Genomic DNA, 144179 nt, shown 5'->3' on the forward strand with positions numbered 1-144179 from the left:
TGAAAGGCAAGAACGATGTCATCCATATTTAAACTATTTTAACTCTATTTTTAATGTGCCCGATATGCATCAGTTTCCTTTCTAGAGCCTATCTCCTCATTGAACAATTTTTTAAATCCAATTTTATTTATCATTTATTTTGTGCCAGACACTGAGCCAGACACCACATTCACATGACATGTTGATTACAAGAGTCCATATATACAAAATTCTAAAAAATATGCTAGGCACAGAATAAGCACTCAATAAATGTCAGCTATTAGTTTCTCATTTAAGCTGCACGTATCTAACAATATCTAACAAGGTAGGTATTATTTTCCCACACCACAGTGAAGACAGTGTTCAGTGAGGGAAGCGTGAAGCAACTTGCCCGAAGTAACCCAGCCGGTTTGTGTCTGAATTCAGATGTGTCTCCTCTCCTGCAGCCACTCCTCACTGCATGTGATTTCATAATATTCTTGGTACAGATTTTGTGGCTTGACAAAAAACATGTGCCCTGATAATACAGAAACCTAAGCCCAGCTCAGACGAATGGCATAATGTAAAGTCCACGCAGACAGAAGAATACTGACTTTTCTCTTTGAGGAACTGAAGTCAGCAGCATAAAGAACACAGGCTGCAGAGACTGCGGTAAGAGCAAAGGAGAACTCAGCCTGTCGTGTGTGTGGCCTTTCCCACAGCACAGACCACCCTAGAGGACTCACTCCTCCAGCATGTTTACTAAGTACCAGCTTTGTACAAGGTACTGTGTTGACACTGGGCAATGAGACAAAGATGGGTAAGTTAGAAGTGCTAACAGCCCTCGGGGAGATAACAGACTAAGAGCAAAACAGACCCAAGGCAAAAAAACAAAATAACTGCAAACTGGGATATATTCTATGATGAAAGCAAAGGGGATACTGAGATAGAGACTTGGTTACAACTTTAGCATTCAGGAAGCAGTCCTTGTAGTTTTTGGATTTCATATTCACTTTTAAAATATAATAAATATTATTCACAACCACAAAAAATACATCATAAGTACAGACTGTCCCATAAGTAAAATGATATTTTTAAAGTATTTTAAAAACCCATTCACAGAATGCATCATATAGATGGGTTAAAAACAAAACACTATACGGTCTTAATAGATTCAGGAAAAAATGTCATAAAGTATCATCAGTACATGACAAAAACTCATAGCCATTTTCCAATAAAAGACATATCTTCTCTTAATGAAAGGTATGCACAGAACTACAGAGAGCACTGGTTCTCAAACTTTAGTTTGCCTGAGAAACACCTAGGGGGTCCCATTAGAACACTGATTTCTGAGACTAACCCCTGTCCCTCAGAGTTTCTGATTCAGTAGGGCTACGGTGGGGCTTAAGAATTTGAATTTCTACCGAGTTCCCAGGTGATGTTAATCCTGCTGGTCAAGGATACTGGCCCTACTTTGAGCTCCACTGATTCACAGGCTTAATTGTAAAGTGGCAGAAGCATTCACTGCTGAAGTCAGGATCAAAATAAGAATTCTCCCTTCTACTTTATCATTTATAGACCCTATATAGAAAAGTTAAAAAGTAAAAGAAAGAAAAGGTTTAAAAATTAAGCAGAAAAAAATTTTGTCTTTATTTGTGGGCAATGTGAGAGACAATATGTATGATCCATTCACTTACTGAATAAAAACATTCAGCACAGAGGTTCTTACTATATGCCAGCAAGAACCAATCAAACAGGTAATTATATATCTTTCAGAAAATTATCTCAAAAACAATGCTCTACCTAGAGATAGAGCTAAAAAAGGTGTAAGAGCTATATGTAGAAAATATTTTAAATTTACTGAAGCATGCAAATGAGGGCCTCTGAAAGGGATGGAGATATATACAATATTAATAATGCTATTAATCTCTGAATTTAATTAATTGATAAATATAAAGCAACACCAATCAACACCTCAACAGGGCTTTTCATAGAATGTAACAACCATAAATTCATGGAAAAATACAGAAACAATGAATCTAAGAAAAGTTGGAGGAGTAGGCGGACATATATAAATTAGAACTATAGGTGCAGTCAGACGGAATGAAGATCAGAACAGAAAGCCCAGAAATAAACAAATCCACAAATGGAAACATAACATATGAAAGAATGGCATTAGAAAGTACTGACTTTTTAAATAAATGATGGAAAAAAGAGACTTCCTATAAGGAGCAGAACTTTAAAACTTAAGTAAGTAATTTCTCCCTAACCAAGATTACAAAAATACTTCATTAGTTTTTTCTTCCATAAAAATAAAAAACAGGGATCATAAATTTAAAGACTAGTATATTCAAAAACATCACATTTCAAACTTCAAAGCAAGGGACTTCCCTGGTGGCCCAACAGTTAAGAATCCGCCTCCCAGAAAGGACAGCCTCTTCAATAAGTGGTGCTGGGAAAACTGGACAGATACATGTAAAAGAATGAGATTAGAACACTCCCTAACACCATACACAAAAATAAGCTCAAAATGGATTAAAGACCTAAACATAAGGCCAGAAACTATCAAACTCTTAGAGGAAAACATAGGCAGAACACTCTATGACATAAATCACAGCAAGATCCTTTTTGACCCACCTCCCAGAGAAATGGAAATAAAAACAAAAATAAACAAATGGGACCTAATGAAACTTCAAAGCTTTTGCACAGCAAAGGAAACCATAAACAAGACCAAAAGACAACCCTCAGAATGGGAGAAAATATTTGTAAAGAAGCAACTGACAAAGGATTCATCTCCAAAATTTATAAGCAGCTCATGCAGCTCAATAACAAAAAAACAACCAACCCAATCCAAAAATGGGCAGAAGACCTAAATAGACATTTCTCCAAAGAAGATATACAGACTGCCAACAAACACATGAAAGAATGCTCAACATCATTAAACATTAGAGAAATGCAAATCAAAACTACAATGAGATATCATCTCACACCAGTCAGAATGGCCATCATCAAAAAAATCTAGAAACAATAAATGCTGGAGAGGGTGTGGAGAAAAGGGAACACTCTTGCACTGCTGGTGGGAATGTGAATTGGTTCAGCCACTATGGAGAACAGTATGGAGGTTCTTTAAAAAACTACAAATAGAACGACCATATGACCCAGCAATCCCACTACTGGGCATATACCCTGAGAAAACCATAATTCAAAGAGTCATGTACCAAAATGTTCATTGCAGCTCTATTTACAATAGCCCGGAGATGGAAACAAACTAAGTGTCCATCATCGGATGAATGGATAAAGAAGATGTGTCACATATATACAATGGAATATTACTCAGCCATAAAAAAAACTAAATTGAGCTATTTGTAATGAGGTGGATAGACCTAGAGTCTGTCATACAGAGTGAAGTAAGTCAGAAAGAGAAAGACAAATACCATATGCTAACACATATATATGGAATTTAAGAAAAAAAAAAAAAGTCATCAAGAGCCTAGGGGTAAGACAGGAATAAAGACACAGACCTACTAGAGAATGGACTTGAGGATATGGGGAGGGGGAAGGGTAAGCTGTGACAAAGCGAGAGAGAGGCATGAACATATATACACTACCAAACGTAAGGTAGATAGCTAGTGGGAAGCAGCCGCATAGCAGAGGGAGATCAGCTCGGTGCTTTGTGACCGCCTGGAAGGGTGGGATAGGGAGGGTGGGAGGGAGGGAGACGCAAGAGGAAAGAGATATGGGAACATATGTATATGTATAACTGATTCACTTTGTTATAAAGCAGAAACTAACACACCATTGTAAAGCAATTATACTCCAATAAGGATGTAAAAAAAAAAAAAAAAAAAAAAAAACAGAATCCGCCTCCCAAATGCAGGGGACATGGGTTTGAGCCCTGGTCTGGGAAGATCCCACATGCCGCAGAGCAACGAAGCCTGTGCGCCACAACTATTGAGCCTGCACCTCTAGAGCCGTTGTGCTGCATCTATTGGGCTCGTGTGTCACAACTACTGAAGCCCGCGAGCCTAGAGCCTGTGCTCTGCAACAAAGAGAAGCCACTGCAGTGAGAAGCCCACGCATAGCAATGAAGAGTAGCCCCTGCTCGCTGCATCTAGAGAAAAGCCCGCGTGCAGCAACGAAGACCCAACACAGACAAAAATTTTTTTTAAAAAAAGTTTTAAAACTTCAAAGCAAAAGACCCATAAGCAAAATTAAAGGTCAAACAACAGGCTGGATCAAGATTATTTAAATACATATAATAGACAAAGAATCTCAACCAGAATTCTGACTAATCAACATAAAGCAGACAAGCAAGGGCTAAGAAAAATGGTCACAGGATGTGAACAGCCACTTGACAGAAGAGGAAAGCAAGATGGGCAATAAACTCGTGAAGTGATGTTCAACTTCACTGGTAGTGAAGGGGACACAAATAAAATAATAATGAAAGACAATTTCCTACCCCCTCTGATTTAAGAAACTTTATGAAAAGCCTAGAAACCCCAGGTGTTGGAGAGGATGTGAAGAAATGGTATCTCCTATCATGGTGGAAGTAAAAATTGGTACAGACACTTTGAAGAGCCATTTGGCTGTATCTACTGTGTGTATCCAAGAGGAATACATTAATGCTGACACATGTAAATGATGTTAAATGTAAGAATGTTCAATGTAGTACTGACAGCAATAGTAAATATCATGAAATAATTTGTTTTCAACAATAGGAGTATGGACAAGTTGTGGGAAAATAATATAAGGAACAACATACAACTATCCGTTAAATATCCCTATTAGCATAGATATCTGGTTTTGAGTGGGGCAGAAAAAGTCAAATTCCAAAATGAGAACGTTTGTGGGTATTTTGAAAACCTACAGATCAACCCACTGTATTTCATGTAATAGCAATATCACAATCAGACCCAGGGGGCTATCCATCAACTTCGGAATAGTGGTGCATTTTTGGAGATGGGAGGGAAAGCTCAGGGTCTCCACCTGTATTCCCAATACAGTGCCTTATAAAGCTTGCATTCATCAACCAGCTCACCAAAATTCATGTTAGTAAAGACTCTAGTGATTCAGATAAATAAATTCCTTTCTTCTTTATTGATGGTGGTGACTTGATACACTTTTAAAAAGACCTTGGCTCATTTCTGTTAAAAGTTTCTTTGGGAAAATTCAATGACGCAGAATCCTTCCATAACCCCTCAAGTTGACGGCTGCCATTATTAAAATTGTTACCATATTGTGATGAACTTCTGGGAATTGTGTTAATCAAATTGCAAGAAAATGTCATTTCCTTAAAGAAAATATTTGGTTTCACCAGCCTGTAAATCTGTATTAACAATTGTAAGTCACCGGTTCAAACTGAAGGCCAGTACCTTGTTCATAGTAATCAACTGCAGATAAATCAGTTTGAGGCATTTGGCTATCGTCTCTAAGAGACACTGTTAATATTAAAATACTCAATGCCACCTGCTTAGGATGCTTGCCGTCATACACTATTTCCAGTTTCTTTGTAAGTTTGCCAAGTGTTTTCAAATATATCCCTTGGGAAAATGACCTATCAGTAATTTTTTCCTGCATTTTCTCAGGCTGATAGGAGAGAAGGTCTTTGATCACCTTGACTGAGGGCTTTCTTTTCAACTAAGAAAACTTCTTAGTTTTCTAAGTACAGAGAAACCTTATGCTTGTGCAGCTAGGCAGAGCTTTGTGCCAGCACTGGATATTTGTATGTCATACATAAAGCTTAAAAGCCAAAATCATTACCTACAGGTTGGAGGAATAGAGAATGTCTCAATATTTTAACTGAAATTATGTTAAGGCTCTTTTAAATTTCATCCTTTGGAATGCCAGTTATTTGCTCTTTTCCATTAGTTTTCTCCACTAAATCCTCTTCCCTTCCCACTCAATCCCTCCTCCCACACCCTACCCCTACACAGAAAATAACTGAGGTTCTTTCACAGAGGAATATTTTGTTTCCATTATTTGAGATAAAAAGCTAACAGTAATAAAGTCATCATTTTCAATGAAATTGACAAAAGTCGTCATTCTTTTTTGTTTCCAAGTGGTGGGAGAACAAATGTTATTTAGAAATATCACACCATAAGACACTGGAAAGCATTAGGGGAATGGGTTTCACATCAGGAAATCTAGGGAGGAAACAATCCCTTCTTGTGGGATGGTGTTAAGTTTCTTTTTCCAGGGAGGGCAAAAGATCCACTAAGATGAAAGCAAAGCAAGGATGCCTGTGATAGCAGTGAAATTCATTTATTTATTTTCTCCCAGGCAGAGAAAGAAATCTGACAAATTAATTCTAATTTGGGGCAGGGGAGAGATCAGATTTCATTTTCTTTCTTTCTTTCTTTCTTTTTTTTATTGGAGTATAATTGCTTTACAATGTTGTGTTGTTTCTGCTGTACAAGGAAGTGAATCAGCTATATGTATACATACATCCTCTCCCTCTTGGACCTCCCTCCCACTCCCCCCCCCCCCCCCCGCATCCCACCCATCTAGGTCATCAAGAGCACCGAGCTGATCTCCCTGTGCTATACAGCAGGTTCCCACTGGCTATCTATTTTACACATCGTAGTGTATTTATATCAAACCTAATCTCCTAATTCATCCCACCCTCCCCTTCCCCCTCTGTGTCCACACATCCATTCTCTACATCTGCATTTCTATTCCTGCCCTGCAAATAGGTTCACCTGTACAATTTTTCTAGATTCCACATATATGCGTTACTATACAATATTTGTTTTTCTCTTTCTTACTTCACTCTGTATGACAGACTCTAGGTCCATCCACATCTCTACAGATGACCCAATTTCATTCCTTTTTCTGATTGAATTTCCCTATATTTTGAGTATCGTTACATTTAGAAATAAAACAATTTCAAAAAATTATATATTTGTTGAATTGTTTGACTCTGGTCCATCATAACATCATTGAGAATTGGTTTCCCACCTGTGAAATATGGCTGTCTTTACCCACCTCACAGGGTAATTATGAAGCTGAGCTGTTGGGAGAAAAAAAACTGGTCTAAGAGAGGAAATCCAAACATTTGCAGAAGTTTAGGGGGTCACTGAAATATGATCACCAAGGTGAGAGGCGAGCGGGCTCTGTAGAGTTTGAGACGAGCAAGTACACTCACAAAAGTATTTCATTTCTTAACAAACTGTTAACCCTGCGCTAGACTAAAACCAAAAACAAAACAAAAACAAAACCACAAGTCTTTGACCACTCCCAAATGTTAGTTTGCAGCCCCTTTAGTAATAAAAGAATGGGCTCTGGTTTGAGACAGCCGAACAGTTTGAAATCACCTCAAAGTAACTTAGGTCCTTAAGTAACTTAGGAAAGTTCTTAATTTCTCCCCCTCCCTCATTTTATTGAGATATAATATACACATAACATTGTGTAAGTTTAGGATGTACAAATGTGCTGACTTGATACACTTATAAAGTACAAAATAATTATCATCAAAGTGTTAGCTACCACTTCCATCCCATCACATATTTACCATTTCCTTTTTGTAGTGAGAACATTTAAGGTCTACTCTTAGCAACTTTCAAGTATATGATACGGCTTTTTTTTTTTTTTTTTTTTTTTTTTTTTTTTTGCGGTATGCAGGCCTCTCCCTGTTGTGGCTTCTCCCGTTGCAGAGCACAGGCTCCGGACGCACAGGCTCAGCGGCCATGGCTCACGGGCCTAGCCGCTTCGCGGCATGTGGGATCTTCCCGGACCAGGGCACGAACCCATGTCCCCTGCATCGGCAGGTGGACTCTCAACCACTGCGCCACCAGGGAAGCCCCAAAGGTTTGGGGTTCTTTTGTTTTTTGTTTTATTTTTTTTTAGTATTATTAGCTATCATCGCTGTACATTAATTAGATCCTCAAACTTGTTAATCTTATAAGTGGATTGCACCCTTTGACCAACATCTCTAATTCTCACCACCTCTCCTCAATCACCACTCTGCTCTCTGCTTCTCTGAGTTTGTCTTTTTTAGATTCCTCATGTAAGTGATATTATACAGTATTTGTCTTTGTCTGACCTGGGAAGTTACTTAATTTCTTTAAGTCTTGATTTCCCCCAAATGATAACATTATAACATTATGTTTCCACATTGAGACATACAGATAATAATAGTATATTCCTCTTACAGTGCTATAGGACTCAAACAATATCATGTGTGTACATCCTACCTCCTCAATAAATGGCTGTTGTTACCACCTCATTAGAGTACTTTGTACACAATAATGTTCTATACAGATGTAAGAGGTTTGGGGTTTATTTACTATCATTTGCTATGTGATATTTAAATAATAAATTACAAATATCAAATCAAATATATAGAGTTCAGATAAATTAATCACTTCCAGGGTGGCGGTGAGGAGACATTATTTTAAATGTTATAATTCTTTCGCATGCAGATAAATGTTTATTTAATTATTAGATCCTTGTGGGATACATTCTTATGAATACTATGAACAGAAAACTATTCTTAAATTTTCATTGAGAATAAAACTAAATCTAAGTAAGTTAATCGTTTTTGGGGGGGAATTTCAGACAGTAAAGAAAAAAACATTGGGCATGATCCATCAAAAAAAATATACAGATCTACAAAGCTTCCTTTTTTTTCTTGTGCAATATATCATACACACCAAAGTATATATAAGGATACATAATTTGAAGAATAAAAATAAAGCCATCACCCCTAGAGACATCATCCAAGTTAATAGAACACCGCTAGTAATGTCTTAGCAGCCTCCTGTGCTCCCCTCCCAAATGAATTTCCTCTCCTTCCCACATATATGACAACTAATTTCTTTCCTTCCTTCTATGCATGCAAATTTAAACAATGCCTTGTTTAGCTTGGCCTGTTAGAACTTCGTTAAAATAGAATCACATTGTACAAATTCCACAGCCACTTCTTTCACTCAACATTGTGTTGACAGAATTTTTCTACATTGGTGTGTGTAGCTGTAATATGTTCATTTTCCTTGTAGTCCAATATTATAATGTACGTATATACCATGATTTATTTACCCAATCTACATTAGATTAACATTTCTATTGTTTCCATTGAGAGTTGCTATGAAAATTTTTGTGTAAGTTTTCAGGTAAACACGAATAAGAATTTCTCTAAAGTATGGATCAAGAGTGGAATTCCAGGGGCTTCCCTGGTGGCGCAGTGGTTGAGAGTCCGCCTGCTGATGCAGGGGACACGGGTTCATGCCCCGGTCCGGGAAGATCCCACATGCCGCGGAGCGGCTGGGCCCGCGAGCCATGGCCGCTGAGCCTGTGCTCTGCAACGGAAGAGGCCACAACACTGAGAGGCCCGCGTACTGCAAAAAACAAAACAGAACAAACAAAGCAAACAACAACAACAAAAAAATTCTTCATACTAACTTCTAAAAATCATTATAATTTTGCTTTTCACATTTATAACTGAGAGTCACCTGGACTGATTTTTTGTGACGTAAGAACCCAATTTCATTTTTTCCTATAGGTATAAACAAATGTCCCACTTACTGAAAAGTCCAGGTTTTCTCAATGAATCTTCAATACCTCCTCAGTAAAATGTCTTTTTTGCATGTAATCTTTACTAGATTCAGTGTTCTATTTGTTTGACAATTTTTATATCCCTGTACCCATAGACACTAATCAGTAGAGATTTTTAAGTTTTCATGTCCAGTAGGGCCAGTATACCCAACTTGCTCTTCAAGAGTATCTTGATGGCTTGGGAACTTTGTACTTTCATGTAAATTTTTCATTCATTTTGCCAAATTCCATTTAAAAGATAAAAAGTTTTAAAGCATTAGCTCTACAGATCAATTAGGAGAAAGTGACACATTCACAATACTGAGTCCTCTATGCCATGAACATATTCTATTCGTTTTCAAAAAATGTTATTTCAAGAGTTCTGCAAGTCATTCTATACAGATTTTGGACAAATGTTGTTGGATTCATTTCTAGTTACTTTATGCTTTTAAGTTAATATAAATGATACACTTTTTAAAAAGATTCATTTTAACTCTTTTAGCTACTATATTAGAAATCCACCAGATTATTGTATTATTATTCTACCTACACTCTTACTAAACTCTTATTTCTAACAATTTACTCCTTGGGGATTTTAATTCTTTTGGCTTATTCTATGTGTTACCTGCAATTAATAACAGCTTTGTTTCTTCTTTTAGGATTTTTACACCTTTTATTTACCTTGCCTTACAGAACTGGCTCAGATCTCCAGTATAATATTGAATAGAAATAGTGATAAAAGGCATCTTTGTCTTTTGCAGATTCTAAAAAGAAGCGTTTTGGTTACTTACTATTGAATACCATGTCTGTGTATGAAAGGATGTTGAATTATAGTAAATGAAAGGCTTTGAGGAGCTTATATTAAGATGATATTATATATAGTTTTTACATTCAATCTATTCATATTTATTTCCTAGTTTTAAACAAACTTTATTCTTAGCAAAAATACAACTTGGTCATGATGTTTTATTACATTTGTTCTACATTGCTGGATTCAGTTTCTCAATATTTCAGTTAGGCATTTTGCATTTGTGTTCGTTAGTGAATCTGACTTGAAGTTTTTCTTATGTATACTCTCATTAGTTATTTTGGTATTAGTGTTTGCTAGACTAAGTTTAAAAAATGAATGGGTAGAGGAGAATATATCTGTCTTTTTCTATGACCTCAAATATTGAAATTATTTATGTCTTTAGCACGGAGCACAACACTGTGGCAGTCACAAAGACATGTGATCCACAAATCTTCTTCCTTTTTCTGCAAGGCACACAGCTAGACTGTAATTTTCTGCCTCCCCACAGTTATATGGAGCTATTGACTACGTTCTGGCCAATGGAATGTGGTCTGCATTATGAGAGTAAATGGGATACGGTATGTAAAAGTCTTTTGTTATAATGAATATTCACATCTGACACATTACTTTAAAAACTTTCCTCATTTTTTAGAGGTGGACAGTAACATAAACCAGAAATGGTAGTGTGTGGATTAAAATCTATATGTAAAGGGCCTAGAAGCTAAATGTGTATTTAATAAATGTAAATTGTTACTATCACTTGAGGCAATAATGGTATGTTGATAACACAATACTATTACATATTCCAAAGAGATTTAACTCTGAATCTATATTCCTTGTAAAGAAAAAAAAAAAACAAAAACCCAAGTTTATAACTGTAGTTTCCAAAGGAAATAAAATAGAAATAAAAGAAATGTAATTAAGGAAAATAAAGTCTTGGAATTAAAAGTTACTCCAGACAACTATCATACAAATACTCTAAATATTTTATTTTGAATTAGGTGAAATGGACAAAAATGTGGTTATGGAAGCATTCTTAGAACTTCAGAGCATTTTGTTCTGTTCTTCATCCAGCATCAAAATGGCCGAGAGGAATAGCAGGAAAAGCTAGGTGGTCAGCCTTTGTACCCTTCTATGCAAGGCTCCTTTCTGTCATGATAGAGACCAGAGATCTGAGAAACTGCTAGATCTCTCACAGACTGGAAGGTCTCTCAGTTCTGGGAGAGTCACCCCCTCTGTTCCATTCAGAGCAACAATAGGTTGAGTTTAGGCAGGAACAATGATGTTTCTCTATAATGCCTGCTCTCCTGACAGGTGAGATCAGTCTAATCTGAACCTCAAAGACAGCCTCTGAGGAAAAATGGGGTACAAATCAGTTAAGTATAGTGACTGTTTTTACATGAATCTTGGATATTGTTAGAATGAGCTTTCTTTATTTCTTTCCATAAGCCACTGTCCAGCTCACAGTACCTTTGGGTAAGGTAAAACAGAACCTGTACTAGAATACACAATATAAGGACTAGGTATACTAATGGGTAGGATATGAACCTGGCCTCCATGATGTGGTCAACCAGAACGGTTTGGTGAGGGTGATAATTACTGACATGGTAGTTATGACCTGGTAAATGGTCAGGGAGGCAGTAAGGACACTAGTAAAGAATGCTAAGTTTGGCATGTGTGGAAATAAAAAAACTAGATTCCATTCCAACTTCTTTTCATTGTGAATTATTGTGAAACCATAATATTTCTTCACTTCTAAAATGGGGCCGTTAGTAGGCCTGAGTACCTTACTTGTTCACACCAAGGAGCAAGGAGGTAGAGGAAAGCAAAGAAGGGTCATATGATAGCTAAAACCACCTGGACAAAGACGACATAGCAGAAAATTAGCTTTAGAGAACAAGGAGCTTATGAATTTTATAAATATAAAAATATGTATACATATAGTAGATAGTGTCAGGGAGAGAAAAGTAAATAGTATTGGTTATTTTGTGGCAGTCAGTTGTACAGTTCCAATATATTCTAAGTTCTGGGGCTAAAGTCAATGTTCTTTTCAATGTGACCTTTTCCAAACAGTCTCTGACACTGATCAGTGAAATGTTGATATTGATGTGCCTTGGTAATTTACTTACTGCTAAAAATAAAAATGTCTGTTGTCCTAATCGATGATGAAAATGAGTCTTTTTATACGAAACAAAGAGCCACAAGCCCTTTATGGTTAAGGTGAGTTTATCTCTTGATTATAAAAAACAAAACAAATAAAAAAACATAAAAACCTCTTTAAGTGGTATTAGAATGGTATTGAACAAGTTTCATTTATTTTAGAAATATGTGTAAAATAATTGTGGGGAATCAGTACATGGGTTGGATAAAGCCAGAAAAGATTTTCAAATCAAAAAGGAACCAAAATACCATAGAAGAACTTAAAAATTTCTAATAATAGGTATGATATATAGTCATTGTAGGAAAATTAGAATATATAGAAATATAAAACCGTATATAATAATCAGACTTTACCCTCAGAGTTACCTATTTATTAATGTTTTGACCTATATCCTTCTAGACATTTATTTGGGGAGGGAGATTAAAAAAAAAGGACAACTTCTCTGCCAGGGACTATCCTTACAACAGTTCTAGGAGTGACTTGACATTATCTCCATTTTATAAAGCAGGACACCAACATTCAGAAAAGTCAAGTTACTTGCTTAGAGGTTGATAAGTGGCAAAGTATGATTCAAATTCAGACAAAATGATTGCAAAGTTTAAGGTTTTCCCTGAACCCAAAGACACTGAAAAGAATAATGGTGCTCAAAGTGACATGAGCAAGATGGAGAAGAGGAAGCACCAGACCCTCTTTCCTCACATGTAGATACCAATTCAACAGCAATGCATGAACCAATTCTCCTGAAAATAAAAAAATAAAAGAAACCAGCAAATTTCTCTAATTAGGAATACACACACACAATACAGAGCAGACACATCCACAGAAAAGGTTAGAGAGGTCTCAAGGATCAACAGCTGGCCTGACTGGTGAAGTTCTTTCTGTGTATGAAGCTAGTCCATAAAGACAGGGCGAGGTGGCTGTTGTTTTAAATCATGGATACCAATGCAAACTTACTAGGAACACAAAGAAACAGGGGGGAAGAGCTCAATCAAAGGAGCAAATAAATATCCAAAAACCAACCTGAAAGAAATGGAGGTGAATTAATTATCTGAATAAAAATTCAAAATAACTGCTGTAAAGATGTTCAATAAGCTCTGGAAAACAGGACTGAACAAAATGAGAATTTCAACAGAGAGAAAAGAGATTTTGTAATTAAAGAATGCAATAACTGAAAAGTTTACTAGAAAATTTTAACAGCAGACTTGATCAAGCAGAAAAACAAATCAGTGAACCTGAAGATAAGTCATTTGAAATTATCCAGTAAAAGGAGAAAAAAAAAAAGAGTGAAGAAAGGCTAAAGGACTAATGGGATACCATCATGTGGACCATTATATACATTAAGAGAGCCCCAGAAGGAGAAAAGAGAGAGAGAGAGAAAAGGGCAGAAATATTATTTAAAGAAATAATGGCCCCAAACTCCCCAGATACAGAGAATGATAGGGACATAGAGATTTGAGAAATCCAACAAGTCTCAAATAGGCTAATCTCAAAGGAGTCTACACCAAGCACATTACAATCAAATTGTCAGAAGTCATGACAAAGAGAGAATTTTAAAAGCAGCAAGAGACATTTTTCCAAAGAGGAAACGCAGATGGCCAACAGGCACGTGAAAAGATGCTCAACAATGCTAATCATCAGGAAAATGCACATCAAAACTATAATGAGATATCACCTCACACTTCTCAGAAAGGCTATCATCAAAAGAGCACAAATAACAAATGTCGGCAAGGATGTGGAGGAAAGGGAACCCTCATACACTGTTGGTGAAAATGTAAATTGGTGCTGCCACTGTGGAAAACAGTATGGAGGTTTCTGAAAAAACTAGAAATAGAACTACCATATGATCCAGGAATTCCACTCCTGGGTTTATGTCCAAAATAAACAAAAACACCAATTCAAAAAGATACATGCACCCCAATGTTCATAGCCACATTATTTACAATTGCCAAGATATGGAACCAACCTAAGTGTCCATCAACAGATGAATGGATAAAGAAGATGCAGTATATATATACAATGGAATATTACTCAGCCATAAAGAGAATGAAATAATGCCATTTGCAGCAACATGGATGGATTTGGAGGGCATTAGGCTAAGTGAAATAAGTCAGACAGAAAAATACAAATACTGTATGATATCACTTATATGTGGAATCTGAAAAATACAACAAACTAACGAATACAACAAAAAGAATCAGATTCACAGATACAGAGAACAAACTAGTGGTTACAAATGGGGAGAGGGAAGTGGGGGGAGGAGCAGTAATCAGAAACATTCTAACTAAGAAAAGCCCAAGGGCAGATGGAGCCACTGGCGAATTCTACCAAACATTTAAAGAATTAATGCCAATCTTCTCAAACTTTTTCCAAAATATGAAGAGGAGGAAACACTTTCAAACTCATTTATGAGGCCAGCATTACCTTGATACCAAAGCCAGAAACACACACACACACACACACACACACACACAGACACACACACATTAGGGGTATAAGGATGGTTCAACATATGAAAATCAATCAATGGGACACAAACCACATTAACTCAACAAAGGATAAAACTCACATGATCATCTCAAAGTTGCAGAAAAAGTATTTGATAAAATTCAACACCCTTTCATTATAAAAACTCTCAGAAGCTAGGAATAGAAGGAAATTACTTCAACATAATAAAGAACATGAATATAAAGCCCAAAGCTATTATCATACTCAAAACCTGAAAGCTTTTCCTCTAAGATAGAGAACAAAGTGAGGATAACTGTTTTTGTCACTTCTATTCAACATAGTATTGGAAATCCTAGTCAGATTAATTAGGCAAAAAAAGAAAAGGCATGCAAATTGCAAAGGAAGAAGTAAAATTATCTCTGGTTGCAGATGGCACAACCTTAAGTAGAAAACCCTAAAGATTCTACACACACACACACACAGTTAGAACTAATAAATGAATTAAGTAAGGTTGCATCATACAAAATCAACATAAAAAAACAACAAACTGAAAAGCAAATTGAAAAATTAATGCCATTTACAAAGGCATCAAAAAGAATAAGTTTCTTCCTATATAAACTTAACCAAAGAGATGAAAGACTTGTACACTGAAAACTATAAAACATTGATAAAAGAAATTAAAGAGGACACAATTAAAGGAAAATATATCCCATGTTCATGGATTGTAAGACCTAAGATTAAGATGTTCATACTACGCAAAGCAATCTACAGACTCAATGCAATTCCTACCAAAAACCCAATGACATTTTTTATAGAAACAGAAAAAAGTCTTAAAATTCGTATGAAACCACAAGGATCCCGAATACATAAAACAATCTTGAGAGGAAGAAGAACATAGTTGGAGGTCTCACATTTCCTGACTTCAAAACATATTATTACAAAGGTGCATAGTCAAAAAGTGTGGCACTGGCTTAAAAACAGACATACTAGTCCCAGGGAACAGAACAGAGAGCCATGAAACAAACCCACATATATATCTACTGGTCTTCAAAAGAGCGTCAAGAATACACAATAAGGAAAGAATAGTGTCTTCAGCAAATGGTGCTGGGAAAACTGGATATTGAAATGCAGAAGAGTTAAATTAGACCCCTATCATAGACTATACACAAATATAAACTCAAAATGGATTAAAGACTTAAATATAAAACCTGAAACTGTAAAACTCCTAGAAGAAAACAGGAGAAAGTCTTCATGGCATTGATCTTGGCAGAGGTTTCTTGAATATGGTACCAAAAGCATAGGTAACAAAAGCAAAAATAGATAAACAGGACTAAATCAAACTAAAACATTTCTTCATAGCAGGTAAACATTCAACAGAATAAAAAAGTAGACTTAAAAACTATATATCTTATAAGGGGTTAATCTTCAAAATATAGAAGTAACTCCTACACTAAATAGCAAAAAAATCATATAACCCAATTAGAAAATGGGCAAAGGACTTGAATAGACCTTTCTCCAAAGACAACATACAAAAGATAAATAAGCATATGAAAAGACACTCAGCATCACTAATCCTCAGAGAAATGCAAATTAACACAACAATGAAATACTACTTCATACGCATTAGTATGGCATATATATATACATTTATATAAACAACATCACGTAACATGTTTTGGCACTCTTGTGCACTGTTGGGGAGGATGTGCAATGGTACAGTCCTGTGGGAAAACAGGTTCCTTAGAAATTAAAAATAAAACTACATATGATTCAACAATACTACCTGTGGGTAATTATCCGAAAGACTTGAACCAGGACCTCAAAGAGGTATTTGCCCCCCGCATGTTCACTGCAGCATTAATCATAATAGTCAAGAGTGGACAACCTAAATGTCCATGGACAGGTGAATGGGTAAAGAAAATGTGATATATATATATATATATACACACACACACACACATACACACACACACAATGGAATATTATTCAGTCATACAAAAGAAATAAATCTTTTCATGTGCCACAGCATGGATGAACCTTGAGGACATTACACTAAGTGAACTAAGCCATTCACAAAAGGACAAATACTGAATGATTCCACTTATATGAGGTACATAAAGTAGTCAAACTCATCTAAGTGGAAGGTAGATGAGTCATGCAAGATGAAAACATTCTAGCGATCTCTTGTACAACACTCTGCCTATAGTAAATAATACTGTACTGTACTCTTGAACATCTTAAGAGAGTAGATTGCATGTTATATGTTTTTTACCATAAAAATAATTTAAAACCTTTAAAAAAAAAAGGTGATGGTGCTCTTCTCTCCACTCTGAATTCCAGAGACAATGTCTATTCCATTATTCCTGATGTCTTATTACTGTTTTACTATACCATCATTCTATAAATATTGATCAAGCTGAGTATATTTTTTCTGTATCTCTCATGTTACCTAGTACAGGGTTTTGAACACAGAAGACAGTTAACAAACACTTGTTGAATAAAAACATTTATGCATTTGTAAAGGACAACTCTATTAAAATTTTCCAAATGTTGCAGGCTAGTTAATTTTTAGAATTCACTTCAATGGCTGATTTTCAGAAATCTATAAAGCTACAAATCCACCAGGAATTCAAAGAAGGTAGCATTATTAACTGAGAGAAACAGCTGGGAAAGACTTAATGGAAGATGCTGGTCTTCATTCATTCATGTATCAGATATCAGCGGTCCCCAACTTTTTTAGCACCAGGGACTGGTTTCGTGGAAGACAATTTTTCCACGGATGGGGTAGGGGGCGTTCAGGCGGTAATGTGAGCGCTGGGGAGCAGCTGATGAAGCTTCGCTCACTTGCCAACCGCTCACCTCCTGCTGTGCGGCCTGGTTCCTAACAGACTGAGGCCTGGTACTGGTCTGCAGCCCGGGGATTGGGGACACCTGTCAGGTATAGTTAGCAACTACTGGATGCTGTGAGGATGAATTTAGGCTCACAGTCTAATGAGTAGCCAGATGATATGTAATAAATGCAAAAAAAGTCAATAGATATAGTTAAAGGTACGGCAAGATTAAAGCAACTGGCAACTATCAATGTCTTAAGGGGTCGCTGAAGGCTTTACATCTATGCATATTGAGTTTTAAAGAAACAATGTATACTCAAAAACGACATGGTAGGGGCTTCCCTGGTGGCGCAGTGGTTGAGAGTCCGCCTGCCGATGCAGGGGACATGCATTCGTGCCCCGGTCCAGGAAGATCCCACATGCCGTGGAGTGCCTGGGCCCGTGAGCCATGGCCGCTGAGCCTGCGCGTCCGGAGCCTGTGCTCCGCAACGGGAGAGGCCCGCGTACCGTAAAAAAAAAAAAAAAAAAAAAACCTATATGGTATATAGTATTCCTAGGCAGAGGAAGCAGCAGGTACAAAGGTGAGAAAACATGAAAGAAAAAAAAAAACTAATTAGGACATTTGGTAAAAGTTCAGAAAGTATGGAGTATAAGACATAAGTAGGGGAGTAACAGGGAACATATGGTAATCAGATTGTGAAGGACTTTAAGGTCAAACTGAAGGTATTTGTTAGAAATACAGAGAAAGACCCATGTCAGAATTTATGCCATCTTCTCTCCAATTTCAACGAAATGCAAGGACTAACAACAATGACAAAAGATGCTGTTAATAGTATAACCATGATCTAGATAAATGCATGTGAAAATCGTACCCATTTGCTGGTTCCAGTCAATGTATTTGATCTCCTCAAGCAGAATTAATCTCTGTCTCCTTTTGGATATTTCAGAACACTTTTTACTGTCTAATGATATTGGTCACCTTTGACTTTATACTCTACACCTATTTAAGTAAATTGTACTATTTCCCCAACTACATTTTTAGCCCCTTGCTTATCTCTGTATCTACCACAGGGTTTGGGTTAATTGAACGGCACCAAATAGAACTGAGCTACAGCATTACTTCTTTCTCATAAATTTTATAATCTTTGATCTTTTTTGAATAAAGGCAGGCAAAGAAAAAGTATCTTTCACAATATGGTTAACTTACATTAAAAAAAAAAAAAAACAACTAAGAAAGAACACAGTGTTTAGTTACTGACACCTAACCCTTTGTTTTTCTTAGACTTGAGTCAGCAGAAATATGAACCCTGGTAAGACTGCCTGTATTTCCAGCTTTTGTGACCCTTGTTTATTCATCAAACTATTATGAACTTTGGCCCAGTTATGCTCTTTTGCAGTCTATTTGTAACATTCACCTGGATGGAAGAGGTATTCCTTATTTTAAGAATCTGTTTACAGACATTTTGGAGTCATGGAAAGAAGCTAGTCAACAATATACATTTTGTGTTTCTATATAGAATGACCAATTGATTTTTTTCAGGGTAATCTCAGCTCTGAGTACTAATCTGGATAGGAAGTGCCTAATCTTTACAGAACTACTGGAGTAAAAGGGTATGTTTTTCTTTGCTTATCACAGGCCCAGTTATAGGATAAACCTCAAAGAAGTGTGTGCCAAGCCACCCAACGGGCTCAGTGTAGAAGAAAAGAAATTTCTAAGATTTGAAATGCTAGAGGAATAAAATAGTTACGGGAACTAAATCACAAGTCAGGCTTTAGAGGGAATATGGAAGTCAAGAGTGGAGAAGGACAAAGATTTTCACCTTTGTTTTCTAAAATTTTGATTTCCCTTTTTGTAACTTGTGCATCACACATTTCCTATTAGAGATATTTATGTGAATTTACCCTACTGTAGTCAAAAGTCATTTTAGGATTTTAAGTGCTAAATTCAAAAAGATATAAATTCTGTAATTGAATATCTACATAGCTCAAAATAATTTTATAGATATTTATGCTAAGCTCTTGATAATCATATCTATCACTTTTATGCCATTATCTTACTATTTGGTATACAAATATGTTAATTTGGTTAATGACACTTTAGTTTCCTAAGGGAAATAATACAATTTCTAAAGGTATTCAAAGCTTGAAATTCTTCTTAAGCTCTGGAAAAATTTGATAAACAAATAAAGCCAGTGTCATCATCCTTGATGAATTTTAGAAAAAAATCAATAGTTTAGTTTGAGGGTCACTCAACTATGTAATTCAGGGAAGGGACAGTACAACAGGAGAGACTGTCTCAGATAAATGAAGGGTTTCAGATTCCCCAATTGGAAAGAATTTAAAAGGAGAGTCTCTCTTAAATCTCTGAGGCTTGTCTGTTTACTTACGATAAGTTACATGAATATATCTAGGTAGATATTTTTTCAAAAATATGCTTCTGTCATCCTTTTGCTACCAGGAAACCCAATATAATTTATTTTTAATTGTATCTACTCTTTTTTAGGATTAAAGGTAAAATTAAGTCCCTTCTCTGGTTTTTGTGTTTTCTAAAAAAAAATTTGTTACTCCTGATCTCTCTCTTGAAATTTCCTATAAAATATGCACCTCATGACAATATACACTGATTATTTTTAGGAAGGAGAAAAGTGTGCATTATACATCAAAAGAATTTTAAAAATGTACTGAGTTATAATTCATTGTTTTAAAATATATCTGGTAACTTTGAAAAAGATGTACCTTTTGTAATGTTATACTTTATTAGACAAATGTTTGGGAGGATCTGAGGTTCCTTTCCCTTTTGGTTTACTTTTCTGTTTACATGAGAACTAGCATAATTACAGAAACTTTCCTTTCTTTCAAAGAGGACTTAATTCTCTTCTAATGAATTTTGTATTGAACAAACCAATGGAAACAAATGATGGGAACAGAGAGAAGGAAAATGAAACTAGGAGTTGAAACTCTTAGTGAGTGGGAAGAATCAATGACTCCTAGTTTGATAGTTTGAAAAGCTAATGGAAATTGGTGCCCCAAGTAAAATACAGGGTACAAAAGGAATAACAAGTTTGAAGAGAAAGATAACAAGCTCAAAAGTGGTGATACCACGCATTAAAGCAATTGGAAAAAAAGAAAAAAGAAGGAAACTATGAGTGTCTATGGTAACTCACTGAATCCCACCACAAACACACCTCCTCCAAACACTGGATGGAAGACCCATTTCAAAGGGGAGGTTGCCAGTACTTATCTGCAAGATGGACCTCAGTTCAGGGAAAGCACACAGCACCTTATAACTTAGATCATCCCCCCGGGTTGAAAGGTAAAGTATAATGTAACATACCCCATAGCCGGAGGATAAACAGGCTTGGGTTACCACTGCATTATTTGGCTGCCCTCATCAGAAACATAACCTGTCTCCACAAGTTTAAGATAAAACAGGAGAGCCCTGATCATTTGACTCAAACAAAACCATCTTAAGTGCAACTGCTATCTTCCCTCCTGATACAGCACATGACTCCTTGTCAAGCCCAGCTGGAGACTGTGTCTAGAAGGATTATAGTTGAGGTTTCTAAAGCTGCCCTTTTCTCTTACACACATTCACTATGATCATCTCGTTTTTATCAAAACAACGTGATAAAAGTTGCACAGAATCTGCAAATGGTAACTAGACATGGAGAATCTCTGCCAGGAGTAGTATTGTCCTGAGACACATCCTGAAAGGTAATAATAGCTTTGTGGGATTTGGCTGCCTGTTGATAATATTTCATGTAATTTTCCACAGCCAAGAAGAAACAGATCAATCCAAGGGATTTTTGCTAACTTTTTTTTCCCTCCCTGTATGTGAAAATACAAGGGAAAAAAAAAAAAAAACATAATACAGTCCTCTAATAAAACTTTGCGGATCATTTTCATGCAGATGGCCACACATCTGTGAATATTAAAAATGAACTTTGGCACTTTTCCTCCTTATCGCAATATTACTATCACTTATTTCCTTCCCTATGAATATTTTATACCCCACCCATTCTATGACCCAACCCCAAATCAATCTACTCCGGGGAAGCCATGTATGCTTGTCTAAACACTGCAAGCAAGTATAAAAGATTAAGACAAAGCTCCTACTAAACAATGAGAATGTTAAAAAAATAATAAGACTAAAGTCTCTCTTTTAGCAATATGTGTTTGCTTTAAGTATTATTCTCCTGGATTCACTATAAGCATTCGAGATTTCAAGAAAAGAAGCATTCCCTTTTGTAAAGTTTTATAAGCACAGAAACATATTTAGTATTTCAGAAACAGTTACAGATCACATACACACTAAGAAGGTTAAGCATATGATTTGTAAGATTCAAAGAAAGTAGAAGATTTAGTTTTTGTTAGGGTGATAATTGCTTCAAATGTTTGTCTCATTAAGCAATTAATTGTTGATCACCTATTATATTTCCTGTGTTGGCAGGAATTACATACACACACAATGTATATAAACAAATATAACTGAAAAAGGAAATTATTTTAAATATGAAAATGCAAAAAATGGGACCAAAGGGTTAAAAACAAACATTCTAAAAGCGATGACCTAATTCACCTACAACGTTTGATGTTTAAGATTCACGGGCGAAATACAGACTTCAGAGGAAGGTATTCCTTTGTGTAGTGAAGCTGAGAAGGGAAGATGGAGAATTCTGCTAAAGGTGCAGATAATTAGATTGTGCATCCTCTGTGGTCTTTCCAAACTTTTGGTTAAAAAAAAAAAGCCTCCTCAAAACAATAACTAGGCAAATACTATTGATTTGGCCTCTTTCTCTCAGTGTACACTGAGTCTGGTGCTACTCTGACCTAAAAATAATAAATCAACTTTAATTAGTTCTGTGAACTGGAGTGTAGCATTGCCTATGATGAGTTGAAAGGCTCCATTTCTCCAAATCCCCACTCTGGTCCTTGAAACTGGAGTTTTGCAAAGCCTCATGTGCTACCACCAGCTGTAGTCAGGAAGGGGCTATTTGGAGTTCATTGTGGAAATGAGACCAGAGCTGCAGTGGGAGCTTGTGGAGTTTTACACAATGTCAGCCCACCCTTTCCCTGTGGAATAGGAATTGTTGGCCAAGTAGACTTCCTCTCATAGTCAGAATAATCTCAGCTTTCTCCTTGGAAAACATACAAAAAGAAAAAGAACATTCTAACATGCAATCATGAGGAATGTGCACTAGCATCCTCTTCAGAGGGATCAAAATCTGCATCTTGTATCAGCATTCTTGACTGCCCTCCATATGTCTGTCGTACTAGGAATTAGATGATCCTTTTTATCTAGTGATATTTGAAAGACTGTGGCGTTCGCTGCACTATATTAAGTAGCCAGTGAAATGCAAAGTTGAATGGAATGTTCCAGAGTTATCCAGTAAATTCATCCTAAGAAAATAAACAACCTGAATAATTCAAGTAGAAAAATTCCATTACCACTCTTTTTTCTCATTAACAAGTTTATTTTGGCTGCATTATCATAACATCTATAGGATCAGAATTTATCAAAATATAACTGTACTGAGTTATATTTTTGTGATGAGGAATAAAATTTAATAGTCTGTTTTCCTTTGTTGACAAGCTCATTTTGGAGTTATTTTAATGAATGACCTACACTTTTATATCCTCCTAATTTGCAAACCAAACAAGTTCAATCACCTCAAATTTGTACCAAATAAGGTGAGAAATGGTGCTGAGAAAAATCTGAGGTTTCGAAAACTTTCAAAGACTTGCTAATGGCTCTTGCAGCAGGATTTACCAATTATAGCTACTTTCATCCCTCTAATAAAAGCTACCACTCAATTGAGCAAGTCTAAATGGGAGGTTGATAAAATTTTCCTACGATAATCATTTGATATTTGTATATCTTCAATTGTAGAATATGACAAGATTGTGGCATTGAGATGTATATATTATTGTTGAGTTTCGTATTCTGTGATGATCAATTCTACTGCACACAAATGAAACCAAATTGTGCATTTTGCACTAGTCCCATGGGAAGCTCATTCTTTACATAATGTAGGGGTGATGACTGTAGCTTTCTTTAGGAATGGGAATATTGTGATGAAAAAAGGATCTGATTCCCTAAGCCCATGACTGAAAACTATCTGGTTCAGACTGTAGTACATCACCCAGGGGTCAGGAGAGAAGAGATTTTTCTCTGCCTCATATCTGTAAATATCTTGCTGTCTTCTCTAACAATATTTTTTTCACCATCTTGCCTAACGCTGTATAGCACTGGAAGATGATTCCAGGACATAGGCTATATAAGGGAAAACAGTTTGCACGCTAGAGAATGAAGGAATATTACATCGTATGCTTACATCACTCAGTTGTTCATCTTTTCCTTTCTCATATTCTTCTTTCACTCAGCCGAAAGTATTACCTTTCGAAAAGCAATTCTATGGTCTGTTGCTTAAAACCTTCCAAAGGCAACACATTGCTTGTGAGACAAGTACAAAGCCACTGCAGGGCACACAAGCCCAACTATCATCCGATTGTTACTCATCTTCTCCACCTTTCACTATATTACCTAGAAATACCATATTACTGTAATTCTTCAATGCACATCATGATGAATCATGCATGCTGTTGCCCCTTGTGTTTCCACTGCCTGCAGTCTTACAAACCTTGACCTTGCTGACCCATGCTGACCCATACTTAAGACTCAGCTCATAGCACCCATGAACCCTCCCTGAACTCCTCAGACTCAATAATGGGCCCTTCTTGTTGATCCCATAGCACCCTCTGCTGTCTTCCATTATAGAATGGATCATAGTGGGTTCTCTTCGTCTTTCCTTCTTAGGAGACTGTAAATTTCTCAAGTTCAAAGGCAAATGAGTTCTCCATTTTATTCCTCTCTTTGCTGCCCCCCATCTCCACCTTCCAAGATGGGAATGGGTGGACAGAAATAGAGAAAAGCAAACACAAAGATAACAGAAATGTCTAGAGAGAGAACAGTAACACCAGGTGAATTCTAGCACAGAACAACTTGCTTATAATAAAACAAAGCCCGTAACAGGAGATTGGGTATGTCTCTGTTGCTTGAAATCTAGAAGAATAAAATGGACACAACACTCCGTAAATGTTCATGGTGTAGCTTCCTGGTGAATGATAAATGTTCACTCTGCTTCCACATCATTCTCTGTTTTCTCCTCCAATTATTTTCTCACCTGGAATGCTTGTACCAACCCTCTAGGCCCATTCAGACCTAACTTTCTAAGCCTGGGCAAAATCCAATTGTCTCTATGAAGCCTTCTCTAATTACTCCAGGAAACATTATTTTTATTATTTCTGAAACTCTAGAATACTTATTCTTATTCCCACCATTCATAAATATTTTAGGGCCTTCTTTTCTTCATCTTTAGTCTCAAAAGATGTCTGATTAAACCTATCGATAATTATATTGTGGCTGAAACCACTGATACTCATATTTATTATTGACAGTAAATGGAAAGAATGCTTAATTAAATGTTTTTCTCTTTTCTCTGATTTCCCTTTCAGTTAGAATATTCATAAATCTATTGAGAACAAATTTGAGTGTATTTTAGACTTCTTTTACCCATCCATGTGCTCTTATAAAAAACTGAAATTTCAAGTGTCTGAGGGTTGATAAAGGAGCTGTTTATACACAGGGGAAAGTTCAGCTCCCCTAAAATAAATGAAAAATACTGTATGCTCAAATTTTCCACAAATCCTCTAGGTAACCTCGGGAAAGTATATTTCCTCTTTGGATTTTAAATTTCTTCCTATTAAATGAAGCATGAGATGATTGGACATTTATATTTAGAAAGATGCATCAATGTGTATAAACCTATAATTTCTTGATTCAGTTGGTGCTAAAGGGTGGTATTAGATTGTTAAATTATTACATAAAGATTGTTGAACACGTATTGCAGACGAGTCCTAGTACACAACTCAAATTTACAAGAAGTATGTTTCTTTTTAAAAATTTCACTCCGTTTTTACATCGTAAGGACATCGACACTGAATTTTATAACTTACTTTTTATTTAATTTTTTTTTTTTTTTTTCTTGCGGTGCGTGGGCCTCTCACTGTTGTGGCCTCTCCCGTTGCGGAGCACAGGCTCCGGACGCGCAGGCTCAGCGGCCATGGCTCACGGGCCCAGCCGCTCCGCGGCATGTGGGATCTTCACGGACCGGGGCACGAACCCATGTCCCCTGCATGGGCAGGCAGACTCTCAACCACTGCACCACCAGGGAAGCCCCTTTATTTAAATTTTTAAGATGTTCCTTATGTTTCATAGTACAGGTCTTCTCACCTCATTACTAATATTTTCTACAATTGTCTATAATTGAATAGCTTCTATTTTGTGCTTCATTCTATCTGTATGGCAGAAACTTAGTGAGTTTTGGGTTTCTCCCCTCTTTTTCCTCAGATGTACTCAAGTTTTGGGGTTTACATAGTGTCAATGCAATGGGAATACGGTAGGGATCAAGTGCTCAATAACAGCTGTCCATAGTGGTATTCACTGAGGCACCCTATATTGCTGCATCATTCTCCATAGGTTATGCTAAGTCATCCATCCCTGAATCTTGTCCATAAGCCCCTTGAAGCCCAAGACCTCTCTCCACATGTCAGAATGGAATATATATATATATATATATATCTTACAATAATTAAATATAAAACAATATATGTAAAGTACCTAATTCTGTGTATGATGCAATATTAGAAACTCAATAAATGCTAAGCACTACTACTATTATTATTTTTTACTTCTTTGAGTAGGTAATTCAGTAACATTGTTCAAAAATCAAATATATATGTGTACACACACATATAAAAATCAAAGTGAGAAGTATTCCCCTCATCCAGGTACGACTTTATCTAGTTTCCCTATTCACCTCCTAAAATAAACTTGATAGAGCTTTTTTAGGCAAAGATAGTGAAATAAAGTTTATGATATCCATAAAATGGGGAGTTGAGGATATTCATTTTCATTTATACATTAAATATACAAATAAGTATACAAATGTATACTTATATACATTTATAAGACTGTTATCAAAATCTTGCAAAATAGGTTGTCAAATATTTATGGAGCACTTTCACAGACACTCTTCTAAGTGCTTTCGAAGTATTAACTAAGTTATTCCTCATACAACACTATGAGGGAGGTGCTATTGGTAGCCTCCTTTGACAGATAAGGAAACTGAGGCTCAGTGAGTAACACTTGGAAAGCAGAGGTGAGATTTTAATTTTTAGCACTTCTACCCTAACACAACTATTATAATTTATATCTGTACCCATTAGCCTTTGTATATACATATATTTTAACATTCTCTTTAATTTTTTATCTCTTCATCAATTGTCAAAAGTTGCCATTATTCTCAGAAACACTTTGGATAGCCTAAGAAATAATGTATGAAGAATAGGTTTGAATAGGGGAGCATCTACAGAGTAAACATCAAATGTATGTTTCCACTTAATCTTTGAAAACATTACTTATTTTTAAAAGCACTGACAGTTGCATAAAATCAAGAATCCTAACCTCTAATAATGATGACTTATGTTGAAACAAAACACATCCAGTAACCCTCTGTATCCTCACAGCAATTCTATTAGGATAACTTTCTTATTACTACCTCTGTGACTTATTTTTCTCCTTTAATGTATCTTTTGCAATGTCAATATATCTTCTAAAAATGCAAAATTTATAATGGAATCCATGTTTTTAGAAAGTTTGAATATTTCCCAAATAATCTGAGTTTAATTTTTTAAAATATTTAAAATTTACTGACTCATAGATTCATATATTATATAAATATGTATATATAAGCAATATATATATACTTCTTATACTATATATAACATAACCATCACAATGTCAAGTAAAGCATTCAATTTTCAACATACGCTTGTAGCCTTATCTTTGACTCCTTGATTTTGCCCCCATCACCCAGATATTCAATTATACTGAATTATTTGCGGTCACCTCAATATGATATTTGCTTTCCATGCCTTTGCTTATATTGATCCCTTCTTCGCTGATGGAATACTATTCCTCCTTTAAGGCTCAACTCAAATATCACCTACTCAAGTTTCAAGACTTAAAAATGTCAACTTGGAAGTCTTCCAATCATAGCAATGTGCTTCCATAGCACTGTGCACGTGCAGCCTAGGCCACATTTTATTATCGTATTTCTTTGCATGCCTATTAAGAGTCATCACTGTGTCCTAACAGAGTACCCAGAATACAATAAGTGCATAATAAAGGATTATAAACTCCATGAATGCCGGTGAGATGACACAACAGGAACTCTTACTTGTATTTACAAGATGAAGCATATTCCAAAAGTAAAAGTGGTTTTCTACAAACTCCTTCAGGATATATTACACGGCTATATGAGCACGTGAGAAAGCTAGCTTCCTAATGTTCCTACCTTTCTCGTGATGCATGATAGGAACTGAAGAATGACAAAGCTGGAGAAAAAAAATCTAGGTATTTGCAAAGAGTACTAGGGCCAGTTTACAGGGACTGAGTTATCGATATAAGTACTCTAAATTTATTACTACACATGTCAGTGGGCTCTGAGAATTACCTGTTATAGCTATTCTACATCTCTATTTTTTAAAGGGCCTTATATGTTTTACTTTTTTAATTGAAGTATAGTTGATTTACACTGTCACGTTAGTTTCAGGTGTACAGCAAAGTGAGATATATAGATAGATAGATAGAGATATAGATATAGATCTGTTCTTCTTCAGCTTCTTTTCTCTTATACATTATTACAAAATACTGAGTACAGTTCTAGGTCCTTATTGTTTTTTTTTTTTTTTTTGCGGTACGCGGGCCTCACTGTTGTGGCCTCTCCCGTTGCAGAGCAGAGACTCCAGACACGCAGGCTCAGTGGCCATGGCTCACGGGCCCAGCCTTTCTGTGGCATGTGGGATCTTCCCGGACCGGGGCACAAACCCACGTCCCCTGCATCGGCAGGCGGACTCTCAACCACTGTGCCACCAGGGAAGCCCCTGGTTATCTATTTTATATATAGCAGTCACACCTCTCTTTAATCCTCCAACACCTCACGACTCTCCTCACTCTCAAAAGCTGACCCTTCTTACTTCAATAAAAAATAAGAAGTAGCTACAACAGAGCCTTATTGCAAGGGAGGGTAGAAGGATGGATGGACAAACAGATATATGATAAGAGACCAAGGGTGATCTTATTTTGACATCTGGGTCTCCTTTGATTGCAAGGGCTTAACATCTTGACTTGGCTAACTGACCTCTTGTTCCTTACTCTGTACCCCTCCCAGTTAACGCTCCCAAGAGAGAGGAGATCTGAGACACACTGCTGCCTTGGATCACCTCAACTAGTTCTCTGGATCAATGTTTATAAAAATAGAAAGAATAAATAATGATGGGAAAGAGACATAAAAATGAATTAAACTAGTCAGTAAAAGAAGATGGAGCATACCAATTTTTCTGTGATGGTGAGACAGGCTTCCTGAGACAACTTTCATGTATCAGTTGGATATTCTGTTGCCACATAATGAAAAGAAGAAACTTTTTGGGTTTTAGATTTCTTCAGGATAGTGCAAACTCTTCCTCAGATTTTCTTTCTGTGGCTATAACAAGTGATAAGGGCTACTGAAGCTTAGGTGACACTCTTTCCAAAAGTTAAGCTCACTTAGATATATAGCTTATACAGTACAGAACATACCTCATCAACTCTTTTTGCTTATACCACTCTCTGTTCCCTCCTACTGTGAGTTTATGTGTATTCCCAACACCTAGTATATCACTAAACACATAGTAGATACTCAATAAATGCTTATTGAGTGAACATATACCTTGCTTGTGCTAAAAGTTTGGATGGAACTACAATTCAAAATGAAATAGAATGCACCATATTTTAAGGAAAGGTAGCAGTTTGAAATAATTATGTTATGGATATGATTTGCATACCACCTCATAGGACAAATACAACTTGGGGCAGTGCTGGAAATCTGGTACTAAGGAAAGACCAGCAATTTTAAATTCATTTTTTAAAGTGAGAGAGTACGGAATATACAATTTCAGAAAAGACTCCTATGTTCTTGGTCTGATTCTATCACACTAAAAAAAAAACAACTCAGGAAAAACACACATTTTAATAAGTCGCTTTCACTCTAGTCCCACCGCTAATAACTAGATTTAATTCTTAGCTGTACGATTTGCTGTGGTGTTCATCAGAAATTTCTTCAGAAGAATGGATTACTTCTTAAGTGTGCTTCAACTTTAATAGGTTCAGAGTCATGCTCTGGATTACTTATAAAGTAAGAAGAATAGACAAACTGAGAGTTTCGTATATAGTTTTTTCCTCTTTGATTCTGGCTCATTTATAATTCTGGTGTAGTCTCAGGGTGACATTGCCAGATCTAAGCGCCTTCACATAAAATGAAAATAGACTTCAATCAAGCTTAAAGCAGAAGGAAATGACGTTCCTGTAAGACTTTGCTTTTTGTTTTTGTGGATGCATGTTTTCCACTTCCCATGGGATTGGCAACACAGTGCATGATGTTTACCCTTAGCTTCTTATATCTCTGAGAACCTTATAAGGCTCTGCATAGAATTATATTTGTTGGTTTACTATGAAAAGAACATACTCTAAAAAAAGGTTTAGGGCTTCCCTGGTGGTGCAGTGGTTGACAGTCCGCCTGCTGATGCGGGGGACACGGGTTCGTGCCCCGGTCCGGGAAGATCCCACATGCCACGGAGCGGCTGGGCCCGTGAGCCATGGCCGCTAAGCCTGTGCATCCAGAGCCTGTTCTCCGCAACGGGAGAGGCCACAGCAGTGAGAGGCCCGCGTATTGGGGGGGAAAAAAAAAAAAGTTAAAAAAATAAAAGTTTAAAAAAAAAAGGTTTATTTACCATCTACATCTGATCTTGAGTTGGTCAAACTAGGCCCTGCTATTTAGAGCAAGTTAAAATATTTAGCCTTGCTACACACAGGGCTTATAATATTTTAACTGAAAGTTGAATGTTGCCTGACTTTGTTTAGATATCACTCAAGGACTCAGTCAAGGCAAATACATAATTCTTTAGGTTTATATTATAAGACTTAGAGAAAAAGGCATTTGCAATTATTTCTATGTTACAGGATATTTAAATTTAAATTTTGCTTCAACCTCCAATATGTAGGTCAATTCACCTTTTTGCAAGGCATCATTCTCTCACCCAACAGGACTTTGCTCACCTAAGTACCTTCAGAAAAGATCAGGCTCGTTCAGGGTGGTATGGCCGTAGCCTCACTTAGGTACCTTCAGAGAGCACAACAAAAGCAGGGTTAAGTGAGGAGTTCAGTGACTACTGGCTGTGAGGACATTCCTGGGTCTCTGCCCTCACTGACCTGTTGATTCAGCTGGAGCAGGAAAAAATGTGGTGGCTGGCATAGGGACCATTGTTTCTGCTCTTATCATTACAGTGAGACATTTTTGTGGTTTACAAGAAATGTCAAACCCCTGATACGGCAGAGACTTGCCATTCTAGACTGATTTTGCGTCAGTAGTTTATTTGGCACAGAAAGAGTCATTTATAGGGATTCTACTTTTCCTACTCTTGAACATTCTTCTTTAATTACTTATAGGAATCTGTCATAGTTGGTCCATAATTTTGTGTAGGCTACATTGCTTTGTTTCTCTTTTCTGTCCTCTATTCTTCCCAACTCTTTCTTCTCTGTGTGCATCTAAGGTTCCTCTCAGCACCCTCAGACACTTCATTCCTTTGTCCGTAGAAGAAAAGCAGGTTATGCCAGGGCGTGGATGGATGAGGGTAGGAGGAAGCCAGGAGAGTTTTCATGCTAAATTGATAGAATCCAAACTGTAAGTCGGGGAGAATCTTACCACAGTTATGACTCACTTTCTACATGTGCAAATATTTAAGGTACAGGTGGTATTTTCAGAATTCACAACCAAATGCAGATCTCCCAAGTTTCCCACAGGCTGACTTCACTATGCTTAATGGATTAAGAATGCATGCTTGTCTAGTTAGTTAATTAGTTATACGCCAAACTAATACCTTTCTCACCAAAATTTAGGCAGTAAACATGTCTCAGAGGAAATAAGCATAAACTAATATTAGGCAGACCTGGGCAAAAATCCCAGCTCTGTCTCTAAATAGATTTTTTTTAATATGAACAAGTTTAGTTTAGCACTTTTAACATTCTGGGCCTTATTTTTCTCTTCTATAAAATGGAAAATAATTCTGACCTCTTAGATGTGAGAGAAATCTAGAAGTGAACTCTATCAAAACATTGACAGAGTTGATTTTGCTGGTCAGGTTAAAAAGGCAGGCATCTCTTTTGCCACCTATGGTTCCATGTAAATCCTGAAACTTGATTGATGAAAACAACTTTCCAATTTAGAAGATCGTTCTTTGAAGATCACAACACCACTTAACAAGGTTGCTAAGAAGTACAAATAAGAACATAGACCAAGGATATTACAGTATACCTACACACAGTGGGCTTTTAGTTAATGCTAACCTTCCATCCTGATCATGTTAATTACTATCAATACAATAACGATAATAAGCTGTGATGCAAAATCCTCAGTCATAATCTAAAGGTGATGAGGCTAGAGGTCGGACTGGAAACCTGGGAGTAGGACATTGGTCAAATCACCTTAGTCTGGAGTTTGGCCCTAGCACGTTGACTCAGTAGACAGGGTGCTGGTCACTACTAGAGGATGATTCTCAACCACCAAACTCATTAACAAGAGATGTAACCATTTACAATGAGAAGTATACTTATCACATGCAAAGATCCTAGCATTCACAATTTAATTCTGCAGGAGAAATCAGGGTAAATTAAGGTTCATAAGCAAGTGAAATCAGAACCAAGGTAGGAAGTCTCTGGCTGACCTTAAAAATGGGGGTTACCACACTTTGTTAAGCTGATGTATTGCTACTGTTGGAATTAACTTACTGTATGGATCATAAGGAGAAGATATTTACATAGGAGACCTAGAACTTTCTAGCACCTAGTCACTGCTGATGACACACTGACAATGGATCTTACTTTTTTTTCTTTTTTTTTTCTTCGATATGCGTGCCTCTCACTGTTGTGGCCTCTCCCGCTGCGGAGCACAGGCTCCGGACGCGCAGGCTCAGCGGCCATGGCTCACGGGCCCAACCACTCCGCGGCATGCGGGATCTTCCCGGACTGGGCCACGAACCTGTGTCCCCTGCATCGGCAGGTATATAGACCCCCTCACCTAGACAGGTATATAGACTGCTAAAATTCATCAGAATAAATACTGTGTGTATAAACTGGCCTTGATAAAAATTAAACAAAAATGTACATATGTTATATTTAATCCTCAAACTCGTCCTATGGGAAAACCACAGGTCATCGTGTTTAAGAAATTTGCCACATTATGCTATGTATGGGACTTAACAGTAATTTACATTTTTTAAATGGCAATTTAATATTATATCTACTCTCCTTCCTATGGGACATGAGCACAGATACCTCCAGGTAAGCGCTGTGGTGGAAAAATAAGCAAACTATAGATCACGTATGCAGAGTAGTGGTATCTAGACTCTGACCCAGGAAAGAAGATACTGTATCAGCACAACTGTGGTTTATCTGTAAGAACAATGACCTAGCAGGCATTTGGAATCCAGGTCTTTTGAAGTCTCAAAGCACCAACCATCTTAGTTTGTAAGACATCAGTATGATCAATATTTCTATTATTCAGCCTTCAACTGGATCCTCAGTTACATCCATCTGAGACAAGGCAAGTACTAAAGCCAAAGCTAAATTACAGGCACCACTATGGAGAGTCACAGCCCCTTATGTGAGGATGAAACAAAATATCAGAGAGCCATCTGAGGATAATTCAGACTTCCAAAATTATCAGGCGATAAACTGAAAAGTGTAGATACTGTTCTCTATCATCTGTCAACAAGAACCACTTTCCTTTCTGTTTTTTCACGTCTCCAATTTTCAAGGATTAGTTTAAGATTACAGCAGGCAGTGAGTTTTAATTAAAAATAGACTGAATAGATTAGTGGACTGGAAAATGGAGCAGAGTACTGATGTTTAATAAACTCAATTATTCCTGATATTTTCTTATAATTCTAGCCTTTATACCGCTCTATGGCTAAGCCCTATTTTTATTACCTTGTACTCTTAATATAATATAGTATAATTATAAATATATTTCATGAACCCCTCCTATAATTAAATCCACTTAAAAGATTTTTTAGAAGTCTTTATTAAATAAAAATGTTATTATATATATTTAAAACTTGATCACACACTGATATTAACAAAAGTCAATAATATTACAGAAGCTTTACTATCTACTTAAGGAAAGACAGTGCTTCAGGGAGGAATTAGTCACAAAGGTAGATTATTTCAGAGTGGCAGTAGGAGAGGAGACTGCTTATAAAAGAAGGGTTGATGCTTAGGAAAGAAAGTGGGTTTTCCCAAAAGGGAGCCATTTTGTGAAGATGAGAAAAAAGAGTCTAGCTGCCTTAAGAGACAAGGTTCAGGAGTTTACTCTATGATTAAACATGTAATCATAACCATGTTATGAACATGGTATTTAAATGTGGGAGTTCTATTAGCTAAAAAAAAAAAAAAAATGGATATTTGAAAAGCAGATAAAGTTGAAACTGTTATCAAAAATCAAGTTAGACAGGGCTTCCCTGGTGGCTCAGTGGTTGAGAGTCCGCCTGCCGATGCAGGGGACACGGGTTCGTGCCCCGGTCCGGGAGGATCCCACATGCCGCGGAGCGGCTGGGCCCGTGAGCCATGGCCACTGAGCCTGCGCGTCTGGAGCCTGTGCTCTGCAACGGGAGAGGCCACAACAGTGAGAGGCCCGCATACAGCCCAAAAAAAAAAAAAAAGTTAGACATATGCAATTTCTTATTTGTCATTCTTTTCTTTCCCTTTTCTATCACGTATTCTTCCCTTTATTTTCCCTGTATAAATTAAACAAATCACCAATTATTTATCGAACGCTTTTCCTGGAAGAAGTATTTTGCTAGGAACTGTGATATCCTTGCCATCAAAGAGCTCATAACATTTTTGGGGTTGAGAGGCGAGATAAAATAAACATGTTAAAAAGTGAGTGGCTAGACAAGATTTAAGAAGTTCAAAACAGTAAGTGAAATGTCACGAGGCAGCTCCAGTTTCACTGCCTGAGGAATTTTTTTACATGTTGATACCTAGCAATGCAGAGTAGTTCAGAGGTGCCAGTGATCACTTCAACCTTGGATGATTACAGAGGAATTTACTTAATTTTAATTTATTTGTATTCAAGTATAATATAGATACAGAAAGGTGCACAGATCTTAAGTACGCAGTTCTCTGAGTTGTGACAGTTGCACGTACCCATGAAACCATAAGCAAACTAGACATCAAATATTTCCATCACCCCAGAAAGATCTCTCCCGGCCCTTTCTAGCCAATCCTGACTCTCCCATCCTGCCTTCAGAGGCAGCTATTTTCTGATTTCTGGCTGGTGGTCAGCTGGGAGCCCCTTTTGGCCTAAACAACACCCACTTTTCTTATCACTTGACATCCCCACCCCCATCTTCAAGCCAACAAAGGTGCATCAAATCCGTCCTGTGCTTAGAATCTGATTTTCCCTGGCCTTCCCCTTCTGACACCAACTGGAGAGAATTCTCTGCTTTTAAAGTCTCACATGACAATCTCCCCTGCTTAAGGTCAACTCTGCCCTTTAAGGTAACATAATCATGAGTTAGTATCACAATCACAGGTTCTGAGAATGACGGGATGTGAAATTTGGGGGGACCTTCCTAGAAATACTGCCTACTACATTCACTGAAATTGTCTTGTCAACGTATGTATTTAATTGACCGGAAAGTGGCCAGAGGAGTGAGCACGAGGCAGCAAAGGTGGACAGTGTGGGCCAGAAAGTGGCCACCCTGGTCTGGATAGGACTGAACTCCAGACCAAAGAGGAACCCAGGAAATGCGGAATGTGTCTGTCCATGTCTAAAGTAATAGTCAGAAGGATTTACAATTCTATTGCTGACTTCTGGAATATTGAATTATAAAATGAGAAGAGCAGAGAAAACCAGCCAGAGGAGGAAGGAAAATACCTGCAGTTAGAACAAACAAGTTTTACAGGAAATGACGTGTGATCTCTGTGAATGAAGTACAATGTCTGACTACGCAATAAACCACACTTACATAACCGTATTAGGGAGATACTCAGTACTGATTTAACCAAAGTATGGTCTATTTTTACTGAAAAAAATGGAGGAAGGGAAAAGGCATGGGTGATATAAGACTGCTAAACTCTAACCTTCCATAACACAAATGGAAATATGTAAAAAAATATGTGTAACTTAGAAATATGAACATAAATTACAGAATAAATGAAAAGAATTTGAGCAGGTAGGAAAGGTAGGAAAGAGGGCTTTTCCTTTTCATTATAAAAGTTGCAGTATTTGAATCTTGAAGCTACACAGATTTAAAAATACAAATAACTTAAAAAGATAATATATATGCAAATATTTTGTTTTAATAGCCAAATATATATGTTAAAACCTAAACAGTTTTTGTACTCTAAGATTTTGAAGAACTGCATTAGTTTTGGCAATTCTCATATTTTGTGTTGTTTTTAACGATTAAAATACTTTAAAATCACCTCAATAGATTCACCTCTCTTGTCTCTGCAATCATGTCAGCTTGCAGGGGGCTGGGTAAAGGAGATGAACCTAAATCTGCACTGAAATTGTGGAAAAAGCAGGCTATAAAGGTGCCCAGTCATGTGGGATTATTGCCAAACCTTCAGAACAAAGGAAGAAGCCTTTTTAGGCTAAAGTGGGCTGCTTCAGGAGTTATACTCATTTTGGGCACTATATTCTAGACTTTAACCATCCTCTGGGTCAGGTTCTACAGACAACAATAAGTACAGGGGTTTTTAACTTGGGATTTCATGAAGGCAACACAAGAATTTGTCTAGAGTGAGTAAATCCCCTCTCTGAAGAGAACTACACGTGTGGTCACTTACGTCTGTATACATGCAATGAGCGAGAATCCATTCAGTGTGGGATGTATCAGACTCCAGTTTCACCTCATCTAGTAACTGATGGCAGCCCTCAACACTTTTCTGATGAGAAGGTAATTCTTGTCTTGTCTGGATCCTCTTTGTTGTGTCCTATGGCCTTCTCATACGTGTTTTGGGTCTGGGTTGGTATGACTGCAACTTGCTCCACAGTCCCTATACTGATCAAAGTCGGTCTCTAACCAGAGTTCACCACCCCTGGTGATGAATGTCTCCTTCAATGGATCCCCACCTCTCTAATCTTAGCACCCTATGCAGCTTTTTCAAAATTCTGTTTATTCTTTGGAATCGTTTTGTTGCAGGAGTGTGCATTTCTTACGTATCACCATTAAGCATGTAATACACACATCCCATGCTTAGGAAACTTCATGTTACCAGTAATGCAATTCTATGCTTCATGCTAGAAGAGATTACATGGTAATGGCCTAAGTCACTTTCCTTATAATTAGGTATAACTAATTTCAATAATCTATATATATATATTTAGTTAATTTAACAAATATATTCTGAGAAGCTATTTTAGATTAGGCTCTGCAATGATGATAAAGATGTAATGTCTGACCTCAAGAAGCACAGAGGTGACAGGAGAAAGACAATCAAAGTGGTTTCAATCCAGCTTCTCATGCCAAATGAGCTCAGGAGGCACCTAAGAGAGATGTTGAACGCAGATGTAAGAGGGCATGGGAGACGGCTTTCTGAAGAGGTCAAAGAATGATTATCATTTCAAACAGTAAGAGTTCCTTGATTCAGGGGGAAAAAAATCCAATTTATTTCTCTCCCGCTTCTCACCCTCTCACCTAAGTCCCACTGAACTCTCCACTCACACACTTCAGCATCTTCCTTCTTGGCCTGACATCTTATTTGCACCTAGATTCTCAGTGGGGTTGTGAAGACATTGTTCACTACAGGGAACACCCACGTTCTCAGTCCTGAGCCAACTGTTAAGGGGAGTGAACTGTGTGTAACGATTCCTATTACTGAATCCACTGGCCATTCAAAAGCATCATTAAAAACAAAACAAAAATTTGCTCCAATGTCTTATACCTTAGTGTGCAGCACTACAGACTTTCTTATGTTTGTTCTGCTGCTCTCAGAAGTGACACAACTGTCACAGAAAAAAAAAATCTCGTTTTCATCTACTACCTTTCTTTAGCCCCTGTAAGTAAAGAATGGCATCTTTAAGATTTTCATCACAAAACCTCTTTGTCCGCAAGAGAAAATCAAACTTTAGATATGATTTCATAGCTTAGAGGGACCCAGAAACAGCAAACATTTACTCCACAAACTTGAAAATACCAGAAGTGCCACTGGAGCAGTACATGTGTGTGAATGCTTATTTTCCCAAGGCTGAATATTCTGCCAACCGGTGCCTGTCCAAAGAAATTGGAGCAGCTCATGCAAGATGAAAAACAGACCTTACCTACCCTGCTCCAACCCAGCACAGGAAGTAGCAGGGAAACTTGTATAAAATGAGTCAAAAATTCAGGGAGAGGAAAAAGGAGAAAGCTAATCACCTTACCTAAACTCTGCTGTTAAGTGTAATGTTGCTAGAAAAGTGCTAAATATAGTCCTACCTAAAGAAATGAGTTCTCATTTATAAGATGTAATTTAAAAAATCATCTCCACACACCTGCCATGTCACTTCATACACAAAGGAATACAGATGACTTAAACCAGAAGAAGCAAAATCTCGAAGGTTTTCGCTTCGTATGCATCAAAGTTCTTACGTTTATTCTTAGTCTTCTGGAAGCTGAGAGGAGCCCCTTTTGAAATGCATATGTACCTACCAAGGTGACTTGGGTGCAACTGGATCACAGCTCAGTGGTAACGTCAGAAGCCAAGGAAGGGCAATGAGTGCAGTGGTCCAGGGCAGATGAAAAGGGCAATGGCAAATCTTGGGAGATGAGAGAAAAAGCAAAGAGCAGAAGCATGGGCACAGCTTCTTTTTGAAGATTCTGAGGCTGACTTTGGCAGAGGATAAAACTAAACCAGGATGCTTATGCAGTAGAAAGGGAATAGGTCCACGGCCAGGGAAAGAATCCGTGATAAGAGATGCCAGATGACAAAAGACATACGTATATAAGTAATGAATGATTTCATTTATAGAAAGTTCTAGAACAGGTGAAGCTAATATAAAGTGGGATTAGAAAACTCTAGAGCTATTCTAATATGGAATATAAATGGAGACGCTAAGAACCTACAAGTAGGCTAACCGTAATATTTTCTAACACAAAAGAAGTACTGAAGCCATAACGGAAAGAACATTTCTTTTGCAACTTTATCTAAGATGAATTGGTCATGCACAATTATTAGAATATTTTGCTAAGTATAGGTACCCTCTAATGATGAGATATAGGTAACGTCTATAGGTGTCTCAGTCCAAATCCCATAAGAGATCTAAGTTCTGTTATTCCGCTTTAAAGTCATTTATGAACAATAGTCACAGTCACAAAATGGTTCTACCACCTGTTCTGTCAGCTCGATGACCTCTCAGCTTTCTCTTATTTAAAGGGCCTCTGAACACATTTTATAAGAAGCTCTATTTGCGGTGACTGTGACAATATTTGAGCACCAGTATTCTGCTGTTCTTATACATGGATTCAAATAAGAACATTCTGATTCAGTGGCACCAGATTCCAGGGGTGCTAGTGAGAATTATTTCCTGGTAGTTCTAAGGAGTAGATGAGATTGGAGGTCCCTACCACTGTATCTTGACAGGACTCTGAATTCTTGGGTAGGTCCTTTTCCTGTGTTCTCTAAAATGCCCCTCTCACTGCTTCCCCCCATTAGCCACTTTTAAAGGAATGCTTCCTCTGAACCTATCACAACTATATCGTATAGCCCTTTCAATGATCTACTAGCATGTGTCTTTCCGTAGTTGTGCTTATTATTGCTAAAATTTTGCCCTTATTGTATGACTTTTTTATTAATATCTCCCATCCCCAATAAATTCTAATCTTCTGGGAGCAGGGAAGTGCCTATTTTTGCTAATTAGTATATTTCAGAGTGCTCAGCACATTTATTTTTGTTTGTTATGTTTATTATTATTATTTCATTATATTTAATTTGTTTCATTTAATTTGTTCAAGAAATATAAATAAATATATGAAATACATGAATAAATAAAAAATAACAAATGAACAAATGAGTGAGTGAGTGAATGAATGACTGATCTCAAGTCACATGGTCCCAAGGAGATTAAAAGTCTCTATCTTCTGCCTGAGGGAAGGGATGAGGCAGCCCTTGGGTTCCCGGCAAACAAGTCACAACAGAGAAACCAGGCCACCAGAGAGCAGGTTTATGAAGGAGTAGCACTGATGATGGCATCCAAGCTGATGAGGGCAACTGGCAGGAATGCCAATGCACAGCACCACCACCAGAGGGCTGTCTGTATCTGGGAGAGAAAATGCCTGACATCTGACATGTTGGTCAAGTGGAAGAGGTGCTTCCCTCAGTTGGTGAGTTCCCAAGGTGCTAAAATTCCAAGAATTGCTTAGTAGAGACTCAGCCAAAGACACATACTTTGTCTCATCACTATATTGTGCTATATGCAGTTACTTACTATATCCATTTCATTTACTGAGTTGCACTTCAAAGCAGGAATTTCCAAATCACAGTCAACAAGGAGAGTGAAACTGAATAGTACAGATAAGAGAAGTGAAGTGGATAAAACTCTAGGCCCTCTGCTTCAAACAGAATAGTTGCATTCTCATCAGTCTTACATTTTGAGCATTTATATTTTGGTGTGTATTACTTCCAACAGAATGTAAGCTCCATGTAACAAAAACTTTTGTCTATTTTGTTTAATGCTGGTTCTCCAACACACAAAGTAGTGTCTGGTGCATTGAGAACATTCAATCAGTTTTTGTTGAACACAAAGACAAGGTTTTATTTAAGAAAGAATTTCACTATTTCTTTCTTTTTTTTTTTTTTTGCGTTACGCGGCCTCTCACTATTGTGGCCTCTCCCGTTGCGGAGCACAGGCTCCGGACGCGCAGGCTCAGCGGCCATGGCTCACGGTCCCAGCCACTCCGCGGCATGTGGGATCTTCCCAGACCGGGGCACGAACCCGTGTCCCCTGCATCGGCAGGCGGACTCTCAACCACTGCGCCACCAGGGAAGCCCCACTATTTCTTAATATAAAGGTTTGTTAAAAAAAAATATTTTCCAAAGAAAATAGCTCATCATTTCTTAAAGCACTGGTCTTCAAGTGGATTTATGTTTATCATATCCGCCAATTTTTAAAGACCCAAATATAGTCACTGTTAATCAGTACAGCAGAATGCATTAACAAAATCCATCTTCACAGTGTTTAGAATACCAATGTCCTTTGCCTTTGGTTTCATCTTTCTGATTATTAAAGATTATCTTCTCCTGCATGGTCTAAATTACTGTGTCCATGCTAGCATCAATTTTTAAATGTGAACTTTCACATTTCCTACTAATCTGTAGAGTTAAGTAACCTTGATGGTTCATTTTCTGGTATTTATTTGAATATCTGTATGAAATAATTCCATCTGAATATAACAATATGTTGTATGAGCTAACAATAGTACGGAAGAGACAAAGAAGGCATCTACTGAATAAAATATATATGGAAGACCTGCTTAATTAAATCTCTAATGCAATTTTATCACCTACACAGAATGCTACTAGATTTACCAGATATTAATATCTAAGCCAAATAAAATTTCCAAGTTTGGCTCAATGGATACTTCTGTGTCAGAGGAAGGAAGGGCGTCTGAAAGACTGCTCAATTTTTTTTACACTGCTAGAGGCAATGACGATATTTAAAGGAGGTAAAGTATATTCACTTTCCACTTAATAATAGCTAGAATTGAAGTGGTTAGTGATTTTCTAATTACTCATGTTCCAGTTTCATTTTTCTCTTAAAAAAGTTTCTAAACATATGAAAGTAATAAATAGCATTACATATTCCTTGCTGATGCTTAATTTGATGAGAAATCCCCATTGCACACTTCACACATTTTCACACTTCTGAAAACCAAGATGTGTAACAGGCTCAGTGTGATACTTAATAAATGCAATCAAGTCAATAAATGTATACACCAAATTCACAGTTCACAACCACCCAGAAACTTAATGAACTATCCCTGTATAAGTAAGTAAAAATAAAAAAGAAAGGATTGTAGGGAGATGGTGGCATAAGTGTCAGCGTTTATTGTTGTTGTTTATTTCTTTAGTCTTTCCTGCATTAAAACAGAGTGAATATGATAGAAAAAGATTCCATGGTCAACATGTACAACAAACTTAGGTGACAAGGAATCACCACAGACACCAAAATACAAACAGAAGGGGACAAACCACCAAAAGACATAAGACAGATTATCAGTGACTATGCAAAAAGAAGCAAACAGAAGGCAAGGAACTTTTAACAGGCCTGAGGAGTCAGAGAAATGTCAAAACACCATCCAGTACTAATGGAATCTCATGGGCCATTCTGAGAAGATGAGAGAGAGAGGATACTAAGGCTCTAATTTGAAGGTTAGAGGGAGGGGTCTTTGAGAAGTTCTCACAGGTAGTCTGAGTCTGGACCTGATAGAGTCCTAAAACCAATAAACTGTCATACTCCACCAGGATAACGCCCCTTACTCTGAAAAACTGCCAGGAACAAAATTCAAAATAAGTGTTACAGGGATGATAATGGCAAAAAGGGAAAATAAAATCCAAATAGCATAGTAGAAAAGGAAGATTTCACAAAATAGAAGGCTGTATTTTATCACTCTGTGGATAGGAACTCTAGACCTGCTATGTTGATGATGTAATTTGAAAACAAAAGTTTGCTTTAATGACTTCATATGGAAAAAATATTTAATTAATTTTATATTTGATTTATATTGAATTGTCATATTAACAAGTTTTATATTGACAATATGTTGCTTTTAATAATTTTATTTTGATGTTATCTCACATAATAAATTCTTTTAATATTTAATTAATTTTATATAATTTTCACATGCTAGTATTATAGATATACTGGGTAAGATTAAAATTATCAAAATTAGTTTCACCTATTTCTTTTCACTTTTTTTAATATGGGTACTTGAACATATCTAATTATGTATGTGCTTCATTCTAACAGAAGCACAAGAAAACAAACAAAGGAGAGAGAGATGGATTGAAAGCCCATAGAATTCAAGTAGTATGAGAGACATTGATCAATAACAATGTATGGACCATGTTTGGGTCACAATACAAATAAAGATCATTTAAAAGCAACGGGGAAATGTAAACTCTGATTAAATTTCTGACATTAAGGGAGATTGATCACTATTGTGGTGATGACTGTAGAAAGAATTCTTATCTTCCAGACATATATATGGAAATACTTGTAGATGAAATGATTTATCAAGAGAAGCTTGAGAGAAGGAGATGGAAGTTTAGAAGAAACCAGACTGGCCATGAGGTGATCATGCTGAAGGAGTGGTAAGTACAGGGGTTTCACTCTACTCTTCTAATCTGAATGATGTTTGAAATTTTTCATAATAACCAGGTAAAAACCAAAGGACAAGAAACAAATCTATTTCTATTATGGATTAAAAAACACTTATCAGAAATAAAGGTGGCTCTAGACGGTGCAAAATAAAGCAAAAGTCTCCTTCTCTGTAACATTAGCACTAAGATGAGAATTGCAGGAGGCTTCACTGTAGCTGGTCAGTTTTTCCACTTATGAATATTCCAAATCTTTATAAACCATCTGGAGAGCAAGGGTTTGGCTAAATTTCCATTCCATTATAATAATGAGACATTTATTGAGAAAGAACGTCAGAAAAAACAACTTTCAACATGGCTATAGCATATACCAAAAACTGAAACACTTAAAGCCATCTTCATCCCAACTTACAAAAAACAAACTCATAAAATAATGTATCAACAATGTCCAATTATTCTCATCACACAGCACAGTGTAAAACCAAAATTATTGCTCTGACTACATCCTGTTTATAAGGTTACACTATAATATTGCCAACTATGTACTTTCTAGTAATTAGATAAATTAAGAAGGATTAGCAATAAAAATCATTTTTAATATTCAGCAATAAATATAGACGGAAACAGAAACAAAACAATCTAGGAAACAGTATTCTGAAAATAGAGGCATTTCATGAAAGACTCTAATAAACAGTGAATTTCAAAGTTTTTGCCCTTTCTAGTTTGCTCTCAGTCTTTCTGGATTTCATTTTTGTCTACAAGTCTATATAAATTTCACATAATTTCTAATATAGGTGCTCTTGGTGTTATCAACTTTGGGTCAAGTAGCCTAATCTGCTCTGGTCTCTCTCTGTATTACAACTACCTCCGTTCTAAAAACAGACTCGGGCCACCAAATAATCAGGAACAGTAAAGAAGAATAGGAGAGACATGGATGTAAAAGTAATATTTTAGGGCCCATTTGGTCAGACGATATGCTTCCATGTTCCTCATGTAATGTTATATACATCAGTCTCATTTTAACAACCCTGTAAAGCATATAAATATTTGTGTTTTACTGGCAAGGAAACTGTAGAATAATGTTCTCTTGGTATTTCAATTAAACTTAACAAAGCTTTCTTGAGTGCTTACTATTTGTGGGCACTGCTGACATGCTAAAGATTCAAAGAGTATGATATTATACCTGCCCTCAATTTGCTCATGGTTTACTAGGGAAGACAAACCAAAGAGGAAGGATTAGAAAATATCACACAGTAGGTCTTAGGGAAGCACAGATGCTTTCTAGCCCTTTCTGGGACCAGGAAGTCTTCTGAGATAAGGTGAGATGTCCAGCTGTACTACAGAGAAGCAGGCATGGGGTCTCCTGACAGAGAAGGGGCAATGACCCGACTAAGCAAAAAGAACAGTGTCTCTTTCCCTGTAAGGAAAAAAATGGATGGAAATAAACTACAACAGTCAGGGCAACGACCCAAGGAGAAGAGTGGAAAAGAGAGAGAGAATATAAAACAAGAAAATATAGATGAAGAAATAAAGATAGAGAACGCTCAGAAAAGAGGATCCCTTAGGCTCTTCTCCTGTGTATTTAATACAGCCTGATTTTTGAATCAAAGGGAAAACTTTAAAAAAACTTGTATGCACCAACCCCTGGCTTCCTGAAGTGTGCTTGATCACTGAATAATAAGCTGTTTTTATAATAAGCAATATTTCTCCATCCTTCCAAACATTATGGCCATAGCCAGGGTGTTATGTCATCAGGAAAGAGAGAGATGAAAGAACTGCTTCCTCGGTGCTGAATTCCCCCATGGTGTACAATGTTCTCCTGTGCATTCTCTACATGCATGGAGGACAGACGCCTTCCTTGTTCTCACTGCAAGTGTTTCACAGCATCTATATGCATTTCCATATTATAAGCTCCACATCAAGTGAATAAAACAGTCCCCTATTGGCTGACAGTTGTTTCTACCAATCTACTGGTCTTAAGTACCTTCTGCAAAATGCTAGAGGAATGATGCAGTAGTGAAAAGAATGATTTCAATATTAGAGCAAGTGCAGTTGTCACTGCCGACTTGACTCGATTTAATAAAAATGGAAAGAAAAGCTGTTGGCTGGGAGGCCAGATAAGAACATTTCAGAGAAGGCTGAGCCACGCCGGAGCTTCCTGTGAGTAAGATGGGCACAGAGAACAGTTCTGCTGGGACCCACATGTGCAGCTCTGGCTCTCGGAAAGCCACGCATGCTTTTGGTAAGAACCAATGGAAAAAGAGCAAAGCAAGTTTGACAGCATGCATGTTCCTATTCTCTCTTAAAAAACACACTGGGTTTCACAGACTTAGCTCCATCGTCTGGGGTTAGAGTCTGGGACGCTGTAATTTTTAAGCCAAGGCACAGAGGATCATCAAGTGAAATATGCATTTCCACGTAATGAGATATTAATGAAGGGGAATCAGCACAGTTAATATCCCTGAGTTCTAAGACACAATGTTGTTCTGTGAGTCTGTTTTCAGTCGGGTTACCAAGTGTTAATCAACAACATGTTAGCATCCTGTAAGGAGCAGAGATTCAATGAAAGTGATATCGAAGCTGTTTGATTTCTTTCCTCTTCTCAGACAAGAAGGTAGTGGACAAACGGGAGCCCTGACCGAGCACAGGGTCCCTGAGACCGACGGAAATGGGACTGTTGCCTGCCAGTGTCAGGGTGTGGTGTCAAGGCGTGAGTTCCCAGACTTGTCATTCTCTCAGGGTGTGTTGGTCAGAGTCAGGAAAACAGTCTGCATTCCAGTTAAGGGCGGATGGTGGTAGTGGTTGAGGGGTATGGGGATAAGAAGCCAAACATAACAGAAAACCAAGACAGCTAACAAAGATGAAAGTTGGAAGCCAACAGCGGTTAACAGGCCTTGGAGACATTTCTGAGATGAAGAACAAATGTCTAATTGCGTGCAGTTTTGATGGATGCACTGAGAGCTTACGCCTACGAAGAGCAAAACAAATTCAGCTGACCATGATTTAAACTAGCATTCTCACATGACAAGAATTCTGGAAGCCAGCAGAATTCTGGTTTTGGTTGAGCTGCTCAGACATGGAGGACGGCCAGGTCCCTGTCCTGTATTCTTGTCTTGACATTCTTCTCATGGTTGCAGATGACTGCAGCAGTAATGGTCACGAAGCCGGACAAGGAGATGATAGTCCACAGCAGAGCATTTACCCACACACCACTCCCTCAAGTTAAGAAAGAATACAACCTTTCTCAGAAATGTACAACTCATCTACAAACCCAGGGTCTAGGGTGAACAACTCAATCTTGTTTGCCTGGGATTTTCTTAGTTTTGGCAGTGAAAGTACCACGTCTGGGGAACCTTCTCAGTCCTGGGCAATCAAGGATGGCTGGTCACTGTATTAGAGTCACACGGCCATCTTTGATTAGTTTTCTTGAGATGAAGCATGCTCTACCCTATACCTGAACTAGTGTCTCTTAACTACAAAGAGGAAAGGACGGGCTTTTGTTATGACAGATTCTTTCTACCTTGGTTGTGCTTTAGAGTAATTTGGGGAACTTTTGAAAAGTGCCCATGTCTGAGCCCTACTCATTGTGATTTTAACAATCGGGGTATTTCTCGAGCATTAATACATCTAAAAAACTACCCAGGTGATTCTAACGTGCAGCCATGGCTGAGGAGTATACTACTGGAGAAGTCAAATAACGGAATCAACCAGTGAACACCTAATAAAACAACCATGGAACACAGAATGTACTTTAACATGATTGGCAACATAATGAATCTTCAAATCAATGTGGTGCTTCAGTTTTCTAAAAATTTTTTTTTTTTTTTGGTACGCGGGCTTCTCACTGTCGTGGCCTCTCCCGTTGCGGAGCACAGGCTCCGGACGCGCAGGCTCAGCGGCCACGGCTCACGGGACCAGCCGCTCCGCGGCATGTGGGATCTTCCCAGACTGGGGCACGAACCCGTGTCCCCTGCATCGGCAGGCGGACTCCCAACCACTGTGCCACCAGGGAAGCCCTAAAAATTTTTATAATCTGCTTTTCACTGACACTCAAAAGTAGGCAAGGTAGATGTTTCTTCCATTTACATATTAGAAAGCGGAAGTTCCAAAATGTTGTTACTCACCCTTGAGAGAACTCCCTCTGCTATATCACATTTAATGTGATTGCCAGATTTCCATTTTTCAGGGCAAGTACACTAAACACTGAGGTACATGCTTGAAAACACTCTGATGTATATAGTAATCATTCACAACCTTTTATGTGACTATCATGTCTATATTGATGGTAGAACAGATTTAACTCAGTGTGTCCTAACCAAAATTATTTTTGCACAAGCAAACCCTAAAATATTCTATCATGAGTTGTGGGAATGAGGTAAAAGAGAAAAGGGTAGAAAAAAATGAGACTCGAACTGAAGTGTTGTTATTCTGCATTGGTGAGGGAAGCGATGAACGGAGAGGAAGGAAGCTGTTATGCGCATTATAAGTCTGCCACGTCATCTCTGAGTTGATTGCTGAGTTGTCACTTAGACTGGTAGACCAACTACAGTCCTTTCCATTTATAACAAGTAGGTAATTTCTTTGCTTACTTTGCCTTTCCCTCCTTACCTACCCCTCTCCCAAGTGCTCCTTGGATTTCTCTGTTAGCATTACTACTGCTCCTGGCTGGGGCCGAGTGAAAAGGTGCCCTTGAACACGAGAGTGTGGGGTGCTGGAAGTGAGAAATGTAATCTGTGATGCTAAGAACAAACGTGCGTTCCCTGGTAGGATCCTGGTCTGCAGTCTCTCTCTCTCATCTTCAATCTTCCGGGCAGAAGGGATATGTTAATCCTTAGAGAAAGCGCGAAAGGCAATTACATGAGTCCGGGTTTCACATGGAGAATTGGACTAGATGTGGTGCAAGTGCGGCCACCATAGTCTGTGAAGTAAGAGTAAGTGACAGACGTTTATTCAGAACTCAAAGAGAGCAACACAGCCAGGGAGAGAATCCATACAGTGGTCTGGCAAAAGGCTACAGCTGTAAAGTGTTCCAAGCACCAGATCTGGGAAGTGAGACTAGACCACAAATGGAAATATCAGCTACAATTTGGGACGTAAAGTGTGTGATGGGTCAGTGGTTAACAATAATGATACAACAAATTTTTACCAAGGACGATGTGCCAGGCGCTAAGCTAAAAACCTCAAATAAATTATTTCACTTAATTCTTACAATAGCCTCATGAAATTGATTTATGTTCCATATAACAGATGGCAAACTGAGACTGGCGAAGTAGAGTGAGCTGCCCGGTATCACATGACCAGTAAGTGGTAAATCAAGGATACACATTCAGGCCTTTGATTTTGTAACATTACAGAGGTCAAAGGGCATTTCAGGAACTTGTGGCGGTTCCTTCTCCACTTTCTCCTCACCAGACCTTCCCCCCAAACTCAGGTCTGTTCCTTCATTCTTTTGAGTTCCCAGGAAGGAGCCAGGCACCATGCAAGTTTAGGTGGTTGGCCACGCTTCAGTATGGGAGTTTGTAATGACCAGACAGGAGAGCTGATGTCTCTCTGAAGATATTCCTGCCCCACCTTCTCACTCTCTGCTAGGTAACAGACATCTGTGGCAGGGTAAGATTTACCAAGCAATTAGAAGAGACTAGCATAAAGGTGAAAGGGTAACTTGGCCCCCACCAACGTCTCCAAGAAGGTCTGAGTTTCTGATTTCTCTCAGGGGTTAGTAATGGCTTTTGCGCTGCCTGGGCTAGATAGCTGCTGTCCAACCTCATCAAGGCTCTTTGGTGAGAAGAGAACTTAGCTGTGTAGTCCTCGGATGAAAGAGAAGGGGACTGGGTTGAAAGAGGGAGTGGCCCAGATGTAGCAGTGCCTCCTGGGACTGGAAGAAAGGCATGTAGTGATGGGTTCTATGAAGGGCTGTGGCCTGTGTGGAGGTCCCCAAGGAGACGGCAGGACTTCTGACGGGGAGAGCTGATGTGTTTCCAGAGGTGAGGGCTGCTAAACATCCAGCACCACAGCCTTGAGAGTTTCAGCCAGTGACGCTGGGACCACACTGGCGGAGAGGCTGTGGCATTACCTGCCTGTGAATGGACGATATCTTGTACAATGAGCCTCTTAGTGGTAACCTTGAAGGACCAAAGACCAGAGGCTGTTTCCTAAGCTGTCTTTTTTTTCCTCTGAGAATGTATAGTACACTTAAGAGGGAAAAGAGGCTCCAGCGATAAATTAGGTGTCATCCCGTCCTCATAAAAGGGGGCTTAGAGTCAGATATAATTTAATTTATAAAAATTAAACATAATTTTACTTGCACCTGACATTTTTGAAACAAATTCTGGCTTTAACATTGATTATTTTATTTTATATTTGCAAACGTTTTAAGTATTTATTGTAGTTAAATCCTCTTGTACAGAAAGGGAAACTGAGACTGGTGAGGCTAACATCTATGTTTAGTGCACTAGCATGGAGGAAAGAACCATAAACAGGATCCACAGGTACTGTGACGCATCATTTGCTTGTAGTAACAAAAAATACAACTCAACACTGACCTGGGGATGTGCACCGGAACCGACCTTGGACCTGGGCCGATGTTGGATGGGGTGCCCGGGTCACTCACCAGAAGCCTGAGTCACTGCCTGAGGTATTTGGCCTCCTGGAAGGCTCTAGATTTTCGGCTCTAGCATGTGCAGCTGACTCCCCCATTCCGGCCTTGGGTGGTACCACCCAAGCACAGCCTTTGGACCAGAGCCCATCCCTGCATCTGTCTGGGAGTCATGGAAACACTGTGACCCTCAGGTAGCGGTGAGGGTTAGAGGGGAATTGGGGTTTGCTGGATAGATGGCATGAACCAGACTCCTTATGGACAGGCGACCTCTGGCACCTGGGACAACCAAGTTTTCTCATCTCAGGACTCCCCTGCTGCTTGGCAGAACTTGCGAGATCCCGCAAGATGAGGCTCGGCTGACCCCACCCGGCCCATCCTCTCCTGCCTGTCTACCTGGAACCACACTTACTGCCCCCCACACACTTGAAGGTACATAGTGCAGCCTGCGGCCTCCAGCTGTGCCCTTTGCCTGCCAGGTGTTAAAATTAAATACAAAAGAGACCAGACTCAAAAATTCCCTGAGCAGACAAAAACATTTAAACCAGGTGAGTGAAACTTAATTTAGCTTTTCTTGCAAAACAAGTGAAATGTAACCTGGCCTGCTTTTTAGGCTTCTTCTTGTAAATGCCTTCTATACTCATAAAAGAAACTTAAGCCATCTTCCTAAGAACAATATAAGGTAATAAATTTTAACCAATCCCTGGCCATCTGGAAACCCCCCTTTATAATAACCAATCATTATAAAGTGAAGCAACTTCCTCATTTTCACTTTATAAGCCATCCTGTAATGTCATGCCTCTGAGCTTCATAGCAGTCTTTGAATTTAAAAGCTCCCAGTTGGACAGGTGTTCTTATATGCATAATAAACTCTCACCAAGTACTAAAAACAAACAAACAAACAAAGCTTAAACCAAAACGGAAATTCATTGATTAATGTAACAAAGTCTGGGGGCAAAGTTGCCTTTAGCAGAGGGACTCAACTGATGTCATCAGAAATGAGTTCCTCTCTACTGGTGCGTTCTCTGTCTCCTGTTCCAACTTTATTCTCAGATTTTATGTGGTAGCAGGATGGCTGCCGACAAGGTCAGGGCTGTATTCTTCCAGGTTCGAGTGCAGTTGAAAATGTGGCACCTCTCTCACAATACCTCTTGCAAAAGCCTCATTGGCTTTTGGTTGGGTCACTGAACCAATCACTCTGACTAGGTTAATGGAATTCTCCTTTTGGCTAGAACTGAGCCCCAGGACACCCTGACTGTAGGGATGTTTGGAGACTACAACTCCACGTGCACATGGGCTGAGGCTGAAGGGGAAAGTAGAGGGACTCTTCCACAAGGGTGAATAAATGCAAAGATGTCCACCTCAGCCTCTCTCACTGTCCACTTCTTACCTCCTGGCCTAGAGCCACAAGATTGGCCCTTGAGGATCTGAAATTTAAATTGACAATTATGTGTATAATAGGCTGCATAATGACTCCCCCAAATATAACCAGGTCCAGATTCCTGGAAGCTATGAATGCTTTCTTATAAGGCAAAAAAGTGCTTTGCTGGTATGACTGAGTTAAGGATCTTGAGATGAAGAGATTATCCTGGATTATCTGGGTGAACCCTAAATTCAATCCCAAGTGTCCCTATAAACAGGATTTGAATCTGTAAATTGTTTTGGTGAGGGCAGCCCAATCCTAGTTCCTTCCCTAGTCTGCCATTCTCTCCTCAGTCACCATCTGTCAAGGGCTGACTCCACAGTGAGTCACCAAGCTCTCTGGAAGAAACCCTCAAGTAGATCAGGAAGACAGGTGATCGCAAAAAATTGCAGTCCTTGCCCTGGATAGCCCTCCATCTGCCCCGTCACCTGGGGGAAAGAAGCAGCAGAGAGCCCTGAAATGGTCCTTCTGTGATACTGGCCCTGGATTCACAGACCTTTCTCAGGGGAGGAAAGCAGATTTTTCACACCCTCACACCCATCACTGTTGCCAAAACACGACACAGTGGGACTATTTTGGGGGACAACAGAAGCAGTTCAGAGCTGCTTACTAGTCAAGCAGTAACAGGAAATGAGCCAAAGGATGAGAGTCAGTTATATCCCAGGAGAATCTGACAACAGAATAGCAATGTTCCCAGAGCATAAGGATGTGAGAGATGAAACGAAGAATTCCTCCAAGGGTCAAGGGAGATAGTCAAGGCTGAGGAGTTCCCAGCTCCTGAAACACAACTGAGACATCCTGAGAGCCAGTGAACCAGGAAACTCCTAAAAATCTAAATGGAAATCTGAATACTCTAGTGACTCAGGAGTTCAAAAAATGGTCCCTTCCACCTCGAAGATCCAGCAAAGCCATTTCTTACAGAACATCTTTCTGAGACGTTTAAGCTGTCACTGGAGGTCCAGCTGTACAGACAGCCACCAGCCATACCTTTGAAGCGACCCCCTGCTTTAGTCCCCCTGGGACTTGGCAATTTCCCAGATTGTTGTATGCCCTCGTGGAGGACAGCAGGGGGCATTGATGAACGCCAGGAGCCCTGAATTCCTAAAGTTTCAGGCTTCATGGAAGAGCCAGGAAAATTTAGAGCCAACTGATAAAAGGGAGGCCCCAGAAGAACCAAGTCAGGAGAACATCAGGGAGCTGATGCAGGGCTGAGATCTTCCTGCACCAGAGTGAAGAGCCGCCCTGCCCAGTGCATGGGGTCAACATGCACTCATGTCCAGTTGTGTCCCAGGATCCGACAGGGAAGAACAGGGTCCTCCAAAATGTAACTTCAAAAGAAAGGGTCACATGTTTCAGTAACTTCGTTGCATGAATAATGTCAAAGGGCAGGAAGGTTCACTGCACAAAGCAGGCCCAGTTGAAAGCAGAGCTATCCTGATAGATAGAGGGTAATCTGAACTGCAGGAACACCGGGCAGCCAATGGTCTTACCCCAGAAGAGAAACTGGGATTAGATGTTGACTTTGTGCATGGGTGGAAAGTTAGTTCAAGAGGGAACTCCAGGCACAAGCAGAGCTGTAACTGGACATTTCTGTAATGTGAGGACTCCTTTCCACCTAAGCAAAGCTGCAATTATGCCTTCCCTTTTGCTCTGGAGAGAGACATCATCTCTACCTCCCAAGGCTATTCGCCACTCAAATATCCTTGAAAAGATGGTCTGGAATAATTTAAGTCAGGGTCTCAGTATAAGAGATGCAGAAACATGAGAAACATGTGGAAAGTTGTCTTCCAACAACAGTGGGGAATGAACCTTTATTTCTCCTTCAACTTGATACTTCACTTTATTCATCCATGCAGTGGAATCAGAAGGATTCAGTTATATAGATTGATTAAATAGTCCTCAAATATTCTCTTTAAATGAATGTTCTTTTGATTATTATTGAATATAATGCTTTAAATGGACTCATTTAAGAATTATAATTATTGGGTGAAGTCTGTCCATGTCCTTTGTTACCTATCGGTTCCACTCTTAGGCTAGAATGTGCTGCTTGGTCTTAAAACTACAATCCTAAACCCCCAAAATGAGGTCTGGTGCTGGGTGAAGTTGACCAGGCTGGGTCTGAGCCACTGCTGTTGACAGGTTCTGGGATAAGGGCCCTGCTCCCGCTTACTCACTCTCAACTCCTTCCTTATCGGGAATCCAAGGACTCACCTTCTCTCTTTGCCTAATTTTAGACAAGGACGGACTGATTATAAAAATACACATAAATCCAAATGCCAATAAAGATGAAATACTTCCATAGTTTTTACAAAAATAGCCAAAGGCCAAAGGAAGTGAAAAGTTTCTGTGGTTTAGAAAAGTTTATATAACTAACCAAGAATATACAATGAAATTTCTAAAAAGAATAGGTAAGCATATAGAACAGAATTTTCCTTCACAAATAATAGAGCTAAGATATATTTTTCAACTAAATTTTTTAAATAGAAAGTCCCCATGAAGCCAGTGATTTATACATTATATTGTTTTGGTTTTGGAGTATGAGTTAGATAAGGAAATTTTCCTTTCTTTTATTTACTTGGTTCAAAAATCCAAACAACACAAAAAAGGTATGTAGTAAAGAAGCTCCCTCTCAATCCTGTCCCTATCTACTCCGTAAACATTTTTATGAGTTTCTTGTGCATCTTTCCCAAACAAATCAAACATATTTTCTGATTTATCTCCTTCCTTATATAAAAGATATATACATTGTTCTGTCCCTTGCTTTTTACACTTCAGAGTATACTTTGAGATTGTTCCATATCAGAACATAGAGTATCTTCTCATTATTTTTGCACTATTTGTAAATTATGTAGCCTACACTCTTTTGATGGAGATTTGTGTCATTTATAAGTTTATGCTATCTCAAATAGTACTGTTAATATATATATAGTATATATACAATACTATATACAATATACAATACTATATATACAATACTATATACAATATACAATATACAATACTATATACAATATACAATACTATATATATGTATAGTTTATATAGTATATATATACTATATATATACTATATATATACTATGTATATAATATATACAGTATACTATATAATGTATATTATACATTGTATACATATAATATATACAATATATTATTGTATATGATACTACAATATACAATAATACAATTTGTATTTGTTCTGTCATATATGTGCAATATAAACTCCCAGAAATGGGATGGTTGGATCAAATGGTTTGCAACTTGCATAGATATTGCTGAAACGCTACATATAGGACTTGTAACACTTTGCATAACCCCCAGCAGTATCTGAGAACGTTCCATGGTATAAATGTCCAAGTATATTTACCAAAGCTAGCGGAAATGTTCTCTGATATCATTTCTCACCATTGTTGACCAAATGCTTTAAAGTGATAACCATCTAGAACTATGACATTGATTTGAAGTATTAGACTGTATTACTGAGCAATGTATATCTTTGAAAACATGACTGCGGAATTCTGGAAAGTTGCAGAAAATACAGAAAGTTTATACACTACGGGAAATTATTAGGTAACTGCCATATGATTAAGAAGAATTTTATTACCATAACTACACATGATAATCTTCTGTATGTCAATAACAAATTATAAGTTTTCTTAAATTTTATCAATTATTGAGAAAAAAAATCAGCAAATTTACTCCTGACTGGAAACTTCATTCAGAAAAGACTAGCCATAAACCCAAAGGAAGATAAAATAGGTTCCTATTTATTTAGAATAGGAAAGTAGTTAAAACAACAGGATTTAAACTCAGGCAGTCCTGGGTTTGAATCCCAGTGCTATTGCCTAATGTGGTCAATTCTTCCTTCCTTCTCTGTCCTTGCCATGCCCCCAGGTGGGCAGAGAATACTTCCCTGATGACTGACTTCGGGCTTGACCTGTGACTTGCTATGACCCTGGAATGTAAGTTCAAGTGACAGTCTGCCAGTTCCCATCATGTCATTCTCTCCCCTTGAGCTTCTTCCTTTCTCCACGAGAACCTGCCTCAGACAGTGGATCTTTATTCCAGAATGAAAAGGTACTCAGAGAAGCCTTGAATCCCACCAGCAGTGTAGAGCCAAGCCCAGCTGAACCCAGACAAGCCCAGTCAAAGCAGCTCATTCAAGTTTTTCTACAGATGTGTGAGATTTTCAGGGGTTTTTTGGTTTGTTTTTTGGCTTTTTTGCTGCTGCCAAAGCTAACCAATACATCTACTAACTGTGTAACTTTAGAAAGATCCTCAAACTCTCTACACCACCATTTTCTTATCTGTGAGGTGAAAATAACAATAGTAACACACAATTTACAGAGTTTTCAGGATTAAAAGCAATTATGTAGGTAAAGTGTTTAACATGGGAATTTGCATGTAATAAATGATGTATAAATGGTCAAAACATGATCAATATTAACGATCCCATACAGCATGGTGACTACATTTGATAGTACCATACTGCATATTTGAAAGTTGCTAAGAGTAAATCTTAAAATTTTTCATCACAAGAAAAAAATTATATAACTGTGTTTGGTGACAGATGTTAACTAGACTTATTGTGGTGATCATTCTGCAATATATACAAATATCAAAAATTATGTTGTATACCTGAAACTAATATAATGTCCTATGCCAGTTGCACTTCAATAAAAAAAAAAATAAAAAAGAAAGAAAGAGTAATAATCCCTACTGAGACCATAAGCTCCCTGAGGGCTTTCTCCAGTTTGCTCTGGAACAAACAAGAACCATTTCTGGAACAGGGCAGTGCTTAATAAATTCTTTTAAAGGAGTAAATGAATATATCAGTGAAGTAAACTTGCCCTGTTCTGAAGAAACACCTTGTTCTTCTCAAACATAGGGGTGTACGTTCAGTCATGGATTACTTTAGAACAAACCTTGTAAACACCAGGGTGCAGGTGACTAGCAAGTGATAGGGTTTCTCTGAGAATAGCTTTGGTAAACTACTCATGAGCTGCTTGGCGTATTGGAAAGAGCACAGATTTCCTAATCTTAGACCTTGGGATGAACCAGAACTTGCCCCTTAGCACTCAGGTCACTTAAATGAATTACTAGGCCTTGTGGTTACCATCTAATAGGGTCATTAAAAAAACTGAAAAGAAATAGTATCTACGAGTTTCCAACTATGTAATAAGGGCATAACAAATCTTAGATGTCCCCTTCTCTTGAAATATGCTTGTTGTAACAGAGAAAATAATGGCAATATTTTAGAAGACAGTGATATAGATAAATTTTATATTATTTTACTTTAAATCTGAAATATCAATAACTTATGCTAGATACACTATTTTAGAATCTTCCTAACCTATCCATTTAAAATGAAGTTCTTCTTCAAAATTCACTTTAATGTTGCCTCTTCAACTTGATTTAGTACTTCTGCACATAATGTGTTTAAATTTAAAAATGTGCTTTTAATTACAGAGAGGTTTCAAGGAAAATAGTAATTGCGAGGAAAGATTTAATTTAGGCCCTGCCTCTTTAAAACTCTCCACAGAATAAAATATGGCTGAATATATTTACGCTATATTTTCTTACCAATTCATATGAGCGCTCTTGTGAAATAAAGGTACTTGCTCTTTCTGAATTTACTTCATCAGGAGGCCACTGGCCTCCATTATGCAGCCTTATAAGAAACAGACCTGTGAGACTCACAGCTGTGCTAGTTGAAGGGAAATTAATAAAGACATTATTCAAGGACATTACAGAGTGTCATTAGCGTGAACACTCAGAGGCAAGTCCTCTGGTCTTGGCAGGAACATCTGTACTTCACTTGAGTACTCAATATGCTTTTAAGTTACAAACACTAGAAGAAATTGGGTAACTGTCTGGGTTTTCCTTATCAAACTGACTGCTAGACACCTATAGCCCAATTCCTGGCCTACCCACAGAAAGCAGTTATACCAACAATACTCAATAGAAAATTTAAGGGACCCTGCTATGTTCTGAATGTTTGTGTCCCCACAAAATTCCTATGTTGAATTTCTAACCCCCAAGGTGATGGTATTAGAAGGTGGGGACCTTGGGAGGTGATTATTAATCCTCATGAATGCGATTAGTGCCCTTATAAATATAGCCAAGAAAGCTCCCTGGTCCTTCCACCTTTTGAGATTACAGTGAGCAGATAACCATCAATGAGGAAGCAGGGCCCTCCTTTCACCAGACCATCAGTTGGATGGCACTGTGATCTTGGACATCCTAGCCCCCAGAACTGTGAGAAATAAATGTTTGTCATTTATAACTACCTAGTTTATGATATTTTTGTTACCGTAGCCCAAATGGACTAAAAGAGACACTATTTTTTTTAAGTAATAGCCTTGGACCTTGGTTAAGTACAAACCCTGTTCTTCTTTTATATATTTCACCTATTTTAAAACATAAAGAGAGGACTTTTTTCTAGGTTTTTTTTTTTAGAAGTTAGATTATACTATCTAAACTCATTAGTCGGAAATTTTTTTTCACTCAAATATATTTCAGATATGTATTTCCAAGTTAATAACTGAAGACCTAACATATTATTTTTAGAAATTTCTAAACATATCTTCAATGGTTACTTCATATATTCTCAAGAATAAAATAAAGCAAAAGTTAACTGATTAATTGAAGTATGTCATTTATGTCTTAAAATCTTTCCATCTTCTCCTTTCTGATTTCTTCTAAGTTTACTGAGTTACTAAGCCTCCAGAGACTTGATATGCAAATCTTTTTCTCATTTTAAAATGACTGACTTTTAAATATTTATCTTTTTGATTTCCTATGTTACTTATTTTGGCATAGAAACGATAAATAGAAAATGAGATAAGTGGAAAATGCCCTGTGAAGTTATGAAGCTACTGACAAGGTAGTCATTGTAGATTTAACAAAAAAAACACTTAAGCTGCGGGATGCAGCTCAACTGAAGGCAGGGGAGAGGCCCCATAATGGTTCCTTTTAGATCTTAGTGTTTGGTATTAAGAGTCTCTAAGGAGAGAGTACTACTAAATGGATCACATTGCCAACTAATAGCCATAATATGAAATTGATTATGAAAATAAACCTGACATATTTGACCCTCACTATTAATGAGTTTATTTTACTAATAAAAATAATTAATGAAGTGCAAATATAATAAAGGATCGATAAGTTGAAAGAAATAGTAATGTCATTAAAGTAATAAAAATGTATGTGATACCACAATAATTAGATTTGAGTGATAAATGCTGGTATGAGCTAAATATTCTATCAAAATGAGAATTTATTTTACATTAGTCGTAATATAAAAGGCAGAGATCTACTGGCTTTTATATGGCTATTATATAAATAGAATAGTTATAATAATCAACTAAATAACCTATGATCTTTTAAGGCAAGATTTATCTGAGAAATAGTGGTAATACTCTTCCCAGGGTTCCTGTGAAATACTGAGTGTCAGGATAAATTATTGCTTGTCAAACTGAATACGGTTACGTATCAAATACAATGCACCGTCACAGTACATCTATTTTTCTGGCTTTTTCAAGGGTGTTTGAATCCCAAGAATGACCAATAAGATTATACAATCCTGAATTCATTTTATTGTCACAGAATGGACTATGTAATATTGAATTAATAAAAGAATGAAATTTCCTAATCATCTGTTTTCCCTCTTCCACATTGAGCTTAAGTGATTAATGCTAATAAACTCTGACTCTAAGCATAGGTCGTAATAGACCAAAAATCTGAGTTATTTTTCCCCAAGATAAACATTACTTAAACTGTAATTTCCCAGAGGAATTTTCAAAGTAATTCATCTGAGTCCCATACTCAACCAAAAATGAGGTTGTAAACTCAAGTTTGAATGAGATTTATGAGTAGCTAAATTATGCTTGTAAATAAGCCTAGATCACTAATTTTCTAGCAGTTCCAAGTTGACAGTATTATAGCAGTTTCTTCATATTGTCTAACTTTGATGTTCTTCCTTATTTTCTTGTTGCTTGACACGATTATTGATTGCCCAGGTGTTTTGAAGTTATTACTAGATTTAGATTTACAGTTACGGCAGATGGTTGAAAAGAAAAAGATAACTTCAGTACTTCTATAAATTTGATGTCTTACACTGCTTTTTTAAACTATCAAACTGAAGCTACCCTATCAGTGCCCACCTCTAGTCACATGTATAAGAGTAGCTATACCCATAATGAATCCATCATTAACAACTTCGGCTGGCATTGAAGACCATACAGAAGGTCAAGCTAACCTGTTTTTCAAGCCTGAGCTTTCACTACTCCTGTTGTGTGTACATTTCCCTCCACTTCACTGAGTAACTCATTCTCTGACCTTGCTTCATGGTTTCCTCCTTACATGGCCCTTTGTTCATTCAGCAATTATTCATTTTTTAAGTACCACGTATTGAAGCAGCAGTAAGAAGCAAGGTATTCAAAATTCTTGTTCTAATATTTTAGTGGACTTTCCAACAAGGAAGCAGCTATACAACATAATGTGATATGTTTCCTTACTCTTCTAAGTTGCCCTCCCTTGCTCCATTTCAGCAACAAAGATATGAAACATTTCTCAAAATCAACCTCACATGGAAACTATACATAAAGCCTTGCAACATAATACCTTCTATAATTATTAATTTATGGAATCACCAAATTATTGTCATAGGGCATTCAGTACTAGATGTTGCATCCTAAGCAATGTCCCAGCATACTGTCTCGCACTTGGAAATGTTCAAGTATTTGTGTGGCCTTTTTAAAAATGTTATAATAGCAAGGCACAGATTTCAGTAATCCTCCCCTTAGAAATGTTGGTACACTTGCATTTTAATGCAATTGCTCTTCAATTTTAGGAAGAAGCACAATAGCTTACAAAATTTAAGTCAGAGTTTAAAGTGTCTTTGCAGGTAAATTCAAAAATTCATCTGTCTCATAAAATCTGTACTAGTCTAAACTATTTGTGTTAGTTTTACTTTTACTTTTCTCCCAAACTCATTTATTGTATTCTTTGATTTAGCCCACCCTTTCTCTCCACATATAGTATTTGTGTTGCTGCAGGCTTCACAGGCAATCCTTCTGAGCATAGGCAACAATGAACTTTGTTTTTTAACATCTTTATTGGAGTATAATTGCTTTACAATAGTGTATTAGTGAATCAGCTATATGTATACATATATCCCCATATCCCCTTCCTCTTGGGTCTCCCTCCCACCCTCCCTATCCCACCCCTCTAGGTGGACACAAAGCACCGAGCTGATCTCCCTGTGCTATGCTGATGCTTCCCACTAGCTATTTTACATTTAGTAGTGTATATATATCCCTACCACTCTCTCACTTCTTCCCAGCTTACCCTTCCCCCTTTCCATGTCCTCAAGTCCATTCTCTACTTCTGCATCTTTATTCCTGTCCTGCTCCTAGGCTCTTCAGAACCATTTTTTGTTTTGTTTTGTTTTGTTTTTTGAGATTCCATATATATGTGTTAGCATACGGTATTTGTCTTTCTCTTTCTGACTTGCTTCACTCTGTATAACAGTCTCTAGGTCCATCCACCTCACTACAAGTAATTCAATTTCATTTCCTTTTATGGCTGAGTAGTATTCCATTGTATATATGTGCCACATCTTTATCCATTCACCTGTCGATGGACACTTAGGTTGCTTCCATGTCCTGGCTATTGTAAATACAGATGCAATGAACATTGTGGTCCATGACTCTTTTTGAATTATGGTTTTCTCAGGGTATATGCCCAGTACTGGGATTGCTGGGTCATATGGTAGTTCTATTTTTAGTTTTTTAAGGAACCTCCATACTGTTTTCCATAGTGGCTGTATCAATTTACATTCCCACCAACAGTGTAAGAGGGTTCCCTTTATAATCTGTATATCTTCTTTGGAGAAATGTCTATTTAGGTCTTCTGCCCATTTTTGGATTGGGTTGTTTGTTTTTTTGATATTGAGCTGCATGCGCTGCTTATAAATTTTGGAGATTAATCCTTTGTCAGTTGCTTCATTTGCAAACATTTTCTCCCATTCTGAGTATTGTCTTTTTAGTCTTGTTTATGGTTTCCTTTGCTGTGGAAAAGCTTTTAAGTTTCATTAGGTCCCATTTGTTTATTTTAACGATGAACTTATCATCTTGGAATTCTTTGTCTTATACAAGTGACTTGTACTCCCAGAGTGTAATACAAGTCACTGCTCAAGAAATACTCCGGTTTCAACCCTGCTTCAGTCCACAACCATGAGGAAGTTGAACCTTCTGCTTCTGATGAAGCACTTTAAGAAATATTTATACTTCACTGATTTTAAGCCCTGCCTCCACATGAATGAGTACTAACCTGGGCATCTGCTCTTAGCTGGTGCTAAGTTTCTTCACTTCAGTTACCTGACAAAATGAGTTTCTTTGAATTATCAATAATCCAAAAGTGAGAAGTGTTATTCCCGGAGGATTTTCTGAAGAATATTCAATCATCTAATCTTGACTTTTATCCTTGGGTGAGCCAAACAGAGAATTCTAGAATTTCCTTTATTTGAACTATGCTCCATTATTGACCTTACTTCATAAGAACATTAGGGAAATTGCCTTTTAACATGCTTTATGGATACCACTGAAGGCTGACGTTGTTCTACTGACTATCTTTTATGAGGACAGGCAGCAGTGGTATCCCATCTGTCAGTAAACCTGTGTTTCTTCTAAGCAGCAACTTTTCATTTATCACACAGAGGAATTAGGTCCTATGGTCAAGGGTGGATGTTTTGCAGTCGACAGCTTGGGTCCAAATCTTGTGGCCTCCACTTACATGCTGATGTCTTTGTTTCCTCCTTGTGGAAAAGTAGTGGAAAAGTTTTCCTCCTTGTGGAAAAGCAGTTCTACCTGGTAGAATTATTGAAAATATTAAATGACATTAAACATACAGGGCATCTACAAAAATCTCTGACACAGAGTGGGCACTCCCTGTTACCTATGATTCTTAGGAGAATAATATATTTTGAAATTGATTCTGTTTTCTCTTTTCTGGCTTCTAGGAACATCAAAGTCAAATGTATTGCCTTTCTGAAACTTTGTGATTGGATATATCTTTTCCTGATCTTTCTACTTTTATTCTCACTTAATCTACAATTGTTTGTTTCATTTGGTTCTCTAGTTGTGATATTGCATAAAATCGCATGTAGTTGTATGCCCCAAAATTTCTGGTACAATTACGGACTACAAAATGTGTGTATACATAATATATTTTCATTTGAATCTTTGGCTACTTCAAAAATAATCTTCAGAATAGAGATTGGAATAGGTAGTGATTGGATGGGGGGAATGAGTTTTCTGGAAATGTCCTCCTTGGCTCGCATGATCACTTTGTGATAATCCATTAAGCTGTAATTTGTTTATTTTTCTGTATTCTTCAGTCATACTGCACATTAAAAAGGTTTAAAAAGATGTACATATTACATATTCTGTACTCCTTTGCACTGAGTTTTCTTCAAACCTAACAAAAGACAGTACGTTTTCTCACTTCCTGTTCAGGTCAGCTGCCTCATTTTTCTTCGAGCCAGCTTAAAGGCCCGCTCTATCATTTAAAGTATTTTCAGTTGCAAGTAACAGAAGGGCAACTCAAACAGACAAGCAATACTTTTTCTGTTCGCAGAACTTCAAATCCAGAGGGGATCATGTTTCCAAAAAGGGGTTTTGATCAGCTCTTCTGCCGCTGTTCTTTGCAGCCACAGGCTGCTTCTTCTGTGGTTCAGGCTTATCTTCTGCCTGGTTTCCCTCATGACTCCAAAGTGGCTCTTGGCAGCTACCAAGGTCACATGCTGTCTCAAGTTCATTCCCAAGCTGTGTGAAAAAGCAGCGTTTCTGACTTTCTCTCTGATTGGAACTACTTAGATAATGTAACCCCTACAGTAACCCCAGGGTCAAGGGAGATAGCTTTACCTTGATTGCATCAACAGACCAATGCCATCTCAGAAGGTGAGCACAGTAGCAACCCCACTTAAAGGGCATGGGGGTTGGCTTATAATGGAGACTGATGAATGGCTTGGGGTAGCAAATCAATTTACACATCACTACTTTAATTTGAACTGGTGACATAAAACCATTTATAGTAACAGATAAAGCCATTATTAGCTGTTAGAACCAAGAGCAGATTACTTGAATATTTGACTGAGTCACTCATTCCTTTATACAACAGAATTTTGCCTGAAACGTCTATGTAGACAGCTATTAGTACTTAAGTTTTGGGACACAAAGAGCCCAATAACTGGCTATGGTAGAGTGGTGACAATGGTGAGCATGTGAAAAACAACAACAACTAGAGTGCACATCAACGTTTGCCCAGTGGTATCAAAACTTGTGGGACTCCCGCTATGCAAAGCATCAAAGCAATTTCACCCTCCTCTACAATTTGCCCTTGAATTTGCCCTGAATCACGTGGTCTCTGTTATTATTCAAGTATAGCTATAATAATTTTACTCAGAACAAATTCGTGACTTATTTTACGTACTTTCTGTGGATCCAAATAAATAGGTCCTAAAATATGTTACAAATCAACCACCCCCAATAGCATTTTCTAATTATAAAACAAATGACTATCTATTAAAAATCAGGCTTCTCTTAATAACAAGTTAATGAGTGATATTTCAGTAAGTGATTGTTTCTATTTTTATACATTACTTTTGGATAAAATAACATATAATATCAACTGAAACATGTATTTGCCTCAAAGGAAAATTGCAATTTATTTCCTCGCCTGCACACAATCTCCTACAGGTCTAAGCTTCATTATATGAAGATGATAAATTAATGTTTGATTAATCAGTACTGTTAAAAGGTCTGAATTTATTTTTCTAAACAAATCATTTTTATAAAATTTCAGGGTTAATGATCCATGGATCTTAATGAGTGACTTTCTTGATACTGTCAGAGATTTTTGTCAGTTAAAGTAAAACAGCATTATTATTCATTGATACTTAACAAGAGAGAAAAATTTTTTTTAGATATTCATATTGGGACTTCCCTGGTGGTCCAGTGGTTAAGAATCCATCTTGCAATGCAGGGGACACCGGTTCAATCCCTGGTCAGGGAACTAAGATCCCACAGGCCACGGGGTAACTAAGCTTCTCTAATTCTTCTCTAATTCTCTAAACCACCAATGAACACAATCAACTCTGGCAAATGCTATCATACTTTTCACTGATCGCTCAATTTAGTGTTCAGATCAAAGTCTCCTGCCCATTAAACACGCGGATATCATTATCTCTACCTACAAATTTATCTGTAATTTTTATTTTAAATTCCATTCCAGGAATAAAGATATTAACCATGGAATTCTTTCTTCTTCATGTCACTGATTAAGTGACATATGTGATGAAAGTTTACATTTTTTTCCTTTTTAAAACACCTAATTTATCATGCAACCGTGGTACACTGTAGAATGTTTTGATGAATGGCCTATTTTACAGAATTTCATAATACAGAAAGAGCTTTAGTGAATAATGATAATTTAGTTAATAGGCCTCATAAAGATAATAGAGTCAAAGGAAAACACTTGACTCCAAACTCCTGACCTCCAAAAAATAGGCCCTGCCCCTCTCAGTGTTCCACATCTCTGTAAACAGCACCACCACTCACCCAGTGGCTTAGGTCCACAGCTTTGGAATCATTCCTAGTGCATCTCTTTCTCAAAGTCCTTATTAAAATGTGGCTAATATTATTATGGCAAAAGGCCCATCTTTCTCCAGTACTGCTTCCTCTGATGCATTGTTTATTGACAACAAAGCAAACTTATGAAAAGAAGCAAATCTGATCATGTTAACACCACCTCCTTATTAATTAAATATTCTTAAATAGAGACCCAAAACCGAAAGAATAAAGTCCATTCTTCTTAGTGTAACATAAAGGGCCTTTCATAAAGCCTGCCTCTCCCATCTCATCTCTCATCATAATGCACTCAAGCTGTCTGCATCAGCCATCCAACTAGCCTAGGCTCTTTGTATTTCTCTGAACGGGCCAAGCTCTTCTGCTTCTAGGACTTTATATACGAATTTCTCTTTTCTTTGCTTGCCTTTCCCCACACTTCTCTACTTCATTCATGTTTATCTTTCAAAATCCATCCAAATACCACTTCTTCCCAGAATCCTTTGTTGACATCCTAAATCTGAGTGAGCTAGATGGCACAGCGCTCAGTGGTTCTTCTATTAGCATTTTTTACACTCTGATAACTGTCTGTTTACATGTCCATTTCCAATCTTAACTGCAAGTTTCTTATGAGCAAAACCTGCCTGTCTGAACTTCACATACAAATCACCAAGCGTAGAACCTGATACATATAAGGCATCCAACTATTCTGAAAGGGAGAAAAGAAGGGAGAGAGCAAAAAGCAAACCATGAGCTTTACACAGTCTCAGGTATCTGGAGTTATAATCCTATATTGCAACTGGGAAAGCCATGATTTCCTAGGGTGTTTAACAGAAAGGATCCACAGGAATTAGTTACGACATGAAGAGTGGAAGGAAGTACTCTTCCTCCAGGCTTTAAGATTCTCTGAGAAGAACCACATCAGACTAGCAAACCCAGTTCTCCTATCCAATGAAAAGGCCAGTACCATTCATGAGGGATGCTAATAATTTCCCTGTTCCAAAGAGACAAGCACTAACAGCATACCAAAATTCCAGGAAAAGAGCACTTAAATGACACAACCCTGGATAGCCATGGACTTGCGTTACGACCCAGCAGTTTCTCTACCAACGATCATTCGAGAAAGGGACATGATCTTATTAGGAAAACAACAGTCAGTATCCCCAAATTTCCCTCATTTTGTGTAACAGCAAGGAACTCAAGTAATGAAAATCATACACAATTTCCCAAAATGATTAAAGATAATTTTCCAAGAAAAAATGTTCCAGCTAATTATTACTCCTTAAAGGTGCCAGAAGTTCCATTTGTATTCTACTTCTTCAGTTATTTCTGATTAAATTTACTCTTTCTTAAGTATCAGCCCTGATGATAAAAATATGAGAAAATTATCACTAAATCCTTTACTATAGTGTGTCAGGTATCTATTGCTATAAAAAATTACCCCAAACTTACAACTTAAAATAACATTTTTACCTTACATTTTCTGTGCGTTAGAAAATTGGAGGTGGCTTACCTTAGTGCTTCTGGCTCAGTCTCTCTCATGAGGTTGCATGGCAACACATCACCTTGGGCTGAAGTTACCTGAGGGCTTGAGTAGGGTTGGAAGATCCACTACAAAGATGATTCATTCACATGTTTTTGGCAGAAGGCCTCAGTTTTTTGCCATATGGACCTCTTCACTGGGCTGTTTGAGGGTCCTTATCACACTCCTGAGAGTAAGGGATGCGAGAGAGAGAGAGCAAAGAGGAAACATAATACCTTTTACGACCTATTATAGAAAATGACATACAGTCATTTCTGATATATCCTATTCATTAGAAATAAGTCACTAAGTCCATTCTAGAGGCAAGGGGAGCCAAATTAAGCGCCACATTTTGAAAGAAGAAATATCAAAGAATTTGTACACATATTTTAAGACCAGCACATATGATTAATATTAAAGCAATATTGTTTTTTACTTGCACGGTATTTCAGCTTCATTAAGTCTACTTAATGAAGTAGCATGCATTCTATGGAAACTTAGTCTCCAAAATGACATTTGGAGATAAACTTCTTTTATTAGTGTGTATCTGCCTCTATTTGCAATGACTGATACAAGGGGGAGAAAAAGTACATAGCTATTGCCTCTCTCTCCTCAGCCTAAAAAGAGCATCAGATCCATTCAATCCTCTATGCCACCCTTTTACTTCCAAAGTGTAAAGTATCTGGATGAGAAGACTCATCATTTGATAGTGAATACACAACAAACAAAAAGTAATGTGAATGAGACCTTCCACTGGTATTTCTGGTTGGAGGGTGTGAGGGGTATGTTTGTGGTGAAGATGTTTAAACTCTCATTTCCTCCTCCCCTCCTGCTCATTTTCCCTTCTCCCTTCTTTTTCTTTTCCTCCCCACTCCCTAACCCCACCCGACTTCCTTTCATTGGGAAACAAGATTTCAGCTGACATACCCAGCAGAAGGGTAAGAGGGTAGCAATTCTGAGCCTGAGCTTTTAGCTGCCCTCTGCCTCAGTTTATACCAGTCATACAAATTAAGCGACTTGCTTGTTGGCCACCCGTCTATCTTGCCCTTGAGGACATTTTTTTTTTTTAAATAATTTTAAATTATTTATTTATTTATTTTTGGCTGTGTTGGGTCTTTGTTTCTGTTCGAGGGCTTTCTCCAGTTGCAGCGAGCAGGGGCCACTCTTCATCGCGGCCTCTCTTGTTCAGGAGCACAGGCTCCAGACGCGCAGGCTCAGTAGTTGTGGCTCACGGGCTGTGTTGCACCGCGGCATATGGGATCTTCCCAGACCGGGGCTCGAACCCGTGTCCTCTGCATTGGCAGGCGGATTCTCAACCACTGTGCCACCAGGGAAGCCCCAGGACATTTTTCTTTTAACCACTTCTAAGCTGTCTGCAGGTCAGGATCCTGGTTGAAACTCCAACCTTTGCCTCTTATGACAGCAAATGCACACATTTTGCTCTTCACCTCTACTCTGCTGTCTCAGGGTGTTTCATCCCCAGTAGCATCAAGGAGCTCAGTTCTTTAATGGCATCTTCTCCAGACCCTCTGCAGAACATAACTGGATGGTGGGTTTTCTAGCTTTGTATAATATATCTTCTCTAACAGGTCAAGTTCTCTAAGATGCTGTCTTTGGCCAAGACATCAAGTAGCCGAGCAAGTGAGAGCTGCGTGGAAGGAGGGGGAAGAAGTAGATCTGAGTAACAAAGCACTTCTACAGGTACTATGCTCCCTGAAATAGGCACAATTAAAGTATCATGGAAGCTAAGAAGGGAACAAGGGAGCTTTGTAAATAAAGGATGTTGTAGCATAGATGTAGAAAAGCATAATTTTTAAAATTGAAGTACAGTTGATTTACAATGTTGTGTCAGTTTCTGGTGTAGAGCAGTGATTCAGTTATACGTGTATGTATATTCTTGTTTATATTCTTTTCCATCACAGTTTATTACAAGATATTGAATATAGTTCCCTGTGTTATACAGTAGGACCTTGTTTATCTATTTCATATACAGTAGTGGGTATATGTTACTCCCAAACTCCTAATTTATCCTTCCCTTCCCCCTTTCCCCTTTGGCAACCATGAGTTTTTTTGGGGTTTTTTCCCCCTATGTCTGTGAGTCTCTTTCTGATTTGTAAATAGGTTCATTTGTACAGCAAAGTGATTCAGTTATATATATCCTTATATTCATTCTTTTTTAGATTTTTTTTCTCTTATATGTTATTCACAGAATATTGAGTAGAGTTCCTTGTGCTATACAGTGTGTCCTTGTTGGTTATGTATCGTATATATAGCAGTGTGTATATGTTCGTCCCAAGCTCCTGATTTATCCCTCCCTCCCATGTTTCCCCTTTGGTAACCGTAGGTTGTTTTTGATATCTGTAAGTGTTTGTTTTGTAAATAAGTTCATTTGTACCATTTTTAATTAGATTTCACATATACGTGATATTTGTCTTTCTCCGTCTGACTTACTTCACTTAGGATAATGATCTCCAGGTCCATCCATGCTGCTGCAAATGGCATTATTTCATTCTTTTTTATGGCTGAGTAATATTCCATTGTTGTGTGTGTGTGTGTGTGTGTGTGTGTGTGTATGTCACATCTTCTTTATCCATTCATCTGCTAATGGACATTTAGGTTGCTTCCATGTCTTGGCTACTGTAAATAGTGCCACTATGAACACTGGGGTGCATGTATCTTTTAGAATTAAAGTTTTCTCCAGATATATACCCAGGAGTGGGATTGCTGGATCATATGCTAATTCTATTTTAAGTTTTTTAAGGAACCTCCACACTGTTCTCCATAGTGGCTGCACCAATTTACATTCCCACCAACAGTGGAGGAGGGTTTCCTTTTCTCCACACCCTCTCCAGCATTTATTATTTGTAGACTTTTTAATGATGGCCATACTGAGTTTTTTGACGAGTAAGAATGAATAGTTCATTTGGGCTGGAATTTAAAAAATCAATGAAAGGGTATAAGTGACATATGCCAGCAGTATAGCATGTATAAGTGAGAAATAAGGCAATTGGATCAAGGTGTGAAGGGCTATGGTTAACAGAGGAAGGAGCTTGGGCTCTATTTAGTAGTCAATAGGAAACTTTTTTGAATTGAAGATGACACAAAACATTTTTCTGATATATTCAAATATAATCTAATGATGGCTCAATTTCAGTTTATAACACATCTTTATATGTTTTAAAAGATGTTTCCAGGGCTTCCCTGGTGGCGCAGTGGTTGAGAGTCTGCCTGCTGATGCAGGGGACACGAGTTCGTGCCCCGGTCCAGGAAGATCCCACATGCCGCGGAGCAGCTAGGCCCGTGAGCCATGGCCACTGAGCCTGCGCGTCCGGAGCCTGTGCTCTGCAACGGCAGAGGCCACAACAGTGAGAAGCCTGCGTACCGCAAAAAAAAAAAAAAAAAAAAAAAAAAGTTTCCAATACTTTTACCTCCTCTATTTCTTCTTTCCTTGTACATTATATACATTGCACACTTCTTTAATAGCAGCAAAAAAAAAGAATTGAGTGCCTGGTTGCCTCATGAAAAAGGGATTTGCATAGTAACAGCCTTCCAGGAACAATATATTTGGCAGTTTTGAATAAGCAATAACATGTGATCATTTTCATAATGTTCTCCAATTATCTTAGAAGTATAAAAACCATTACTTGAGTCATTGAAGTTAGAATGAACATTAGGGAATTCACTCTAGGCAGAAAATGTTTCCGTTGGCAAAATGCTGAAACGGTTGATCTCATAATTATGTAACTCCTCATTTCTATTTAGCTACACTTTATTTAAATTAATATGCCTTTTGCCTGTTCCCTTGGAATACCAACCTCTGAAGACATTTGGTAGCTACACGGTGTAATCTAACAGAGCACTGACTGAATTTCTATGTCTTCTGATTCTGCCTTTAGTTCAGGATGTGCTGACGTAACTTCCTATAACTCCATCTCTGCTTTACTTTGGAACACCATAATAATCAGCAATTTGTAAAAACTGCTTTCTAAATGGTAAGACATGGGGTATTTCAACATTAAGAGCAAGAAAACTAACAGTGCCAGCAAGTTTACTTTCTCATGCTCTGTTTCTCATAACTGGAACCAAAGCATGATTCAAGTTGGAATATCTTGACAAATTACCTGCCTATTTTACATTTATTAATAATAATGGCATACATGCCAGAACAAGGTTCTCAGGTTTGTCCCGTCCCACATTTACCCCTTGTGGGGAGACGATTTGTTAGCATACTGACATCAAAGCTGTACAATGAGAAGCTGTCTGTACTGATATATTAGCAAGAATATAACTTGTTTTATTAGCATTTCATCCTGAAGATACAACTTGCTGAGAAACAGAACTTGCATATATAACTTCAAGGAATGAAAGCTTATCAGAAGGGTAGTGGGAGTGGGGAGCCTATCAAGAACGGAAACAAGTCTTGGACTGTAAGGCAGCCAGAAATACACAGTAAGAAATGTCTGCATGATCCTCTGGACAGTAAGTGTACACCTGACGAACTTCCAGGAAATTGAGGTCCTTCCTGGAGATGTTTTTTACCATGTGGGTATACAGGCAGAGTCTCACTTACTTATATAGTGCTTTACAGTCCCTGAAGCACATTCACACATTTATCTCCTCTGCCCATTACGATAACCCCATAGCATAGGAAGAATAGGGATGATTCCACCATATACAGATGGGAAAAGTGAACCAAACAACTTATCCCAAATGAAGTAATTACTAAGTAGCAGCAGAATCAATAATAAGCTGAAGTCACCTCTTTCAAACTGTGCTAATTTCACTCTTCCATACTCTCTCTGATTTTGAGACTTTCGTTATTTGATTGACTTAAATTGTAAGTTAGTAGAAAAGGCAGATCTCAGATTCTCTTCTGCTTATCCTTTGAAAAATAACTGTTTAAGGGATGATTTAGTGCTTTTGATTATGTCACTCTTTTCAAGATCAGAAACAAAAAACCAAATCAAAATCCCCAACTTAAAATGAAAACCTCCACAGAGCATCACACTATTTACTGTTTTCCCCAAATTGTGACTCTGATCGTAATTTTTCAAAACAGCTGGTCTGGACTCATCAAAATTGCATCACTGAAGACGACAAAAGGAGTGACTACCTTGGATTAATGGAGACAAAGATATACGGCATCTTAAATGCCGTGTATGTCTGTACCCTGGATCAGGTAGGAAAAAAACATTGTTGGGACAACTGGAGAAATTTGAATAGGGACTTTACATTTGATATTATTGTAGTGAGGTAAAATTTCCTGAGTGATGATGGGAAGTAGGAGAGTGCCCTTAAAAGCTAGATGCTGAAGTGTATCGAGGTGAAGCTTCGTGATGTCTACAAAGTACTTACAAACGGTTCAGTGAAAATTATATAAATATGTCCATGTATACAGACACACACAAGTGTGTGTGTGTATGTGTGTATGTGCATGTGTGTGTGCATGGAGAGAGAGAAAGCAAATGTGGCAAAAAGGGAGCACATGAGTCCAGGCAAACGATGATATGTGGATATATTTTGTACTATTCTTTCAACTTTTCTGTTGGTCTGAAATCTCAACACAAGGAGTATGGCAAAAATAGAAACACAACCACAATAAGTTTTTTTTTAATAAACTGTTAAATTGATTTGCTTTATAGTAATTTTGTATAAATTATCAATAATGCTTGGAAATCTGATGAAGATGCTACATAGTGTTGGATTTCTGTACAAATGGGCAAAACGTACTTTATGCCTTAGGATAGTCTTACTTTATATTGTTATTTATAGCATGAGTATTAAGCTTTTACTTCAGTAGTAAAAAAAAATAAATAAAAATATGGGAAGAGGAATGAGAGAAAAAAGAAAAAGGAAAAAAGAAGGAAAGGTATATTTCTGTGTTTTCATTTATTAGTTCTATATCTAGCTAAATTTCAGCCATTTTTCAAGAATCATCTCCAATACCACTTACTACAAAAGGCCATAAATAAAGGCCCGTATCTTCCTGCCTTTCCCTCTTTCTTTCTACCCTTGGGATTCTCTGTCACCTTATGATATAGTCCCTATGACACTGGGCATAAAGTGAAGTGGTTAAAAATTCTATTTGCAGCTACTGTTGCTGAGGAAACTTTGAATGACATAACCAGATATTTCTGGCTAAATTCTGGCTGTATTAGATTACATGTCCTCTTCTAGGAATCCCACAGCATCTTTCACCTCCATTCACATGCCTGGAAGTTTTTGTTTTGTAACTGAGAAATGAAAAAAAAAAAAAAAGAAAGGTCCAGAAAAAAAGTAGGGAGAATGGGTAGGAGGCTCTGTTATTTATTCCCTCTTCAGCCCTCTGGTCAGAGCTTGAGAAGTATTAAGTCCCAAAATCCATAAGTTTTCAAAACTCTTCAATAAAAAAAAAAAATTTGAGTCTCTAGGAACAAGAAGGGATAAGCTGAGGAGGTGACTGGCACAGAAGGGGAAGAAGGACCTCCCTTGTACCTCTGAATGGAATCCAGAACCCTGCTGGCATCATGAAAAAGAAAGAGAGGGAACATCAAGAAACAGAACTGTGACCTGAACATTGGCACTGGCATAACTGATGAGGATTTTCTGAGTAACTTTACAGGTAAAGGACAGGGACTAATGGAAATCAGAGCAAAAAAGAAGGAAGAGGAAAGACATGACTACATGACTGCAGCTAACAGAGTGATCTGTGGGCACATATAAGGTGCTCCTTTGGGGCCTCCTCTGCAGAGGTCCTGCTTTCATTTGGGTGTAGGCTAGCTACAGAACAAACCTTTGTGTGACGGTGACGTCACGCCGCAAGAACCAGGATCCCATATAATGGCTGGGTTTTATTTTTAACTCAAGTTCCCAATGGGAATTTGCTTTTCCCACCGACGTAAGTCCTCCTATCTCCAGAGAATTAAGAGAACAACGAACCTGCTGGGAAAATGTCTCCATCTGAGTGCAGAAACACACAGAAAATTCTAAAAAGGTGGAGAGGTCAGAGAGTTGCAGCCTGCACGGAATTATTATTAACAAATTTAGCAAGAAGTCATTATTCAGCAGAATCTATTAAAAGGAAGAATATCCTCCAACATCACTGATAAAGCCTCCTTAAATAAAGACGGTACTTAGAGCAGTTGCAAAGTCAGAAAGAAACGACCTCCTGGGGTTACAAAGAAAGGTCTCAAAGCACGAGGCTGACATCCCAGAAACAACAGAAACATGGAACACACCAGAACAAAACCCAAAAGCGAGAAAAGGAACTCTTCCTTGAAAAGCGTTACAACATGTGACCTAGGGGTTAAGAAAAGAGCCTCGACAACCAGACTGCCTGGTTTTGAATTCTCGCTGTGCCATCGATCATCTGTGTGGCCTCAGAGAAAATATTTACGTTTTCAGTGCCTCAGTCTCCTCCTCTGAACAATGGATATAATAATAGACTCTGCCTCGTGGTTTGTTGTGAGAATTAATTTTTCTAAACAGTGCCTGTACGGAAATAAGTGATGGCTCTTATTAGATATTAAATATTGTTGGTGACAAGTAACTAGGCATTGAATATTTTCAAACATCACCTCTTTCTGGAAGAGCGGGGGAGCCTTAAATAATCTTGGCAGAACCTATTAAATGTCTACAGTGTGTGGCAGTACATGGAAACTACCATGGAGAAGGGGAATGCTATGACAGTTTCTGATGATCCCCTTCTCTAACAATGTCCAGACGTCCATTTACATCTCTGCAAGCTTGGGATGTACCTGAGGCAAGGGTCAGATGCATTTTGGTGCAAATGAGTTAGGCTCTGTCTCATTTGCCCTTCCTTATTTTCTACCGTATTTGACTTCGCTTTCAGTACATAAATTAAGTAGATCTAATATCCCAATCTTCAGGAAAGATAGAAAATTAGCAGAGTGAGATTTTGAATATTTGCTAAGTACAATTAGATACATGCTGATTGAGTTTAATAAAAGGTGAGATATCCTACTGTTCCAGTTATCTCTAGCTGCACAGCAAACCAAATAAATAAATAAAACCCTAGTGGTGTAGAATAACAACCACCATTTATTAGTATTATCTTCCACAGTTCTGAATATGGGCTCGGCAAAGTAGCTTTCCATCATGTGGTGGCTGTCATACAGTGGTGAGGCTGAATTCATCTAGATGACTTTCTCACTCACCTGTTTGGTGACTGACGCTGGCTGTGTGCTGTAACTTCAGCTGGAACCATCTACCTGAACACCTACACATGGCCCCTCCCACCATGGAGGCTGGATCCCAACAGCAAGCCTCAAGAGACTGAGAACCAGGTGGACACTATGTTCTTTTTTTTTGGTCTAGCCCCAGAAGTTAAGTTACTTTCCTCTCATTTTACAAAATCCAACCCCTTTTAGATTAAGGAAAACAGACTCCATAAGATCACTGCAAGAAACTTTTAAACGGATGGAATTTTAATGTAGCAACAATAACATGGGAAAATAAAGAACTCCCAAGACATCTAAGAAAACAGGAAATTTGGGATCCTTAGAAAAATAAAAGGGCTTACACAACGTGTGTGTATGTGTGCACTCGTGCACACAACTATCAGTGGAGCTATGCATAAACTCAGGCTGATTATTGTAATCACTCTACAGCCTCATGAAAGAACACATTTTAGACAGATTATCCTTCCTTTACTCTGTATTAAGTGAAAAAGGATGAATTAAGCCAAGGCAAATAAAGTTTTGAAGAATATATCATTTCTGTAAATGGAAAATATATATGCTTCTGGAACTTCTGGAAGACAGCGACAGGAGAAGCATCAAGAAACCCTTGTAAAGTTTTAATGAATTTGAATCATTTTTCCAAGCAATATCAAGGAAAAAAATAGGAAAATGTCAAATTTTGATAGGAATATATATATAATCCTGCTAATTGAAGGAAAACATTTATGAATCAGTTCTCTTCTGAAGCCTTCTCCATCATTATCATTTGGCCATCTCTCTTTGGGCATCTAGACCCTGGCATAGCATTGTATTTAGAATTTTAGTTCTGTGGACGGTGTTGAGGCCAATTCACATTTTACAGCCCAACTGCCAAAGAAAAATTCTCTCCCAGGTAGCCTTGTTTTTCAAAGTGTTGAGAACTTCAGATCCAGTGACCACTGAAATAAGTCATTAGTCTACTGGGTGTGGGGAAGGTGGTCTGGAGAACTTATTCAATAGCATACCTAGAAGCAGGCCCCAGAACTTGCTAAAAACTTGCTATGTAGGTACTCTGTTAGGTTTGTCACATGACAGCCCAGCTCCAGGTCTGGGAGACAGCGGCCAGGGCAAGTATGATGAAGTTAATATAAATTCTCAAAAACTAACTGTCTTCCTCAAACAATTAGAATACAATGTTTTGTGTTCAAACACCTACATGGGCCTTTAAAATAATGTAGCAATACAAGAGAAATGCAGCCAAGTGCTGAGAAGAAAACCCTTCCCACCCAAATATGCTGACTTTTAGGAAAGACAGAAAATACCTGCTTTAGATACAAACAAGACTAAAAATAGTTATTGTAATAAATAAGAGAACAAAGCAAGTGAAGACAGTGAAACTACATTGCAATAACAGAAGTAAAATCAGTGTTGAAAGCAGTAAATAACCTGAGATTGTGAACACCAAAAGGAGATTGAAGAGGCTAAAATGAATGAGTACATTCAGAAGGCAGATGATATTAGTACAGATTGAGAAAGATGAGAGTTCATCTGTAAGTAACAAGTATTCTTCCCAGAAAGGAAGCAACGATGAAAATCTAACAGAGAAACCCTCATATTGGAAATTGAGAGGACTCACAGTATTTGAGAAAAGTAACTGAATAGAGATTAACTCCAACATATGATCTAATGAAAATTTACATTTTGAGAATGAAGAATACATCCTGAAATCTTTCATTCATAATAAAAGAAAAAGACACTATATTTTTACTTCAATAATAAAATGATACCAAAGAAAATGCTCCCATGAAGTTTAGAGAAAAAATAATGATGCTACAAGGATTACATACCCAGTCAAGGTAATAATTTCAGATGTGAATAAAAAGACAATTTCAGATATGCTACCCAGGTTATTATTTTAAACGGCTTATGCAATTTTATCAAAGTAAGAAGAACTGAATTTAGAAGTCACTGAAGATTGGGAAGTTGTAGTAGCAAAAAGATGGTAGTAAGCATTAAAAACAAATATAGATAAATTATATGGAAAAATTAAAATTATACACTAAAAACTGAAGCTCATAAATAGTATCATGCCTATAATGAAATATGTAAAATTTTAATAACTATTAAAATTATGTAAAAAATTAATGTGATCTGTACCAAGATTAAATAGTAATCTGAAATTAAAATATAGCACTACATTCCTAACATTTCATTAAGTAGAGTACAAACTAACATTTTAATAATTAGGTTAGTATAGATTTATGATAATTTAGACCAAATGTTTATATTCCAAACCACAAAAGAAATAAAAGCAGATAAAGCATTTTCTAGCCAGAGAAGTACTAAGTACTAAGTAAACTTTAAATGAAAACAATAAAATAAATCATAATATAAATTGACAAAAATAAGACACTGTCTGGATAAGTCAGGTTGGCTTTAAAACAGCATCCACTAACTTGCTATAAACAGAGGGACACTCAGAACAGAATGATACAGAAAGGCTTTGAATTAACAGATGAATAAATACATCTGAGCAAACATGAACATATAGTAAATAAGGTAGAATTAAAAGCAATAAAGCTTAAACCAGGTTAAAAGGGCTGTTTTATATTGATAAAGTCAGTTGAACTTTTAATCAAGGGGAAATAAACAGAAATACAGCGGAATTTTAAAATACTATCAGCTCATGAGAAGTCATACAAGTAAAATATATGTAATATTAGGATATTTAAATAATGGAGTAATATCAAGTTGTTTACCTTACAGAGAATACCTCTTTTTTGAATATTTGGAAATACTCTTCTATCATCTACAAATAATAATTATATAAGATACCATAAAATATATTTTAAAATGTATCCTCAAATAATTTGACAAATTCTCATATCACATTTAATAAAGATGGAGGTTAGTCATGTATATAAAAAATATCAAACAATAAAGAATTTTTTTTAAGCACTGAACACTCACAAGTAATATCTAGGAGATGATGCAAGAACATTATTTAGAAAATAATCAAAAGGAGTATTACATTACAAACCAGTGTTATTGTTGACTACAGTAACAAACAAATGTATGTCTTCAAATTATTTTATTACAAAAATAAAGAAATCACAAAAAGGACAGTCAACCTGAGAAAATATGAAAAAGGAAGTAATAAAAGATAAAAAGAGAAATAAATTAATCTAGGAACTGAGGGAAGAACTAACATAATAAAGTTATAGTAAAACTAATGTGAAAGAAAACCAGGAGTTAATAAAAATCTGAATATAAAAGGAGAAGAAATGAAGAGTACAAAGGATGATTTTAAATGTATAAGCAAATACTAATATAAAAATCTGTCATAAAGAGACAGAAGAATCTCCTATGGAATAAGGACATATGGAAAATATAAAACAAAATAAATATTCACAATATCCAGGGACTATATCAGTTAATACTCAAACATCCATATGAAGTGAATCAGGAAAATAATTTATAGGCTAATAAGAAAAAAATCATACTTATGTAAATGAAAAAAATCCATTCATAAGAGTCAAGATCCATGCCTAATAATAGTACTATTAAAAATTGGGATAGAAGGGTATTTTTCTCAATATCAAACATCTTTATTCAAAACAGATAATTAACATTATATATGATTTAACAATAGCGTTATTCCTAATATAAAAAGAAACACAGCAGATATGTTCTCTATCATTTATAAGTAATATTGCTTTGATGATCTGATTAACAGGGCTTGATGCAAAATTAAAAAGCATAAATTACTGAAAGGAAGAAATACAGTTATATGTAATCATCTGCATATGGTTGACTGCATCTCTAGAAAACCCAAAGGAAGTAACTAAAATCTCTTATAATTAAGTAATTTGGCAAGGTGACAGGACAGGGCTTTCCAAATTTAAAAAAATCTCCAATACATTTCTGCTTTAAATTTTCTCCTTTAAACATGGCCTGCACATTTAAATATGCATAAATATGGGGAGGCTATGATATATTGCTGCTTGGGGCCCATACAAAATTTAGAAAACTCTATTAGTTTCCTAGAGCTTCCATAACAAACTACCATAAACTTGGTGACTTAACACAACAGAAATGTATTCTCTCCCAGTTCTGGGGGCTAGAAGTCTGAAGCAGGACCATGCTCCCCAGCAAGTCTCTAGGGAAGAAACTTTCCTTCCTCCTCTAGCTTCTGGTGGTTGCCAGTCATCCCTGGCATTCATTGGCTTTTAGCTGCATTGCTCCAATTTCTGCCTTCATTTTCACATGGCTTTCCTCCCTCTTTGTGTATCTATATCTCTGTACCTCTCCTTATAAGGGTCCCAGTCATTTGCGTTTAAGGCCCATCCCAATCCAGTATGATCTCATCTCAGCTTGATTACATCTGCAAAGACCCTATTTCCAAATAAGGTCACATTCACAGGTTTTGGGTGAATACAAATTTGGGGGAACAGTATTCAACCCAGTACAGAAAGCATCACTAGGTGGTAGTCAAAAAGGAACAAATTTCCAGTTATAAGACAAAATAATTCCTGGGGATGTAATATACAGTATGGTGAGCATAGTTAACAATATTGTATTGCATATTTGAAAGTTGCTGAGAGTAGATCTTAAAAGTTCTCATCATAAGAAAAAAAAATTTTGCAACTATGTGGTAATAGATGTTAACTAAACTTATTGTGCTAGTTATTTCACAATATATACATATATCAAATCATTAATTTGTACACCTAAAACTAATACAATGTCAATTATATCTCAATTAAAAAGAAGAAAACGTCCCCGGTCTGCTTCAATTCCACCTATTTTCATGTATATCAATCAAATCTCTTGGCTTTGAAACTTGCTCTCAGTTTCCATCTAAGCTCAACTTTCCATGAGGTCACTTGTGTTTGTATTATTTACAATAGCCTGGACTTTGACTATCTAGATGGAGGTCCCCACATTTGTATATCAGGGCAAGAAAAATACAACTTTAAGAAAGAGACAACTGTCTTACTTTTTTTTGTTTGTTTTTTTACTAGTGGGTCTTAACCTTCACTGTGCATCACAAATACCTGGTGAAATTTTAAGAGCACAGTTGCCTGGGTTCTCATTCTGCCCTCCCAGACTCTGATTCCATCAGATGGAAGTGGGGTCCAAGCATTTTCAAGAGCTCCCCACCGCATATGATTCTAATGTACAGCTGAGGTTGAAAGCCACTATCTTATACCTTTAACTGTGCCTCCAGTACACAATGAACAGAATGATCATTTAGAAAATGTGGTCAATGTAGATTCATAACAGTGTCGGAATACATAAACTCAGTCCATATAATTAGCATATAAAAATACATTTAATGAGTATATAAAAAGTACTAATAATTGTCCTGTTATATACATATACAGTATACATTATAACATATACATTATATATGTAGTATATAAACACATATACACATATATATTAGATCGATGGCCTCAAATTGCTGATCATCTGTTCTCAATGGAAGTTCGCTATAACTAAGATTCTAAATAATCAGCTAAGGTTATAGGGGAGCATTTAACCAATCGCTGATCTGTAACACACTATATGGATTGCTGGTATTGAGGAAAGGTGGAAATCAATGGTGGCTTCAGTGCTAGGGAAGGTGTTTAGCATTAAGATGGACTGTAAGAGGGTAGGGAAGGCAAAACATAGCCATATTAGTATGGCTAAATAGTCAAATCTTTTATTTGCACAATAAAAAATTAAGTATTTATAGCTAAAATCATTGATAAATAGGAAAGAGTCCCTGCCCTCTAGGAACTCAGTTTAGTGAAGGAAGCAGTCATGTAAAACAAAACAAAAATTAAAAGGCAATGTATTATATAGAAGTAACATTAAGAATATACTAAAATTTAAAATGTGAATACCCTCCAAACTAGAAAACCCATTTAGGGACCTCTAATGAAGTACAGTTCTATGTCAGTATATTTGTACAAGAATATTTATGTGCACATTATTAACAGGGAGGGGAGGGAGGAAAAGAAAAGAAAAGAGAAGAGAAAAACATACATCTCCACTAGTAAAAGGCAGATTGAGTAAATTATGGAGCATTCATCTACAGAAAGAATGAGTAACATTCATGAAAATCAAGTGTAACATAAAGCATATTACATGACCATATTTTGTTAAAAAATAAGAAATATTTTCTTAACTTACTTATATTAGCACAGAGACAGAAGAGTTCAAAGCTAGTTGCATTGTGTATACTTCATTACCTTTTTTCAAGTATATATATATATATTTTTTGCTTTTGACAAAAGATGTATTACTTCTGTAATTTAAATATTTAATACATTTAAATAAAAACACGCACTGTGATAGAAATGTATTCTTACTGAGGTACATACTATGTACCTATGAAAGCAATTATATTTTATGTGGTTACATCTATTTTAAATTGACTGGGACTGTTGTATAGAGACCAATAGAATCATAAACTATTTTTATATCCATATCAGCTGAGAGAGGAGATAATAAAAATATAAAATACCATTTTCAAGGGAATTTGCATATGAGAGGAGATGGAAACTAGATTCAAGATACTTTATTTTGTAAATTGGTGATTTTCACCCAAGATTGAAATCATATGGGTCTCATTGTTCTTTCTTCCAAAATATAATGTTTTACCTGTCCATCTTTTTCATCATGACTAAACCATTCAATTTACTGTTGGTGTGTGTGATCAAAGTGCACTGATAGTGAAACACATGAGTGATTTATAAAAAGTCATCAGAAATTTATACATATATTCTAAGAATGACCCTTGTTCCAGAAGCTTCAGCCCCTTCTCAGTCCTGAGAGCCAGCAGTGAGCCAAAGAGATTCACCCAAGAGCATTAAGCTGAGAAAGAAGCAGGAAGAAAAACCCTGAATAATTGCTCCATGACACAGTTATTTATTTTTTCAGAGGTTGTGCCCCTCAATGAATGCTTAAGTGCATGACAATTAGCATCTCACCAGCATCCTTCAAGGCATGGCCATGTTATGACAGAATTTCAGTAACAAATTAAAAGAGTCCACTGTTCAGATTCAATACAGAAGTCAAAAGTTTTACAGAAAACCAAAAGCTAAGAGAATTCAGCACCACCAAACCAGCATTACAACAAATCCTAAATGAACTTCTCTAGGTGAAAAAGAAAAGGCCACATCTAGAATCAAGCAAGTTATGAATGGGAAGCTCACTGGTAAAGGCAAACATAAAGTAAAGGTAGGAAATATTCCACACACAAATATATCAAAACTATCAATCATGAAAAGAAGAGAAGAATAATGCAGGAAATGCATTTGAAATTAAGAGATCAGAAACTTAAAACAATCTTGTACAGATATAGACTGCTACATCAAAACCTCATGGGAACCACAAACCAAAAATCTGTAATAGATACACTCACACAAAAGAAAAAGCAATCCAAACACATCACTGAAGATACACATCAAATCACAAGAGAAGAGAACAAAAGAGGAAGGGAAGAAAAAAGACCTACAAAAACAAATCCAAAACAATTAACAAAATGGCAATAAGAATATTCATATCGATAAGTACCTTAAACGTAAATGGATTAAATGCTCCAACCAAAAGGCATAGACTGGCTGAATGGATACCAAAACAAGCCCCATATATATGCTCTCTACAAGAGACCCACTTCAGATGAAGGGACACATAAAGGCTTAAAGTGAGGGGATCAAAAAGGTATTCCATGCAAATGGAAATCAAAAGAAAGCTGGAGTGGCAATACCCACATCAGACAAAATAGACTTTAAAATAAAGAATGTTACAAGAGACAAAGAAGGGCACTACATAATGATCAAGGGATCAATCCAAGAAGAAGATATAACAATTGTAAATATCTATGCACCCAACATAGGAGCACCTCAATATATATAAGGCAAATGCTAACAGCCATAAAAGTAACATGATAATAGTGGGGAACTTTAATACCCCACTTTCATCAACGGACAGATCATCCAGACAGAAAATCAATAAGGAAACACAGGACTTAAATGAAACATTAGACCAAATGGACTTAATTTATATTTTTTTTGCATAAATAAAGTTTTATCAGAACACAGCCACATCCCTCCGTTTGTGTTGTCTGTGGCTGCTCTCTGCTACAACAGGCCGACCCCAAAGCTGGAAATAATATTTATAGAACATTCCATCTGAAAGCAGCAGAATACACTTTCTTCTCAAGTGCACATGGAACGTTCTGCAGGATAGATCACATCTTGGGTCACAAATCAGCCTCAGTAAATTTAAGAAAACTGAAATCATATCAAGCATCTTTTCCAACCACAGCGCTGCGAGATTAGAAACCAATTACAAGAAAAAAAACTAAAAAACACAAACACGTGGAGACAAAACAATGTGTTACTAAACAACCAATGGATCACTGAAGAAATCAAAGAGCAAATCAAAAAATACCTAGGGACAAATGACAACAAAAACACGATGGTCCAAAACCTATGGGATACAGAAAAAGCAGTTCTAAGAGGAACATTTATAGCAATACAACCTTATCTCAGGAAACAAGAAAAATCTCACATAAACAACCTAACCTTATACCTAAGGCAACTAGAGAAAGAGGAACAAAGAAAACCTAAAGTTAGTAGAAGGAAAGAAATCATAAAGATCAGAGCAGAAATGAATGAAATACAGATGAAGAAAACAATAGCAAAGATCAATGAAACTAAAAGCTGGTTCTTTGAGAAGATAAACAAAATTGACAAACATTTAGCCAGACTCATCAGGAAAAAAAGGGAGAGGACTCAGATCAATAAAATTAGAAATGAAAAAGGAGAAGTTACAACAGACACCACAGAAATACAAAGGATCATAAGAGACTGCTACAAACAGCTACATGCCAATAAAATGGACAACGTAGAAGAAATGGACAATTTCCTAGAAAGGTACAATCTCCCAAGACTGATCAGGGAAGAAATAGAAAACATGAACAGTCCAATCACAAGTACTGAAATTGAAACTGAAATTGAAACTGTGATTTAAAAACTCCCAACAAACAGAAGTCCAGGACCAGATGGCTTTACAGGCAAATTCAATCAAACCTTTAGAGAAGAGCTAACACCCATCCTTCTGAAACTCTTCCAAAAAACTGCAGGGGAAGAAACACTACTCTCAAGCTCATTCTATGAGGCCACGACCACCCTGATACCAAAACCAGAAAAAGATACCACAAAAAAAGAAAATTACAGGCCAGTATCACTGATAAACATAGACACAAAAATCCTCAAAAAAATACTCAGCAAACTGAATCCAACAATACATTAAAAGGATCATACAGTATGATCAAGTGGGATTTATCTCAGGGATGAAAGGATTCTTCAATATCTGCAAACCAATCAGTGTGATATGCCACATTAACAAACTGAAGAATAAAAACCATATGATTATCTCAATAGGTGCAGAAAATGCTTTTGACAAAATTCAACACCCATTTATGATAAAAACTCTCTAGAAAGTGGGCATAGAGGGAACATCCCTCAACATAATAAAGGTCATATATGACAAACATACAGCTAACATCATACTCAACAAGGAAAAGCTGAAAGTACTAAAATACTTTCAGTATTTCCTCTAAGATCAGGAACAAGACAAGGATGTCCACTCTTGCCACTTTTATTCTATAAATATAGTTTTGGAAGTTCTTGCCACAGCAATCAGAGAAGAAAAAAAAATAAATCAAAATTGAAAAAGAACTGTCACTGTTTGCAGATGACATGATACTATACATACAGAATCCTAAAGATGCTACCAGAAAACTACTAGAGCTAATCAATGAATTTGGTAAAGTAGCAGGATACAAAATTAATGCACAGAAATCTCTTGCATTCCTATACACTAATGATGAAAAATCTGAAAAAGAAATTAAGGAAACACTCCCATTTACCATTGCAACAAAAAGAATAAAATACCTAGAAATAAACTAAGGAGGCCAAAAACCTGTCCTCTGAAAACTATAAGACACTGATGAAAGAAATCAAAGAAGACATAAACAGGTGGAAAGATATACCATGTCCTTGGATTGGAAAACTCAATATTGTCAAAATGACTATACTACCCAAGGCAATCTACAGATTCAATGAAATCCCTATCAAATTACCAATGGCATTTTCCACAGAAGCAGAACAAATTTTTTTTTTTAATTGTATGGAGAAACAAAAAACTCCAAATAGCCAAAACAATTTTGAGAAAGAAAAATGGAGCTGGAGGAATTAGGCTCTCTGACTTCAGACTATACTACAAAGCTACAGTAATCAAGACAGTATGGTACTGGCACAAAACCAAAAATATACATCAATGGAACAGGATAGAAAGCCCAAAGATAAACCGATGCACCTATGCTCACCTAATCTATGACAAAGGATGCAAGAATATACAATGAAGAAAAGACAGTCTCTTCAATAAGTGGTGCTGGGAAAGCTGGACAGCTACATGTAAAAGAATGAAATTAGAACATTCTCTAAAACCATACACAAAAATAAACTCAAAATGGATCAAAAACCTAAATGTAAGGCTGTACACTATAAAACTCTGAGAGGAAAACATAAGCAGAACACTTTTTGACATAAGTTGCAGCAATATCTTTTTTGATCCACCTCCTAGAGTAATGAAAATAAAAACCAAAATAAACAAATGGGACTTAATTATACTCAAAAACTTCTGCAAAGGAAACTATAAACAAAATGAAAAGACCACCCACAGAATGGGAGAAAATATTTGTAAACAAAGTGACCAACAAGGGATTACTCTCCAAAATATACAAATAGCTCATGCAGCTCTATGTCAAAAAACCCAAGCAACCCAATCAAACAATGGGCAGAAGATCCAAATAGACATTTCTCCAAAGAGTACATACAACTGACCTAAAAGCACATGAACAGATGCTCAGCATCACTAATTATCAGAGAAATGCAAGTCAAAACTACAATGAAGTATCAACTCACACTGGTCAAAATGGCCATCATCAAAAAGCCCACAAATAATAAATGCTGAAGAGGGTGTGGAGAACAGGGAACCCTCCTGCACTGTTGGTGGGAATGTAAATTAGAACAACCACTATGGAGAACAGTATGGAGGTTCCTTAAAAAACTAAAAATAGGACTACCATATGATCCAGCAATTCCACTCCTGGGCATATATCTGGAGAAAACCATAATCTGAAAAGATACATGCACCCCAATGTTCACTGCAGCACTATTTACAATAGCCAAGACGAGGAAGCAACCTAAATGTCCATCAACAGATGAATGGATAAAGAAGATATGGTACATATATACAATGGAATATTACTCAGCCATAAAAAAGAATGAAATAATGCCATTTGCAGCAACGTGGATGGACCCAGAGATTATCATACTAAGTGAAGTTAAGTCAGACAGAGAAAGAAAAATATGCTATCACTCAAATGTGGAATCTAATTTTAAAAATGATACAAATAAACTTATTTACAAACAGAAACAGACTTACAGATACTGAAAACAAACCTATGGTTACTAAAGGGGAAACATGGAGGGGGAGGGATAAATCAGAAGCTTGGGAGGAACACACACACACTACTATATACAAGATAGATATCCAACAAGGACATACTGTTTAGCAGGGGTCCCCAACCCCTGGGCCGTGGACCGGTACTGGGCCACAGCCTGTTAGGAACAGGGCCGCACAGCAGGAGGTGATCAGCCGGCGAGCGAACAGAGCTTCATCTGCCACTCCCCATCGCTCCCGTTACCACCTGAACCATCACCCCCACCCTCTGTCCATGGAACAATCGTCTTCCACGAAACTGGTCCCTGGTGCCAAACAGGTTGGGGACCACTACTGTATAGCACAGGGAACTCTACTCAACATTCTGTGATAACCTATAAGGGAAAAGAATCTAAAAAAGAATGAATATATGTATAACTGAATCACTTTACTGTATACCTGAAACTAACACAACATTGTAAATCAACTATACTCTAATAAAAATAAATTTAAAAAAAGAATCCATTGTTGCTTCGATAAAACAGCTTTATATTTCATAAAACTTTGGAAGCTGGTCATTTAGTGTTAAATTTCTAACATCAATTCTTTATTAATGTGGGAAATATAAGTTAATCAATATAAAATTACTTCCCATGCATTATCATAATAATCATACAATTTTAAATGGAAATACATGAACAGAACACTCCCAAGTTTTTGGACTTTCACAGGTTGATTTCTGTTGTTTGTATCGCTGTTGCATGCTTCCTACTGATCAGTTCTTAAAAATCAGAAGTCAGTTAGAAGTCCTGAAATTAGAACTAAGCTATATGAACATGTATTACTACAAGGTAGTCGCCTTCTGAGAAATTCCGGCCAGTAAGCGGAACAGAATATTTCCAGGGAAATGAGGAACTTGCATAAATACGGGTTTGCCTTTCAAGTTGAAGGTAACACCAATTTCATGCATTTAGTTTTTGTTCTCCAAGATCATGAACTTATGGTAAAACCAAGGACTAGTTTTAGAGCAATACTGAGCCTATATATGAATTTGGGTGAAAACTGTGCAAAGGTGGAGGTGGGTGGTTTCTGCTGAATTATGCTGTGTTTGCAAGATGGGATAAAAATCCCTATTTTGAAACCCATTTCAACAGGTTTGCATCCATGAGGGCTAAATCAAATAAAATAATCTGCTCAAATTCATTTCGGGTGAGGCTGTCAGATTTCACACAGTTTTCATTGCCAATGGCAAGCATATCTCAGAGCAGACCATAAAGTTAGTATTTTTCAGAGTTGAAGCTTACTCTTAAAAGAAATTTAACGTTGGAACAAAAAGTCAAACACCAATGTCCAAAACCAGACCAAATATATGTTTCACATATAGAATACATTGATTAATTATAATCGAAGGCAATAAAATAACAAAAGTTTATATTGCTTTTTCTAGTAATACTGAGGAACAGCCCAGGACTTTCCAAGTATATTAATCATGTTATGAATCACACAACAGTGTTATGAAGTCGCTATGATTCTATCTTATAGTTAAAACCAAAAACATTATCAGTCAAAGGGTACAAAATTTCAGTTATACAAAATGAATAAGTCCTGGAAACCTACTATACAGCACAGCACCTATGGTTAATAGTACTGTATTGAATACTTAAACATTTACTAAGAGGGTAGATCTTATGTTAAATGTTATCACAAAAATATTCATAATAATAAATAGGAGGAAATTTTTGGACACAGTGGACATATTTATGGCATAGATTGTGATGATGGTTTCATGGGTATATACTTATCTCCAAACTCATCAAGTTGTATACATTAAATATATACAGTTTTTTGAATGCCATTCATGTCCCAATAAAACAGTTAAAAAGAAAAAATTAAGCAGGAAAACCTCAGGTACCTTTGTAAGAAATACAGCAAAGCTGGGTTGTAAAACATGGAACCACAACTTGAGATCCTCTTTCTTTTTTAACTTTTTATAAGTCTATGATTCTACTCCATTTACTAAAAGAAATAGAATTATGAAAACACCAGCCTAGGCCAAGTATACATGCTTTTGATCCACTTTAAATGAGGTAGCCTCTGGATGGGACACAGAGCCAAGTTTAAGGAACAAATAGATAAGAAGAGACTGAACATTAAAAATTCGGTTAAAATACTGCATAAAAAGTTAGGAGCAAATACCCACAGGGAGGGACTGTTCAGAAGAGAAAAATTCAGTTTTGGAAGAGATGGGCTATACTGCTTTGTGTAAAATTTGAGGTTTTCTTAAATCAACTATATGGCCCTCCCAGATTAAAAGAAAAAATTAAAGGACTAGAATAGGTTAAGGCCACATTCAAATAAAAATCCAAGTTATTATATCTATTTTTATTTAAAATTAGTATGCCAACCTCCCCCCATAAAGCAAAAAATAAATGTGTGTAAGGTTCCATTTTTCCACATGATAAAATTGCATTCCATTATGTCACCAACTGGATATTGCTTTACTGAGAAGTAACCTGGAGCTTAAAAAGAAAAAGTAGACTTTAAAGGTCTTAACATTTGCAGATATACTGCTTAATTGATCAGTTAAATTCAATCTTTGAAACCCAGTATTTTTTAAGGTTTAAGAAAAATAAAATAGATGCCTATTAACAAAATTCCCACATAGATTTAACCACTAATGTTTACTAATCAGGAATAGAAAATCTCTTGAAATAATAGACTTGTAAAGCTTTCATCTCAGAGGAGACATATGAACACTTAAAATGGAATGATCTTTCAGATGAGAAAGATTATGGTAATATTTTTTTCCCAATTCCCTTATAAATGAATCCAATACATTACTCATAGTACATTTTAATGGAAACGCATTCCAGAAAAAGTACATAATATTTCTTTTCTGCAAATACTGTAGAATATATAAAACTTAACATTCTTATTGTCCATTTGGGTCAATTCTAGTTTTACAAATAAAATATGAGCTATTCATAAAAATGACAAAAATACTGGAAAAGTGAAAATAACTCATGCAATAAACTGAAGTTGAAAAATGAGAAGGACTAAAACAGTATTTACTCCCATGTTATTTAACATAATGTTAAAGTATATAAGTTTCTTTGGAAAATGCATGTGGGATCATTTCATTTAAGGTGGAAGTGATCATGGCTATTTGTCTAGGGACTTCTGAATGAAGAGACAGGAGTCAGCAGAGCTATATTCAAATATATGAGAAACTGCCTGTGCAAGAGGAATTAGGCATTTCACAGAGCTAAGAAAATGGTACTCAAACTTTAATGTACATAAGGATACTCATAAAGATTAGAGTTCCTATTTCTGGATTCTGTACCTGCAGAATCTGTTTCCAAAGATAAAAATAATTCCCAGGAATTCTCATTTTCCAAAGTACCAGAAATGATTATGATGAATATGGTTGATAAATTATATTCTAGAAAATCAGTGGATAGAAGCTGCAGGATTACTTCCATATATGAAAAACAAAACATTAACCAATCTGCTCCCCATCAGAAATAAAACTAGCCAACAAAACATTTTTTTTCTCTCAAGATTAAGACCTTATCCATCTGGTCACCCGTCTTCTCAATTACTAGAATCTTCAACAGTTCCCAGAAAGTTGAGACCTGGTAAAACATACATCCTATCACTCATATTTTCCAAACTCTAAAGTTTTAAAGCACTTCTGAACCAGCCTTTTCTGGCTGGGAATTTACTGTCTTTTGCACTTGAATTCTCCCTTGCATTTACTTTACCATTCTCAGTACAAAGTTTTGCGGGGAGGCCTATGGTGTGAAGGAAATTTCCTATTTTATTCATGTACTAAGAGAGTAGGTAAATCATAGGTCTCCTTTCACAGTTTGCTTGAGAACTAACCCCAGAGATCCATTCATAAGATCATGGACATTCATCCCTAACCATTTCACATAAACTGCCCTTGACCTCCATGTGTTAATGGTCCAAGAGTCCATTCTCAGTCATCATCCTACTTGACCAGCAGCAGTGTTCGACATAGTTGGTCATATATTCTTCCTTGAAACGCTTTTTTCACCTGACTTCTAGAACACCCATTGCCCTGTTTCTTAAATTGAACTATAACTGACATACAATATTGCATTATTTTCAGGTGTACAACATAGTGATTCAATATTTTTATACATTATGAAATGATCACCATGATAAATCTTGTTACCATCTGTCACCATACAAAGTTGCTACAATATTATTGAATATATTCCTTATGTTGTACATTACATCCCATGACATTTATTTTATAACTGGAAGCTTGTTCTTCTTAATCCCCTGCTCCTATTTTGTCCATCCCTCTACCCCCTCCCTCTGGCAACCACCAGTTTTTTCTCTGTATCTATGAGTCTGTTTCTGTTTTGTTTGTTTTTAGATTCCACACATAAGTGATATCATATATTATTTGTCTTTGCCCATTGCCCTGGGTTTTACTACAACCTGAACGGCTCCTACTTTCTAGTCTCCTCTGGGGATCCTTTCTCATTTTTTCACACTGCAATGGCTCAGTGCTCTGTCCTTAAGACTTAACTGTTCTCCACATACACCCCTCCCTTGTTGATCACTTGCAGATATTCATCAGCAAAAACACTGAATGCTTAATTTGCAAAATATATACAAAATTCAAACACTTCTTACCATGTTCACTGCTATCAGCCTTGTCTGGGATCTCTCATCTGAATTACTGCAGTAGCCTTTTTACTGGTATTGCTGATTTTACCAGTCTCTCCCCTACAGTCCATTCTCAACAAAGCAGGCAGAGATGAGACCATTTTAAAAGACATATCAGATCATTTCATTCCTCTGCTCAAAACTGTACTCAACTGAAGGACCAAGATTTTGGTCTGTGGCCTACAAGGCTCCAATGATCTAGCTTTTCATGAGCTCCTTGACCTAATCTCCCACTGCTTTCTAACTCACTTGCTCCAATCCAGCCACACTGACCTCCGTGCTGTCTGTCGTCACAAACACTCACACCACAGACCACTTGCATTTGCTCCAACCTCTGCCTGGAGCATTCTTGCAACAGAGATGCACATGGCCTACTCCCTCACTTCCTCTAGGTTTTTGTTCAGGTGTCACCTTCTGCATGTGGCCTGTCCTAGCCACCCTAGTCATAACTGCATTCTCCTTCTCTGGTTCATTTTTTCTCCATGTTAATCATCACAATCTGCACAGCCTCCACCAAGTATTTTATTAATTGTTGTATTGCACATCACCCCAAACTAGAATGCAAGTTTCATAAGGGCAGAAATTCCTGCCTGTTTTGGTCACTACAATATCCTCAGCATCTAGGAGCTCAATAAATATTTGCTGAATAAGGAGTATGGAAAAAACTGAATTCTGAATTGACAAAAATCATGGATTAAAATATTTCTACATCTCTCTCCAAACTGTGGGACAACTGTGTTTGGTGACAGATTATTGTGGATCAGTTAGTTTTGTGTGTCATAGTAAAGGCTATTTAAGGACATAAGGAATGAGACTCTTTTACCTTTAAGATATTATGTTTAAAGACCTTTCCGCAGTTACCATTTGTACCATCTATGAACAGTCATCCTCCCTAACAAACACATTTTGTCAGACACTACTCATCAGCCACCTCCCCCTCCTCATATTACCGTGTCATTGTCCCCTTCTTCTGCAGTAGTAGGTGTTTTAGCTGAACATGATCTCTTAGCTAAAGACCCCAGGCCACAGTTCCCAATCTCCTCTCCATTTTGATGTAACCCATGTGACTAAGGTCTTGAAAACAGGATATGGGTGTGTGTGTGTTAGTTAAAAGTAGCCCTTAAATGGGATGGACACACCTGTACATTTCTCTTTCCCATGTTTCACTGGCTGGAGTAAAGATCTGAGGCAGGCCATCTTCTGTCAACCATTGGCCGAAGATAACGCCTTAGGAGAGCATAGCTGGAAGATGGGAGGACTTAGCCTTGCCAACTCCATTAAGCCACTAAATATGTTACCCTGAACTGTTACAAGAGAGGTAGATGAAATAAATAAAACTCTCTCTTGGTTGAGCCAATGTTTTTATTAGAGCAGCCTAGACAAAATTCTAAATAATATATAGCCTTTTCATAGATAAAATAATCCTTAAAACTCTAAAAGAAATAAAAATCCCAATAATAAAGGCAGGGACAGTGTGGCAGTGGTTCACTGGTTTATTTAAAGGCGAAGGGTAGAAATCAATGTCTACTAGAATTAGAAACCAAAAGTGTAAATGTGCCTTAAATTAACTATTTACTAAATGTAAGCCACCGTGCTGGCATTGTATGCACATTAAAATTTAACCTTTACAGGGGCTTCCCTGGTGGCGCAGTGGTTGAGAGTCCGCCTGCCGATGCAGGGGATACGGGTTCGTGCCCCGGTCTGGGAAGATCCCACATGCCGCGGAGCGGCTGGGCCCGTGGGCCGTGGCCGCTGAGCCGGCGCGTCCGGAGCCTGTGCTCCGCAGCAGGAGAGGCCACAGCAGTGAGAGGCCCGCGTACAGAACAAAAAAAAAAAAATTAATCTTTACAATAACCTCCAAAGGTAGGTGTTTATTATGTGCATTTTACAAGTGAAACTGATAGGGCTCAAGATGTTCAGATTTTTTGAAGCAGCACTGCAAGTAAGTGCTGGAGCTAAGAGCCCAATTCTAAGAGCACACCTCAAAATGTACCTTCCCATTCTCTTTTCTCTAGTTTGACAGCTCTGTTCTCTCCCTCCAGAGGTCACTGAGAATTTAAAATTGAAGTAGTTGATTAAACACTCTTCCTGCTCCAAAATGGAGTTCTGCAGAAGTAATATGATTCAAAACCCTGAGCGGCGGATGGAATAACTATCAACTTGAGGCCTAATCTTCAACTTGGACTTGGATTTCCAGAGTAAGATATTCAACCAGTCTGGACCTGAACTTGTTGGTCTAGTTCCTGCTGTAAGATAACTCCAATTACTGAGTCTGCCTGAATGAGTTACAAAAGCATTGGCATTAAGGGGAATTTGGTTACCCCAGACAGAATTCCCATTCATTTGAGCAGTCTGGAGTGAAAAGCAAAATCTGAATCCAAAAAACACATACATAGTTCAGATTCAATAATTCTACAGATGTGGTTACAAAGTGGATTTTAAATTTTAATGTCTTCTTTTCCTGGCTAGGAGGAAGGGAAGTTACTAAAGAAGTTTAACAAAGAAAAATAAACTTAGAGTTTCCAAGCACATATATATATATCATATATATATATATATCATATATATATACACACACACACACATGCATAACCTAAGAATTCTATGCACCCAAGTAAACTATGATCACCCAGGCTTAAATGCACTCTGACCGAAAACCAGTGTACCATGCGCTCAGCGGCCTTCAGATTTCAGAGACAACTTGACTACTCAGGACACTTATCTCTTGAATCTGGATGGCTTCCACATTGGCAAGAGCTCAGTCTCAGTCTGCTAAGAGTACTAATAAAGCCCGTAACACTTGACTTTTTATATAGCCGTAGCAGCCAACACCTTCGTTTGACATCCAACTTAGAGTAGAGCCTGTGGCCTTAACACTTGGCTGTATAAAAAGAAAGAATACTTTTCTCTCTCAACTTTCTTATTCATCATTACAGCCCCTGTGTCATGGCAAGCATCCAGGCCATTTTAAAAAATTGTTGTGCCTCGTTCTTCCTCCCATCTCTCCTCTCCTTTCTCTCCACTTTTCTTCCAAAGTCTGTTAGCATTCTCGACGTCTGTTAGAATTCTGAAAGGTTTTTCATTTCCTCTAGATCACACTAAACCAAGGAAACAGTTGGGGAACAATCTGATGGGATAATTATACAAGAATAGTGAACATAATTTCCTTCCCTTGCTGCAAATGATTAGATTATTTGCATCATCCTCCAAAACCACTTATATATTTACCCAAAGAGTTTAGAAAGTGCAACCTACTGCTTCACTTCTAGCCAATGCTGTGTCTCTGTTCTTTCTATACTGGGCCATCTTCAAGGTACTCATGGTCATCTGTTAGATGTATATCAGACAAAACTGTAATAAATTATTTTCTAATTCACTGTGTCAGCTATTATACGTGTTCAGAGCAACCAAAATTTGCCAGGGGAATATAAAGATTCTCTGAAAATTGAAAAAGTGTATAAAAAGGTTTCCAGAGTCATTTTCTCTTTCAGGATTTTGTTTCATCTTGCTTTTTATATGCATGTGTGTAGAAAGCGAGAAACAATTCTGTGTGTACCATTAGAAATATTGCCAAAAATGAAACAAGGTTATAGAGGATGTACAAAATGAATGAAACATTTAATGAGCACTTTCCTCTCATCTCTCAACTTAATACAAGTGTCTTGACAAATTTAGTACAAATTTAGTACATGTGGCTGGATAGGAGTCTTCCTTTAAAAAACAATGTACACTTGTGGGAAATGTCAAGACATATCTTAAGAATTCAGGTATGTTACTGTAGAGATTCAGTACAGTACATTGGAAAGAATATCCTGTGTAAGAGTTAAAAAGGTAGTATATATGAAGTGCCTTGTAGATAGTATACCTTACACGGCATCTATTATTTTTTAATTCTTTTTTAATTGAATAACTGACATACAATATTATATGAATTCAGGTGTACAACATAGTGATTCAATATTTATACACATTACAAAATGATCACCACAATAAGCCTAGTTACCTTCTGTCACCATCTATTATTATACTAGCCCTCTTATTTTTTAAAAGTAGGTACAGTCTATTTAGACCTCTGTATTACTTAGCTATAGCTGAGTAATCACCCCCAAACTTAGTGACTTAAAATACCAATCATTTCTTATTTTTCATGAGTCTATGGGCCAGCTGTGCTGTTCTGCTCACCTAAGCTGGGCACAGCTAATTTCAGCCGGGCTTGTTCATGCATCAGCACTCAGCTCATAGGTTAACTGAAGGCTTAATGCTCTAAGATGGCCTAAGAGACATGACTGAACTCTGCTCCGCCATGGTGGTCTTTTCTCATGACAAAGCAAGGGTTGAAGAGAGTGAGTAGAAACTTGCAAGGCCTCTTGGGGCCTCAATTCAGAACTGGCATGCCACCATTTCCACCATATGCTTTAGTCTAAGGAACTGATAAGGCTGGTCTAGACTCGAGGGACATGGAAATAGACCTCACCTTTGTATGGAAGAGCTGCAAAATTAAACTCCAAATGGCACAGATACAGCAAAGTGTGGACTACTGGGGTCATTTTTGCAATCAATCTACCAATGCACCTCTAACATCAGACACCAAAAATTGTAATAAAGATTGTGAAACTTCCATATGCTATTTTACGTAGATTTTTTTTTTTTTTAACCAAATGTCAAGATTCCTCAAGCTAGATAGAAGTCAAAGCAGCTGTGCAGTTCAAGTCCATTAAGTTTGCTTTCTCAAGCCTGGTCTTTCTTTTTAAGGAAAAAAAAATGTTTCTGAAAATGCATCACTGTAATTTAGCCTTCATATATAATTTACTATATACTTTTTTTTTTGGATGAAAATTCTTTGAAGAGTTTCATTTGTTGGGCTTGGGGGTAGTTATTACCTATACTGGAGCTACTGGTTGCCTAAATGTATCTGACAAACCAAAAATGTGTAGGTTAGAGATGAAACTTTAGAACTTGAACAGGAAGTTCAAAGTATGGCATGGTCTTTTACATGGAAATATGTATGTTATCTTTTATATAACCCTTTACATTCTATTAATCTTATCTTTTAAGTGGATGCCCATAAGTCCCCAGTGTCTGGACCCACAAAAGGACATAAGAGCAAAGAAAAGCAGATATCCTACAGTTCACTTTATCATGCAAGGAAGACTGAGTCAAGGGACTTCAGAATTCTTCAAGACCATCTGAACTAAATTTATTTATTTTGGCTTCAAATTACTGAGGCAAGGCCACTGCATATGGCTGAGTGCGGTGACCTTGCACTGAAGTCTTTCACAACATCTGCCTCTTCAACGTTCACCATATCAGTGAGGAAGGAATGAAAATCCACATTTTCAACCTCAGGTCTTCTCGGCAGTTGTAAATCTCAAGTGTGATGGCTGTTTCTAGATGTCTGCAGGTTTCTATATGCAAAGAAACTGACAAGGCAGTGTCACCCTCTGAGCCAGCCAAGTAAGCACATTCTCAGCACTAGAAATCCCACACAATGGTCTTCTGATCTCTTTTCCCGAAATGTCAGTCGAGCAAAAGAGATCTGAGTGTTTCAGCAACATCCGTAACACTGATTGTAGGGCCTTGAAACAGGAGATGTATCTCTTTATAAAAAAAAAAAGAAATACGCTGAATGAATGCATTCATAAGGCCGAATCTGTACGTATGCCACATTATGAATGAAATAATTCTTATTAAATTATTCAAGGCATTTCTTGGGATTCAAAGAGTGAAACTTCTGCCCAAAGATCAGTGAAGCATATCAAGACATGATCTATAAAAAGTCAGTATACTTCTGTGAAGTAGGTAAGAACTGTTTATTTTGTTCCTTCATTGACGAGATGATGATTTACGGCCCCAGTTCTCACATCATTAGCAACTTTCATGGAAGGAGAGGAGGCCTACTGCGGGATTGCTGGCCATATTATTTTTATTACAATGTGTCCTGATGTAGAAAAGTCGTAAATCACAATGGTGAGTGAAGCTCTTTTCTTCACCCAAGTCATGAAGTATAAAGGCTGCCAAGCTCTTTAGGTACTACACCACACACAAAATACCAAGAGTTTTACCCAGACAAAATTTTGCTTGGCAAAGAAACTCTACACCATTTGAAGACCTCTGAACATTCCCAGTGAGATGCACAGAAACAGGAATTCTTCCTTAATGACATTAGCATGCACATAGCGGATGAAAACCAGAAGCTGGTTTCACTCAGAGACAAGAACAACCTCTTTCTGTTGTTGCCAATTCTTCTATGACCTTCTTCTAAGTTATACAAGAAATGTAACTAACTCTGGAGTTGAGGACACTGGATGACCAAGGCACTGCTTCCTATTTTTCTCCTGTTCCTGGTTACAAATCATCCACTGCTTCACCAAGTTCCTTCAGATTGTGGCTTCCTTTATTAAGGGATGCTCTGAGCCACATTCAGAATAAAGTTTTACTGTTGCAACACACATTTTTTTTTTTTTTTTCAAATTTCATGCATCTCAAGTTGAAAATTCTTCTCCCAGGGAAGACAGGCATACGCCAGCGTATCTTCAAGGTGGTAAAACGTCACGTACATTCAAGTTCATTGGCTTCTTGTTTCCATTGTCAAGAACCTTACCATCTGTGAGTGGTGCCTCACAGCAGTGTTTCTGTGATATAATGTGTGGCTTTCCTTCCCATTTCTCTTTTTAACACTTTCTAGTTAAGTGGACCAAATGCAAAGGAAGACAGATGTCCCCAAGCATAATGCAGGATATGTTTTATTTAATTCCTATAAATGGAAGTCTATTGTACACATTGTAACATCGTAACATGATGATTACAACTACCCAAATTATAGAGTAGCTTCTCGTACCATCTACGATTGTGTGTGTGAAACGCTGCTTCCATAGCATGATTTAATACCAAAGTAATTTCTTTCAAAAAAAAATAACTGCCACTGAAACAATAAAAATATCAAAGGAAAATATGCATAATTGAATGTGGCTTGTGGACCACTAATTAAAAACCTCTGTTCTAAGACAGGCCTTCTATTCTTTCATTATCTGATATTTTAAAACTTTCTGAAGCAAAAAGGGCTTAAATTCTCATTTTAACTACTTCCCCCCTCGGTATTCAGGGGCATGGAATGCACCCTCTATAAACCATGGGGAAAAGAATAATCCTTTTATTTTAACCTGGCTTACATCCACATACCGGAAACTCTCCAGTCTTTTAATAACTAAGGCACACTGTTAGCTCGGTCTTCCCAGAACACCGCTCGATACTAATAATTGATAGTCACGATAATGACTATGTGGTTCCCAAAATTTATAAAAGGTCAGTGAATCATCAAAAAATTTTGAGTTATGCACAATGTATTCTTAGCTTGAAAACCTTTGTGATTTTAAATACTTCTGGCACTTCCTACCAGCTAATGTCTTAACCAGCCAGTGCTGCCTAACCGTTTCTGCTCCAAAGAGCTCTTCTAGGAGAAAGCACCTACTACGTACTAGCTTTTTTTCAGATACCCTGAAGATAAGTGTTCTGCAAACATTTTGACCATGACACCCAGTAAGGAATACATATTATTTATGTATCTATAACACACATGTGCATGTGTATAACTGAACTACACTGGCCACAAAACCCTTCTTATTAAATGAAATACTCTAATGTTTTCTAGTAAATGCTAATCTATCACATTATGGTATATCTATTTCATAATGTTAATGACACTAAATTTATTTCAACAGCCAAGAATGGGCTACAACCTGTAGTTCAGATGATACCAGCCCAACCCCAAAAGAATGTGGTTTTTTCCCCTGCAAGATTAATAGGTTTACTTATTCACATGTATTTCTAGAGCTTATCCTTTGAAAATGAGGAGGCTTTATTCTAGTCTCTTGAACGTTTATAATTCTCAATTAACAGGAACATTCTACTATCTTGAGCACATTATTCTTTAGATAATCAACTTTTTTTGACAAGATTAAAAGTTTACATGAAACCAAGATTTTCACTGATAAATAAGAGACCACAAATGCACAAAATCTGAAGTAGCTTTTCACAAATCGGCTCTAATAATTGATATGAATATTTTGTTTGATAAAATCTTTTAATTAAATCCCATGATGAAAAGACCAGGCAAGTGACCTGGGAGCACAGAGAACAACTGACTTGTGGATCATTTAGCATTTGGCAAACATTTTTGGTATGACACGTAGAGAAAGGAGTGACACTTGGTCTGAGCCATGCAGGATACAAAGGATTTCAATGGGTAAAGAACAGGCAAGATTATTTCAGGCTTATACAAAGAGCTTGAGACAGAGTATGGGAAGTGGGAGAGCACATCAAGTGTTTGTGGGCTCTGAGCAGGCAGCTCAATAGGGCGAGAGAATAAGATGGGGGAGGGTAAAGTGGGAGATGAGCTTAGAAATTCAGGAATCAGCCAGTCTTCAAAAGATTGAATAATAAGAAGCTTATGCTATATTCTCTATTCCTTAATTTTCTTTTTAAAAAAAATCATTTCTTGCTTTACAAACTTTGCTTTAAAAAGTAGCTTTTGACTTTACTTCCGTGTCTTCAACTAGTCAGAAAAAAGCATAGTCAAATACAGCTACATTCAAATAATTAAATGTGAACCATTCTACAGAGTGGCTGTAAAGTCTGGAAACATAGGTGAATATATATAATGGTATAATACACATATGTGGGTTTATTAATATTACATTTCAACATATAGTATGTTGAATAACATTATATGAACATGTTTTCCATACTTTATGACCATCTGGTATCTTATAGTTCTATTCTGTACGTAGTTTTTGGTAGCAATATACAGATAGCACAGCCTAAAAAACACCCACCTTCACAGTGGGAAAAATGTATCCTTTAGTCTGAAATTTTAGGTAGGAACCGGACAACCTTCTAATTCAATATAAGGTCACAAACATTTTGTGTTTTTATCATTACAAAATGGTCCCTAAATTCCATACTTTCCCCTGGGTATATTCAGAGTTCAACCCAAGTTCTGGTTTGCCAGCAATGGTTTCATTCCATTCTCATATCAGAGTATGACTGTGCTGTAAGAGTATAATGCTCAATCCAGTTCATTTATAGGTAAAGTAAATAATTTACCAACCAGGTATGAACTTTATGAAATCAGGCATTATTTTGTCAATGAAATTATATATCATATCCCTACCACATAATACAATGTAAGCACATAGTAGACATTCAGTAGTTAACAAATACAGGACTACTTGAATTAGTATTGGTTTCAGCTGGAGTAATTCTCTTGTAACATCCTTTAGGAGTGCGAACAACCATAAGTCTTTCAAAGGAATAAAAGAAACAGACCAAGAAAGAGACCAAATATGTGTGCTTTCATTTTTTTTTTATTTTTTCAAACCAATTAATAATTTAAAGCTAACAGATGATCCACCTTAGAGATGCTTACTACTGTGAAAATAATGGAATTTGTAAAAGAGGATTCTCTGTTCTTTCCACTTGAGTTAATTCTACTGTCTTTATCTTTGCTGCTCTCCTCTGGAATTTTTATATCACCTGGTTCTCTTTTCCAAAGGATATGTGCTTTATACTTGCCTTTAGAATAGAACTATAGGAAGAAATTCAAACTTTTAAATTTCTGTTTTGCAGTGCATTTTTATCCAATTTTATAGCACAGTTTGGGGAAAACAGCAATGTAAATAATGACATAGGTTACAATGTAAATAATGTGTACAGAGGTATATATTAATTTCAGACCTAACATTTGAAAATAAGTCTTTCTTGTTCCAAACTGTTTCTAAAGGCTGCCAGGGATCTGTTCTTTGCTTTGTTTGGAATTCCTTTCTTCATTACCTCCATTTATCCAAATCCCATCCATCCTCTGAATCCAACTGTCACATTTCCATGAAGTCCTCCCTCATTTTCCCAGCTGGAATTAATCTTCCATACCTCTAAAGCCTATAACAATTGTGTCTCAGTGATTTAAAATACAACCTACAGCTTTCTAACCTGTCTTGTAATTATTTGGGTTCATAGCATCTCTTACTTAATAAATTATAAACTACTGAATATAGAGTTTATATCTCAGTTATGTTTGCGTTATTGCAAGATCTACCTAAACATCGTATGTAATGTATAAATATGAATGAATGAAAATGTTAATGTAATTAAGCATTACATTTAATATTGTGGCATACAGAGCCAAATGAAGATAAATTTAAAGGCTGACAGAGTTTAACAAATTACTTTAGGTGCTTGCTGATCGTGTACCTTTAGACAGTTGAAGAGTCAAGTCAATAGGTTAGATATTGTGGAATCGTTTCTCAGTAATTTCCTGCAAACAGCAACTGCATCTTAATTTCTGAACTAGGAATATTAAGTTTACCAACTACCGTTTTGCAATTGTTTGTCCTTTTAAGGAGAGAATGTTTATCCTCTCTGATTCCTAACACTACATTTAAATTATCTAAACATTGCAGTAGCTCAATGTAGAAAACTATCTTTTTAGACTTGAGCCAACTGCAACATACAAAGAGGTATAGAAAAATGCTGAAAATAAACATGCAAAATAGTGAGTATGATGCCTCCCATATACAACATTCCTCCTTTTCTCACTTTTGTAATAAAAATATATTCCAAAGCATTACATTTTTATACAAGTCAATGCCAAATAATTCTTCAAGGCCACCAAGATCTGCTTAACCATAAAAAGTCCTCTTAAAAGACAGGATGCTATTAAAGAATGCCCCAATTCAGTTACACAACACACGAGTCCTTGAGAGAAATAAATCATGTTTATCTGTTATCTTTTTGATTAATAAGGTGGGACATCACTTGAGGGACAATAGAACTGGCACCTGTAAGCTATAGAGACTAGCATTGTATACACCTGTGTTGCACAGACTCCTCTTCAAAAACAGCTATAACATAAGTATGGGATAATAATAAGCATGAGTTCTCTCAAATAGGTGTGTCTATGGGTCCCTGAAAACTTGAAAATCAGCTCTTTTAGAAGATTACTGACTGGTCTCTTTTCTGACTGCCTAAAGGTGGGTACCAGCCTTTCAAGAAAACTGTGTGATAAGAAAGGGGAAATAGGTATACATATTCTGAGCAGGATAAAACCAAAACTGATGATCTGAGCATCAGACTGTGAAGTCAAAGAAGCATTTGAAATGCAATGAGATGAGAATAGGTCATCTAAAGACCAGGGAGAACAGTCCCTGGGAAGGAAAAGGGCAGAGAGAGAAGGCCAAAAGGGCATGAGACATGAAGCCGCAAAGAGAGGTGAACCTTCCCTTATCTCTTGAAGTTGTGATAAATTCCTAGAGATCAATTGAGGGCTAGATTGTCAGTTCAGGATCTCTAGGAACCCCAGATACAAGTGGAGTCCATATCCACTCCTACAATATTTGTCAAGGGCCTCTACCAAGCACGCATAAGAAAGACTGGAGGCAGGGCAGAGGACTTGTATTCCTCCTCCAGTAACACAAGTGTGTGAGATTTGCCAAAGATTAAGAATGGAGCAGGAATACCCGCAGAAGCCCATCTATTCTCTAGAAACTCTGAATATAAAGAAATGATTGGCTGCCATTAGAGACGGGCACAAACACTCCTATGTCTTGAATCCCTTTCAAACTCAAAGCAAAAGCCACCTGCCATTGGACAAGGGGCAAGAAACGTCTCCACGTCCCAGAGCTGACTTTATTTTCCGTAAGGCAAAGCTGACTTGCTCTGGGGGAGGACCCTTCCACCCCTCATCCAGGGCAAAGATCAGCTGCAGCTGGGGAAGTGGCAAAAATCCCATTCGTGCAAAACATTCTGCCCTTTTCAAGGCAGTACTTGGCTGCAAAACGTGAAGGGAAAGAAATGTAATTGCACCCAAGATCTCCCACTTACATGCGATAGAATTTAATTGGCACCATGGGGAGAAGCAAGGGGATCTGCTTGCACTGGGAAACATGCAGGAATGCGGAGAAAAGCCTTCTCCGGAGGCTCCGGTGTACAGGACCTGCCTAAGATTGAAGGTGGAGTAGGAGAAGTGAGAAGCCACCCATGCTGCCATCATAAGGCTTGCACTACATAGCAAGAAACATAGTTGTGCACTGGGGGAGGGCAAGAGCCTGGAGAAAGAGCCCTTCCGTGATGCAGGTGTGCAAGATGAAGGCTGGGGGTGGAGCTGAAACACTGAGAAACACTCTCCTCTGGGACCCCAAGTCCCACACTAGCCCAAGATAATGGTAGATCAACAATGAAGGATAGCCAATTGGAAAATGAACCACAACTTTTAGCTCACCATGTACAAAAATTAACTCAAAATAGATTATACACCCAAATAAAAGAGCCAAAACTATAAAACTTCTAGAAAACACCAATAAATAACTTTTAAAATTCAATAAAAAGAACCCAAAGAAGATTAAAAAATGGCAAATAAGCACATAAAAGATGCTCTTCATCTTAATCATTAGGAAAATGCAATTTTAAAACCACTATGATACTATCACCCAACTACTAGAATTACTAATAAAAACTCTGGTCATAGTAAATTTTGGTAAGTAAGTAGAAAAAACAAACTCTCATTCATTGCTAGAGGGAATGCAAAATGGTACAGTCACTTTGAAAAACAGTTTGGCTTTTTTTTTAAATAAAGGTAAACGTACATTTACTATAATAAGCCAGGTTCAGGTTTATACCCAAGAAAATTGAAAACATGTGTCCACACAATAACCTGTGTGTGAATCAGTGTAGCAGCTTAAGCTGTAAATGCCCCAAACTGTAAACAATCCAAATGTCAACCAGTGAATAAACAAATTGTGGTTTATCTATAAGTGGAATACTATTCAACAATTAAAAGGAACAAACTAGTGATATATGCAACAAAATGGATGACTCTTGAAAGCCTTACATTAATTTAAAAAGCTAGACACACAAGACATATACTATATAACAACATTATATGACCTTCTACAAACATCAAAATTACGGGAACAGAAAACAGATGGTTTCTAGTGGCTGGGGATGAAGGAAGGAGCTTGACTGAAAACGAGCATGAGGAAAACTTCTGGAGTGATGAAAATTCCACATCTTAATTGGGATGGCCATTTTACAACTGTATACATTTGTCAAACTTGTAAATGGACTTTTAATGTAAATTATGTATCAATAGAAAGAGAGAAAAATTAAAACCTTCAATATTTAACTGTGCAGCTAGGGTTAGGAACCATTGCGATATTGTCAAGCAAAAAATATTGCATTCACACATGAGTAGAAGTTGCTGACTGTCCAGTTGTATCAAATTTCTTGGACAAAACTTGTTCTCATTGGAGATGGACCAGGTGCATCCTGATTCCAAACTATCTACTTAACTCAACGAAGCAGGTGTGACTTATCTTTGTTTTTTGTTTTTTGCGGTACGCGGGCCTCTCACCGCTGTGGCCTCTCCCGCCGGTGCTCCGGACGCGCAGGCTCAGCGGCCATGGCTCACGGGCCCAGCCGCTCCGCTGCACGTGGGATCCTCCCGGACCGGGCACGAGCCCGCGCCCCCTTGCATCGGCAGGCGGACTCTCAACCACTGCGCCACCAGGGAAGCCCAGGTGTGACTTATCTTACATTACTTTTTCTCAAAAGAAGGAATGAAGAAAATTGTCACTACAGGATGAGCAACTGCTTAGAAAACTATAGAAACTAAGGTTTCTATAAGAGAACTATAGAAATAAAGGTTAGCAGGAAAACACTGGAGGCTGATTGGTAAAATTCTCAGAGAGAAATAAATAGAAGTAAACTTCCTTAGCTTTGTTCTTTCATATCTGGGTCAAAATAAATTCCACCCAGCCTAAGGGGGTGGGGGTGGGGGTGGGTGGGTGGGTGAGTGAGTGAGTGAGTGAGTGTGTGTGTTTCCTGGAAGGTTTTAGCAAAACACTTTTTTAAATGTATGTGCTTTGGGGCTTCCCTGGTGTCGCAGTCGTTGACAGTCCGCCTGCCCGTGTTCCCCCGTCCGGGAAGATGCCGCGGAGCGGCTGGGCCCGTGAGCCATGGCCGCTAAGCTTGCGCGTCCGGAGCCTGTGCTGCGCAACGCGAGAGGCCGCGACGGTGAGAAGCCCGCGTACCACCAAAAAAAAAAAAAGTATGTGCTTTGAAGTCCTGTAAAAGCCCTGAAAATGGAAAGAAGTTGGCCCTAAAGAACAGCTCTTTGCTTCTATTTTAATTCATGAAAAAAATGTTTAAAAGTAGACTTCTCTTACCGTTCTGTTGGCAGCCGTACGCAGCAGGTTCGAAACAGGAAGCTGGGAGGCGGAGCTCTGAGTATCCTTCACAGGGCTCTCTAATGAGGGAGACCCTTCAGCTTCTTAATTACAAAAGTACCTACACGTTAGTTAGCTGTCTGAGTTCCAATTAGAGTTGGTTCAAACAGAACACGTTTACCTAGGGACATGATGTGGCTGGATGTGACTGCCAACAAATGCTTAGGTGGCAGAATTTATTATGCATGGCCTGTACTGTGCACTCCTTTTCAGTAATACCTGCTGGACTATAAACACCACTTGCCAAGGAATGCTGATTTGAGCTTATAGATGCCTCACCACATCCCAGAGTTAATTTCCAGTTCTCCTTTAACACACCTCCCAAGTTTTTACATCTTTGCTGTTTTTTTTTCTTTTGAAAATGTAATTTTCTTGTTGACTTTAATATAGATTAAAACTCTGAAATCAATAAAGAGGCTCCTTCCAGATCTAAGAACCATAAGCATGTGAGATAAACTCTATTAAAATAAATATATGCAATGAGCAGATATCTAAATCTGCCAAGGTATTAAGAGCAAAATTTTCTGAGCTAAATAAAAATGAACTTTCAAAAAGTCTTAAAAAATTCTGAATGTACATGAAATACTTTTTTATATCATCTTGGAAAAATGATCACTTGAGAGAGTTTTATATACCTTTGATGTTTTATTCAGTTCACTCAAGCTATTTTTTGTGATTGTTTATCAAAACCAGTAAGTATATATCTGATAATATTTTGTAACATAATGCCCATTTTATTGCAAGATGTATATTTGTGTTTCTTTTTTTGCGGAGGGGTGCTAAATTTATCATAGAATGACTTGTTATAAGGAAAAGAACTTACTGTATGAGAATTTATATCTAGAAGTCATGGCTAATAAACCTAGCCATTCTTTATCAATGTCATCAGATGTTCTAAAATGACTTAAAGGTCTCTGATAACCTCGTTCTTAACACATAATGTATTAAGTGGAGCATTTAATTCATCCACAGTTGGAAAATACTTCAGTTATGATATATTCCATTCTCTGAAATCAGGCATCATGGAGTTGATAAAGTAGTCTCCCTTTTTTTCTCTTTTGATGTTTGTCACAGCTTTGTTTATAATGTGCAGCATTAAAAAGAGATTAAGTGTCTGACATAAGGGAGTAGATTTAAAAGATTTTGGTACATTCACAGGATAGAGTATTACAAAGGTATTCTATAAAACTATAATAAAAGATAGGAACATATGTTCATGATATATTACATAGTGAAACAATCAAGTTATAAAGTAATATGTATAATAAAATACAGTTTGGGGAGAAAAATGTGTTGTGTGCACATGAGGGATGGTGACTCAGAGGAAGAATATTTAAAAGAACAAACATTGAGTTAACAGTGACCATCATTTGGTTATATTCTGGGCAATAGTTTCTTCTTTTATTCAAATTTTCTCATTTTTATGATGAACATGAAATACTTGTATAATCAAAACAAATATCTAAAACTCATTAAAACCTTCAAGTCAGAATCTTGGGCAAAAGAAAATAACTGGAAACTAACATTCATTTAAAATAAATACAGAAAGCCATATTTTAATGTGTTTAAGTTCTATACATACACTGAATGATTTATCAAGATAACATTGCTCTGCGTAACTAATGGCAAAGTCAAGAATTAGGCACAGCAAATTTGTTGGTTGGAGTAGCATAGGTAATTTAATGCCTAAGAGAACCACTCCATGACCTTCTGGGTAGTTTCACAGAAAGATTCACAGAATATTACCTGTGAGTTGAATCTTCCCTCCTAATGACCCAGGAAGCTATTTGTTGATGAAAAGTAAGGTACAGCTCCTACTGTGAGATACAAACTTAAAAGAAGCATGTAATAGTAATGATAAGAACACTTGTTCAGTGCTTCACTATGTCCCAGGCAATATCCTAAGTGTAAAAGCCATTTAATCCTCAAGACACTATGATACAGTATTCCTGTTACCGTGTTTTTTAGATGAAGAAACGGAGAAGTTAAGTAATTTATCCAAATATAGCTCACCGGTGGTATAAAAGGATCCAAATTTAGGCAGTCAGAGTCTGTGTTCTTTACCATGATGATATACTACTTCTCAGGAGAAAATTAATAGGATATTAACAGAAAGTAATATCCAGATGTATAATATAACTTGCATTTATATTAGAAACTATTTTGGTGAACTGTGTATAACTGCAGACTACCAGGCAACCTCACGTGCTAGTTCTCAGAAGCTTCTGTGCTGGATCCCAGAAGTTTTCTCTCTGCCCAGAGTTACCCTAGGCCCTCAGGGGGCTTGCATGTTCCAAGGCTAGGTAATCTGCAAGGTTTCCATGTTGCCTACAACGTCCACGTGTACTTTCCACTTTCTGTACCCTCGGAGATACACTCAGTATATGTGGCTCAGTGGAATAATCTTGGCAAACAGAATAACAGGAGGAAAGAGGAAAACAGTCCCCCCACACCTCTTCTGGAGAAGGCACCATGAATGCTCTCAGCTCCTTCACCGTCTCCCATATTTTCTGGTCTTTTCACTGAACCTAGGAGATGATGGAAATAAGTTCCCCACTATGGCCCCATGTGTAAAGGAAATTCCTGAACTTGGCTAACACTTCCCCTGGAAACAGGCTAATTAATCCTACCATATTTCTACCAGGTTTCATATATTACAGCTCAAGACCAAGTCTGACTGTTAGCGTGGTAAAGTCTGGTCTTTGTGAAATCCAAGCAGCAACACTTATTTAAATAACTGGGCTATGTAAAAAATTAAACAACACCACAACATATAAATATATGTATCATTTTCTCATTCATTATCTTAACCATTTTATAGTACTTGGGCAAAAAAAATATGCATTTAATAATATGAAGAAATTAAAATTCACTTTTGGTATTACCTTTTGACCATTTAATTAATGGTTTATAATATCCCAGCAGCAAATTTTTATAGTATCATTCAGCTAATGGGTTCTGATACATATTCTGTGAATGTTCTAGAGACGAGAGTTGGGATGACAAATACCTGAGTCTCCACTCCTCTTACCACTCAAATTCTCTGCCAGTATGTGAGTAGATTCTGTAGCTGGTACAAACAGAAGAAAGAGTTGGGGAAAGGTAGCAGCTCAACCAAAGCCTTCCTGCTTCTGTTTAATTCTGATCTTGCTACTTGATTATGACCATGCTCAGTTACTAATTTCAAACTCATCTAAACCTGGAAAAAGTCTCAGAGTCAGAATTACTAGTTCCCTCTAAGTGTCAGCTGAGAAAAAAAAAATGCACAACCTAAAATCTGAGAAGTATGTTTTACTCAGGGCATTACTGAGGACTACAGCCCGGCAAGGCAGACTCTCAGATCGCTCTGAGGGACTGTTTGAAGGGGTTTTTGCTGAAAAGAAAATTGGTTGAACGTCAAAAGGTTATTGCTAATCACAAAAACTAGACATCTCAAGTTAATGACTTTAGAGTTTTTCTATGTAAGGGAAGATGCAAGAGTCTGGGCTCACTGAAATTATTCCTTCCATATGCATCTTAACTCTCTAGGGCCAGTATCCTGTTTTTCTCCATTCTGAATTCCCCTCAGGGAACACCACTGCGAGCAGCTGCAGGGGCTGGTGACTTGGTGGCAGGCAACATTCTTTGTTTACTGAAATGATAGGCAACATTTTTTTTGTCCATATAGGTAAAATGCAAAATCTCTGAGGCAAGAGATACAGCATATTGTGTTGTTGTCTGTGTCTCTGGCCTCCTCTATGCCTTCAATTCCATTCCTTTTCTCAAGGTCAATATTCAATGAAATAGTCGGCTTCAAAGGTGTCACAAGAAATCTTTATGCCAATACCTAGGTGACTTGAGCTATTCCTCTTCTTTTCTGCATGAAAGCATTTGAAGCCTGCATTCTTTGATAGCCTCGCCTCTAGATGATTGAGCAAATTTGTTAATAAAACAGAATACTTAAATTTGAATATCTTATGGCATAAATATAGGACAGATCAACTTTTAAAAAAGAAATGTGCTTTTTAAAGAATGTTTGAAATTTTCTCAGTGACAAATACTCTTTGATCTTTGCAGTGGTAGGAATAGTCCTCAAAAAGTGAAAGTAGGTTAATCCACATTGCAATAGTTCTCACTTGACTGACTCACTCTTATTCAGTGTGGGTAATGGTTACAATTTCACGATAACCCAAATTTTCCACCTCCGAGCTGTGCATTTGTCCTGTTGCTGAACAACAAAATTGCCTCAGGTGACTGCCCTGTGCAAGAAATTATTTTCAACAGCCTGAAGCATAACAGAATGTTTTATGTGACAAGTTCAAGAAATGTTTCTTATCAGACATCACAGAGTCACTTTTACCTCTGTTGCCAATCTGATCTGTCTGGCTTGAATTTTTGTAAAAAAAAAAAAAAAAACAACTTTCATCATACTCGCTCTGCTTCTTCCAGATACAGTGTCAAACCAATACATAAATAAAGTTGCTTTCTAAAGCATGAACACCTTAATTTTCACGGCCTCCACTGAATTGTGCCTTAGACATTTACTAGCTCACCTTGGATTATTACACACTTTTGAAGAAATACAGAACCAAACCTTGTCAAAGAGCATAAACTGAACAACTACAATGACAGGTAGCTAAAAATGACTTTTTGTTAACACCTGAAAGATACTGGTTTGATGCTTGGCAATATTCAGAAATATAGGAGCACAATTTGGAAGAATCATTTAAATAGTGACTCTGCTCTAGAATTATAGAATGCCTTTCTTCAGAAATCTCAGAGTATTTCCAAGTATAAATTGTCCAGACTCAAATAACAACGGGGCTAACAACTGAGAATTAACAGAGGCCCACGGGCATGTGTGTGTTTTCTTCGTGTGCGGGCAGGTGATTTACCTCAGGGACTTTCAACTACATGCAGTGAAAACACAAGGCAGCACCATTTGAAAGAACTCAGCTGGGTTTCTTAAGCTCCCTGTTATGACTGGTGTCAACTAAACTATTTTAATCTTATCAATTCATCATGCATTTTTTCAAATGTATACTGAGAAAATATCTATGAAGGGAGAAATCTGGTTGACCTGGTAGTTTTCATTGTCAAAATTTTCCATAGTGAGTTGGCATGTCAGCTCATGATAGCTAATAGCACACTTCCATGAGTTTTTCTAGAGGAAGGAAAAGTAGGAGAGAAAAAATAATGAAATGAAAAAGGAACAATACAAAAATAGAAAGGAAATGAGTTAGAATGGAAGTTGGTACCTATTAAATGTGATTACACATTTGGAAATTTATAAGACAGATTTACCTGGTTTCCTTGATGATTTTCAGATTCAAACTCTGATTTGATTTATTCTCTTTTTTCCCTTTCTCACTCTCTGTATTCAACCTTTTTTATTACTGGCTACATCAAATAAAGTCTACACAGATTTTAAACTTTACATGCAACCAAAAGTCATAGCAGGCTCCAGGTAGAGAGGCATGAGGCGTGCAGGTGATTTGAAGTTTGTGGATGAGCGAAGAAATCTTTCGGTAGCAACCCGTTCAGGCAGAGAAATGGTGGGGTATTTCATTAGGTAGATATAAGACAACTTCTAGAGCATCTGATCCCTATATGGGGACTTAAACCTCATCTACTGTATTAGTTTTCCATTGCTATTATAATAAATGACTACAAATGTAGTGGCCTAAAGCAACATCTATTTATTATCTGACAATTTTGTACGTCAGAAGTCCACATATACTGTGGCTACACTGGGTCATCTGCTCAGAGTCTCAAAGCCCGAAGTCAAGGTGTTCACAGGCTGTGTTCTTTTCCGGAGACTCTGAGGATAAATCCAGGCTAATTTACATTGTTGGCTGAATTCAGTTCCTTGCTGAGGAACTGAGTCCCTGTCCCTTGCTGGCTGTCAGGAGCCTGTCTTTGCTCCTAGGGTATGCCTGCGTTTCTTCTCATGCCTTCCATTGGCATCCTCCAACGATGGCAGGACGAATCCTTCCCACACTTCAAATCTCTCTGACTTCCCCTTCTGACACATTCCTCTGAGTGTAGCCAGAGAACGTTCTCTGCTTTTAAGAGCTCGTGTGATTAGAATGGGTCAACCCAGATGATCCACGATAATCTACCCATTTTAAGGTTCAAAACTTTAATTCCATACATAAATTCCCTTGCCATGCAATGTGACACATTCACAGGTCTCAGGGATTTGGCCAGGGCCATTTCTGGAACGCAATTATCCAGCCTACCATATGCACCTTCACAGATTCCCCTGGTTAAACTAGTCATGCAGGTCGACCCAGTTTCCAGGGGAGGGGATATAGACCCCACTACTTCATAGGGGGAATGCCAAGGTCATATTAAAAATAACATGTGAGGTGTGAGAACTTGTTACAGGCATATTGAAAAATACAATCTGACACAGGAACGGACCCTCCAACGATAGGTAGGTTGGAGCCAGATTCTAGAAGTTTTGGTGCCAAGCGGGAGGTTTGGAGTCCGTCTGGGAGTCAGTGAAAAGTGATGATTTTTAAGCAGAGAAGTAAGATGGGTACAGACAAGGAGGAGAAGGTGGAGATAGAAAGGATAAGAATTGTAGTCTCCTGAGATTGTCCCATTTAATACGGCCAGGATTTTTATTGTGCTTTGAAGGCAGGCCAAACTGCAAGTGTCATTATCTGAATCAAAAGGATTCCCAGTGATTTGGTGTTACTCTCCCAACGCTGCTTCACAAGAGATGTAAAAGTTAATTTGACCTTCTATTCCACAATATGAGTATGCGAGCACCAGGTACCAGCAGGTACCAGGGTTTATGGAATCAATTTAAGACTTACGTTGTTGTATTCTATCGGAAGGATGATTTTCCAATGTTTACCACAGCACTGACTGCACACAACATGAGTACTACTCCCTCGCCCCCATTTAAGCCCTACATTAAAGAATTTCCGCCCACAGGAAGTTTTGGCTGAAGTGGAAAGATTTTGAATACGTGACATTCTCACACACACCCAGTCTAACTGCAATTTCATGTTTAGAATGAAAGCTTAAAGGTCAATGAGGGAAGGCAGTGGAGTAGACTACTAGTAAATTCTTCATCAAAGAAAATAGTCCAAAACCCTTCACCAGCAGCATAACGTTTTTTTTTTCTTTGTCAAAAAGCTATTTTTTTTCCATGCTACAAAAATATACACTTTAACATCACCAACCTATAGCACTGCATCTAAAGACTTTTTAAAAGACTCGAAAAGAGTAACGTGAACTAAAGATACCATGTAGAGACAGATGTTTATCGAAGAACGGATGGAAATAAAGACTGGCAGCTCCTCCTACCCTCAGATGGGTCTCTGTTCCTCTGGGTGTTTGTGCCACTTCATACAATCTGATTAACTAGAGGATACAGATGCAGGGGAAACAGGAGGCTTTATTTTCTGTTCCATTGAGTTCAAAGAGTGAAGACTTCATGATCCAATTATCATTTAATTTGTGAGGTCAAAATGTTAACTCATAATTTTCAAAGCTGTGTATTTTTGCTGTGATACTCGGTGGCTACAAATAAATAGCAACAATGTTTAGCCCCGATTGCAGTGCACACAGGAGACAACTTGATTTCTCTCCCATTGCCACCTTCAGAGCTCTGCAGGCTCCCCCCCTTCTCCACACCTTACAGACACCCCCTCTGTCTGTGACACATTCATTCAGGTATTAAAATGTCCAGTCGATTCCAATTTCATTCAAAGCAGACTAAGTTTGTACATTCATTTTCCATCCGCTTTCATCCGTAGAATGAAAGAATGTCAGAGATATTCATGCTGGGATAATGGAACACCTGGGTGGACTCTTTAGCATCCCTAACATGGGCAGTGCACTCACTGGCTGACCTCTTCAAATCCTTCCTCCCCCTGGGTACATCTCCTCTACTTACAGCTAAGAACCTGCAGACAGGACCCTCTAGATGGCTCAAACACCCACAGCGTCTTTGTCACACCTAATGTGGATCTACAGTTTCCCTTACTTTGCGGCCGCCTCTCCCCACACATATCTATTTCAGCCAGTAACCACTTCTCTAGCTAAAAGCAGACACTGATTTAAATCATGCTCCCAAATTCCTGGAGACACACGCCAGGTTCTTCTGAGAGAACCCTCACCAAGCTCTACCCCAGTATCTTTGCAGAGACTAGACTGTGAATGCTAAAGCTTACTCCTTCCCAGTTGGCAGGAAGAAGGCAGATTCTACTTTTTACAGGCACCACATTTCTACTCTGTATTCTCTGAGAGCTTCCCTGATTTGGGCCCGAATGTGAGTGGGGATCAGGGCCAAACCTCTTCCTTTCCCTGCCCCTGCAAGCAGAAGAGTCAGAGCTCTCCCTTCTCCTACGTGCTCCTTTCAAGGGATCCTCCTCTTGGATTTCTAGAGGTGGTCACATTCATTGGATCAGTTCTTCTCTCGTTAATAAGTCCTGGATGCGTGTATCTAGTAGCTAGATCTTTCTAGAATATGGATAAATTCCCACCTATTGTCCTAAGTTACAGGCTCAGCTGAAATTTCAAGATAGCAAGACAATTCCATTCCTTATTCTATTACATATTACCAAGTTTATTTGCACTATGACCTACCTTCAGATACCAATCAAGAATTCTAAATATGGAACTCTAACTTAGGACCCCACAAGATTTATTTAATTTTCTTTAAAAAGGAATTTGTCTGAATAAGAAACTGCTGGCAGATCTTCTTGGCAATGGGTTCCCATTTTCTTCTGGTATTTCTTTATTTGTAACATCAGACTTTAAGAGAGAGAGACAGACAGAGAAGCAGAGGCTCATGGGGGAAAAGTAGGAAAAGTCAAAGAAGAGAATGTTTGTGAATGAGAGAGCCAGAATTTTTAAATGATCATTGTAGCCTGTTACTCTGAATTCTTCATGCCACTTTTCCCCCCAAAGAAAATAAAATAGCAGCTGATGTATGACATTTCCTACTTCTCATGACATGAGCTACATCTTTAAATGGATGTGTGCTTTAGGAGTATTTTGGGAAGAACATATGTGAATGTATCCTGATAACAGCAGAAATAATCTTCTCAGATGCCCTATCATTCTATTCTGAGTATGGCAGGTTGTTCCCAGCTGAGCCTCACCTGGCTTTGAGAGGCAGAGCCTGGCTGACTGCTAATTGGTTGCGATGATGGCCTGCAGGCATTGATTTGCAAAAGTTGATAAGCCTGGGGACAAGGGAACCGTCTAAGATTTTCCAGGTGCCTGGAGATTTTCAAAATACATAAACTGAAGGATAAAAAGCATCAATGTCTCAGCCTAGTGGTTAGGTCAAATCCTCATCAGAGACGTCCGAATTTCTTCCTAACCAATTTATAATTCCCTTCAACCTGCTAACCTTGAATCAGACAACATGTCTGCTTTTTTTTTTTTGCAGTACGCGGGCCTCTCACACTGTTGTGGCCTCTCCCGTTGCGGAGCACAGGCTCCGGACGCGCAGGCTCAGCGGCCATGGCTCACGGGCCCAGCCGCTCCGCGGCATGTGGGATCTTCCCGGACAGGGGCACAAACCCACATCCCCTGCATCGGCAGGCGGACTCTCAACCACTGCGCCACCAGGGAAGCCCCATGTTTGCTTTTTAATGGTCTTCTAACACATGTATGATCTACATTTAAGTTGGAAAGGCTATAAATATTTTTTCCTTATCTAGGGCTAAATATCTTGCCTTCTGTGGATACCTACAGTGTATTTAAAACAACAACAACAAAATGTTTATGTACTTGATTATGAGATATAGACAATGGTTTGTTAAAACTTTTAATCTATTAATACTACAATGCTTCTCTACTTGTTTTATGAATTTGGCCTTAAATAAGGAAAACAAAGTGTTAAACAGGCATGAGCTGTCTCATTTGTTTTCATCAATGAGCAGTAACACTGATTTCAGGACTTAAGAAACTAACTAATCCCATGTCTAAGAAGAAAAATCTCTACGTATGTTGGACCAATGCTCAAATGAACCAAATGTCCTCAGACCCCATCAACCATAAGATAAAATGAGTGAAAATTAGGTAATATGAAAAATCACTACCCGAATCTCACTACTCTTTAGCCTTTACTTCCCTAAGTGCAGAGCCTCAGCTACCCCATCACCCCCACTCCTACCAATGTCCACTGTCCTTTTCCCTTGCAATAGCTTCACTATTTTTTTCAGTGTAGTCTTTTTTTTCCCTCCAGTGTGGCAAAAAATAAGGTCACTGAGAACTCCCAAGGTTTACATTTTACAGCCTCCACCCCACAAAGAAAGATTAGACCAGTGATCTCTTGAGACAAAGTGAAAAACCTAAAGCCACAGACGTATTGGTCTAGTTAGAGTGGCAACCAATCCCTGAGCCAATTAACTGCAGTCAGGGAGTGAGCCACACTGGACACGGGCTGCTTCTGCTTCTGTGGCAGCCTGAGGATTACGAGAGTGGACAGCATTTCGGTAACAGTGGGACATCTTTCCTAATGAGAAAATAAGGGCTTAAGTTTCATCCTTACATTCATTCACCTATTATTTGCCAGACATTTTACTAGATTCTAGGGATGCAACCATTAATAAGAAAGACAGCTCTTCTCAAGCAGAACTTATGTTATATGTTATGGTAGAGAATGATAAACAAGAAACAAAAATTCAGTAAAATAAAGCTATCATGAATACTAAAAAAAAAAAAAAAAACCTTGAGCACCATGCTAAATGGCTTATATGCATTATTCTCCTCTAATTTTCATAAAACTTAATAGGATCACTTGACAACTGAAGAAAACTGCGGCTTAGCCTGGCAGTGTAACTTATTCCAGGTCAAACAGCTAAGAAAGCACAGACTGGAGTTTCTGAGAGAGGTCTGCTTGACACCAAAATCTACATCTTTCTAGATTAAATCAGACTCTGCTATTCTGATAGAATCACACAGGAACACATAAAAATGACATACATGGTCAAGGAAAGCTTCTCAGAGGAGCTGAAGTATAAATTGGAACCTTAAGGATGAATATAATTTAGCTTACTAAAGAGGAGGTGGTGTGTTCCAGATAAAAACAACAACATAAGCAAAGAGATGGGAATGAGATGGTCACAGTTGAGGAAGTGAAAGACCCGTAGTGCTGCTGAAACACAGTAAGGGGAAAATGCTTTCAAAAGAAAACCTAGAGGAGAATTGACACTGGTGCATGTATCAACAGTTCATTCCTTTTTATTGCTGAGTAGTATTCACTGTATGGATGTACCACGATTTGTTTATCCATTTGTCTGTTGATGGGCATCTGGACTATTTCCAGTTTATAAATAAATCCACTATAAACATTTGCGTATTCATATATCACTGTATAAACATATCTTTTATTTTTCTTTGGATAAAAACCTAGGAACAGAGTGACTGGATCATATGGTAGTACATGCTTACATTTATAAAAAACTGCCTAATTGTTTTCCAAAGTGGCTATACCATTTTATATTCCTACCAGAAGTGTATGAGGGTTGAAATTCTTCCATATCTTCCCTGACACTTGCCATGGTCAATTTTTTTTAATTTTAGATATTCTAATAAGTATGAGATAGTATCTCCTTGTGGTTTTAATTTGTGGTTCCCTAAAATATGAAACATCTTTTCATGTTGTTATTTGCCATCTACATATCTTACTTGATGAGGTGTTTTTTCAAATTATTTTCCCATTTTATATTGGGTTATTTTCTTATTATTGAGTTTTGAGAGTTCTTTAATACTCTGTAATTCAAGTTCTTTGTTAGACATATGATTTACAAGTATTTCTCCTATTTTTTGACTTTTCATTCTGTTACCAGTATCTCTTGAAGAGCAGAAGTTCTTAATTTTGATAAAATCTAATTTATCAATGTTTACTTTTGTGAACCATGCTTTTGGTATCATATGTAAAAGTTCTTTGCCTAAACATGCAATGACAAAAATCTTCTCCTGGGCTTTATTTTAGAAGTTTTACAGTTTTAGGTTTTACATTTAGGTCTATGATCCATAACTTTGAATTATACGGAAGTTCAAAGGACCTAGAATAGCCAAAATTAGCTTTGAAAAAAAAAAAGAACAAAGTCAGAGTACTACCTCATTCCAAGAGTTATTACACAGCCACAGTCATCAAGAGTGTGATATTGGTCTAAAGAGAGACAAATATACTGATGGAACGGAATAAAGAGTCCAGAAACAGACTCATTCATACATGGTCAACTGATTTTTAACAAAGTTACATAGGCAATTGAGTGGCAAAGGATAATCTTTTCAACAAAGCATGCTGGAAAAATGGGATATTCATATGCAAAAATAAGTAAATAAATAATGAACTTTGATCCATATTTCATGCCATCCAAAACTGGTTACAATTGTTAATAAATTATTTAAAATAGCTAACAAAAATGTGATTAATAGACTCTTGATTGATATTGTAAAGAAAAAGGAACCCCCCCCTACAATGTTGGTAGGCATGTAAATTGGAACAACCACTATGGAGAACAGTATGGAGTTTACTTAAAAAATTAAAAATAAAACTACCATATGATCCAGCAATCCCACTCCTGGGCATATATCTGGAGAAAACCATAATTCAAAAATATACATGCAAAAAAAAAAAAAATACATGCACCCCAAGGTTCACTGCAGCACTATTTACAATACAGTAGCCAAGACATGGAGTCAACCTAAATGTCCATCAACAGAGGAATGGATAAAGAAGATGTGGCACATATATACAATGGAATATTACTCAGCCATAAAAAAGAATGAAATAATGACATTTGCAGCAACATGGATAGACCTAGAGATTATCATACGAAGTGAAGTAAGTCAGACAGAGACAAATATTATATGATATAACTCATGTGGAATCTAAAAAAATGATGCAAATGAACTTATTTACAAAACAGAAACAGACTCCCAGACTTTGAAAACAAACTTATGGTTACCAAAGGGGAGAGGTCGGGGGGAGGGATAAATTAGGAGGTTGAGATTAACACATACACACTACTATATATAAAATAGATAATCAACAAGGACCAACTGTATAGCACAGGGAACTCTACTCAATATTCTGTAATAACCTATATGGGAAAGGACTCTGAAAAAGAATGGACAATGTATATGTATAAATGTACCACTTTGCTGTACACCTGAAACTAACACATTGTAAATTAACTACACCCCAATACGAAATAAAAATAATATTTCCTGGGACTTCCCTGGTGGCACAGTGGTTAAGAATCCACCTGCCAGGGCTTCCCTGGTGGTGCAGTGGTTGAGAGTCTGCCTGCCGATGCAGGGGACGTGGGTTCGTGCCCCGGTCCGGGAAGATCCCACATGCCGTGGAGCGGCTGAGCCGGTGAGCCATGGCCACTGAGCCTGCGCGTTCGGAGCCTGTGCTCTGCAACAGGAGAGGCCACAACAGTGAGAGACCCACGTACCGCAAGGAAAAAAAAAAAGAATCCGCCTGCCAATGAGCCACAGCTATTGAGCCTGCACTCTAGAGCCCACAAGCCACAACTACTGAAGCCTGCGTGCCCAGAGCCCATGCTCCGCAACGAGAAGCCACTGCAATGAGAAGCCCGCACACTGCAATAAAGAGTAGCCCCCACTCGCCACAACTAGAGAAAGCCCACGTGCACCAACAAAGACCTAATGCAGCCAAAAATAAATAAATAAATAAAAAATAATAATTATAATATTTACTTAAAAAATAAAAATAGCTAACAAAACTGTGATTAATAGAATCTTGATTAATACAACAGATACATTCGTACTACCAATATGTGTCAAGGGTAAAACTAGACTTACACAGGAGTAAAAATACCAGAAGGGACAAAAGGTTTCACTAAAATAAGAATATCATATGTATAGTACAGAGATAAAAATAGTAGCACAATAAAGCAAGTGAAAATAGAAAAAGCTTTAAATTAGATCAAAGAGCTTTTATAAAGGAAATGTCATCATTTTACAAAAGAATATTTTCTTATTCCAGTTGTTTTCAAGCTTATTTTTAGTCAGGGAAGACTTTATTCAAGGGAAATGTTAATCAGAACCAAAACCAAATAACTCTGGTTGAAGCTAGGGTAAGGAGCTGAAACCAGGTTAGTTGACTGCTCTTCACCACCGTCTTTCTGTACATACAAACATCTATCACTGAGGTCCCTCGAATACTTTAGGGAGACTTCAGTTTGAACACTAGGTTCTTGGTTTGAATGTGGGAGAAAGGTAAGTAGAACTGTGGATCACCGGTATGCACACTGTCAGCCTTATTAGAGGTATTAGTTTCCTAAGGCTGTCATATCAAAGTACCTGCAACTGGGTGGCTTAAAGCAACAGGAACGTGTTGTCCCCCCAGTTCCAGGAGGCTAGAAGCCTGCAGTCAAGGTGTTGGCAGGGCCAAGGCTCTAGGAGAGGACCCTTTCTTGCCCCTTCCAGCTTCTGGCAGCCCCAGACCTTCCTTGGCTTGTGGCCGCATAATTCTAATCTCTGCCTCCATGTCATATGGCACTCTCCTTGTATCCTGACACAGCCACCTCCATACAGGAGCATCACTCATGTTAGGTGAGAGGCCCGCTTCACTCGAGTGTGACATCATCTTAACTGTTTGCATCTGCAATAATCCTATTTCTAAATAAGGTCACATTCTGAAGTACTTCACAATGTGACTTCAACATATCTTTTGGGGGGTAGACGCAATTCAAACCATAACACTAAATAATTTCGAATTGTTCTTTAAGTTGGTTGTACCAATATTCACTTCCAATAACAATGTATTAGAATTCACTTTTTCAATATGCTTATCATTATTAGATTTTAAAATTATGTCTAATTTTATGGCTACAAAATAGCATTTCTCTGTTGCATTCTCCTGATTACTAGCAAAATTGAGTATCTTTTATATGTATAATGGGCATCCTGGCTTCCTCTTTTGTAAACTGCTTGCTCATGTCCTTTGTCTATTTTGCTATGGGGTTGTCATTTTTTTTATTGATCTGTAGATCTCTACAGTTTTTGTATAGTAATTGTGGTTACATAACTGCTGTATTTAACATATTTAACAATCAAAACAATATTTAATGCAACCAACTAACTCTATTACCTAAAAAGGCAAAAATGAAAAGTTGAGGATGGAAGAATAATACATAGCATTTGTGGTACACCATCACACACACACATACCCACAGACATCTCCATACTGGTTAATTATTCTCACTCCCAAGGTGAAATTGTTACTCCAGACAAGGAGGAAAGCTTATGTGATGCCAGGTCCCTAAGCAGAGGACCCATGGAGGGATTTTCCATCTCTTAGAATAAGATTAAGGGGAGAACGAACACAAGCCTCAATGACTAGTTTCAACAATTTGCTCTATTCTTCATATAACACATTATTCTAGAGCTAATGAAACAACCTGAGTGTCAACATGCTGGAAAATATCACATTTTTGAATTAAGGACTGGAACCACTTAAGGAACCACTTGGAAGAAGCCACCAATATGAAATCTGAACTGTGGCAATAGATAAAAGCCAGCTTATCTTTAGAGTATATTCTATTTGCAAACATTTGGGAACAGGACTAAAAGAGAGAATATAAAGATCTCTAAGAGTACAACGTGGTTGTCTTCACTTTGTGCTCAGTATGATTTTTGAGATAATGATTTTTAAAGTATAATTTATCCATTCATAAAAGTAGTTTGTGTGTATATATGGATATATACAAATAAATATGGAAATATACAAATATTAAAAAGTATATGCAAACTCACACTACTTTAAGCCAGGTATGTTTCCCTCCAGTTTTTTTTAAACATAAATTTTTGTTTGTCTACTTCTTTATTTGGTTGACTAGTATAGAATTAGTCAGGAAAAACTGCAGGTTATACTGCAGTAACAAATTAACTCTGATATCTAAGCGTCTTAATACAACAAAGGCTATTTCTCATTAACTCTGAATGTTTGATACAAGAGTACTTTTTTCTACTCCACAAAGTCTGCAGCTGATGGAAGCTCATAATTTAAAAAATGTGGTTTCAGAACTCCTTTCAGAGGACAGGAGAAGTAGGAGAAAACCACACAGAGGTTTTTTCCGATCATATCTCATGGACAAGAACAAGTCAATGGCCCCATCTCATTGCCAGGGATCAGGGAAGGGTAGTCTCCCTCATGCCCAGGAAGGAGAGAACTGGATATTGGTAAGCATTACAATGTATACCGGAGCTAATTTGCTTTGTTTTCTTTTTTATTTTGAAGCAGCAGTGGTTTTCCGTGGTAATAGTTTCTGAGGAATTTGGCCTGATATCTTTTTATCTTACGCAACCCAAATTTGTCTCAGAATCGTCAGGAATTTCCATGTGTAATGTTATGTTGGCACTTTTTAATCTAAGCATATTACTTACTAAATTCCTTTCTGGAAAGGATCAGCTTAATATACTGGGGATACAGCTGACAGATACAAGCAGAAAGCAGCCCTGGAAGGTAATAAGCTGGGAGTGTTCCATGGCCATAACCTGTGAGAGCTTACGTCTTACAGAATTTCCATCCTCAACATTCCAACTAAACAGGAGTTTCTCAGCCTTGAGATGAGAAAGTAATACATTTTAATTTATTATGAATTTGAACTCTATTCCTCCTCCATTCACATGGTCATTTGCCCTTGATTTTACTTTTCAATAAATACATCGCCCTGTCTCCTTTCCTGTAAAGAAGCAGCAATGAATCAACCACAAGAAAAAATGAGATAATCCAGAAGATAGACGGGGTGGGAAAGTCACTTTCACGTTTAATAACATCCAATGTGCATTTTCACATCATTGGGAGGAAAAAAAGAGGATAAGGCTAAAATCAAATTTTAAAAAGAGACCTCACTTTTGATCTGTTCTATAAATTTTGAGAATGTTTGCTTTGCCTTTTGTAAATGAGGAAGTTTTACAGAAATTCCTACCTTTATCATTAGACACAGTGATCTTTGCTCACAGGCCTGCCTAGCATCTTCTAAGGGATATTTTAATTTCAATCTCTGTTTCTTATACATTATTTTCATCGAGGAGAGAGGAAGATATAATGTATTAATCATGCATTTATGGGCTTTGTCACCTGACATTTTTAAATATTCTCAGTTCAAACTAATTGTGTTTGACTTCATGGTCCAGTTCTAATGCCATCCCTACCACACATCTTAGAACTCACTAGAAGAACTCATGTTCATTCTTCTGTCAATTCGTGGCCATTTGCTAACCAGCCCCTTCAATAAGGACTTTATTACTCTTTTTTTAGTTAACTGGGTATTTGATTTTCCCATCTAATTGATTTTTGACTACCTGGGAACAGAAAGGATGTTTTATTTCATGCTAAGGAAATCCCTGTATTAGTTTCCTATGGCTGCTGTAACAAATTACCACAAACCTGGTGGCTTAAACCATCAGAAATCTATTCTCTCAGAGTTCCAGAGGCCAGAAATCTGAACTCAATTTCATGAGACAAAATTGAAGAAGGGCCTGTGAGCAGGGTCACATTTCAACTGGAGGCTCTAGGAAAGAAATTGTCCCCTGGCCCTTCCAGCTTCTGGTGGATATCAGCATCCTTTGACGTGTGGCCATATCACTGCAATCTCTGCCTCTCTGGTCACACTGCCTCCTTCCCTTCTTTGTGTATCTTATCTTCCTCTGCCTCTCTTGTACCAGGATGCTCACGATGGCATTTAGGACCCACCCACATGATCCAGGATGACCTCTCCATCGCAAGATTCTCATCACATCTGTGAAAACCCATTTTCCAAATATGGTAGCATTTACAGGTAGAAGGAATTAGGACATGGACATATCTTTGGGAGCCTCATAAGTCTACCACATACCCCATCCCTTGCCCAGCTTGGAGCACAGTACGAACACAGCAGGCACTCAGGAACATCCTGAGAGTGATATCTGCCTGTCTCTGCCTCTCTGATTGTGATGTTCCTTCCCTCTACTTCTCCTGGGGTATTACCTCTTCTGTGGACTGACTTATAATATTTGCACACCGTCAAAGCCAACCTAAAATGACAGTCTTCATCTTAGGGACTACATAATTTTCCACCTTGGTCTCCACAGACTACTAATTCATTCTCTCAATGGCCTCGTTCCAAAACTCATGAGAGAGACTATCTAATCGATTGCGATGTCTCGCATTCACTACTTGTGAAGTCAGCTTAGACCAGAAGGAAGAGCTCAGAATTATAGATTTTGCAGATTCTCTCTTAAGGAAGTGGGGCTGGGAGATAAAACTGGTACCTTGAATATGGTGGAGACATATGATAGACACTTCTTTAATCTTCGGTATGCAAGACTAACTTCAGTCTACAGGTTTGCTAATCAGAGTTGTAGGACCTAGATTAGAGGGAATTTAGTGAATAATACCCCCTTCTTTTGTTTCCTACACACCACCTTCAGAAATCTGGGAACTCTTTTCTGGGCACATTTTGCCGGGCACCACAAAGATTGAACCTTGGCACTCCTAAGAGACCAGGCCAAGGCACCTGATGTCTAACCCCAGTTTAATCTTTCTCTATATGATGTCTTTTGGCAAAATACATTCCTTCTAGTTCTGATTTTCTAGCATCGGTAGGGGAACACTGTATCTTAATATGTCATTTCCACCAACTTGAATAACTCCAAACTAATGTAAATATATACTTTTACATTATTAAGAAATAATATAATTTCCAAATGAATGCATTTTATTGCCTCTCCAAAGGAAATCATATGATACATTGTGAAATCCAATAATAGAAACAGAAACAAGAAAAAAAACAGAGAAATTCTATTCTGTTGCTGCCAACAGCCTGGAAATCCCCTTTAAGAAATAGTTTAAAATTAAGATAGCAGCTGGAAGCATTTAGATATTCCAAAATACTTCAACATCCCTTATGGTCTGCCATTTCAATAAGATTTTTAATCATGTATTTAAAAAAGAAATAAAGACTGGATTTCTTAGCAAAATGATTTTTGGAAAAATTGCTTTCTTATTTCTAAGAAAACCAGAGGTTATAGATATTTGGTCCCAGACAAGCCTTCTTCTTCTGCAACTTCAAGAAAATATCTCTGGTCTGTGCCAGCTCCTTCCCCTCTTCCCACTCCTATTTGAAAGGGGTATACGCAGGAGATAGAAAGATATTAATCTCACACATATTGAACCAGTAATTGAGTAAAAATGTTTGCGGTATTTCCTCTTAACATTTTGTATGTATTTTTGTCTGTTGTTTTATAGTTTGCACTTTGTTCTCCCAAGAGACTCATAAGCCTTTTCCTTAAAATGCTTCCATCCTTTTTGTTTAATTTCTCTCAAATTTTCCCAGGATATTCTTTTGCTCCCTAAAAACAGAGACATTAATTTTAGGAAAGTTGGTTTCCCTGAAATTCAGCTTTCCACATGTGAGAGTTGTCCCGGGTACTCAGCACAGAATATCTGCTATCCAGTCGAGATGGTGCCTAGTTTGAGGTCTGCACTACTTTAAAGCCTCTGATTGTCTATCACTAAATTGATCATAAAATGTATGTTACATGAAGCTTAATTACTGTTAATTAAGCACGCTCACATCCTCACATGAAAGATAATACTTACAGTTACATTTTGAGATTTATATGTTAGTTATAAATACACTTGATGAGGAAAGTACCACAAATTCTTTGAGAAATCTGTCCTGACAATATTTTCACTTTTCTCTCCAACTTAGAAACTTCACCAACAAAGACTGATATAAGAACAAGACAAAGAAAGATTATAGTTTAAGAATTCTGATTAAGGAGAAGAAAGTCTGGAATTGACAAGAGATACCTTTTTTTCTGTTCTGAAAATTCCAAGTTCCTAAATTTGCTTCTCTTTTCAAAGCTGGGAATTAGATTACTGTTAGGAAATCTTACATTTAATGAATAATAATCCAGGGCAGTCAAAATGTGCCTCTGAGCAAGTGTGATTACTGTTAGTCCACATCAGTCTTGAATATATACGCACAGTAATTCTGTGTCCAGTGCATATCTGCATATCTATTTGTCCCACTGGAATGCCCCTCTCCCCAGGAATCCCAAGCTTGTCTGACTAGGCAAAGTAACCAAATGGCTCTTAAGTCCCTAGTTTCTGCCCTGTGATATTAGTGAAAAATTAAAAGAAGTCTACGAAAGCTTGAAATCAAATATATCATGTGTGAATCTTCTCTCTACAAAATGCAAATGTTCCTATCAAATTTAATAGAGCACATTTTTTTTTTTTTTTTGCTGTACGCGGGCCTCTCACTGTTGTGGCCTCTCCCGTTGCGGAGCACAGGCTCCGGACACACAGGCTCCGGACGCACAGGCTCAGCGGCCATGGCTCACAGGCCTAGCCGCTCCACGGCATGTGGGATCTTCCCGGACCGGGGCACGAACCTGTGTCCCCTGCATCAGCAGGCGGACTCTCAACCACTGCGCCACCAGGGAAGCCCTAGAGCACATTTTTTAAAAATTCCTTTCAATGGTTTATGCCAGAAACTTGGAGGTACAATGAGCCGAGAGTATACAGGCAGGAAGTCTTTAGAGTGGCCTTGAAAAACTCCTTACCATTTGGCAAGAAAAATAATCCAGAAAAAAAAAATTTCTATATTATCTACATTTTGTACTAGAGAAGAGATAGATATAAACTTCAACACTGGTCTTCACTGACTAAATACCTCCCATTTTTCAACATTTAAGAGAAGGAGAGAGGGAGGTAGGGAGGGGAAAAGAAGAAGAAGAAGGAGAAGGAGGGAGGGGGAAAAGGAGAAGAGGGAAAAAAGGGAGGAAAAGACCACAGGACTGAGTTATGCTTCTCGTCCTCCAAATACCAAACTGAATGTTTGAGAATAAGTTTTTACAGAAAGTAATGGAAGGAAAATATGGTATAAAAATGCTCTCCAAAATATGGTATCAATTTAGAATTGTTCCAGAACTAAATGAGAGCCCCTGTTTCTGGTCTTCATTGTAAATTCTATTTTAACTTTAAAATTAATATACAGAAATCAGTTGCATTTCTATACACTAACAATGAATTACTGGAAAGAGAAATTAAGGAAACAATCCCATTTACCATTGCATCAAAAAGAATAAAATACCTAAGAATAAACCTGACTAAGGAGGTAAAAGACCTGTACTCAGAAAACTATAAGGCACTGATGAAAGAAATCAAAGATGACACAAATAGAAAGATATACCATGTTCTTGGATTGAAAGAATCAATATTGTTCAAATGACCATACTACCCAAGGCAATCTGAAAATTCAACGCAATCCCTATCAAATTACCAATGTCATTTTTCACATAACCAGAACAAATAATTTTAAAATCTGTATGGAAACACAGAAGGCCCTGAATAGCCAAAACAACCTTGAGAAAGAAGAACAGAGCTGGGGGTATCACACTCCCTGACTTCAGACAATACTACAAAGCTACAGTAATCAAAACAGTATAGTACTGGCATAAAAACAGACACACAGATCAATGGAACATGATAGGGAGCCCAGACGTAAACTCACACACTTATGGTCAATTAATCTATGACAAAGGAGGCAAGAATATACAATGGAGAAAAAGACAGTCTCCTCAATAAGTGCTGCTGGAAAATTGGACAGCTACATGTAAAAGAATGAAATTAGAACATTATCTAACAACATATACAAAAATAAATTCAAAATGGATTAAAGACCTAAATGTAAGACTGGATATTCCTAGAGGAAAAACATAGGCAGAACGCTCTTTGACATAAATCACAGCAATACTTTTTTGATCCATCTCCTAAAGTAAAGGAAATAAAAGCAAAAATAAACAAATGGGACCTAATTAAACTTAAAAGTTTTTGCACAACAAAGGAAGTCATCAAAATAAAAAGATAACCTACTAAATGGGAGAAAATATTTGCAAATTATATGACCCATAAGGGATTAGTATCCAACATATATAAAGAGCACATACAACTCAACATCAAAAAAACAACAACCCAATTTTAAAAATGGGCAGAAGAACTGAATAGACATCTTTCCAAAGAGGAAATGCAGATGGACAACAGGCACATGAAAAGATGCTCAACATCACTAATCATCAGGGGAATGTAAATCAAAACTACAATGAGATATCACCTCACACCTGTCAGAATGGCTATCATCAAAAAGAACACAAATAACAAATGTTGGTAAGGATGTGGAGCAAAGAGAACCCTTGTACACTGTTGGTGGGAATGTAAATTGGGGCAGCCACTATGGAATACAGTATGAAGTTTTCTCAAAAAACTAAAAATAGAACTACCATATGATCCAGCAATTCCGCTCCTGGGTATATACCTAAAAAAACAAAAACACTAATTTGAAAAGACACATGTACCCCAATGTTCCTAGCAACATTATTTATAATTGCCAAGATATGAAAGCAACCTAAGTGTCCATCAACAGATGAATGGATAAAGAAGATGTGGTATACATTGTGGTGTATACATACACACACACAATAGAATACTACTCAGCCATAAAAAAGAATGAAATTTTGCCATATGCAACAACATGGACGGACTTGGAGGGTATCATGCTAAGTGAAATAAGTCAGACAAAGACAAATACTGTATGATATCACTTATATATGGAATATGAAAAATACATCAAACAAACCGATATAACAAAAAAGGAAGCAGACTCATAGAAATAGAGAACAAACTAGTGGTTTCAAGTGGGGAGAGGGGAGAGGGGCAACATAGGGTGGAGGAGTGGGAGGTACAAACTACTGGGTATAAGACAAGCTACAGGGATGTATTGTACAACATGGGAAATATAGCCAATATTTTTTAATAACCATAAATGGAGTGTAACCTAAAAAAAGTGTATTAAAAGTAAAAAAATGTTTTTAAAAAGAATCTTTGTCAGTTTGGTAGGTGAGAGCTGGCATAACACTCTAAAATTTGCATTTCTAATTTTATAAACTCATGTCTTTTGCCCTGTGAAGGGAGGAACGTATTTATTTTTCTTACACATTCATGTCGCTTTTTATGTTGAAAATGATTTTCTAATATTTAACTTTGTTTTATCTACACTTTCTTAAAATAGACTTATTTTTAAGACTTAGTTGTTTTAGAGTAGTTTCAGCATAATTGAGAAGAAGGTACAGGGATTCCCATATACCCCCTGCCCTCACACATCCACAGCCTCTCCCGTTATCAACATCCCCCACCAGCGTACTGCATTTGTTACAACTGATATTGACACATCATAATCACCTGAAGCCCACAGTTTACATTAGGGTTCAGTCTTGGCATTGTGCAGTCTATGAGTTTGGACAAATGCATAATGACATGTGTCCATCATTATAGTATTACATATATTTTCAGAGCCCTAGAAATCCTCTGTCCTCCTACTATTCATCTCTCAACCTCCAGTAACTACTGATCATTGTATTGTTTCCATAGTTTTGCCTTTTCCAGAGTGTCGTATAATTGAAATCACGCAGTATGTCCGCTTTGCAGGTTGGCTTTTTTCCCTTAGTAGTATGCATTTCAGTTTCCCCCATGTCTTTTCATGGCTTGAAAGCTCATTTCTTTTTAGCAATGAATAATATTCATTGTCTAGATGTACCACAGTTTATTCAACCATTCACCTACTGAAGGACTTCTTGCTTGCTTCCAAGCTTGAAGCTTCTATAAACATCCATGTGCAGGTTTTCATGAGGACATAAGTTTTCAACTCTTTTGGGTAAATCCCAAGGAGCATGATTACTGTATTGTATGGTAAGGGTATGTTTAGTTGTATAAGAAAATACCAAATTGTCTTCCAAAGTGGCTAAACCATTTTGCCTTCTCACCAGCAATGAATAAGAGTTCCTGTTGCTCCATGTCCTCACTGACATTTGGTGTTGTCAATGTTCTAGATTCTGGCTATTCTAATAGGTGTGTAGTGGTACCTCACTGTTGTTATAATTTTCATTTCCTTATTGACATATGATGAAGAATATCTTTTCAAATGCTTATTTCCATCTGTAAATCTTCTTTGGTGAGGTGTCTCTTAAGGTCTTTAACCCATTTTTTAATCAGGTTGTTTGTTTTCTTATTCTTGAGTTTTTAGAGTTCTCTGTATAGTTTGGATAATAGTCCTTCATCAGATGCACCTTTTGTAAATATTTTCTCCCAGTTTCTGCTTGATCCTCTAATTCTCTTGATATTATCTTTCACAGAAGTTTTCAATATTAATGAAGTCCAGTTTATCAATTATTTCTTTCATATACCATGTCATTGGTATTGTATCTAAAAAGTCATCACCATACCCAAGGTCATCTAGGTTTTCTCCTATGTTATTTTCTAGGAGTTTTATAGTTTTGTGTTTAAATTTATATGCACAGGCCTATGAACAATTTTGATTTAATTTTTGTGAGAGTGTAACAACTGTGTCTAGATTCATTACTCACAGGTGGATGTCCAGTTGTTCCAGTACCATTTGTTGAAAAGACTGTCTTGGCTTCATTGTATTGCTTTTGCTCCTTTGTCAAAGATCTGTTGACTGTATTTATGCAGATTTATTTCTGGGCTCTCAATTATGTTACATTGATCTAGTTGTCTATTCTTTCCCCAATACCACACTGTCTTAATTACTGTAGTTTTATAGTAAATCTTGAAATCAGGTAGTGTCAGTCATCCAACGTTGTTCTCCTTCTTCAATATTGTGTTGGTATTCTGGGTCTTTTACTTCTCCATATGAACTTTAGGATCAGTTTGTCAATATCCACAAAATACCTTGCTGGGATTTTGAAGGAGATTTCAGTGAATCTATAGATCAAGTTGGGAAGAACTGACATCTTGACAATAGTGTCTTCCTATCCATGAACATGGAATATGCCCCCAGTTATTTAGTTCTTTTTTTATTTCATTCATCAGAGTTCTGCAGTTTTCTTCATATAGACCTTGCACATATTTTGTTAGATTTATAACCTCAGTATTTCATTTTGGGGGGTGCTAATATAAATGGTATTATAGTTTCAATTTCAAATTCCACTTTTTCATTGCTAGTACATAGGGAAGTGAAATGATTTTTGTATATTAACCTTGTATCCTGCAACCTTGCTGTAATTGTTCATTAGTTCCAGGAGTTATTTTGTAAATTCTTTTGGATATTTTACATAGATGATCATATCATCTGTGAATAAAGACAATTTCATATCTTCCTTCTCAGTCTTGCCTTGTCTTATTATATTAGCTAGGACTGGACTGATCTTAATGTAATCAAATAACAATCTTTTTCCTTATAATACCTACATATAGCATAAATGAAAGGAAAAATGTGAGAATGAAATAAATTCAAGTTTAATAGAATACAGCAAAAATCACATTTCTTTTTTAAAAAATTGTATGTGCTCTAGTATACTGTGTGCTTACTGATGTCTGTAGCTAATATCAGTTTTTGAGGTAAAGAAATTGTTCCAGGTCAGGCTTCTGACCTTTGTGAGATTACTCTGAGTCCAGCAACAGGTTTCTCAACTATGCAAGTGGAGACGTCCATAGTCAGCTCATTCCAAAAGGATAAGGCTTAAAGATGAATACTCACACCATACAGATACCAATGAGACCTCCAACAAAATGCATTCACTTAAAATGGGAAATAAGTTCATAAGCAATAAACTAATCCATCAGCTGTACACAGCACCCATCCCCTAATATGAGAGAGCCATGAATGAGTGCAAGAAATTCCTTAGACTGTAGAACTTAAGGAAAAGGAGTTTTGAATGGGCTGTGGCCTAAAACCTGCCTGGAAATGTATTGAGTGAGACACAGTCTTTAATAGGATCTGAATAGATTATTATGCTTTAATTACTATGACTATGAGTAAACTAACAATTTCCTTTCTCTTATCATCATTACTATGACTTGGAGCAGCTTCTTTCAGTGAATACTTGGAATATTGATGAGATCCTTTTTGCCTTTTTCAAGGGCCTCCAAGTCAAATGTAAGATTCAGATTCTTCTCAACCTAAATGAATTGACTTGATTATTTTGTGGTTTATTTGGGGAGTTTCCCACACATCAAGTACCATGTTAAGCAAAATTTCCCACTAAAGGGCACTCTTATGGGGCTAATGGATAGAATATGCAGGTGTACAGAAATTGCAAAACTAATTGACAGATGACAAATGCTTCACTGCTCTGCTCTGGAGCCAAAAATCAGCAGGTAACACATCTTTGTTTTTCCTTTGTTCCCTTTTTCAACATATTCTTTGCCAGTAGAGAAATCTCTTTACTCCCTGTGCATTTATAGTTCGCCATTTCACCATTTTAAAATTTTCTCTTATCCATTTCCAAACCTCTTAATATTTGTCAGTTTTATTTCAACCTGTTAAAAATACTGGCTTGTGGTTGCAGCTTCATATAAAGTAGTAACTGGTTTCCAACATAAAGACAGTACATAAACACCAGTTCTAAGGAGAAATATTTCTGTACTGACAGCCAATAGCTCACATGCATTATCAGGCCTGACCATAATTAGGTGATGAATGGAAGTTAAAAATTTCAGTTTTCAGTATATCCTTCTAATTAATTATCAGAGCACTTATTATAGCAAACATTATTTTTAGCAATTCCAGAAAAGAAACACAAACTCTACCCTCAAGATGGTTATTAATTCTTTGAAAAGACAAAACAGTCACACATGAAAAGGTGAACAACAGGAGGGTTAAATAGTCAATTAAAAAACAGTAGAATAGATGTCTGTAGGTATTACACATGACTATGATACAGACAATAAATGCTATGGAATTCAGGGGAAAACTGTAAGCAAACTCAGAGAATGTTCCATTGCTGGTCAGACTTGAAGAATGGGTAGGATTTGGAAAGAACAGAGAACAAGGGTGAACGTGTGGATGGGCGAAGAGATTAAATGGTATGAACAGCTATGTTGGCAATATGCAAGTTGTGTTAGAAGAGTGACTTTATCAGTCTGAATAGATATGATGGTCAAAGGTAGAATGCTCTCTCTCATATCTTATGGCACATGTAAACACTTCTTCCTTTGTCTTCTTGGGGGCTGTTTTAACAACGTTACAATGGCACATATCATATTGGTCAAAGTTCAGTTTTATAGGTTTGTTCTTCAACTCATCTGAGACCTCCCAGAGACAGGAGCTGTATTCTCGCTCTCCACTACCATGAGCATCTAGGACACACCTGATACATGAGAGCCATTTACTAAAACTTAAGTTAGTTAGGTGAATGAAAGGAGGCAAAATAAATACTGAGAGATTTTTCTCTTTGTAAAGATCATCATTTTCCGTTAATTACTGGAGTTTCTATCCTCAGTAAGAAAGGCATAGATATCCGAAGGATCTCTACTTTCCAATGAAATTTCATCTGGCTTTCCACTAATAATGGGAGCAACTGAAAAACATATTTGAAAATGTTGGCTTAAACACAGTTAAATGGGTTTATTTTTATGCATTCATTCACAAATATCTATTGAGTACCTACTATGTGCAGGGCACTGTTCTAAGTAATAAAAGTAAGTAGTTAACAAAATAGATTTTAAAAAAAACCTGCCTTTGTGGAGCTTATATTCTAGTAGAGGGAAACAAAAAAAAAAAATAAAGTTCTAACACATAAGGTAGTTTACAAAAGTAACCCAAATTTTTCACCTCTTCCTGTATCAGCACCTTTTGCTTTGTAGCGTTGCAGTGCCTGCCTGCTCTGAGTCTGTGCCTGGCCATGTGACCTGATTTGGCCAATAGAACATTAGCAAATTGATATAAGCACACTGAAGGGCTTGCTGGCTCTTGCGTCTCTGTGACGGGCAGATTATGCCTTTGCTAGCTTGCTGAAGGATGAGAGGCGCATGCAACAGAGCTAAGATGCTCCAGTCATCTCACTGGGGCCTCCTCGATTACCCAACAGCCAGGTAACAACCCAACAACCCAAGTGCCTGTGCCTAACCCGTATCAATTGAGTTGCTAGAGAGTGACAGAGAGACATGGGAGATGAAGACGGGAAAGTAAAGGGAACGAGACAGACCCAATTTTGTAGAGCTCTAGGAATTCGCAAAGCCTTAATATGCTAATAAGCCGTGAGAGTTTTCAAACAGCAGATTTAGAATTCTGCAATTCCTCAAATGTATTCGATACCCAACGCTATTTTTTTTTTTTTCCTCTCTCACAGAGTATCTCAAAGCTCTGCCAAATCCACCTGCGGGTAGGTTTCATCTTAAGGTCCCAGGCTAGGCTGAGATGGAAAGGTTGGAGACAAGCTGAAACTAGCACCCTGACAACATTCCAGAAGATCCAAACACTTAGATGGGGTCTGCTCCAAATCATGCCCCTCCTGGCTATGCAATCTGACATGCAGCAGAAATACTGGCTTTTCTCATTAGGAAAGTTTCATATGTGGCATATTACATCATCACATAAAGGTTCCAAATGAAATAAAGTTCTAAAAAAAGAAAAAAATCAGATGGTGTGTTAGTATACACAGAAGTTATAAATCACTAAGCCCTACAAGCTTTCCATTAATAAGAAAACAAGGGTAGGTTCTCCAGATGTTCTTAAGCCACATCACTTGGATGAAGACCCAAGAGCTTAACCTGTCTCAACAAAGAACATCTTACTTCTACATAAAAGAAATGGAATTGCTGTGATAATTTTAAAGATGGATTAACATTGAAGAGACTTACATAAAAATGCACGTGCCTATTGATTCGTTACAGGAAGTAACATCTCAATCCAAGGTCCCTGACGCCAGAGAGGTTTTGCTGGCACTGCTGAATTTAAGACCCTCTACGTATACACGAGATAAGAATTTTCACTCATACTGTATTATTCGATCCCAAACTCCCTTCCTTCCCTAACTTCTTCATTATACCTTTTTACCGCAACTCCTTCCAATTATAGCTACTTCTTCTGAGAATAAGAAATAATTTTAAAGTTGAGAATGTATAGCACCTCCACCCAAACAGAATCCATCATATTTAAATTGAAAACCTCTTGGCTATTAGCAAAACTATTTGATCAGTTATATCTTCCATATTTTTTCTCTGTCATATTGTACATGAAATAATGTGTGTAGAAATACTGTAAAATAAACATTTGAAGGAAACAGGTTCTCAAAACAGCATAACATACACACTTTTAAAAATTGCTGTTTAGTGCAAACTACCTTTCTGCAAACAGAAGAGGTACACTTTCCTTTGCTTCCCTGCAAGGTCCATACTCCCCCTCTCTATGACTGATCATACTCTGTCAATTCCTTTTCTGTAGGCCAGAAGGGGGATTTTCCCCCTCTTCTGTTCCACGTAGCTACTGGCAAGGAAGACTTACCAAACACATGGAAATGCCAGAAAGCACACATACAGGAGAACCCAAAGCAAGTCCCTAAGATTCTCCTGTTGTAGAAACCCTCTCTCTACCTCCTTGCCAGCAGGGGATATACTTCCTGCTAGGATGGAGCCCTCCCAGCCAATCCACATACGAGCATGACACTGCATCCTTCAAGGGAACAGAATGGGAATATCTACTCAATCAAGTAACAGATACTTATTGCTTACCTGAGAAGCCATGTATTGGTTATTTCGGAGATATCCAACGTATGACACCAATCCTGGCCACAAGGCAAATACTCTATAGTTGGAGGAATAAGGTAGCATTTCTATGTAAAAAAATATTAACTGTTCAAACTAAATTGACTTATTCAAATACTAACATTACAGAAGTTCAGTAGAAGAGCTATTATTTGGGATGAGTCAGGCCATCAGAGAAAACCTCAGAGAGGAGGAAACTTTTATTTCAACCGTGTAACATAAGCCTAAATTCAGTTAGGTAGGGAGAGAAACAAGGAGATGGACACAAGCAAGGCTTTTGACTGGAACATATATTCCCTCCAAAAAAAAACCCCCGCATTAAGTGTATCAGGTACTATCCCACGTGGAGAAGATAGTAACAGACAAGACAGAATGCTGGTTCCCTTGGATCTTACATCCTAGAGGAAAAAAACAACAAACAATAAGTAACAAGCAACAAGCATCATCACATCAAATTGTGACAAGTATTATGAGGAAAATAAAACAGGAGGACGGCATAGAGGAGGGATGGCAACGTCCACCAAGATGGTCGGGAAGGCAGTTCTGAGGTGGCCTCTGACCTGGGGTGACGACAGGATCAGAGAATGTGGAGGGCAGGCTTTCCTAAACACTAGGTTGGAGACTCTGGTGTCCTGGGAAATACCAAAGAGTGACTGAGGAAAACAAAAACAACTCTTGTCCATAGACATTCTTTTTGGAGATTCCTAATACACATTAGCATATGGAAGACATCTGAACATCCTCCAGGAAGGAGAACCTATTTGACTCAATGCTTCCCCAACATACCTGAAGGTAATGGCCCTTCTTCTCTTGGTGATGGTGTATGCCTTGCGGGGGCCAGGAGAGTGGAGGGGCAGGTTGTAATATAATAACATTTCTACTACTGGTTCTCAAAATACTGCTTAAGGCTAAACTAAGAAGTCTGAGGACTCCAACAGAATAAAACCTGAATGGGTCTCCCTGTAGTTGTGTCATATGGTGTCCTCTTTGGAGTTTGATCTGTAGTAAATAGGAAGCCCTTCTAACATTTGAACAGGAAATTGACAAGGTGAAAGTGTGTGTTTTGATACTGTTACACTGACGTGATAATGCTGAGTGGGTTTAATGAAGGAGATTAGGTAGGTTAGTTAGGAAGCATTTTCCTAGCCTAAGCAAGAATTCTTGAACCAAGATTTAGCGAAGGGGAGGAAGAGAAAGGGAGAGACCTGAAAAATTAGGAAAGAAGATTTGGCCAAACAAGTGGACATCTCATCTAGAACGTGGGAGAGACACAATGGTGAGGTGGAAGCAATGGGTTGGTATTGGGATGGTGGATCAGACATAACAAAATAAGATTAAAGAACATTTCACAAGCAAAAACAGATAGGCAGAGACAGAAGGATGCAATGGCAATAAGGAATGAAACAAGGTTGAGGTTATCATATGAACAACCTACAGTGGAAAGTTTAGGAGCTTAGTATTCATTTTATAGGCAAGCTACTAGGATTTTCTTAGCAGGAATGATTTGAAGTATGTTTTCGTAAGTTTCATAGCGACTAATGTGTAGGATTCATTGGAGAAGAAAGAATGGAGATAGGAAGAACCACTCAAGGTCAATTTTAAAAGTCCAGGTTAAAGATAAGCAATGCCTCGGAGAGAATGGAGCCTGGGGATAGGGAAGAGGAAAGAGATGCTAAAGGTGTCTCATAGGTAGGATACGGGAATTGGCTAGGACCAAGTGTGAGTGAGGCAAGCACTGATGGGAAAGGAAGAGCAGAGACAGACAGCATCTTCATCACAACTGGGAAGGTAAGTTAGACAATCGAAGTTAAGGGTGGAGGCAGCAGGTACCTGGCAGCAGATCCTCCGCGCCATCTGGAACGTGCTGAATTTGATGATCTGGTGGGCTTTCAGGAAGAGATGGTCTGCAGCCCAATATGAAGTTGAAGGAGGATTTCAGCCTAGAGATAAAGAGTAGCATTGAGAGATATAAACTACCATGTGTAAAATAGATAGCTAGTGGGAAGCAGCCGCATAGCACAGGGAGTTCAGCTCGGTGCTTTGTGACCACCTAGAAGGGTGGGGTAGGGAGGGAGGGAGACGCAAGAGGGAAGAGATATGGGAACATATGTATGTGTATAACTGATTCACTTTGTTATAAAGCAGAAATGAACACACCATTGTAAAGCAATTATACTCCAATAAAGATGTAAAAAAAAAAAAAGATTATAGAGAGGATTCGTTTAGCGGGAAGAGCATGTGACAAGACTCTGTCCTGACTCTACCACCTCCTCTCTATGAGACTCTGAATGTTACTCCTCCTTCCTGTGACTCAGTTTCCTCCTCAATAAAATGGGGATAATAATAATACCAATCTCATAACACTGTCATAAGAGCTAAATAAGTTAGTATATGTGAGGTGCCTAAAACAGTATCTAGCACACAGTGTTTTAGGACCACAACAATGTTATTATTTAATTGTGGTTATTATTATTATTATTTTTTGAGGTATGCAAGCCTCTCACTGTTGTGGCCTCTCCCGTTGTGGAGCACAGGGTCCGGATGCGCAGGCTCAGTGGCCATGGCTCACGGGCCCAGCCGCTCCGCGGCATGTGGGATCTTCCCGGACCGGGGCACGAACCCGTGTCCCCTGCATCGGCAGGCGGACTCTCAACCACTGCGCCACCAGGGAAGCCCTGCGGTTATTATTGTTATTACATGACATAGATGAGGAACTTTTTAAGCAATGAACTAGAGCAATAATCTTTAAATAACTCTTTCTATTCTCAGTGTCAAGTTATACAAGCCTTCTTATCCTTCATGAAAATGAGTAAATAATGCTACGGCTATGGAATTGATACTTGATTTTCAAATTTAAGCTTTGGATACAAAACAGTGTCATTTTCTTTGTAGTATTTGATTAATTAGGCCATGAGAGTAACATATAGATGAGACCTATATTTTGACATAATTTTACAGACAATTCAAGACTCTGTTAAATTGGTATAGACTTGGAGGTTGAGAGGGATGGGTCTAGAAAGTGTCACTTTATTCATGAAGATTCTATCTCATCTGTTTACACTACTGATGACCTTCATCAGACAGTTCAGGCACCTTAGGGTCAGGCTGAGGGAAATTTTAGGAAAATAAGTTCTCTAAAAATATATGACTGTGAGAATAGTATCCATTTTTAATATAAAAGCCTATTTATTTGACAACAGAATGTTCACCAGTTGTTGCTGCAATAAAACTGCAAAGATTATTAATGCAGTTTAATGAAGCTGGCTGTGAACCGCGACTTTAAAAGTGCGTGCCGTTAATCCAGCCTGTCTCACAAACTGGCCCTTCACAAAGGAAAGGATTATCTCATCAGTACATCCTGTTCTGTGGTGCAGTGAGGATGCTTCATCGATTCAACTGACGATGGTTTTCTGGAAGCAGTTAATACCCTGAAGAGGCATGCTAGGATGAGAACAGCACAGTTGCTCTTCACAAAGGGAAAACAGTTCGTTCATATGTCCTAAATGCAAAGACCTCAGAAATAAAATTGCAAGGCATGCTTTTGGGTGATGTTTTAAAGTCTGAAAAATATTTTAAGTATGTATTTTTAAATGAGGATTCAGTTCTTTTATTGGACTTGTTTTAATAGTGACCAATAACATGCTTAAAATTCTGATGAAACAACTGTTCTCTGTAGAAGCATACACAGATCAGATTTATGTCTTTAAAGGCTTGAGTCAGCGATACACAGGAGAATTTTTTAATGTTTCAATTTTTTTATCAAATGTACGTAGACTGTAAATTTTTAACAACTGTGACCAGGTCATGTAAATATACAGAAATTTAGGCAAAGGATTTTTTTTTATTGTTGATGACAGGTTTGGTTTTTTTGGCAAAGATTACCTTTTTTTCCTCTCAGATGGCACTATGAATCAAAAGACGTTTTCCTTGAAATTCATAAAGAGCATAAAGTTGGTTTTGTGTTTAATGTCTGAAACACCTGGAGCTAAAAGAAAGTTACCACAGCATAGAATTTACAACTGTACTTTATATGAAATAACACATAATCTCTATTTAGCTTCAGTTTTATTAAAAAAAAAAAAAACTCCCTGCAAATTTAAATGAACAGGAAGCTGATAGGCTTACAGGTATGAGCCACTGGGTTGATTAAATTGGGGAAAGTAGTTGAGCCTGAAGCGGAAACTCTGGGCATCCTGGCCCCCTCCTCCAGTGAGTTCAGTATGATTATTTAAATTTTCTCTCATTTCAGGTCACTAGAAGAGTCCCCGTTCCCTGCTCTGGCTCCCAAAGTTGGAGCAGATGGAAAGACAGCCGACTCTGTGTGATTGAGGGGCTGAGGCTGCAATCCTCTCCCTGATGGCTGTGAGTGCCAAGGCGCAGGGGCTGGGTGTGTATGCAGCGTGCTGCCAGCTTCCGAAGATCTGCTACTTTGATTATAAAATTCTGATACCATTCATGTTTATTACATGCATGACCCTAAAGCAGCCAGGAGAAACTGAGATGAGGAAGTAAATCTGACAAATGAAGCATTTAACAGAGCTAAGCTAGAAGTCTTGTCCCAAATTCTGACTTTGTGGCTTAACAAATAAACGAAACTCAAGTGCCCTTCTGAGGAGGAAAGTTAAATCAATTTCCCAGAATCCTTAAGGAAGAAGCCAAGCTGATTTAAAAATCTCAAACTAACTTGAAATAGCTTAGAATAATTGTTCACAAGCTAATAAGTAAGGAACAACAGACATGGGTGGGAAATATAAAATAAAAACAAAAATAAATAGGCAAAAAGAAAATAGCTTATGTTTTATATACATGACATATATGACATTTTTTTTTAACAGTTCACTCCCCACACACAAGCTTAACATAAGAAAAAACATTTTCTGTCTTTTCCCTTTGTATGTTATCTCCCAGCACTTAACAACAGTGCTGCCATATAGTAGGATCTCAATAAATAATTAGAGGCAATCCATCGATCAATCAATAATTATAGCTAGATTTTTTCTAAGTGTATGGGCAGGAGGGAGGGTGGGAGGGAGACTTAAGAGGGAGGAGATATGGGGATATATGTATAACTGATTCACTCTGTTATAAAGCAGAAACTAACACACCATTGTAAAGCAATTATACTCCAATAAAGATGTTAAAAAAAAAAAGTGTATGGGCAAGTGACACAAGCAATAGGATCAACACAGGCCTTTCAGGGAATAAGATTATAGCACCAAATTGCAGGGGCGGAGGGGACATCACAGCATTTCTGGTAAATATTAAAATCTCCCACTTGGCTCCTTTTCAGGGGCAGGGTCTCTTTCAGTCCTGCATTACAGTACTTGTATTGCTCTAATATTTTGTTCACAGGTTTGTCTGCTTCACGAGACCATGATGCCTGCTTTTCTCCTGCTTAGTACAGGGTCTGGCACAGTGTTTAACAAATGTTCCATGAATGAAGGAACAGATAACAGGTATCTGGATAACAAACACGATTCCAGATGTGTTGCTAATTGAGATGTCAAGAATCCCTTCAGCTTTTAAATGGAAAAGAATTATACGGTTATATCCTTCTCAAAGTTTTTCAGGCCCTTTGGGTGACTGTTTTTTTTAATTCCACTCTTCAAAGGTAGTGGGGAAAGAATTTCTTTCTTCCTCTGAAATTCCACTGATGACCACATGATGGCGCTGGCGCTGCACCATAAATACAGAAGCAGCTGGGCAGTGTGGATTCCCTAGGCCCCTCCAGGGGCCTCCCTCTCTCTTTTGCCTGCCCCCACTCTTCTGCTGTGTTTCCCCTCAGGTCCTCCTTTCCATCCAGTCGAGCTTGATACGTAGAACACTTGCCAAGAAGCTGTCAGACCGGAACTGGATACTGCCCACCTGAAGCTGGTTTGTTCTTTGTTCTCAGACAGACCAAATTCTGTCTGTTCCTCCCATCTGAAAAAATGCCCAAGAACATTCTGAATGCTCTTTAAAGCTGTGCATTCTCAGTTTGAAGTACAGGTCTTTTTATTTAGCACTTGATTGGCCCCTGCAAGTGACCTATTCCCTTCCTAACAAAATAGCCAACAGAGCAAATTATGTCCTGATAAGTTATTAGAATCCTCCCAACCGAGGAAACTGAGACCTAAGGCTTTGCCGACATGCACAGAAGTGAACTCCGACGGTATGAGTTGTACGGATTCTTACATTCAAGGTAGATTGGAAAACTTAGAGAATAAGAATAAATCACTTGAAGATAATCTACTGCCTAAGAATTAAAAGTGAGTTCTGAAAGCAGATAATTAGTATGTTTTTCAAAAACAGAAGAGGGATAAACATTTTCATTAAATTAAATGAGGATTTTCTCTTCTTTTTATGTATTTATTTTTTTGTGGTACGCGGGCCTCTCACTGTTGTGGCCTCTCCCGTTGCGGAGCACAGGCTCCGGACGCGCAGGCTCAGCAGCCACAGCTCACGCCATGGCCCTCTTCTTTTTAAATTGAGGTAAATATTGTATATGGTGAAATGCTCCAAGATTTATGTTTCTTTATAACAATTTTGTTGAAATATAATTTACATTTAATAAAATGCATCCACTTATGTCTGTAGCCCAATGGGTTTTGACAAATGCATACACATTAACTTAAACACCACCACCACACCTCCACAGTCGAGATACAGAACTTTTCCAGTGTCTGAGATAGTCCCTTCAGGCCCTCTCAGGTCGACCCCTCCCCTCCCCTCCCCTCCCCTCACTGGTCTAATTTTAATTGCCTGTGAATACTTTTGCTTGCCCTTGGACTTCATATCAATGGACTCATAGAGTATAAATACTCTTTGTTTCTGGCTTCTTTTACTGTCTTCTCTTGTTATGTTTGGTTTTTTGATGTTCATTCATGCTATGGAGTTTATTCCTTTTTATTGCTGAATAGTGTTTGATTATATGAATATAAAACAATTTTTTATTCATTCCCGTCTTGCACATTTGATTTGTTTCCGGTTTCGGCTATTACAACTAAAGCCACTATGAATACTCTTATACAAATAGTTTTACAGACATATGCTTTCATTTCTTTGGGGTAAATACCAAGGAGTGGAATCGCTGAGTTTTAAGGTAGGTATATATGTTTAAGGTTATAAGAAACTGCCTACGTTTCTAACGTGGTTGTATTAGTTTCCTAGGATTGCCATAACAAAGTACCACAAAATGGGTAGATGAAAACAAAAGAAATGCATTGTCACAGGGTTCAGGAATCCAGAACTTCTGAAATCAGGTAGTTGGATATCAAGTTCCTGTCATGGACAAACTCCCTCCGAAGGCTCCAGGGAAGAATCCTTACACTTGCCTCTTCCAGCTTATGGCGGTTGCTGGCAATTTTTGCCATTCCTTGCCTTGTGTCAGCATAACTCCAATGTCTACCTAGTCTTCACATGGCCTTCTTTCCTGTATGTCTCCTATACTCCCTGTGCTTCAATTTCCCTCTTCTTACAAAAACACCAGTCATCAGATTTAGGATCCATCCTAATCCACTAGGACCTCATTTTAGCTTGAATACACCTGCAAAAACCCTGTTTCCAAATAAGGTCACATTCTGAGGTTCCAGGTGGACATTAATTTGGGGAGACACTATTCAACCCAGGAGAGTGGTTAGTTGAATAGCTTTACACCTCCCATCAATACGTGTGGGAATTCCAGTTGCTCTGCATCCTTGCCAATCCTGGGTATTGTCAGTGTTGAAAGTTTTGGCCATTCTAGTGTGTGTGTAGCATTATCTCATTTTGGCTTTATTTGGCGGTTCCTTGATGACTCTTGATCTTGAGCATCTTTTCACATACTTATTGGTCAGTTAGGGATCTTCCTTGGTAAAGTTCTCTAAGATATTTTCCCACTTGAAAGTTAAGTTGTCCTTTTTTGATTTGTAGGAATTATTTACATAACCCAAATATAAATCACTGGTCCGATATATGTTTTGCAAATATTTTCTGTCTGTGGCTTTACTTTTCATTTTCTACAGTAGCTTTCGATGAATGCAAGTTTAATTCTGATAATGTCCAATTTTTAACTTTTAATTTTATATTTCGTGCCCACTCTAAGAAACTCCCCAAACACAGGGTTCTAAAGGTGTTATATATGCTTCCAGAAGCTTTGTGGTTTTAGCTTTTTTGTTTAGTTCTATGATTCACCTTGAACTGATTTCTGTATAGAGTAAGAGTAAATGTTCATTTTCCCCACATTTATCTACTTAGTCTGACTCCATTATGGAGAAGATTCTCGTTACTCTGTTAAAAAGCTCTACTTGAAAATTACCTGACTACACATTTTATGTCGAAAATTGATGGTACATGGTCTGTTCCAATGATCTCTTTGCCTATTCTTGCCACAATGTTATAATTGCTGTAGTTTTACAGTAAGTCTTGAAATCAGGTGGTGTGAGTCTTCCAACTTTGTTCTTTTTCAGGATAATTTTGGCTATTCTAGGTACATTTCTTTTTCATATAAATTTCAGGGTTAGCGCTTCAATTTCCACCAAAAAAAAAAAGCTGTTTGGATTTTATTGGGTTGAATCAAATATATAGTAACTGGGCTTTTTAATAGTTAATTTGTAAAATCCATTTCTTGCTAAGAAAACCTCATTTTCTAAACTTTTTTTGATTTTCCCGAACTTGCCTCATGTTTGGAAAATATGTATAACAGTCTTAACCCAGATCAGAATTTATTTTAAAAATCCTGGAAATTATCCAATCCATTTTAAGCTACTCTTCCTTGAAAATAAAATAAAATAAAAACTTTTCAATAATTCAAGTCTGGGAAAGAATTTTTCTGACATTAGAAAAAAATGTACACATTTATGACAAGTAAAAACCATAATTCCCAAAACGTTTTGGAAGCTTTAATTTTTAAAAAACTCATTAATTTCCATTTTATTTAACTGTTAGCTTCTAAACACATCTCCAGACTAGATTTGACAGAAAAGTATGTTGCCTAGTTATTTTAATTCAGTATATTCAAATTACTGAAAATTAAAAAGCCAATTTATTTTTCCTCACATCTCCTTTTCCATTATCCACTTTAATTACATATTCACAGTACAAAGGTAGAGAACATTTGAGAAATCTACCACACTGAAGAAAGCACCTGGCATATTCTGCTTTGCAAATGTTTTCAGCCTCAGGTTATTCTCAGTCTTGTTTGTGTTCCCTCCCACACGAAATATTTCAATGTTCAAAAAGTAAAAACTCAAAAACAAAGTCTTAATTACGATTGCCCCACATTTCTTTTAAAAATCTTGTTCCCTGGTGCATTTTGAAGAAAGCAGTGATGGATTCTTTTTTCCCTTCTCAGAATGTTATTATTTTTTAAAATATATTTTTGAATTGAGGTATAGTTGATGCACAGTATTTGCAAATATTTTCTCCCATTCTGAGGGTTGTCTTTTCATTTTGTTAATGGTTTCCTTTACTGTGCAAAAGCTTTTAAGTTTCATTAGGTCCCATTTGTTTATTTTTGTTTTTATTTTCATTACTCTAGGAGGTGGATCAAGAAAGATCTTGCTGAGATTTATGTCGAAGAGTGTTCTGCCTAGGTTTCCCTCCAAGAGTTTTATAGTGTCCGGC

Source organism: Globicephala melas, chromosome 6 (genome assembly GCF_963455315.2).
Source record: "Globicephala melas chromosome 6, mGloMel1.2, whole genome shotgun sequence".
Lineage (NCBI taxonomy): Eukaryota > Metazoa > Chordata > Mammalia > Artiodactyla > Delphinidae > Globicephala > Globicephala melas.